Source organism: Lepus europaeus, chromosome 3 (assembly GCF_033115175.1).
Source record: "Lepus europaeus isolate LE1 chromosome 3, mLepTim1.pri, whole genome shotgun sequence".
Taxonomy (NCBI): domain Eukaryota; kingdom Metazoa; phylum Chordata; class Mammalia; order Lagomorpha; family Leporidae; genus Lepus; species Lepus europaeus.
This window is the reverse complement of record NC_084829.1, coordinates 47535540-47658976: the sequence shown is the minus strand read 5'-3', so window position 1 is coordinate 47658976 and position 123437 is coordinate 47535540. Positions and strand designations below refer to the sequence as shown.

Here is a 123437-nt window from a genome sequence, read left to right as displayed (position 1 = left end):
ACTTAGTATTAAGTCTAAAAAGATAGAAACAAGAAAGCAGTGTTTATTAAAAATTTGGAAGTCCTATGACTTGTTTATATAACTCTGTCCAGTGGGCAGGGTCTGTTTTTACTAAAGTCTTAAAGAACTACCTGTTGTAAGTCCATGGGAGAAAGGATTTGTAATCAGGTTCACTTTTACATCAGAAATATGTGCCACCCCTAAGCAAAACTCAGGACTTTACTTCTTTCTTCCCAGTCCTTATGAGTCAGCCAGCATGGGCATGACTGGGTGCAGGAACCACCTAATCAAGGAAGTTCTCTCCCTTTCAATCTTAAGTTTTGCCTTCTCCATTTGAGCACTACAGTGCTTTCATGCATCCTCCCTTTATTTTCCTATCAAATTATTTCCCTAAGGAAAAAAATAGACTTGGCATAGTAGAGTGTTCATGATACATTTGGTGTGGGGAAAAAACTATTTATCAAAGAGTTATGAAACACTTTTATGTAATAGAAAAGTGCAGAAAAAGAAATCTAGAAATACATACACCAAGGAGTTAACATTTATTGTGATTATGTGTGCTGATAGCATACTATTCTGTACAAGGGTTTTGTTCTTTTTTAAAAAAGTGTGTAAAATGGAATTAAAAGATTACTTTATTTTGGTGCAAAAAATTCTGAAACCCATGCTTGTTTATTATAATACTCATTTCTCATGATTTTTTGAAGACCCATCATACATGATGTTAGGAGTACTTCTTTCTTTACTAAACACAGGTAGGAGGATACTTGGTGATACAGAGACTTCCCAATGGTTTAACAATGGCATATTATTTTTTTTCAATATTGATTGTCTACATTATAATAAGGCATGTGACAGATTGTAATATTGGAAGAAAGTGTCACACTCATCATTCATAATTCATATATTTATTTATCACAGATGATATGCAAGTCTCTAATGAGTCTGTGGGTTTCTTTCCTTGGGGGATTTGCTACTAATGGGGTGCCTTAAGGGTACTGAAATTAAAAGTTTTCTGCAAGGAACCTCCTCACAGCCCCAAAGTCTCCTCACACAGGGTGTGGCTCAAATCTGTGCTCTGAACCACTCGCTAACACTCACTGGCATGCATGTCAGCCACGGGTTGAGGCACCAGGTTTCACCTTGGGGATTTTTTTCCCAGTAATTGTGTCTCTTCTTACTTAGTGAATGTTCTCTCAACTCAATAGGTGAAAGCGTGCTCTTCATAAAAATTTTTTCCTCTGTCAGCAACTATAGGTTCTTAATGAGCCTTGATAATACCAATACTAATAAGCTACAGGTCAAATCTGTGTTCTAGTGAAAGGCATATATAAGAATATAATATTTTCCTTTTATATATTAACAAAAACCTGAACACATTTGACATGCAAAGTAGCAATCAAGAAATAAAATAAATCTGGGGCTCAAATACTCCAGCCTGCAGATGGGTCACTTTTATCTATTAGCTGGTGCTAATGAGATCTTTGCCTTCTCTACAGGAGAAATGTTCACAGCCACAAAGAAAACTAGTAATCAGCTAAGATCGGCTGTCAAACAGAAATGCGCATACACTCTTCTGGTTTTCTCTAGTTCAATATGATGCTACAGAAGAAAATAAAATTGGTATTTTTTTCCAACCCTCTTAACTAAAAATATGGTTGGAAACATGGGAAGTAAAGAAAGGGAGGAAGAGAGGGAAGAATGAGGAGGGATGGAAGGGAGGAAAAAAGATCATTTTCCTTCTTAGAACCAAGCCAGCAAGAGAGCAATCAATTCAATTCAATATTTTCTAAGCCATGTTAAAAAAAAAAAAAAGGGCAGATTTGTCTGTTGAGAATAATAACCTCTATGTCAATTTATTCCTAACCTTTCCAGCTTGAAGCAAATTGGCAAGTGTGAGGTAATGGGAGGACTATAAGCAATAAAGAGATCTGCTTTAATAATTTTGACTTAATATTATATTTTAAAATATCAGGTGTCATATTACTAATACCTATTTCATCCATCTCCTCTTCTGAACTTTGAGTAACAAGTTTCAAATTATTTTAATCTCGTATTTTCTCCAACCCACTTCTCCCAAGTTAATGAAATGAGATATAAATTTCATATAGCCATTACTATTTTAATAAATTATACACCCACAGCACTTTTCATTCATAGAAGAGGCACTTCCCACTCTGATACCCGACAATGTTGCCCAAGTCTGACATGACATCCATTCTTCTGTTTCTCTCCGGGGGAACTTCCCATACATCCAAAAGTCCTTCCTAGAGAAGCTTTCAAGGAACCCAAATATCTGCAGTTAGAAAAGATAGCATCTGGCTAAGATTGTCTCAAGAGCACACAGGAAACTTATACCCCAGAGCTGGAACAGGAACTTCAGAATTCCCATCAACCTCATCAAAGGACACCAGACTTATAAATCCTTCTTAGCTGGCTGTATCTTGTGAAAATGTTCTAATTGTAGATATTTTATCTCCTCTGCCATCAAATGGTGTAAAAAGAAACTTGAGCAAAAAACTAGCTTTGAAAAATAGACCAGAAATCCCCTAACTTATTTCTCACATTCAATACTTCAATTCTGAGCTGGATTATGTTAGCTATGAGTTATAAAGTACCTATAAATAATAATTGGTGATAATCATGGTCAACATGAAACAGATGCATATAATAATAATAGTCAACAGTCAATGAAACATGAATTTTCAGCAATAGAATCTATTCATTCCTTCTCAAACAGAAGTTAACCATATTATCAAGGCTTAGAAAATGGGAGAAGTAAATAAGCTCAACATATATTTATTTGGCAGAGAAACTCAGAGCACTTTATCAAAGACCAGGCACTGCAATTTTAGTCTCTCATTATTTTACTGCTGCCTGCCTGCCTTGTTTAATTCCTAATCTGAAATTCTGCTTCTGAGATGGCTTTTATATGCATTTGTTGATAGATGTGGGCCTACACTCAATAGGAAAAAAAAATCCAATTAACTTTATCAATTACACAGTGGTATTCAGTATAAAGGCTCAGATAGAATGGCTCTAAGTTACTCCAAGTTTCTCTTACAACAAAGATCATGAAGGGGGAAAAAATATCCCCTAAAATTGAATTTAAAACCATCGTCTTTTTGTACAAGAATCATGCTGATACTATCCTTTTAATTCTGGTCAATTCAAACACTATTTTCCAAACAGGAAATCTTAGAATTTGTAGTTTCTTAGTTATTTAATTCCCTTGTTAAAACTCACCGATTTAAGAGCCTGCCAAAAAAGAAGTTTCTTTCCGTGGGCTTCTGGCTGGGTTTGCTCAGTCTTGCCACGTCTTTTGAATGGTTCTTTCCAAAACAGTACCCTAGCTACTTTGCACTTCAGCTGAATTTAAACATTATCAAGTGAAAGGTACTCATTTTCTAGATTTTCCAGGTCTCTCCACCCCTTCGCTGAAAGAACCAATCATGTCTTCAGAAATAAAAATCTCATCTTATTGAATTATGAGGAGAGATGCAATTTTTGGAAGCTTAATTTACCAGTGATTAAAAAACCAGCAGCAGCAACTTGGCCCTTATATTGATCAGAAACTAAAATAATGCTGTCTGCTGACTGCACTTTAAGACACCATATACTTGCTTTTTTACTTTTCGTATTTAGACATCCAATATTCATCCTTAATCACAAATTAAATCCTAAAGCCTTTATTAATGATTTGTCTTATGGCCAAGTTTTAAAATTAAGACATACTGTCTTCAATTACCTAGTACATTACCTGAAAACGATCAATACATTAGAAAAAGGAAAGCTCACACATAATTTTTAGAACATAAAAGTTAACACTTGTTCTGGCCTGGTGCACAACCCTCAAGGTTTGTCAGGATTGAAAATGAAGTTTTGTGTTTAGCATAAACATCCACAAGCTGTAATGCCTAGCATTGAATGGGTTCACTCCCTGTAACTGGCACCGTGCTTAATGTTTTATGAATATATACACATTATTCCATTCTAGTTCCACAGCAATAATGCCATGGCATAGGTTATTGTCATTATCACTGTTTTGTTGATAAGAATGTTCACAGCCATGAAAAACAAAAACTAGTTCAACAGCTGAGATTGTCAGAAAGCAATGCACATACTCTTTTTATTAGATTTAGGGATGTTAAGTATCTTGCACAAAGTCATGTGCTCATTCTACATCTGTTGACTTCGTCAATGAACAGTCATTAATCAACATATAACATTACTTCAAGTAATGTTTTTCATTGATAAAAGGGAAGAAATTATGTTATGTTAGAGAAAAATGTAATGTTTATGTTAGACAAAATGTAATATTTCAATAAACAACAATTTTAGGCAAGCTTCCTAAAAATCAAAAGTATTTCATACCAGCTTTCCAAATATCTGCAGGTAATTTCCAATTAAATACCCTGTTCCACCTACAACAGAATTGTGATTTTCAGGTCATATGATCCTATTGTTAAAAAAAAATTCTCACCATAAGTCATGCCTCAATGCATCTTCTAGCCACACACTTATGCTGTACTGGAGATAGGCTACTTTGGTTTCAAAAACCCCCATTTGGAGAGCAGATATAGCTTTCTTTGGCATTGTATAATTTGGCTTTTTTTAAAAAATTAAAAACCATTGACAGTCCTTAAAAAAAAGATGCATGAACAAGAAAGGTAATGAAAAGATGCTTAAGTAAGTGGGGTGAAGTAACCATGAAAAAATAATACAAAGAACACTGGCATCCTTAATGCGCAAGTGAACTCTCCATTAACATCAAACGACGTCTTTTGTACACATCTGTGCTTGCCTCAAAGTGAAATCTCTGAGCACTGAGCAGACCCAGGTGTCAGGATTAATTATACTACTTCCTAAGTTGATAATTTTACCCCAGGTTATTGGCCTTTTCAACTCCAATGAACTGTATTTCAACAACTTACTATCATGACCATGCCCTAGGATTGTATACAACCTTGAACTGCCATGTCTGTGAAAGAGCAAATTCTAATAATTATCACACCCACGATCCATAATGTCCTTTTCTTCCCTAACACACAAGTACTCTCAAGACTGCATCTCCTTGTTTTATCTCAGTCAGACAGCTCCTGCTGTCTTCATTTAGTTTTCCTTCTTTATGTATTTTGAAATTTCAAGATCTATCACATCGGCCGGCCACTTACCAAGATTCACAAATTTCTGACCTCTTTGATTTCCTGCTAAAGCCGCCCTACAAAATTCCAGCTTGTAGGAACTCAGTCATCAAACTTCTCTCCTCTTATGTGTTATACAGCAGAATCTCTAAAATTAGATTTCTGTCATATATTTGAATGACAACACTTCCTGGCTGTTCCAAATATTTTCTCCAAAACCTCGGGTTCTGAAACACAACATCTGGGAGGTGCACAGTGCTATGGGATGGAAAGAGAATCTATGAATTTAACCAATTAAATTCAAGGTTATATGGCCCTCTCTCAGCAGAACTTTTTGAGCCTTCAGCTTGAAAAAGACATTATCTTATTTACTTTGATTTCTTACATTGAAAATATTCACAATCTATATGAAATAACCAACAGCCATGATAAGTCAGAGTTTAGTGTCCAAAGAGAAGCCCAAACACTGTAATTCTGAGCAGAGTGTAATGGTTTAGAAGATGCTGACATCTTCTATGCAATTTGGTGTCCCTATGACTATAAGGTAGTGTCATATAGTTAAAGGAATAGAAAATCAGTGTATCCACCAGAAGCAAGGATATCTACTGGGTGCTGAGGACACAACAGTCAAAAGACACAAGTTTTTCCTGCTCTCATAAGGTTTACCTTCTGATGCAAGTGTAAGGCCAATCCACAAAATTCATGTAATTATAGTTGAGGTAAGTACCTCCCAAAAACCTCCCAGAAAATAAAAGTTTCTAAAAATGTAGTGTCTGCAACTCCCTATTTTAAATGCATTCAGTCTCATTCTTCATCCTCTTGATTCCTTTTGCTCATCAGCTTCTTTTACAGAGCCTGAGGCTCTCGGTGCTCTCACTCCTCAACTTTAATAAAGGGGAAACAAACACCACTCAGTTGAGCCGAACTGTCTGTGTTGAGTCACAACAGTCCAGGGACTCTAATCCTGGCTGCTTACATTGACTGCCAAATACAAAGAATGAGGAAACCTCTTTGCTAAGAATATAAGCCTATGTATAAAGCCTCCAAAGCCAATTACTGCTTCCTTAACTTTAGTTTCCCTCTTACCCACCCACTTCAGTCTCTCTTCATATTTAATTCATCTACCTAGAAGTAATATTAATTGTCATCTCTTCTACAACTGCTCACTACTTAAGGTTAAACTAAACACCATGCATATCATGTGTATATCAAATCAACTAGTCATGATTATATTCATGCATTCAGCACAACATTGTCCCAGAGACTACACAAATGTATAAGGAAGTATATTAAAGGTCAAGTGGTGATCACACGATGGAGAAAAATAGAGAAGGAGAACAGGCAATGCAAGGGAGCTGGGGTGATGGTACAGAGTGGCTATTCTATATAGGGTGGCCAGGGAAGACCTCACAATGAAAGTGACCATAGAAGGGCTAGAGTTGTGGCACAGTGGGTTAAGCCGCCACCTGAGACATTGGCATCCCATATGGGCTCAAGTTTAAGTTCCGGATGCTCCTCTTCCCTGCTAATGCACCTGGGAGAGCATAAAATGACCCTAGTCCTTGGACCCCTGCACCCACATGGGAGACCCAGATAGAGTTCTAGCCTGCTGGCTTCACCCTGGCCCAGCCTTGGCTGTTTCAGCCATTTGGGAAGTGAATCAAAGGATGGAAGATCTCTCTTTCCCTCCCCCTAACCCCCACTTCTCCCTCACCCTCTCTGTAACTCTGGCTTTCAAATAAATAAATAAATATCTTCTTTTTTTAAGTGACATATAAGCAGAGTATGAAGGAAGTGAAAAGGCAAGCCTTAAAACAATTTGAAATATGAAATTTTCAGGGAGAGAATGGAGCAAGAATAGGGAAAAATTTTAAATAGTGAGCTATGATGGAATTTAAATATTGCACCAATTTATTTATCAAATGATTTATTTGGAGATAGGAATATTCAAAATAATTACTGTGCATCCCTTAGAACAATTTAGATAAATTCTAGTTTGTTTCCACCATAATGGAACCAGTCCTTTAAATGTGTGGAGACACAGTGCTAAATACTGACTAATATTCTTGAAAAAATGGATGTATTATTAATTTCAATTCAAATGACAAGCTCAATTATTTCACTTTAGTTGATCCACAGTGTTTTAGCTTCCTGTGTGGAAGAAAATTCACTGAGATGGATTTTTACAATAATTGTTTCCCTTATCTAACAGAAGGAAAAATTCTGAATTTTTTGCTGTTACTCAAAATTATATGCAAAAGCCTAAGGAAGCAGTATTAACACACAGCCATCTGCTTGAGTGTCATTAGAGGTAAATCAAATGATGGACAAAGAAGATTAAGGAAAAGTGAAAGGACAAGAACATCTTGCTACATCAAAATATGGTACCCAGTTGTATTAAAAGATCAGAAAAATAGCACTATAACTAACAATCTGAAGAATTTAGAAGCAAGAAAGAAGAGACAATAGAAACAGACTCCTAATTTTTTTTTTTTTTTCATGAGGGAATTCTTCAATCCTGTCAAGTGTGACTGTACAGGACTCTGGCAATGTCAACCTTGAAAAAACCTTGCCTATTGGTTCTAATACTAACTACTAACGAGGAGCTCTCTTTCCCTTTGTCATTGGTTCACTGATTGAACAAATATTTACTGAATGCCTGCTGAGTATACTTCTGAAATTCTGTTCGCGCCTGAGAATACCACTGTTGAGCAAAAGACATGATCCCTGTCCTCAAGATTTTTTTGGCAGGGGAGGGGGCACGTTAAGGCAGAAGAGACACACATTTAAAAGCATTTCCAATTTTTACAAAGTTCAAAATTATGTGGGAATGTATAAAAAGTTATACATATCAACAGATGAATGGATAAAAAATGTGATCTATATATCTATATACACATCACCCCTCTCTCTCTCTCTAACACACACACACACAAACACACACACACTATTCAGCCTTATAAAAGAAGGAAATCCTGTCTTTTGTGACAACGTGGATGGATGAACCTACAAAACCTGATGATAAGTGAAATAGGCCAGGCACAGAAAAACAAATATTGCATGATCTCACTTAAGTGTGGAATCTTAAAACATTCACTCCATAGAAGCAGAGAGTACAATGCTAGTTACCAGGGTCTGTGGGCACGGGTAGGAAGACCTGGGAGATATTGGTCAAAGGATATACAATTTCAGAAAGATAATAGCAACATGTTCCACATATCTGTTGTACAACATGACTGTATTTAATAACATTATTTTATATTCTTGAAAATTACAGGCAGATTGTAATGTCCTCGCAACACATACAAAAGTATGTGAGGTATTGCATATGTAAATTAGCTTAGTTTAGCCATGCACAATGTATGTGCATAGTTCAAAACAAGTTGTACACAGTAAATGTTCACAATTTTATGTGTGAATTTTTAAGTGTAAATTAATTAGTTTAAAAATTAAAGGGGACCACAATTCAGTGGACCATGCTGAGAACTACTATTGCCATGGTAGTGGCACTTTGGTCCTTTTGACTGAGACTCTGAAATGCATGGATTATATTCTTTACAGGCTCTAGGGCTGGGTTGAAAACCAGGGGACCCAGAAGAGTGGAGGCGCTGAGTCTGATAAAATAATGGTTGTCCTTGATTTGATGCTTTTATCTACCTCAGTACTCTTTTTTTTAATTTTTTTTATTTTTTTTATTTTTTGACAGGCAGAGTGGACAGTGAGAGAGAGAGAGACAGAGAGAAAGGTCTTCCTTTGCGGTTGGTTCACCCTCCAAAGGCCGCTGTGGCTGGCACATTGCGCTGATCCGAAGCCAGGAGCCAGGTGCTTCTCCTGGTCTCCCATGCAGGTGCAGGGCCCAAGCACTTGGGCCATCCTCCACTGCACTCCCTGGCCACAGAAGAGAGCTGTCCTGGAAGAGGGGCAACCGGGACAGAATCCGGCTCCCCGACCGGGACTAGAACCCAGTGTGCCGGCACCGCAGATGGAGGATTAGCCTATTGAGCTGCAGCGCCGGCCCCCTCAGTACTCTTGTCAAGTACATCCTTCCTGTTCCCTTGATATTTAAGACATTATTTCCTTTTAGTTACTGTTGTGTGGATATTTATCACAACTATAATTAAATGAATTTGTGTATTAACCTTACACCTGCATCTGCGGGTAAACTCTGTGAGGGCAGAACAAATTATGTCTGTCTTTTTACTGTTGGATCCTCACCACCAAGAAGCTGTCCTTACTCACACTACATACACTTAATTTCTTTCCTTTTAAGTAGATAACAGTACCTTTATAATCATGTGACACTACTGAATTTCATAAAGGATGTCAACATCTTCCAAACCATTGGAATCTCCCTCCTCAGAATTCTGGTGTTTTAGCCTCTCCTTGGACATTTAATTTCAATTTTCTATGGCTCTTAGTTCTCTTTTTGTTCACATAGCTTTCAACTGCCTTCAAAATAAGAGTTTTTAGGACTGAAATACTTTCCTGTTCAAACTGAAGACTTAGATGTCTTTCTTTGGAGAGAATCCTATGATTTTTTTAAAATGACAGTTGATAATATCTATTCATTTGACAAGCACTTGACCATTTGCTAAATGTCATCATCTTCTTATAGCCATGAATATGAAGGTGAGAAAACAAATAAACCCTGCTCCCATAGAGATAACACTCAATTACATAGAGAGGGAGACAATAAATAGGTACAAAAAAACAAGTAAAAGAGTGGGACAATGGAAAATGATATGATATCCAAATAACAAGATTTATCTCAACTAAGTTTTTAAATTAAAAGGTAGTAATAAACAAATCATCATTAGGAAGAGTGGGAGATTCAGAAGAATGAACACCTTCTCATTCACTTAGATATTCAAGAAATAGTTATTAAATGTCTTGTATTCACATCACATATGCAGTAAAACATAAAGTAGATGTAACTAGCTTTCTGAAAAATCTCAATCATGGTTATTACCATAAAACACTTTAATTATTCCAAACAATGTTTATAATCATGCTCTATCAAGTCCTCCTTTCTGACCCTTAACAATATCTTTGTATACAAAAATCCTAAATGCAATAAATAAATTAACAAAGTTATAGCTAATAAGCCAACAAAAGAAATAAGATGATGTCATAATAGTAAAGGAAGAAGACTAAAAAGTAAATGGTGTATTAGGTTTCTCTAGGAAAAAAAAAAGATTAAGATGGATGATAAGTAGGGATAATTGTGTATGTGTGTGTGTGTGTGTGTAAAGAAAGACACTTATTATAAGTAATTGACTCACAGATTTATGGAGATAAAGTAGTCTCAAAATTTGCAGATGCTAAGCTGGATACCTGGGAGATCCAATGGGAGAAGCTGCAGTCTAAGAACAAGTCCTAACACAAGAGAAAACTGATGTATAGTTCAAGATAGAGAAAACTTTTCTCTATTCATGGTAAGAAATTTGGTTCTATTCATATTTTCATTTGATTGTATAGTTTCTAATTCCTATTAAAAAAGAAAACTTGCTTTACTCAGGCTACTGGTTCGAGTGTTAATTTCATCCAGAAACACACTCGTAGTCACACCCGAAACAAAATCAAGTTTCTGGGCACTCTATGGCCCAATCAAGTTTGACATAAAATTTACCCTCACTGATGGGATGAGTAGAAAACAAATAGCAATATGAGAGATTTACCCATATAAATAATTTTCTCACATAAACAAATAAGTGTAAGTACTATAAACATCAAAACTAAAAAGGCATATAGTGTCAGATTGGATAAAGCAATATGCATATTTATAATTCTATAAGTTTGAAATCAGTAATTTAAAACTTTCCCTGGGCATTAAAATCACTTATAGATCTTGTTCCATGAAAATGTTTAGCCTATTGGTTAAGTCACTGGTTAATACACTCAAATTTCATATAAGAACATGTGGTTTTGGTACTTGGCTCTGACTCCTGTCTCTAACTTCCTGCTAATCCATACCCTGGGAGACAGTAGTAATGGCTCAAGTAACTGGGTTCCTGCCAACCACTTGGGAGACTTGGATTTCATCCCTGGCTTCTGACTCCAGCTCAAGTCCAGCCTCAGTCATTGTGGGCATTTAGGAAAGAAATCAGCAAATGGAAGTTTCTCTCTGTCTCTCTCTCTCTCTCTCTCTCTCTCTCTCTCTCTGTGTGTGTGTGAGCCTCTCAAATAAATTAAATGTTTTAAACATGCACCTAGACACAACTAAGGATTTTAATTCAACTTTGGTCTTGTATATTTCAAATTTCTCTGGTAACGCTGATGAACACTTACCCACAATGACAAATGTGATACAAGAATATATTTGCCCTTCATTTATTTTTCATATAAATATCAAAAGGTAGTGAGATTGGGTTCTATTAGATACATAATTCCTAGGCCGGCGCCGTGGCTCAACAGGCTAATCCTCCACCTTGCGGTGCCGGCACACCGGGTTCTAGTCCCGGTCGGGGCACCGATCCTGTCCCGGTTGCCCCTCTTCCAGGCCAGCTCTCTGCTGTGGCCAGGGAGTGCAGTGGAGGATGGCCCAAGTGCTTGGGTCCTGCACCCCATGGGAGACCAGGATAAGCACCTGGCTCCTGCCATCGGAACAGCACAGTGCGCCGGCCGCAGCACGCTACCGCGGCGGCCATTAGAGGGTGAACCAACGGCAAAGGAAGACCTTTCTCTCTGTCTCTCTCTCTCTCTCACTGTCCACTCTGCCTGTCAAAAATAAAAAAAAATTAAAAAAATTAAAAAAAAAGATACATAATTCCTCAGAAATAAATGTAGGTTTGTGTGTGTGAGAGTGTTTATGTGGAGAGAACATATAGGAGGAGAGTGAGAAATACTAAGAGCATGCATCACTTTAATATTCCTATATTCTCCAACTACTTTGTGAGATGCCATCTGTAATAACGCAATGGGATTGCCCAATGTCCTCCAGCAAACACCAAGTCAGTTACATACATTAAACATATCAATAAGGATCTACAGATTCTAAAATAGTGAGAACAGGACAAATTTCTCATCAAGAGAAACAGATTGAACAGCACCTCATGCAGAGATTTGTCACTACTGCCTCAAGTGTAAGTTTTTTCACCCAATTAACAGGATGATAGTTTAAAAATAATAGTGATAATAGTAATAACTCCTACCATTTATTGAGTGGCTATTGTAGGCTAAATCTACACTCATACTTAAGTGTGCATATATACAACATCATCCATGAACTTTTTGAGGATCCTTCATAAAACAGAAATAGATTCATTAAAAGAATTATACCACAACCCCTACCAATTTTTCTTTATTTCTATCTATCATTATAAACTGAAAAGATATTTTTAAATCTCTGTTTGCTGGCTCACTACTATTCTCCCTTTAAAAAGGGGGAGTAAACTATAAATCTAGATTAACAGGAAGTAACTGATTAATTAAACTTAGGGGAACTAATTTTATGGAATACTGGACACTATTAATTGGTATTGATGAAAACTATAAAATTACATGGGGAAATGCTTATGATGTTATTTATACAAATTAAATTTTTAAGGCTATATTAGAATAATGTCATAAATATGTAGATAAGTATGTGTGGAAGGAAATACAGCAGGGTTAGAGGTAAAATTATGGGTGATTATTTTTCTAATCTTGTTCTCCTTTCCAAAAATGCTTTATATTCCTCTATCGACCTTCAAATCAAAGAAAATGTTTGAAGAAAAGAATAAAGATGGAGATTTTAGGTCCGTATTCAAAGAAATCAGAATAAACAGTAACTGTCCCAAAGTTACTTGGCTAACTCCCCAGTTCCCGCTACACTGCAGTCTTCCCAGACTTTACCATCTTCTGCCTCACATTTGCTTTCCAGCTGATTCTCATTTCTTTTGGAAAATCTGTGACCCAATCAACTGCATATCTCATTGTTTCCTAATCGCTGGCATGATTTTGTGCTTCTAAGCTTTAGCACATTTGTTCTCAAACTCTCTCTACCATTCTTCTTGCTGTAACACCACATGGCATTCAAGGTTCATTTCAAGAGCCATCTCCTTCATGAAGCCTTTCACTTTTCCCAACCCAAGGTGTTTTCACTAACCTTCCTAACTCTCCTCTGATCGTGGTCTGCTTTTACTTTTTTGTATAAACGTTTTCTTCCTATCTACACACATGAGAACACACACACACATATTTTTAATACAGTAAGTATGGTAATGATTTTGTCCTGGGAAAACTGCTATGCTTTCTGATCATTGTGTAATGTGGTCTTACTTTGTTGAGGCTTAATGCATTTATTTTAGACAGAAGAAAGTAAATTGAAGTTACTTGAAATAAAGAATAGCAAAACTCAAATGATTGGCTGGCTATAAACCAAGGGGTTGATGGCTTGAGCCATATTTCTCATCCCACACCCTAAATTCATGAGCATTTGTTACTGACCTGATCTTCTAAATTCTTCCTGTCAATAGTGCTCTGTGCTTCTGTTTTCTTGACGATTTTTTTCAGTGTCTACTCCGTCATTGACCGGCACTTATTCTACTGACAATTTTCTATTTTTTTAGAAGAAAGAAATTCACTGAGGCAATAGAGATCAGAATCATTGGAAAAGCAAAATAAATTAATTAATTAAACAAACACCTCATTTCCTATTCTTCTGTGTCCCCTCTTTAAGTCTCTGAACCTGATTGCCTCATTTATTACATCTGACAGTCTCAACGTCTTCCATCCTTAATACAAAAAAAAAAAAAAAAAAAAAAAGTTTCCCTACGGGATAAAGCTCTTTCAGCCAGCTTTTTAAAAAGATTTGTATATTTATTTGAAACTCAAAATTACAGATTGAGAGAGAAAGAATCTTCCGTCCTCTGGTTTATTCCCAAATGGCCACACCAACCAAGGCTGAAGTCATTAGTTAGGAGTTTCATCCTGATCTCCCACGTGGGTATTTGAGCTATCCTCCACTGTGTTTCCAAGCACATTAGCAGGGGTTGGATCATGAGTGGAGCAGCCAGGAGTCAAACCAGCCCATATGAGATGTTGGCTCTGCAGATCGCAGCTTAATCTGCTAAGCCCCAGCACCAGCCCCCAGACAGTTTTAATTAATTAAGAGAGAAAGGGAGAGAAGGGAGGGAGAGATTCCATCCACAGATCCCATCCACAGGTTAACTCCACATTTGCCCACTATATCGAGGGCTGAGCCTGGCCAAAGCTGGAGTGAAGAACTCCACCCAGGTCTCCCTTGTGGGTGGTCAGAACACCAATACTTGAACCATCAACTGCTGCTTCCCAGGGTACCCATTAGCAGGAGGCTGGAGTCAGGAGCCAGAGCCAGGACTGGAACCTAGGCACTCCGATGTGGAATATGGCATTCTAATTGGTTTCTTAACTGCTATTTCAAATGCCTACCCCTCAGTCAGTTTCTCATCACCTAAGCCGTGAGTGATTTTTGCCCTTGAAAAGGTAGCTTTTCACTTAGAATTTACCTCTCTTTTATTTGACGGATAGTTCCCAAGTTCTAAAGAACCTGAGTCTGGCCTAAAGCCCACCAGATTATCATCAAGCCCCTTCTGTCAGGTTCTATTTGCCTCTCAATCAGAAAACTTAATTGTAGCTTAGACAGCACCTTTCTTAGCTCCTCTAATAAAGACTCTGTCCTTTGTTCTAGACCCTGTCTAGCGCACTTGGACCTCATTCCTTTGTAATCATAACCTCTACTCTACCACCAATGGCTATACTCCCAACCTGTGTGTACTGATGGTCCTCTTCCCCACTTAATGCTGTATAATTGTTCAAACCTGCTAAATGCCACTCTTAGGATCATTGGTTACTATCCTCACTCTGTCTTTTATGACCTTGTCTAAATATGATCAGAGTCAGCAAACTTGGTAGGCTTCCATAGCCTTGGCAACTCATGACGACAGCCTAGGGTGGTTACTGGCGCCATAAACTAGAGTGTCAATTTGTTGGGTCAACAACAGGAGCTACTATGCACTTGCTCCTCATGTGGGATCTCTGTCCTTAATGTGCTGTACATTGTGATTTAATGCTATAACTAGTACTCAAACAGTATGTTTCACTTTGTGTTGCTATGTGGGTGCAAACTGTTGAAATCTTTATACTAAATTGATCTTATGTATATAAAGAGAATTGAAAATGATTCTTGATGCAAATGGAAGGGGAGAGGGAGCGGGAGAGGGGAGGGTTGCGGGTGGGAGGGAAGTTATGGGAGGGGGAAGCCATCGTAATCCATAAGCTGTACACTGGAAATTTATATTCATTAAATAAAAGTTTAAAAAAAAAGAACCTGAGTCTGGGAGGATTTGTTTTTCCCAGTTTTAAATACAGTTTTATTAGTGACATTGTGTTTTCATTTAAAATACACTGCTTATAAAGTCTAATGTTATTTCCTTTCCCAATATATGAGTTCCTTATTCAAGTATTGAGAATGTCCAGTAATTTCCTATAACAGCTGAACTTTAAAATTGCCATAGAATTTGCTACAAATTTAGGGCCTTTGATATTTTACTGAATGGAATAATGCTATATCTACACTCAGACATACTTAATCAAACTCTTCAGTGGTTGGCCATGAGGAACATCTCCACCAGAGAAGCCCACGAGCACTCCCCAAGGCATGCCTCTTCTATCTAGTATAGTTTGATAATGATGGGGTTGAAGAATTTCTCCAGCTGTTTCTGCTGATGCTCAGATTCACCCTTTTCTGCAGTCTGGTTCCTATCCAGACAGTTGATGATGTCATTGCACTTGTCAAGAGTCTTGTTTATTTTTATCATTGATTTTTTCTTTTTTCTTATATTATTATTACTTTTACTTACATTAAAGGAAAAAATTTTATGTATTTCATATATATAGTTTTAAGAGTATAATTATACTTCCCACCTGACCTCCCCTTACTTCCACACTCCCTCCTCCTTCCTTTCTTATTTTTTGTTTAATTTCTATGATACCCTTTCAATTCTTTATAATCACAAGCTTAACCCTTCACTAAATAAAGAATTCAACAACTTATAAGTAAAATTCCACTGTTCCTCAAGAGTATAGACAGACTCTAACCAATAATCAAATCTCAAAATGTCAATTTCACTCATATACATTATTTTTATACTCATATCAGTTACTAACAAATCAGAAAAAAACATATAATATTTATTTATCTTTTGTGGAGTGGCTTATTTCACCAAGCATAATGGTCTCCAATTGCATCCATTTTGTTGTGAAAGACTGGATTTCATTCTTTTTTATGACTGAGTAGTATTCCATTATGTACATATATCACAATTTCTTTATGCAGTCATCAGTTGGTAGATATGGGTTGATTCCATATCTTATCTATTGTGAGTAAAGCTGCAATAAATGAGGGGATACAGATAATTATTTCATATGCTGATTCCATTTCCTTTGAGTAAATTTTCAGAAGTGGAATGCTGAGTCATATGATAGATTTATTTTCAGATTTCTGAGCGATCTCCATGTTGTCTTCCATAATGATTGTACTTGTTTACATTCTCACCAACAGTGCAATGTAGTATCTTTTCCCCCACATCCTCACCAGCATTTGTTATTTTTTGATTTTTGAATGATAGCCATTCAGACTGGGGTGAGTTGAAACCCCATTGTGGTTTTTATTTGCATTTCCCTGATGGCTAGTGATCCAACTATCTCTTCAACAAATCATAGGGAAATATTGGATTTCCATTTGTAGAAGTATGAAACAAGACCCCTAGCTTACACGCTACACAAAAATCAACTCACAATACACGAAGGTTTTAAATCTAGGACCTGAAACCATCAAATTACTAGAGGAAAACAGGAGAAACAATACAAGACAAAGAACTGCAAAGACAAAAAATTTGCATAGGGAAAAGCTTCTTGGATAAGACCCCAGAAGCACAGGCAATAAAGGCAAACATAGGCAAATGGAATTCCATCAAGCTACAAAGCTTCTGTACAACAAAGAAAACTCTCAACAAAGAGGCAACCAACAGAATGGAAGAAAATATTTGTAAACTACATGTCTGATAAAGGATTAACAGCCAGGATATATATAAAGAGCTCAAAAAACACAACAACAAAATAAGCAATCAAGTTAAAATGGACTAAGGATATGAACAGGCATTTTTCAGAGGATGAAAGACAAATGGCCAACAGACAAATTGATCTTACCTTAAAGTCTTTCATCTTCAACAGTCACTTTCCTGTTGAATGCATAGAATTCAAGTGAATTCTTAGAAGACATCTTACCCCTCTGCTTCTCTTCTTCAGCTTTGTATTTGTCAGCTTCCTGTATACTCAATGCCTTCCTTCCTCAAATGCCCCTTGTCATTAGTACTAATAATTTTCTTCTCTTTTCCTATACCGTTATCCATAGAAGAGACATTAACGATGCCACTGGCATAAATATCAAAAGTGACTTCAACCTGAGGAACACTACGGGGTACAGGAGGTATTCCTGTAATTTCAAACTTCCCAAGCAGGTTATCATCTTTTGTTGTGGCGAGTTTTGCCTTAATAAAGCTGAACCAATACCCCAGGCTCTCTGTCAAAGTAGGTGGTAGGAATGCTAGTTCTTCATTTGATGAGGTCATGCCTCAACAAGCCGTTTCAATACCAAGAGAAAGAGAAGTGACATCCAAAAGCAACAGTCTTGAACATTCTTAGATTTGTCTCCAGATAGATTGTCTGCCAGGACACCTCCACAATAGGTAATAGCCCCATGAAGGCTGATGCTCTTGTTCAGCTCTTTTGTATCTAAGAAGTCTTGAGGAACTTTCTGAACTTGGGAATACAGGTAGAACTACCCACCATCACAATATCATGGGCCTGCCACTTGTCTAGCTTGGCCTCTTGAAGAATTTTTTCTGTGGGCTCCAGGATACCATGGAAAATGTCAGCATTTATATCTTCAAATAGAGCATGCCATTGGAGGTGTAAAAGTCAACTTTTTCATTGAAAGAATCTTTCATAGTGCTAGCCTAGATGCTGGAATAGAGAGTTCACTAAGCTTGTTCACAGTTAGGACAGAGATATCTGACAGCTCTCTCGTTCTCACTGATGTCCTACCTATGCTTACACTTGAACTCAGCAATAAAATGGTTGACTATTTGGTTGTCTAAGTCTCCTCTACATAAGTGAGCATATCCAGCTACAGATTTGATCTAAAAATTCCATCTTCGATTGTGAGGATAAACACACCAAAACTGCCACATCCTAAGTAAAGTCAGCACATTTCTGTAAGCCTCAGCACTTTTTCTAGATCATAAGTAATAACAGCAGTGGTTGGCTCAGTGACAATTCATATACCTATTTATGAGATTCTGTTTAGTCAAAAAACAAGGTTTGAGTATAGTACATATAATGACTACATATAGTCACATATTTATATGTGTATTTATAAAATAAAGGCATTTGTTACTATTCATAAATATCTCAATATTAAACTATGCATAATTATAATTCCATATGATATAAAATATACACACATTATATAACTTACTTAGTTTATTTTATATGTGGGAAGAAACTTTAAAAAGTTCACAAAAAATAGAGTTAAAAGATATATTTATTTTGATGGAAAAATGTTTGAAATCCATACATAATGTTTTCATAATATGTGTTTTCCATGAATTTTTAAAAGACCTCCAAACATGCAATTTGAGTGCCTCTGAACTCTCTTAACAAGAGATCACAGATTGGGTGGATTAAACAACAAAACTTAATTTTCTCTGAGTTCTGGAAACTGAATACCTGAGATTAGGGCACCGGCATGACTAGATTTGGGTTAAGGCCTCTTCCTGGCTTATAGATAATCACCTTCTTGCTGTGTATTCACATGATGAAGCGAGAGAGATAGCAAACTGGAGTCGTTTCTTACAAGGGCACTAATCCAATCATGAGGGGTTCCACCCTCTGGACTTCATTACCTACCAAGTCTCACCTCCAAATACCATCAGATTGGAGGTTAGGGCCTCAACATATGAATGAGGATGGGGAGACAAAAGAGTTCAGCTCATAACTTGTGTCCATGTTAAATGTCGTTATTTCTGGAATGTGAATGACTTCTCACATTCTGGATCTCTGATATTTGCTGTGACAAGCATGCATTCTTTCCTTAACCAAGGCGGGGAAATTCCACCAACATTGCTGGTTTCTACAGCTTAGTAAAACTTTTTTTCTAGCTGTTGTAAATTAACTGAATAGAACCAGTTTGCCCACTAAAACAGGTGAGTTTGTAAAATATGGGGGGAAATTCTGAATGAAAGTAACAGTATGTTACCAAGACAGCCAGAACTTGAGAGGACATGGTCACAGAATAGGTAGTCATTGTGGTTAGTCTGAAATTCCTCAATAATTTTCCTCTTTAGCAATATAGGCAGACATGCTTATGAATTAAGTAAAAACTTGATCAAAAGGGAAGTTTTATAGGAAATTTAAGCAATTTCAAGCAGCTGAACAGACATATTGGGAGTTTAGAGATACTGACAAAATTGGGATTTTATGGGTCAAGATCCTATAGAGAAGGAACACTGAGAAAAATGAACTTGATACCTAGATTTGACAAAAAGTGTCTTCTAAGATGAAAATCCAAGCAAAACCATTCACAATCTTATTGTGCTGCACCATAAAAATTAATATGAAGTCTAAAAAGTGGATATTATATGTATATATATTTTTTTTTGACAGGCAGAGTGGATAGTGAGAGAGAGAGAGAGACAGAGAGAAAGGTCTTCCTTTTTGCCGTTGGTTCACCCTCCAATGGCCGCTGCAGCTGGCGCATCGTACTGATCCGAAGCCAGGAGCCAGGTGCTTCTCCTGGTCTCCCATGTGGGTGCAGGGGATATTTTAAAAAATGAAAATCAAGCTTAGAATCAATCAATGCCTGGTGAATTAAGATGATAAATCTACTCTTCTCCCAAGGAAGAAAATTATACAGAGTCTCTTCAGTATTTTATACAAAAGACCCATATTTCATCAATAATTACTGGGCATAGATTTCAAGATAAAAGAACAAGACTGAAAAGGTGATAAAAATAGACTCATGGATACAGATATTGAAACTAGTAAACAGGGTTGTTTAAAAAAACAGGATTTACGTGTTTAGAATTTAATATCAAGATAAGTTCACCAGACAACTAGAGACAGTATGAATTATAAATTGAAAATTATATAACTGAAAAATAAATACAATTACATGCAGCAAGTTAGAAATAACCAAAAAGATAACTAGTTAGTTATAACCTGGATAATTAAAAAAAAAAATTCTGGTCAAAGGTTATCAAGTAAATTTAAAATCCCAGAAAAAGACAAGAGGGAAAAAGCAAAAAACAATATTTGAAGAGATAATGACTAGTTATTTTCAATAATAATGAAAGGCATCAAATTACATATTCAAGAATAATTTTTTTTTTTGACAGCAGAGTGGATAGTGAGAGTGAGAGAGAGAGAGAGAGAGAGAGAGAGAGAAAGGTCTTCCTTTGCCGTTGCTTCACCCTCCAAAGGCCTCCGCGGCCGGTGCGCTGCGGTCAGCGCGCTGCAGCCAGTGCACCGCGCTGATCTGATGGCAGGAGCCAGGTGCTTCTCCTGGTCTCCCATGGGGTGCAGGGCCCAAGCACTTGGGCCATCCTCCACTGCACTCCCGGGCCACAGCAGAGAGCTGGCCTGGAAGAGGGGCAACCGGGACAGAATCCGGTGCCCTGACCAGGACTAGAACCTGGTGTGCCGGCGCCACAAGGTGGAGGATTAGCCTATTGAGCCGCGGTGCAGGCCCAAGAATAATTATTAATCAATGATTTTAAAGAAAAAAATTACTAGGCATACCATGGTGTATCCGATGACAAAGAGAAAATCTTATAAGCAAGATTTGGAGAAGAATAAGCAAGAAGTGGAGAGGAAAAAAAAAAGTGCACTACCTTCAAAGGAGTGATAATGACAGGTGCTTTTTCAACAGAAACGAAGGGTGCTAGAAAACAAAAGAAAATTTTGTCTTCAAAGTGGTGAAATAAAATATCTACTAATCTAAAATTCTAGTTCCAAGCAAAAAATAAAATACTGAATATTTTACTACTAACCTAAAATTCTAGTTCCTTGTAAAAAATATACTTACAAATAAATACAGAAGATTTCATTCAAAATAATAATACAGTCAAACGTTTCTTGAGTAGAACTGCAAAAAACTGTTGAGGGACAGCATTTTTTCTACTTACTAGTTATTGAATTCCTTATAAGAGGAGGGTTAAGCTTGTGATTATAAATAAAATTGAAGGTATGTCATTGTAAAAATTTTTAAAAAGTAAGAAAAGGAGTGAAGATGGGAAGGGGGGAGGAGAGGATGGGAAGTATCCTTATACTCTTAAAACTATATATATGAAATACATGAAATTTGTTCTCTATTTATAATCAAAAACTAAAAAACACTAAATATTGAAAGCAGCTCTTTAGGCAGGAGGAACATGCAAAGAGCACAGACATGCAAGAAAGATGAAGATTTATGAAAAGGTAAACATGTGGTTAAAGCTAAATGAATATTGCCTTATAAAATAGTAAAACATGTATAATTTAAAATTATAATATAGAGTATAAAATATAACAAAAATAACAACCAAAAAGACAACAAAAAGATAAATGGAGTTAAAATATCACAAAGTACTAGCATTATACAGGCAGTAGCAACAAAACTGACCTCTGCTGAGCTAAAAAGTAAGGCCGAAGATAAATATTTCAATAGTTAAGAAAATAAGGTAGAATATTACTCAGCCATGAGAAAGAATGAAATGTTGACATTTGAAACTGGAGTTCATTAAACTAAATTAAATAAACCACACCTAAACAAAAAAAAATCACATTTTATCTTATCTGTGCTAGTTAATATATAGAGTATAAAAATTGTGTGGATGTCAGATCATTTGCTATGTAATTATAAATGCTGCTTCATTGAATCATATCATGTTAATGACAATATACTCCTCTTTCCCATGTGAAAAAAGAAATTGAGTGGGGGTTACTGAGTACTCTTGGGGTACTAGTAATGATATGTTTTTAATTTGGGTGTTGGTTATGAATGTGATCAGATGACCAAAACATTTATCTGTAGACTTACGTGTATTTCTTAGTATATATACTGTTTTTAAATATTTTAACATGTTCCATAGCAGAGAATGTTTTTTTAAAATGTTCAATAGCAAATAACAAATCCTCCATAAGAAAAAAAAAAAAAAAAGGAAATAAGAGCTAGCATTTGTAGTGCAAGGGATTAAGCCACAGCTTATGATAATAGCATCCCATGTCAGAACACCAGTTCAGGACCCATCTGTTCTACTGCCAAGCCAGCTTATTGGTAACGTGCCTGAGAAAACAGCAGATGATGATGACCAAAGTACTTGGGTCCCTGCTCCCACGTGGGAGATCTGGATGGAGTTCCTTAGACCTGGCTTCTACCTCATCCAGTCCTCGACATTTGGGAAATGAACCAGTAGATGAAAGATATCTCTCTTTCTCTTTCTCTTTCTCTCTCTCTCTCTTTCTCCCTCTCTTTTTCTCCCTCTCTTTCACTGTCATTCTGTCTTTTGAATAAATAACTAAATCTTTAAAAGTAAATACTGAGGCCGGCGCCGCGGCTCAATCCTCCGCCTTGCAGCGCCGGCACACCGGGTTCTAGTCCCGGTTGGGGCACCGGATTCTGTCCCAGTTGCCCCTCTTCCAGGCCAGCTCTCTGCTGTGGCCCGGGAGTGCAGTGGAGGATGGCCCAAGTACTTGGGCCCTGCACCCCATGGGAGACCAGGAGAAGCACCTGGCTCCTGGCTTCGGATCTGCGTGGTGCGCCAGCCGCAGCACGCAGCCCACGGCGGCCATTGGAGGGTGAAGCAACGGCAAAGGAAGACCTTTCTCTCTGTCTCTCTCTCACTGTCCACTCTGCCTGTCAAAAAAATAAAAATAAAAATAAATTAAAAAATACTGAAGAAATAAAAGAATATAAAGCTACTAGGATAATTGAATGGGTAAATTACACATTAAAGTTTATTTGATTAATTTTTAAAGGTAAAAAGTGAAGGGGAAAAGGAATAAAGTAGATGAAACATATAAAACAAATAAACAAATATTGTTATAAGATAAATTTAAACCAAATTTTTCAATAATGACATCAAATATAAAAGTTAGCACGTCATAATTAAAAGATAAACATTATAGAAAACATTCTTCTTAATACCTCAGAAATCTGAGTATAGACCTACCCTATGATACAGCCATCCTACTCCCAGGAATTTACCCTAACCAATAGAAATCAGTACATGAAAAAGTTATCTGTATACCCATGTTCATTGCAGCACAATTCACAACAGCTGAGATGAATCAACCCAGATACCCACCACGTTTTCACTGGGTAAAGAAATTATGGTATATATACACCATGGAGTACTAATCAACTGTAAAAAAAAAAAATGAAATCCTTTCTTATGCAACAAGATGGACACAATTGGAAACCATTATTGGAAACCATTATACTTAGTGAAATAAGCCAGTACCAAAAAGGCAGATATGTTTTCCCTGATCCAAGGTAACTTATAGAGTACCTGAAATGTAACATATTAGAGTGAATTAGACATCTTGAGAGTTGATTGTCTACAGCCTTTGTCTCCTTTATTGAGGAACAGTGGTTTTTTTTTTTTTCCTGTTCATACTATTTGTTTTTGTTTTTAATTTTATTTAATGACCATAAATTTCCAAAGTACAGCTTATGGATTACAATAGCTTCCCCCCCGCCCATAACTTCCCTTCCACCCACAACACTCCCCTCTCCCACCCCCTCTCCTCTTCCATTCACATCAAGATTAATTTTCAATTATCTTTATATACAGATCAATTTAGCATATATTAAGTAAAGATTTCAACAGTTCGCACCCACACAGAAACACAAAGTGTAAAATACTATTTGAGTACTAGTTATAGCATTAATTAAACACCTAAGAATAATTGTGTATTAATTACAGAGTTCAACCAATAGTTTTAAGTAGAACATAAAAAATACTAAAAGGGTAAAGTATTAAGTTCTTTTTTTTCTTTTTTTTGTTTGTTATATAGTTATTTTTTTATTTAATAAATGTGAATTTACAAAGTGCAACTTTTGTATTATTGTGGCTTCCCCCCCACAACCTCCCTCCCTCCCGTGGCCCTCCCCTCTCCCACTCCCTCTCCCATCCCGCCCTTCATCGAGTTGCATTTTCAATTACCTTCATATACTGAAGATCAACTTAGTATATACTAAGCTGTTCATACTATTTGTTGAACTCTTTAACTTAGTGTAGGGTTAACTATACGATCATTAAGTAAACTGGAAATAGATCTTTATGAAAATTAAGAATGGGAAGAGGGAGAAGGAGGAAGGGTCAATATGTTCCTAAATCTGTGTATATGAAATACAATAAACTTGTATAACGTAAATAAAATTTTAAAAATATAAAGTTTTAATAATTTTAAAATAAGGAAAAAACTTATCCGAGTAAGAAACCACTCCAGATTGTAAAGAAACATATCGGCTGATGGAATCCTACCAACAGTAGGATGCTGAAGCAAATACATAGAACCTCATGAGAGATGATTATTAAAGTTTTGGAAATTTTCTAAGACAATTAATGTCATGTTGGAAGTTTGATGTCAACCCTAGCTCCTAATTCTAGTGTCTTATCATTGAAGACCCTAGGAAGCTGCAGCCTCAAAAGACTTCCCAGTTTACAAAAGAAATATTGTAAGTAAATATCTAAAAATTTGAACTTATGGAATGCAGATTCTTTAATGCTTTACATCTGTCAAAGAAGAGTAAAAATTGGTTTCTATCACAACAGATGGTGCTTTGGCTACTTTAGGTCAAATGTTCAGATTTATTAAAAATAAACAAGAGACATATTTTCCTGATTACTTTATTTCTATGTATAATATATGTTGAAAATACTTGAGCTCACATTTCTGAAACAGATCCTATAAAGACTTGTCATTCATTTAGCTAAATTATTCAGTTTATTAAAATTATATGAATCATTACCAATCTATGAAACTATTGAAGGAAATAGAAGACAATGAATTTAACTATTTTGTGTTCTTTAGCAATGTTCACTAGTTGAGTTGTAGAAAAATTTTACAAACATTTACTTACTGTTAAATTGAATTATTTCTTGAAACAAAATGAATACCTATCAAATATCAATTACCAAAAGAAGTGTTTTGAGCCATTTCCTCACTGGTATCACACTGCATATTAAAAAGCTAAATTTTCAATCCCGAGTAAAGAAAAAGTTTATTGTACCCTACCTACACAGATGTGTGAATTTATGTCAATATCAAAATTTTTTACATTATATTCCATCCACTGGTTAATTCTCCAAATGGCTGCAACTGCCAGGACTGGTGGGCCAAACCAAAGCCAGAAGCCCAGAACTCCATCAGGGCCTTCCATATGGGTGCAGAGAGGCCCAAGGATTTGGGCCATATTCCACTGTTTTCCTAGGTACTTTAGCACGAGCTAGATTAAAAGTGGAGCAGCCAGTACTTGAACCAGTGCCTATATGGGATGCTGGCATTGCAGGCAACAGATTAACTCACTCTGCCACATCACTGGATTTGTGAAACCAGTGTTAATAATGAGTGGATTTACTTAATTTGAATAAATATAGCTTTTACAATTAGATGCTTATCCTTCAAAAGGCAAATGAAATATTCTAAAACAGATAGGCTGACTTTAACCAGACTGGTTTAAAACAGACTAAAATAACTAAACATACCACTATAAGAAGGGAGATCAAATTCAGTGACAAAAAATTTAAAACTTCTCATCAAAGAAAAATACAGGACCAGATGGCTTCATTGCTGAATTTTACTAAATTTTTAAAGAAGAATTAATACCAATTATTCTTAAATTATTTCAAAAAAAAATGAGGAAAGAATTCTTTCAGATTGATTCTTTAAAGCCAGCGTTATCTTGACATCAAAAGCAGACCCAACCCAAAAAGAAGCTAAAGCTATGTTCATTTGATGAACATAGATGCAAAGTTCCTCAACAAAATACTATCAAATAAAATGCAACAGCATATTAAAATTATAATTCACCATGATCAAGTGGGACTCATTCAAGAGAGCAATGCAAGGATGGTTCAACATATGCAAACTGATAAATGTGATGCACTACATCAACAGAAGGACAAAAATCATATTATGATGTCAATAGATGCAGACAAAGCATTTGGTAAAATTCAACATCCCTTCAAATTAAAAACTCTGATCAAATTAGGTTTAGGAGAATACCTCAACATAGTAAAAGCTATAAATAACAAGCCAACAGCTAACATTATATTGAATGGAGAAAAGCTGAAGGCTTTCTCTCTAAGATCTGGAACACGACAAGGATGCCCACCTTCACCACTTTATTCAACATCATAATTGAGGTTCTTGCTAGAACAATTAAGCAAGAGAAGGAAATAAAGTGTATCTAAATTGGAAAGTAGAAAGTCAAAATGTAGATGTTTACAAATGACATAATCCTACATACAGAAAACCCTGAAGACTCCACCAAAAAGCTGTAACAACTAACAAATTCATGAAGTTGCAGAATACAAAATCAGTAGCATTGTTAGTATCAACAGAATCATATGAAATTAAAATCAAGAAAAATTCCATTTCCAATAACTGTAAAAAAATAAAATACATGGGAATATATTAAAGCAAAGAGATGAAAGATCTCCACAATGAAAACTATAAATCACTGATGAGGGGCCAGTGAATCACCTATGGGCACTGGTTCTAATCCTGGCTGCTCCTCTTCTGATTCAGCTCTCTGCTATGGTCTGGAAAAGCAGTATAAGATGGCCCAAGTCTTTGGGCCCGTGCACCCACCTGGGAGAGCCAGAAGAAGCTCCTGGCTCCTGGCTTTGGATCAGCTCAGCTCTGGCTGTTGTGGCCATTTGGGAAGTGAACCAGCAGATGGAAGACCTTTCTCTCTGTCTCTCCCTCTCACTGTCTATAACTCAACCTCTCAAATAAATAAATCTTTTAAAAAAAAATAAATAAATCACTGATGAAAGAAATTAAAGAAGACACAAAGAAATGCAAAGACATCTTGTGTTCATGGATCAGAAGAATCAATATTGTTAAAATATGCAAACTACCTGAAGAAATTCACAGTTTCAATATAATCACTATCAAAACCTTGGCCGGCGCCGCGGCTCACTAGGCTAATCCTCCGCCTTGTGACGCCGGCACACAGGGTTCTAGTCCTGGTCGGGGCACCGGATTCTGTCCCGGTTGCCCCTCTTCCAGGCCAGCTCTCTGCTGTGGCCAGGGAGTGCAGTGGAGGATGGCCCAAGTGCTTGGGCCCTGCACCTGCATGGGAGACCAGGAGAAGCACCTGGCAACTGCCTTCGGATCAGCGCGGTGCGCCGGCTGCAGCGCGCCAGCCGCGGCAGCCATTGGAGGGTGAACCAACGGCAAAAAGGAAGACTTTGCTCTCTGTCTCTCTCTCTCTCACTGTCCACTCTGCCTGTCAAAAAATAAAAAAATAAAAAATAAAAAAAAACCTCAATAACTTTTTTTCAGAACTAGAAAAAAATACTGCTAAAATTTGTTTAGAACCACAAAGGGACCTTGAAAAGACAAAGCAATCTTGAGCAAAAAGAACGAATCAGGGGTCGCTATTATTGTGGCACAGTAGGTTAAGTTGGCATGCCATATGAGCACTGGTTGGAATCCCTGCTATTCCACTTCCAATTAAGCTCCCTACTACTAACATGCCTGGGCAAGAGTGGAAAATGGCCCAAGCACTTAGGGCCCTGCCATTCATGTGGGAGGTCCAGACTCCTGGTTTTACCTGGCCAGCTATTGCTGCCATTTGGGGAAGAATCTCCCTCTCTCTCCCTGTTTCTCTGCCTTTCAATTAAACAATTTAAATTTTCAAAGAAAATTAATTTTGAAAAAATAACAAAGACAGCATTACACTTTCTCACTTAAAATATATTATAAGGCTATGGTAATAAAATAGCATGGTATTTGGGGCCAGCACTGTGGCATAGCGGATAAAGCCGCCGCCTGCAGTGCCAGCATCCCATATGGGTGCCAGTTCGAGACCCAGCTGCTCCACTTCCGATCCAGCTCTCTGCTATGGCCAGGGAAAGCAGTAGAGGATGGCACAAGTGCTTGGGCCCCTGCACCCGCATGGGAGACCTGGAAGAAGCTCCTGACTCCTGGCTTCAGATCAGCACAGCTCCAACCATTGCTACCATCTGGGGAGTGAACCAGCAGATGGAAGACCTCTCTTTCTCTCTCTCTCTCTCTCTCTCTCTCTCTATCTCTCTGCCTCTCCTCTCTCTGCCTCTCCTCTTTCTGTAAAAAAAAAAAAATTAAAAATCAAAAGAATAAAATAACATGGTATTGGTATAAAAGAAGATCCATTGACCAATGAAACAGAATTCAGACCCTACAGCCAGTTGATTTTTGACAAAGGTGCTAAGAACATGCATTGGTAAAATAATGGTCTTTTTAATAAATAATGCTGATAATATCAGATATAAACATGCAGAAGAATGAAACTAGAACCCTATCTCTCACCACTTAAAAAATCATCTCAGAATGAATAAAGTTCTGAAATTTTGAGACTATTATAAGAAAACATAGAGTGCTTCAAGACATTTGGATAAGCAAGGGTTTCTTGAATTAGACTCAAAAAGCACAAGAAATAAAGGCAAACATAGACAAATGGAATTTCATCAAGCTAAAGAGCTTTTCCACAGGAAAGGAAACAATCAACAGATCAAAAAGATAATCTATAATATGGGGAAATACATTTGCAAGCTATTCACCTGATAAGGGGTTAATATCAAGAATGTATATTGAACTTAATAGCAAAAAATATATAATTCAGTTAAAATAGGCAATAAATCTGACAGTCATTTCATAAAGAAACACACACACAAATGGCCAAAAGATACATGAAAAAAATGCTCAACATCATTAATCATCAGGGAAATGTGAATCAAAAACATAATAAGATATCACCTCACTCCATTAAGATTAGTTATTATCAAAAAGACAAAAGATAGCAAGTACTGGTGAAGATGTGGAGAAAGGGGAATGCTGGCACACTGTTAGTGGGAATGTAAATTAGCAGAGCCATTGTTAAAAACACTGTGGAAGTTTCTCAAAACGCTAAAAATAGAACTACCATATGATTCAGCAACTCCACTTCTAGATATATACCCAAGGAATATCAAATCTATGTGCAGCACTATTCACAATAGCCAAGATATTGAAACAGTGTAAGTATGCATCCACTGGTGACTAGATAAAGAGAATGTATATGTAAACACAATGCAATATTAACCATTGAAAAAGAAAAAAAAATGTCATTTTCAGAAGCATGAGTGGAAGCTGGAGGTCATTATATAAAGTGAAATAAGCCAACCACAGAAATATAAATGTCACATGATCTCATGCACATATGGAGTCTTAAAAAAAATAGGAGCACTAGTAGAAGTTAAAAATACAACTGTGGTTACCAGAGGCTAGGAACAGAAGTGGAGAAGGAGGGGTTGGAAAAGGTTAATTGACAGGCAGCAGTTTATAGCTAGATGGGAGCACGAAGTTCTCCAGATCTATTGCCCAATAGGGTGAAGACAAATAATATTAATTTACTGTATATTTCTCCATAAAAACAACTAGAAGTTGGGATTTTTCTGTGTTTTAACTACAGAGACATTTTAAATGCTTGAAAGGATATTTACCATGGTTTTACATTAAGCAGAGTACACAAAATAATAGCATACTACTCCATAAATATGTAAAATTTATATATATATATTTTCAAGAATTACAATTTTTAAGAATTATTCTTATTTATTTATTTGAAAGGCAGAATGACAGAGAAAGAGAAGGAAAGAGAGAGAAATCTTCTTTCTGGTAATTCACTCTCCAAATGGACATAATCACCAGGACTGGGCCAGGTTTAAGCTGAGAGATAGGAACACCATCCTAGTCTCCCACAAGAGTGGCAGGGGCCCAAGTACTGGGGTTATCTTGCACTGCCTTAGTAGGTGAATCAGCAGGAAGTTGAATGGGAATGGGTGTATTCAGACTAAAATCAGCACTCAGATGTGGGATGCAGGTGTTGCAAGCAGTGGCTTAATCTATTGCACCAGAACACAAGCCCCTAAACATTTTATAAGTAAAAATATTTAAATATTTTTAAATCAAATACCTGAATCAAGATACATTTTAAGATACATTGGGACAATATGGATATGTGAGTCCATGGGTCCACTTTTTCAACAGCAAATCTTGTAAAACCTAAAGGCAGATCAAAATTTAGTACCTGCATTGAGATGTACTATAAATGTAAACATGTACATCAGATATCAAAGGATAAATATAAAAATTTTTCATTAATATTTTATATTAAGTATACATTGAAATGATACAATATTTCAGATATATTGAAAGAAACTAAATATGTAAAAAATAATTTCTTCTCTTTTTTCACTTTGTATTGTGAGCTACCAGAAAATTTTGAACTAAGAGTCACATATGTGTGTAACATTATGTTTCTATTAGACTATACTGACCTAATGTAGAAGATGGGATTTTGGATGTTTTCACTATAAAGATGTTTTTCCTACACTCTGTTGAATGTACACATTTTCATGTGCACATGGAACATCTACCAGAATTTATCATGTACTGGCCACTTAATCTATCAATGATAATATTCAAAGAATTGAAATTACCCATAGTACACTCTAAAACTTATGAGGATATTTTTGTACATTCATAATAATGGGCAAAAAAATAAGACAATAAAATGCTCAATGTTAATGTTATATTCAAGCAAACAAAAATAATCTTACGCAATCTATTTAAATGGAAATTGTGAAAAGTACAAAGCTACATTTGAGAAATACTGTGTAAAAACATAGCAATCAATATATAGACCTACACATATGTAAATAGTATTTACTTTTAAAATAAACAAGATCTTAGAGATTATTTTCATTATTATTTTCTATAAAACTGGTAGGAACTATTTCTAATGTGTTTTTCATTAGCTTGGGAAAATGGGATCTCACTCTAATAATATTCTTGATAACAGAAAAATAGAAAGGCTTTATGGCTTGATGAGTAGCAATGCAATCTAAACTTTCCAATTTTTAAAGCTCAATTAAGTTAGTTTCTTTTATTAATACAAATACATATTTTTTTATTTTTTTACTTACCTGAAAGGCAGCGAAAGACACAGAGAGACAGAAGGTTAGGCAGAAATTCCCCATTCTCCGATTCATTGCCAAAAGTCTACAACAGCCTTGACTGAAAACAGCCCAAAGCCAGGAGCCAGGAACTCAATGCAGGTCTCCCAAGTAAGTGCCAGGAACCCAAGTACTTGAGCCATCACCAATTGCCTCCTAGGGTGCTCATTAACAGGAAGCTAGAATCAGAAGCAGAGTAAGATGTAAACTCTGATTTGGTGTATGAGCATCTCAATCACTGTACCAAACTTAGCTTCTTATTCACAGTGATGAGACTTCTGAAAAAATCATTCAGTCTTTATCTACAAAAAAATAGAACTTTCTACTATGGAAGTTAATATTGGTACTTGCTTTGTAAGAAATTTATTAACAAAGTAACAATTATGATATATAAGTAGATAAAATATATTTAATTTCTGTGCCAGTTGGTAGAAAGTTGAAAGAGATTCTTTTCTGCTTCTTTTCTTTCAAAAATAAAATAGAAGCTAATTTTAGAAAAAAAACAATTCAGGTTATTTGGGTTCGATACATGCAGAAATAGGATGGCAAACAAGCCATTATAGATAAACTGACACTTGGCTTTATATTTTCACGTTCAGTACTTGTTTTGCAAAGACCAAGAATGTGTGAATATTGTCCACCAGTTGGTTGATTTAGAAGTACTGTGCTCTAAAAAAGTCCCTAGTAGCCCAAACTTTTAATTGGACACTAAAGAAAAAAATACATCAGTTGCAGTAATCAGAAAGTTCAATACTGTAAATAAAATGGATAATAAGCAAGGAGTCTTCAAGAAGCTATATTTATTTAAAGAGAAAAGATTAAATTGGCTTACTAGGGAAAGCAAAGTAAATCAGCAGTAAACTTCCACAGAGAACCATACTCCCATTAAATGCATTGAAAGCACATGTGGGTTCACTCTCTATGCCTCAGGATGGTGAAAATTTCTCCATTTGCTAGATTACACTCCATTTGGACTTTACATTTACCATAATGTTTTCTCACCTTTTATTAATTGATATTTTTATTGTATTGTCTTGTTCCTTTAAGCTGTCTCAACTCCTTTGTGAAAAAGCATGGTCATTTGGGAAGAAAAACTCAAAAAAATCTTCACCACCCTACACCAAGGGATCTGGTAGGTCCATTATGAGGTCCTGGGAGGAATTTCAGGAATTCCCCCACCTGGTGAGATATCCCAGACAGGGAAGAAGGAGGGGAAAGGGAGAGCCTAAACCCAAGTCTATAAAAATTGCCGTCTGAAGCCAGACTAGGCTCTTAGTCCTCTCCTGAGATGCCCACCTGCTCTGTCAGGTCTCTTCATTGAACTTGGTTAGCATGCTTCCTGCTAAAAAAATAAACAAATAAATTCGTCACTTCATACTTTATCCACTATCAGGATCCTGTATTATCACCTGTCAGCTCTGTTTCTCAACTGACCATTCTTCATTTTCTTTCTTCTTACCTAACTGCTATGATGGCTTGTATCTTCATATGCAATGACCAGTCTGTATTGTATATGAGTCACACTCAGCATAATGGCTAATGCATTGTCCTAGAACCAGTCGTTTTATTCATAAAAGTAGTAGGTCTAGTTGAAAGACATGGAGAGCTGCTGGCGGTGGTCTCCTATGGTGGAAAAATGTAAGCACTGGCCCTGCATATCTGTTCTTAGTTTTCATTTCTTCTTTGAGTTTGGGGGTTAGACGAAGAGGTGATCCTTAAGCCAGAGTTCAGTGAAAACGAATTCTTTACAAGTAGAGTGATGACAGTGGAAAGAATGGGGCCATCAAAGAAGGAGGTACCTTTCTCTGCAGGGAGGAGAGAACTTCCACTTTGACTATGACCCTGTCGGAATAAGATCGAAGTCGGCAAACCCTAAAGGCTTCCATAGTCTCGACAACTCATGACAAGAGCCTAGGGAGATTACTGACGCCACAAACAAGAGTGTCAAATTGTTAAATTAACAACAGGAGTCACTGTGTACTTACATCCCATGTGGGATCTGTCCTTAAAGTGTTGTCCAATGTGCAGTGATGCTATAACAAGTACTGAAACAGTATTTTTACACCTTGTGTTTTTGTGTGGGTGCAAACTGATGAAATCTTTACTTAGTATATACTGAATCGATCTCCTGTATATAAAGATAATTGAAAATGAAAAAAAAAACTTGGTTTTAAATTGGAAATTGCATAGAAAATTAATCAATTCTTAAAAAAAAACATGTAGGATCTCTGTCCTTAATGTGCTGTACATTGAGATTTAATGCTCTAACTAGTACTCCAACAGTATGTTTCACTTGGTGTTGCTATGTGAGGGCAAACTGTCGAAATCTTTACTTAATATATATTAAACTGATCTTCTGTATATAAAGAGAATTGAAAATGAATCTTGATGTGAATGGAAGGGGAGAGGGAGCGGGAAAGGGGAGGGTTGCGGGTGGGAGGGAAGTTATGGGGCAGGAAGCCATTGTAATCCATAAGCTGTACTTTGGAAATTTATTTTCATTAAATAAAAGTTTAAAAAAAAAAAGTAGAGTGATGGAACTGAAAAGCATATGCAGAAGAGTGAGAAAAATGTGGGAAGATGGTAAGTCTATCAGCATATCACAGGACAAACTAAACTACATTTCCAGAGTAAAAATTAAGAACATCAAAGTGGAGGCAAAGAACTTTGCCACTGACTCTGAATTAGAATTATTGGAAATTGCTGTTCCAGGAAGGAATGTGGGCATGCCATACAAGTATATTCAGTGCTTGCTAAATATTCCTGACTTGCACAGTACCATCAAGAAAGTGAAAACAGTAAAATGATATGATCAGTGCTTCCTGGAATGGTAGAAATCTCTAAAGTGGCAATTCTGAATCTCTCTCCTGCTAGTTTCATGTACCAAATTGCACTAATAATTATGTACTCTGGGGCCAGTGCGGTGGTGCAGCAGGTTAAAGCCCTGGCCTGAAGCACTGGCATCACATTTGGGCACCGGTTCTAGTCCCGGCTGCTCCACTTCTGATCCAGCTCTCTGCTGTGGCCTGGGAAAGCAGTAGAGGAAGGCCCAAGTCCTTGGGCCCCTGCACCCACGTGGGAGACCCAGAAGAAGCTCCTGACTCCTGGCTTCTGATCAGCACAGCTCCGGCCATTGCGGCCATCTGAGGAGTGAACCAGCAGATGGAAGACCTTCCTCTGTCTCTACCTCTTTCTGTAACTCTGTCTTTCAAATAAATAAAATAAAGTCTTTAAAAAATAATTATGTACTCTGCAACCAAGACTTTTATAGACTTCTTTTCTGAGTTCCTTCATGCAGAGCATAGGAGCAAGGACGTATTTTTACAGTGTGTCATACCATTCTCTATGTATCATACCATTCTCTATGCCCTCATAATCTGCTAAGATTCAAAAGCTTCTTTTGGATAACTCTTCTTTCTTTGTGGCTGCTAGCTTCCATTCCAAAGAAATAATCATAGTTGGACAGTGCTCAGCTTGGTACTACTCATAAGGCATCTGTGAGTATACAGCTAGAACACTGAGTCTACAATCGTGATTTGGTGGAGACCTGCTCCGTTCTTATCATACAGTCAATATCCTCATTTCTGTCTTCTTTGATTTCCATAAAATTTTCCATAAATGTAAACAAGTCAGCATGGGCTTGCTACCTGAAAACCAGGCAGATAGAACCATTGATAACTACATCAAGTTAGTTGGCAAAATGCTTCACCGTGTGCTCATTCATTGAAAGCCATCAACTCTTCTCCTAAATCTTCAGTTGTCATCTTCCTAGGTATTAATCTGGATATAAGCTGTAACACTTGGGAGAATTGAAGCAGGAGCTGCTTCTTGGGGATCTTGGCATATATACTGAATAGTAGCTGGATTTTTTCCAAGATGTAATATAAATCTTATAATCATTTGTAATAGCAAAATCAATATAAATAGTATGAGTTGAGAAAGAATGGCTTAATTTAAAAAGACATAATTATGCCAAATCAGAGTCAGATATATAACAATTATTTTATCTAGCCCAAAGCATTAACAATCTTTACAAATTCATTTCCTTTGGAACACACTGAAGTTATGCACAACACTTATTAGTGTCTTTAATACTCTGAGGGACTAGGACTGGGTTGATTTCCTCACTGAGACCTCTTTAAGGTTTTACTAAGAGAATGCTCTGTAGTTTGCACACTTACATAAAGATACCTTCCCAGAGAGAGCTCTTTGCTTGTAAAGTTCTCGGAAGACATTGGGTTGTCCCTGACACCTGAAGCCTACTAAAATCTGCTTTCCTGTAACTAACAGACATTTATTCAAGAAGCTTAAACTTATACAAATTGGGAAAACTATATAATTTAAAAAGACAATGTGCCAAAATAAGCACTGAGTCTAGTCGCCACTGATGTTGTCACCAAAACGCCAATGCAATGAAACAGAACACCAGCACTCTTCCCACAATGTCACCCACAGAAACACAGGCTACTGTACAACAGCAATTATATTGTACACTTACACAATTAACTCTTTTTTAAAAAAGCTTTTATTTAATAAATATAACTTTCAAAAGTACAACTTCTGGATTATAGCGATTCTTCCCCCCATACCCACCTTCCCACCCTCAAACCACCCCACCTCCTACTCCCTCTCCCATCCCATTCTTCATTAAGATTCATTTTTAATTATCTTTACATACAGAAGATCAACTCTATACTAAGTAAAGATTTCAACAGTTTGCACCCACACACACACGCAAAGTAGAAAGTACTGTTTGGAGACTGGTTTTACCGTTCATTCACATAGTACAACTCATTAAGGACAGAGATCCTACATGGGGAGTAAGTGCACAATGACTCCCATTGTTGACTTAACAACTGACACTCTTATTTATGATGTCAGTGATCACCCGAGGCTTTTGTCATGAGCTGCCAAGGCTATGGAAGCCTCTTGAGTTCACCAGCTCTGACATTATTTAGACAAGGCCATAATCAACGTTGAAGTTCTCTCCTCCCTTCAGAGAAAGGTACCTCCTTCTTTGATGGCCCCTTCTTTCCACTGGGATCTCATTCACAGAGATCTTTCATTTAGGTCATTTTTGCCACAGTGTCTTGGCTTTCCATACCTGAAATGCTCTCATGGGCTTTTTAGCCAGATCCTAATGCTTTAAGAGCTGATTCTGAGGCCAGAGTGCTGTTTAGGGCATTTGTCATTCTATGAGTCTATTGTGTGTCCCGCTTCCCATGTTGGATCGTTCTCTCCTTTTTAATTATATCAGTTACTATTAACAGACACTTGGTTTTATTTATGTGATCCCTTTGACACTTAATCCTATTTTATGAACAGTTATGAACTTAAACTGATCGCTTTAACTAGTCAGATGGCATTGGTGCCTGCCAACTTAATGGGATTTGAGTCCCATGGCAAGTTTTAAACTTTCCCCTTAGGGGTAAGTCTGAGGGAGCGTGTGCCGAACTGTACTTCTCCTCCCTCTCTTACTCCCACTCTTATTTTTAACAGGGATCAATTTTCAAATGATTTAAGCACCTAAGAATAATTCTGTGTTAAGTAAAGAGTTCAACCAGTGGTATTAAGTAGAAAAACAAAATACTATAAAGAATAAAATAGTAAGCTGTTCCTCGACAGTCAGGACAAGGGCTGATCAAGTCATTGTTTCTCATAGTGTCAGTTTCACTTCTACAGGTTTCCTTTTAGGTGCTCAGTTAGTTGTCACAGATCAGGGAGAACATATGGTATTTGTCCCTTTGGGACTGGCTTATTTCACTCAGCATGATGTTTTCCAGATTCCTCCATTTTGTTGCAAATGACCAGATTTCAATTTTTCCCGTTGTGTAGTATTCCAGAGAGTATATATCCCATGATTTCTTTATCCAGTCTTCTGTTAATGGGCATTTAAGTTGATTCCAGGTCTTAGCTGTTGTGAATTGAACTACAATAAACATTGAGGTGCAGATAGCTCTTTTGTTTGACAATTTAATGACCCTTGGGTAAATTCCAAGGAATGGGATGGCTGGGTTGTATGGTAGGGCTATATTCAGATTTCTGAGGTGTCTCCAAACTGTCTTCCACAGTGGCTTTACCAGTTTGCATTCCCACCAACAGTGGGTTAGTGTCCCTTTTTCCTCACATCCACGCCAGCACCTAATGTTTGTTGATCTCTGTATGAAAGCCATTCTAACCAGGGTGAGGTGAAACCTCATTGTGGTTTTGATTTGCATTTCCCTGATGGCTAGTGATCCTGAACATTTTTTCATGTGCCTCTTGGCCATTTGGATTTCCTCTTTTGAAAAATGTCTGTTTAGGTCCTTGGCCCATCTCTTAAGTGGGTTGTTTGTTTTGTTATGGTAGAGTTCCTTGATCTTTTTGTAGATTCTGGTTATTAATCCTTTATCAGTTGCATAATTTGCGAATATTTTCTCCCATTCTGTCAGTTGCCTCTTCACTTTCCTGACTGTTTCTTTAAGCAATTATCTCCTTAAGATTTCTTTTGAAAGGCAAAGAAACAGACACAGACACAGCTCCTGTCTGCTAATTCACTCCCCTAATGTCCACAGTGGCCAAAATGTGGTTGGACCAAAGCCAAGAGCCAGAAACTCAATTCAGTCCTCCATATGGTGGCAGGAACTAACTACCTGAGCCATGGCCTGCTGTCTCCTAAGATGTGCATTGATAGGAAGCCGGAATTGTACTAAAACAGGGAATTGAATGCACTCTGTTACGGGATGCAGACATTTTAACAGGTTTTAACTTCCAAATCAAATGCCCACCCCAGAAACTAACCACTTTTAAAGTTGGAAACTTGCTATACCTTATAGATATTGGTAGCATTCATTTTTGAATAGAAGATAATATGTACAAAAAAATAAGTAATAATGAATTTGGAAGTCAGACAGATCATTCATCTTCCAGTCCATCTGACCTTGGATTTGTTTCATGACTTCACTGGTTGTGAGGTCTCAGTAAATGCCTGGCAAATACATCCCCATCTGTGTTATTGTTCCAGAAATACAAAAATCCTGATGAAAAATATCTGAACCAGCAGACTATGAAGATAAGAATATGAATTAGCAATTCTTCAAACTGAATGTTAGAATACAATATCAAGTTTGCTTTATCTTTTGGGGCAGTTTGTAAAAAACTCCTTAAAGGTTTTCATATCCTAATCCACATAACCTGTGAATATGTTACTGTATGTGGCAAAAGAGACTTCGTAGATGTCTTTAAGTTTAGGATCTTGAGACGGGAAGAATATCCCAGATTATCCAGATAATATCATTGTAATCACAAGGCTCTTTAGAAGAAGTTCAGAGAGAAAGAAGACACAGAAGCAGAAAGAGATTTGAAGATGCTACCCTGCTGGCTTTGAAGATGAAAAGAAGGCCTACCAGCCAAAAATTGCAGGCAGTATGCAAACGCTGGAAAAGGCAAGGAAACCAATGCTCCTTAGAACACGCACAAGAAACGCAGCCCTGCTCGCATCTTGACTTTGGACTTTTGATACCCCAGATAGAGAACAGTACATTTGTGTTGGTTTAAGCATTATTTTGTAGTAATTTGCTAAAGTGGTAATCTACCTTTCAATACTAATTCTACTCAAGTAATTCCACACTAAATGATGCAGCATTCTACAGAGCTCATGGTAAGGACTTTGGGGAAAAAAAATGGTACTATATGTAATTGACCAGAAATGTTGACATCATTTGACCTAGTCATGCCGCTTCTAAGTCTCAATTCTAAAGAAATAATCATAAGCTTGGACAATCCTCATTCTGATAATGTTTAAATACAAAAAATGGAAACAGCATAGAAATCCCATGAAAGGAATGTGGCTACATAAATTATGTAGTGTGTTAAAATATATCAAAAGGAATGTTAATCACAGGAAAATAATTACAGGAAAAGTAAAATAATAACAATAAACAGTTTATATGTGCTATCCACCCTCAATTGCATTTAAAAAAATACCTGGGTAGGAGGAAAATGATAATCAGTAGGAAATATAACAAAATGTGCAGGGTAGTTATCCCCTAAATAATGAGTCATTTTTATTTTCCTAATTGACATCTTTGTATATTTCCAAACCCTTTTACAATGAGCATGTATAAGCTTTACAATTAGTAAAAGGAAATGTTACATTATATTGGGAACCCATGCTACCATAAATTATGGAACTAGTTTACCAATGAGAAAGGACCCAGGACATTCAACAGGAAACAGCTCCTCTTCAAGGAACCAGTGAAAAAGAATCTGCATTGAAGAATTTCAATATAATAAGACTTAACTTGTCAAAGAAAATGATATGCTTCAGATGGGTGACTTTTCTGGTTAATTGAAGCCATTCCCTTTACATTCTCACCATTTCAGAGATCTTAATACTATTATGGAAGATATATTTGTGTCATATGCTATACATTTCTACCCATCATTAGATTAAGAGTCTGTATATATGACTTGTAGGATCATCTGATATTTAAGTACAACACTTAAGCTTTCTGTATTTTTGATTCCTTATCTATAAACAAGAAATAAAAATTCATACTGTTGCTACCATGCAGGGTGCTTATAAAGATTAAATGAAATATTTGTTAATACATCTGCAAAACTGGGAAGAGTTATACAAAAATAAGAAATGTGTTATTAAATTCTAGATAGCCATGATATTGTGAACATCAATTATTTGTTGGATGCTGGAATAAATGATACTTTATGAATTATCTAACTAATCAGTGCTAATTATTTCTAAATCTATTGGTCAATATGCTATGTTTTATGAGTTCTTAAGCATTTTTAGACACTCAGTTGTGATTGTTTAGCATTTAAAAAATACAGATGGGCAAGAGACAGGAACTTAACCTACAGGAATAAAATATGTCTGTATTTATGTATATATATGGTACGAATATGTATGCCTACACACACATAGGTACATTCTCTATTTTTGTTTATTGTCAGTGTTAATTACATTGAAACTGCAGAAATTACATCTCAGTACTCTATTTCTTGAATAATTAAAACTTTGATCATAAATCTTAAAATAGCCTGCCTTGTATCTTCATGTCAGGGAAATTGCTCTAACATGCAATGCAATGAAACTTTTCTTCATCCCCTTTCCACCCAGATTGAATCCTCTAGCACTTATGCTTCTTCTACACACATGGAAGAGACAAGATTCGGTTCTGAGAAGAGAAGCAATGAGAAAAATGAAACAATCACTGACTCCTTGGGGTTATTTTATTTACACCCTCTGAGTCATTTTCATTCACACAGGTAAGAGTCTGGGTTTAAATTAGACAATTTCTGGCTGGGCAAGTTATACTGTTCCCAAAATGGAACACGGAGAAAGGAGGTGTGACAATAGTGTAAAATGACTCATCAGCAGCCACAATTAGACTTTCTCCATTGCCTGCCAAGTGTTTGACAGTCCTAGGCTCAGAGCAGCACAGACTCTGTTAAAAGGCTTTCTTGACTTCTGGTAATCTTCCTCAGTTACTGAAAATTATTGATCCTGTTTCCACACAACTCAACATAATCGGCTTCTCTTTAAGCATCCCCATGGACACCAGAGACCAACTTGACCTGTTAAATAGGCAAAGTTAAAGCCTATTAATATTTGCTCTCTTCCAAGTTTAAGAGTTAGACACCACCAACTGAGACAACTTTTAATTTGTTCTTAAAATAGGACAAACGTTTCCAGATGGCCCACTTATATAAGTCCCTATCATTGACAGTGATTCAGCAGTATAATTGGCATCAAGATGTGGTGGGACAGAGCAAGACCCAAATGGGAAAAAAATCACACAAAAGGAAAAATAGGTAGTATTGTTTTGGAATCAAAGACTTTAGCTCCCTGATCTATCACTTTTTAGCTATTTGCAATTGTCAATAAAAATGAAAATATTATCAATTATCAATTTACTCCTCTGAAGAATGCAGAAAAATACTTCCATTGTGGTCATTGGTATATCGATTGAAGCATCTATGTAATCTGCATTTAAAAAAATAATAGGAAAAAAAACAAAAATAAATAAAAAATAAAAAAATAATAGGGGCAGGCGTTTTTCACAGCAGTAAGCATGTCCCTTGGGATGCCTGCATTCCATATCAGGGGCATATACTCAATTGATAATAAAGAACTTGGGATTCTATTGTTTGCAGTGCCTCTGAAGACTTCCTGTAACATGAATGTAAACTTTCCTCCTTTTTATAGGTGCCATCCATTAGCTTCTGCTTCCCTTTAAATGAACTTAACTCTACTTCCTGAGCTATTGCTATTGGAACCTTGAGCTTTCCTATTGTGGAAACAACCCTCATCATTGTGCATAAAGAAAGATGCAATATAAGCAGGTTGAATGGGACACACATTCCCAGTGGAATAATGAAGAACTGGGATACTTAGTCTAAGAACTTGTCTTGATCTTCTACTTACCTACAGGAATAAAGAGAAACCACCAGAGATCCACCTTCTCCAACCTCCTCTAAATAGAGCTTCACCCACTATCTCTCTTGGGGCCACACTCCCAACTTTATCCTTATTTGAATTACCTAGAAGCCCCAGACCCAAAGGTCATGCTTTGTCTCTTATATTGTAGTTTCATAAAGGTCTTCTCATCCTCAATTCTGTCCATCTCTTCCACCTCTCACACCTCTACCCTGATCCCATGATCTTTCCACTGTGCTATCTGGATCTATGGCAAGCACAAAAGGACAAATCTCTCCTACAGCCATCTTCTGCTCTGAATGTTCCCTCACCTTCTTCTCAAAGACCTGGTCCTACGTAGGACCTTGTGCTCCTTGCAGCCAACTTTAGACATCGTTTCTCTCTACCTCGGCTTTGTAGAGAAGTGTTCTCCTGCCCCATACCCCAGCCTCCCTGGCTGCTTTCAAGCCTCTCTTTCCTTCAATTCTGAATTTTATTGTGACTTATCTACTGACCCCAAGTCATTCCTCCTCATTTTCCTAGGGAACACTTATTTCACTGTCATTGCAGTACTACATTGGTCCTAATCTTTAGTCGCTTCAATATATGTGTCATTGTGATTTCCAACACCTGTGTCACCCACATGGTCAGAGCTTCATCATTACCGTCATTTGAAGAGCTGTTCTATACCTTCATAACCTCCGTAATCTCCAGGGTGTACATCCCTCTCTCTGGCTGCTCACTTCCTCCAATACTAATGCCTCATGCCAAATATCTTTCCACCTCAGACACCTACATTTCATTGATTCTTTCCTTTCTTTTCAAAGATTATTCTTATTTCCTAAATAAAAAAGTTAGACAATTTATTGTAACTAATGAATCAATGCAAAAATTATATAGATAATAATGCATACTCTCCTTATCTCCTAAAGATAATCAAAGTTAGTCTGATATTTTAGGTCAACTTCTCCAAGCAGGAAACCATGAGACAATGTTTCAGATAGAAGTCATTTATTAAATATGAGGTCCCTCTCCATCCTCCTTCCTTTCTCTTTTTTTTAATTTTTGCAAAACCATACTTTCAATTATTTTATAATCACAAGCTTAATGCTCAACTAAATGTAGTGTTCAACACCTTCTAGATGGTTTCACTCCCCTCCTTTCTAACTGAAATTCCACAGTCAATCCTTTGAATGTCCTCTTTATGCCCTTATCCCTCTCTCATTCATCTCCTGTTGGTTTTCAAACCTAGATTTTGTCAGATCCAACTCACCATCTCCTCTGTTCAGAACCTCTATAAATTTTTGACTACAAAATCAAATGGCTCCTATACTACACAACAATCATAAAACACCTTACTCTCCAAAATAACTATCCCATGCGTTCTCTTCTCTCACATCCACATTACCTCCTATCCTCTCTCTCAGGCAATGAACTTTTTTCCTATTTTTCTGAAAAACCAGAAGCAACAAGAAAGAAACAACTTCCATAGACTCTACTCCCCTTACTGCCCACACATCAGTATCTGCAGCCAATGACTCTGGCTTTTTACCTGTTAATGCAGTCAATGCTTTCTGAAACCAGCCTGGATCCTTTGGCACCAGACCACAGCTATGGAAAGTTTTATGTTTGAAACTCATTTTAATATTTGCCAATTGCAAAGAGCTTCTGAAAGAATGTCAAAAGGACCTTTCATAACCATTAAGCAGTACAAGAGATTTTATTCTTATTGTTTTTATGGACAACAGATCAAAGAGAAGGAAACACTCATGTAGCCATTATACTGAACATGAGCAGCTATGAAATAATGGAAGAACACAAATTTGGTATTTCAATGCTAGTGCAGTGTGGCCTTGGAAACTATTCCAGAGTTTTAATACTCTGAATTTGAATCATAATTCTGCTACTAACTGGCTTTATTATTTGGGCAAGTTCTAAAGTAACAAAAGCCATCGATTTCCTGTACATGACAGCACTGCCTTATATATATTGTTGAGAATTAAATGCATAAAGTCAGCTCTTTGTTGTGGCCTGGGAAAGCAGTAGAAAATGGCCCAAGTGCCTGGGCCCCTGAACCTGCATAGAAGACCAGGAGGAAGCACCTGACTCCTGGCTTCAGATCAGCACAGCTCCAGCCATTGCAGCCATTTGAGGAGTGAACCAACTGAAGGAAGACCTTTCTCTCTGTCTGTCTGTCTGTCTGTCTCTCTCTCTTTCTCGCTGTCTGTAACTCTCTCAAATAAATAAATAAAATCTTTTTTTAAAAAAAAGAAAGTATTCATCTACCGCATGTATATATACAGTAGACAGATAAATAGAACTTCAAATGACATACTTAAATATTTTGCTGAAAAGTATGTATTCACATTGGCATATTAGGTGAAAAATGAAAACATTGGAGAATTATTGGTATTTGTTAGAAAACATGAGTTTTGGTCCTCAGTAATAATAGTCCACATTTTCGGCCGGCGCCGCAGCTCACTAGGCTAATCCTCCACCTTGCAGCGCCAGCACACCGGGTTCTAGTCCCGGTCGGGGCACCGATCCTGTCCCGGTTGCCCCTCTTCCAGGCCAGCTCTCTCCTGTGGCCAGGGAGTGCAGTGGAGGATGGCCCAAGTGCTTGGGCCCTGCACCCCATGGGAGACCAGGAGAAGCACCTAGCTCCTGGCTTCGGATCAGTACGATGCGCCGGCCGCAGCGCGCTACCACGGCGGCCATTGGAGGGTGAACCAACGGCAAAAGGAAGACCTTTCTCTCTGTCTCTCTCTCTCACTATCCACTCTGCCTGTCAAAAATAAAAAATAAATAAATAAATAAATAATAAAAAATAAATAGTCCACATTTTCTATCTATAACTTTGACCCACTTCCTCATGGATATTCATGAACATTTTTTCCATATTCCTACTTAGAAATCAATATCAATGATGAAATCAAGAAATCGCTTTAAGGAGTCCATATCTAATATCATAAAACTAAAAATCTAAAGCTGTATAAGGAACTTAATTGTGTATATCTCCACAATTTCACCATTAATATAAAGTATAAAAAGAAAAACATAAAAGGTAGCTATCAGGATTACCCCTGAGAATAGGGTATCAGCCTTATGATCAGCCAAAGACAAATTAAAACAGCATGTTTAAAAAGATTAATGATGATGTAGCTCTGTGAATTGGGGGCTGGGTACTACTTGGTGAACCTCAGAACACACAAATAGCACTGACCTTTGCAACATCAGAATAAAACAAGCATTTGATTTACCCAAAGCTAGCCATAACTGAATATCTAGTCCCTACGGGGACTTTCAAAGTCTCAAAGTAATGTGCGAGGACACTGGAGAGATTCTCAAGGCATTATGGCAGTATTGGCTGCAAAGCAGGACAATAACACTTGGGCAAGCTTTATGAAAAACTATATCTCTCTCTCTCTCTTCCTCTCTCTCTCTCTTCCTCTCTCTCTCTCTCTTCCTCTCTCCCTCTCTCCCTCTCTCTCTCTCTTTCTCTCTCTTTCTGTGTGTATGTGTGTGTGTATGTCTCTCTTTCTCATGAGGTGCTATCCTCACATTAAGAAATAAATATGAGGCAATAGGAAAAGTCCTCTGTGATATGTGGGGAAGAGATTGAAACCTTTACTAATAAATGAGTCACAGAGAGAAATTCTTGTACAGTCACACAGAGCCAACTCTTGGCACCTCAGGCTGCCACCCACTCACTACCAACTCTTACATCCAAGTGTAAACTAGACAAGGGCCTCTGTTGGCCAAGTCTAAGATTTAGTATAGCAAAGACAACAGAAACTTCTGAAATCAGCCAAAGACAAGACACCCTTCTTATCCATCATTTGTTCAGATAATTAAATGTTGTCAGAACAGTAACACAAGAAGAAGAAATAAAAGATATAAGTATTAGAGAAGAGAGAGGTTATCTGTTTGCATAACATTAGATTATAAAAATAAGAAAAATCTACACAACAGATGTTTAGTGCAGCAGTTAACAGATTCCAAATCAGATTCTAAACCTAACTCTACCTCTCCTGGTCTATATGACTGAGATCAACCTACTTAATCTTTTTGAGCCTGACTTTACAATTCTATTAAAGTTCAGATAACACTGTTTCACAGGAAAGAAAATAAAATGGGCTAGTATAGATAATATATTTTGCCATTATCTCCTACTATTATTTCCTGTTTAATTGTCTCCCTCTGTCAGTAGACTACAAGATTCACAGAGACTGAGCTTTGTTCACAATTACAAGCCTAAGGTAGATGACCAATAAATGATAGATCAGTAAATGTACTTTAAAATACTATAATAGGAAATAGATGGTAGTTCAAGTAAGCATGCAAATGGGAGTTTGTGTGTGAGACAAGCGGGGTTTCCTGGTAAATGAGCAGTGTGTGGTAAAGGCATTTGGGAGCAGACAGTGGCTAAGGTCAGGGAGAGATTTGGAAAACAGTCCCTGAGTAACAGAGACAGATTGCAACAAGGCGGAGACCCAGGTTTGTGTGGAACTGAAAGCAAAATGTGTATCAATACATGGCACAGGATTGTTGTTAGTGCTGGTGCAATGTGGAAAGTGGGTTCCAGGAGAAAGGTGGAAGCCCAGTTACTTCAAAAGGGCACAAAATTAAAAAAAAGCAATGAGTTTGGGGTGGACTTAGTGCAGCAGTTAAGAGGCTACTTAGAACACTAATCCAGCTCTCTGCTATGGACTGGGAAAGAAGTGGAGGATGGCCCAAGTGCTTGGGCCCCTGCACCCTAATGGGGACCCAGAAGAAGCTCCTGTCTCCTACTTCTGATTGGCACAGATCCAGCCGTTGTGACCAACTGGGAAGTGAACCAGAGGATGGAAGATCTCTCTCTCTCTTTCTCTGCCTCTGCCTCTCCTTCTTTCTCTATGTGTAACTCTTTCAACTAAATAAATAAATCTTAAAAAAAAAAAAAACTCTGAGTATACCTTCCATAATGAGCTAGTTCAGAAGTGGGTGGGGCTGAGCTGACAAGTAAAAGGCATCCCTATAATAGTAAGAAGGGGGAAGGCAAGGGATGATGTGCAGATCCTCTAAAGAGAGCTTGATTCAGTGGTGACTCTGCTAGGATTCAGCAGGAACATCAGCAGGAAACCTGGTGCCTGCAGCTTAGGCCACTGTGTCAAGATCTAAAGAGAAATACCCACCTGTTTTTGAAGCACTTTTGAGTTTTCTGTAAACACTGAGGACCTAGAAAAAAAGAAACCAAGGACATGTGGCCTTAGGCTGGGAATACAAAGGATGCCCTTATATCACCCAGGTGCATAGTGCAGTCAAGTTTACCAAGACTGATGTCCCCATAGAAATATTACTGTGCATAGAAGTTCTTATGAGAAAGAGAAGTGGCTGAAGCATCCTCTCTGTAGTTCTTCTTTGTGAACAGATGACAAGATTTGACAAAGGAATTGGAGGTTCAGTATTGATTGCAAGCAACCTTCTCTGTGTTTCGTCCACAGTGAGAGGTGCGGAATGGGATGAACAGAACAGGTATTACTTTCCCCATGTCACAGGACTGGTAGCACCAGAGACTCTCAAAGTTCACAACAGTTTCTAGAGCCTGAGATTTTCCTTATTTTACGATAGAAACACACAGAAAATCAAGAATGGTAGGTCAGGGGCTGCTTTTGCATTAATTTGTCTGTTCCTTGCTTGGACAATCACAATCTAGACCAGGGGCTGCACTTTCTCTCTACACAGGCCTTATGCAAAGTCATTAATTGGCAATTTTCAAATAATAACTGAGTATCTTGAAATATTTGCATCACAAATTCCTTTTGCTTCTATGTGAGTTATTTAAAAAGAAGGAGAGTGAAATGGACATTTGGCCAAGAGGTTAAGTTGCCGTCAAGATGCCCACAGTCCATGTTGGGGTGCCTGGATTCCATTCCCAGCTCCAACTCCTTATTCTAGCTCCTTACCAATGCAGACCCCAGGGGGCAGCACATGATAACTCACATACTTGGGTTCCTGCCACTCATGTGAGGGGAACAGATTGTGTTTCAGGCACCCAGCTTCAATTTTGGCCCAGCCTGATGCCAATTGTAGCCATTGTGAACCAGTGGATAGGAAGACTCTTGTGCTCTGACTTGCTCTCTCACTCATTCTCTCTCTCTCTCTCTCTCTCTCACTCACTCAAATAAATTTTAAGGAATTTTTAAAGCAAGGCCTATTTCCATAGAGCAAAATACATCCTCAAATCTCAGAAAAAGTTCCCCAACATTCCTCCTCAGTCTACCATGTAGAACATTCAGACTATCAATTATTTCACTTACTCTAAGCAAGGAATATAATTAGTATATCAATAAAAATAGTATCTTATAAATGGTGCCATTAATCACATGCCCTGAAAAACAGACTCTGATAGGGAGGTTTGCTTGCCTGAAGTATATTGAGAAATATTCCTGGGACACATGTGGGGGCACCAACTAGGGCAGAGCGAGCTGATTAATTGGGAAGCAGTTGAAGTAGTGGTCTTGGCTGAGCCCACATGTGTTCCTGGAGTGGAGTGGGTCCTCAGAAATGTTCCAGACTGAGCAAGGCCTTTATATTCAGTATCATTCAGCCATTGGATGCAAGCTGACCCCAGCATGTTTTAATGAAAAGGATTCTCCTTGAGTCCTTGGAGGCAGCAACACTCCTGGCAGCTGGGAGAATGGGCATCATGAGCCAGGAAGGAGGATCCCAGCAGTGCACTACTGCATCCACTGGAAATGGTATCTTCAAGCTGGTTGCTTTAAGAATATAAATAGCCAAAGGGTTTTCACAGTAAACTCTTTGCAGTGTGGATTTGCATCTTGTTTGTCTTTATGTCTGTCACATGAGCTGCTCTGATGCTCTGGGCAAACAGCAATCTTCAATAAATATTTGGATTAGATTTAACTAAAATAGAATCTACCCCATTGTTAGCATATAATGTTTTTTAAATAGGAAAAGAGAACCTTTAGTGATTCTGAAAACAAAAAGGCTGTTTGTACAGGGAAGAGACAAGATTTTAATGATACTAATGCCTTGTCTTTATAAATGCTTTCTGTCTTAAAAAATACACATACTCTTGAAGCATCCACTCATATAGAAACATCTCTAAGCATGTGCATTAATTTGCCTGGCTTGCTGTGGTAACAAGAGACCATAGTCTGGGTGGCCTAAACAACAGAAACTTATTTTATCATAAATCTAGATTCAAGAAGTCCAAGACCAAGTGGCAGTGTTGGTTTATTCTGAAACCGCTTTCCTTGCTCAAAGATGGCTACCTGCTCCCTGTGTCTTTATATGATCTTCTCTTCATGCTTGTCTTTCTCCCAATCTCCAGTGTGACTCCCATCACACTGGTTAAGGCCACACTTACCCTAACAGCCTCATTTTGACTAATTGCCTCCTTTAGAGGCCCCGTCTCCAATCACAGTCACATTCTGAAGGACTGAGGGTAAGGACAGCAACATATGGTTATCTAAGAAACAAAGCTCCGCCCTTAACAGCAGATGAAAATGGCCTATGCTTTTAACACCATTTTACAGATAGAGAAACTAAGAGCTGTTGAGTGACTTGAGGCACAGCTCATGGGACCTATCCCAAAGGTTTATGTTCTTTACTTGAATGGGTCTGTAGAGATGTCTCTCCCCCTAGAATCCTCTGTGTACTGTTATTAATTTTAGTATAAAGAGTCCAAAGCACTAATATTTCCTGGAACTTACCTTAGAATATGGAATAAAGTGATTGAGATCACTCAATAACAGAATTTATCTTCTCCACAATTTGATATGATTCATGGTTGTTGCCGTTGAATTCTCCACAATGTTGCAGTGGGTTCGTTTCTGAGAAGAGCAGCGTGGTGGAGGCAAGAGGCGCGGAGTCAACACACAGACCCCGAGAGTCGGGTGAGAGCAGGCTTGAGGCGAGCAGCCCGCAGACTCGTTTATTACAGTTGATACAACAGCTTATATAGCCAAGACCAGCCAATCTGGTCAAGGGGCGGTCTATACCCCAACCAATCACAGCCTGTTGCCAGGCAGTTTCCAGAGCCATCCAATCACAGCCTGTCGCCAGGCAGTTTCAAATCCATCCAATCACAGCCTGTCGCCAGGCAGTTTCCAGAGCCATCCAATCACAGCCTGTCGCCAGGCAGTTTCAAAGCCATTCCTGACTAACTGACGCTCGCTTGCCAGTGGCCACCTTGGCATGGCCTTCTCATTCCACTACACATGGTCATGCACAAGATTCCAAAACCAATTTTAATTTTTATTCCTGAAGCAGATCCTCTTGCTCTGAAACTCTGCTTCTTCCTATCCCATGATCAGGCTAGACCATTGGAATATGTGGAGGCTTCTTCTAACTCTTGCTCTCGAGCTTAATGAAAGTCCTATGGTGCAGTTCCTCAATTTCATGTCATCAGGCCCCATCACCCAATTTGGTGAAGAAGGCCAACGGTACCTCCAAGGGAAAAGTAATGTTATCACTCTCCATCCCCAGAAGATAGAAGGCCAGGGAAGGAGGAATAACATCTCTCAAGCATCATCCATGTATGGGACAAGGGAGCAAGTATTTCATAGATAATGTTCTTTTCTCTCCATTATACCATAAGATGAGTTTTATATTGCCATTTTATGAATGAGCAATGCAGTACACTCTGGGAGACTAAATAATTTGCCCAAATCACTCGTTAAGAATGGACAAGGTACAAAACTGAAACACACACCTGTTGGTCTCTGAAATCTGGCTTTTATTAACCCACACTGTTTATATACTAAGGGCAACACAAAACCAAGCACCCATCCATGCCTACTCTCTCCAAAACTTCCCAGACCCAAAGACTTAGATCTCAGTCTTCACTCCCCAGACTTTTATACCCCATTTGTGTGTCAGATAAAAAGTCCAATCCACTGTCTTAAAATCCCTTTACATCATGGAGAAGATGCTGCCCCTACATGCTGGGTCACTTCCTATTTAATGAGGTGAACAGTCTTTATTTGTTTTACCAATGGAATATTTTCTTTTCCAGCTTATCATATCCTATGCCAAGGGTTCTTACATCTTAGCAGCCAGAAGAAGCTGTGGGACATTGGCAGGATATGAGTCCCATTGTCTGATTGTTCTGTTAATGGTGCCACTCATCTCATGAACTGCTTGTTCCCCAGTGCTCCTGCAACTCTTTGATAACCAGTTCCCAATACGCTGGGAAGATCATTATATTCTGCAGAGCTAGATTGAGAAAGCAAACAGCAAGTAAATGCTGCCTTTTCTGTTTGTAATACAGACTTTCAGCCACACTTCTCAATGGGCTGAATGGGATAAGAGGAGGCAGGATGAGATATAAAATATCACCTAGCCAAAAATATCCAGGTGCAAATGGATTTCTTCTTGAAGGGTCGCAATGGATCCACAATCGCTGAGTTATTGACTTCTGTCCAAAGATGGCAATTACCAGAAGGGAGAAATTCATGTGTGCAGTTGGTCTACAAGCTGTGTTGCTCAGGGCTGAGATACCTCTGCCCAGATTCTGGAGTCAGAGCAGCTCTGTCCTAGAAGGCCTGTGCAGCACCTCCCAGCAAATACCACTTCACTACAGCCACTTCTCCTCCACATTTCTCTGACTCTCTATTTTTTTGCAAGGTCAACCATTTTCCTCCAAAATAGGAAGCAGCACAACACTGATTATTATCTTTACTGAGACCTAGTCAATCAAGCCCAATCACCTTACCAGGCAATCGAGGCTCTCTGTAGCCTGACAAATTCCCCTTTGTGACCTCGGGTTAGTCTGTTCTCTTCAAGCCCTCCTTTGAGTGGCTTTTTCATTCTCACTTGCCTTTATGAAGCACTCATATGCCTAAAATTAGCACCTATGTATATCTGTTCAAATCCTTGCCAGCCATTAGGTCCAGCCCACATTCTATCACTATGCACCCCTGATTCTACTAATTTCTCAATTTTCTGGTACATTCAACATCCAAGACCTTGTAGAACAATTTAGTGTAAGATCAAATTATTTTGTTGCATCATTTTTAATGAGTAAACATTTGGTCCCAAGCAAAAGACTATTATGAGAAAAGTTATTTTCTCTTTATAACCCTCAAAGTAGAATCATACAGTAAGAAATCAGTAAGTATCTATCTGAAGTAAATTTCTTGGGCCAGATTTTTTTTGACTTTTCTTTGTTCTACCATCTAGGAGAGTTCCCCCACCACCACCACCAAAAATATTGAACCAGAATCTCTGTGGTTGGTAGGGCCCAGGCTTTCATACTTTTTAATAGCTTTCCAGGTTATGTTCAATGAGTTACAGGGCTAAGAATCACTGTTAATTTTTGGTGAATCATGATGACATAGGATCAGTTCTGCTGTGGCATTTGTTTTGAAAACCAGAATTTTTTTTTAGCTGAAGGACATATTAGGGAGTAACTAAACACAACACAAATTGCATGTTGGCTTATATGTGACATTATTTGCAAGAAACATTAAGTCAATGTAAAAGACTGCATATATAGTTACCAAACCATATAGGAAAGTACAAAACATGCACATACACACACAAACAAGCTTCAAACCTCTATCAGCGCCTCAATTCCCAAAGCAGGCTATAAACCAAATCCATGCACTTCTGGAGTCACAACTTCCTGTCAGTTTTGGATAGCCTTCCTTCACAATAGCCAACCAGCTGCAACCTTTTAAACAGCCAATTCATAAAAAGTCTTTTTCAAGAGAAAGTTTCATATTTATTTTACTACTTGTATATTTCTTAACCATGAACATGAGCAAAACTCATGTTAATGGTTGCTATTTTTATTGGTTATCATTTTTTAAAAACATGGCATGTTATGTTCGTAATCCAGTTTCACACACTCTAGAGGTCTTTTCCATGTGATTTTAGAAAATTTCTGTGGCATTATTGCAGAGCTGACTGCTTTCAGCACATTTCTCTTAATATGTGCTAAGAAGATAGAAAGCTTAGAAAAATATTGTAAGAAAAGGAGATTAAATGGTGTTGGTATAAGAAAGTTATAAATTTGAACTTGTTACAGTACCAAATAAATCTACCAACCTAAAGGCAATCCTTTCACTTGTAATTACATAATATTCTGAAAATTCTGGCTTGAGAGGAAGGAAAGCTGTTTTATAGTAGCAAGAGTGAAAATGTTGACCAACAAATTAACGCTCAAGAATTATTTATAAATCTGGAAATAAATTCATGCCCTTCATAGGAACATTTTATTTTAATTCTGTAACAGGAAGATAATTTGCAAGAGACTGAAAATTTTCATACTTTTAATAATTATCATTTGGTTTGAAAACAATTCTTATACTATCTCTTTTTTAAGCCTTCTTTCTCTCTCTCTCTCTCTCTCTCTCTCTCTCTTTTTTTTTTTTTTTTTTTTTTTTTTTTTACAGGCAGAGTGGACAGTGAGAGAGAGAGACAGAGAGAAAGGTCTTCCTTTGCCGTTGGTTCACCCTCCAATGGCTGCCGCGGCCTGCGCGCTGTGGCCAGCGCACCGCACTGAACCGAAGGCAGGAGCCAGGTGCTTCTCCTGGTCTCCCATGGGGTGCAAAGCCCAAGCACTTGGGCCATCCTCCACTGCACTCCCAGGCCACAGCAGAGAGCTGGCCTGGAAGAGTGGCAACTGGGACAGAATCCGGAGCCCCGACCATGACTAGAACCCGGTATGCCAGTGCCACAAGGTGGAGGATTAGCCTTTTGAGCCGCAGCACCAGCTAGCTTTCTTTTTTTTTAAACTTTTCTTTAATAAATATAAATTTCCAAAGTACAGCTTTTGGATTACAGTGGCAATTTCCCCCCCATAACCTCCCTCCCACCCGCAACCCTCCCACCTCCCTCTTCCTCTCCCATCCCATTCACATCAAGATTCATTTTCAATTACCTTTATATACAGAAGGTCAATTTAGTATATACAAAGTAAAGATTTCAACAGTTTGCACTTACACAGAAATACAAAGTAGAAAGTATTGTTGGAGTACTAGTTTTACCTTTAATTCACATAGTACAACACATTAAGGGCAGAGATCCTACATGGGGAGTAAGTGCACAGTAACTCATGTTGTTGATTTAACAGTTGACACTCTTGTTTATGGCATCAGTAATCACCCAAGGCTCTTGTCATGAGTTGCCAAGGCTATGGAAGTCTTTTGAGTTCGCAGACTCCAATCTTATTGAGACAAGGTCATAGTCAAAGTGGAAGTTCTCTCCTCCCTTCAGAGAAAGGTACCTCCTTCTTTGACGGCCCATTCTTTCCGCTGGGATCACACTCAGAGATCCTTCATTTAGGTTTTGTTTTTTTGTTGTTGTTGTTTTTCTTTTTTTTTTTTTTTTTTTTTTTTTTTTTTGCCAGAGTGTCTTGGCCTTTCCATGCTTGAAATACTCTCATGGGCTTTTTAGCTGGATCCGAATGCCTTAAGGGCTGATTCTGAGGCCAGAGTGCTATTTAGGACATCTGCCACTCTACGAGACTGCTGTGTATCCGTCTTCCCATGTTGGATCGTTCTCTCCCTTTTTAATTCTGTCAGTTAGTATTAGGAGACACTAGTCTTGTTTATGTGATCCCTTTGACTCTCAATCCTATCATTATGATCAATTGTAAACTGAAACTGTTGACTTTGACTAGTGAGATGGCACTGGTACATGAAACCTTGATGGGATTGAATTGGAATCCCCTGGCACATTTCTAACTCCACTGTTTTGGGCAAATCTGATTGAGCATGTGCCGAACTGTACATTTCCTCCCTCTCTTATTCTCACTCTTATATTTAACAGGGATTACTATTCAGTTAAATTTAAATACCTAAGAATAATTATGTGTTAAGTAAAGAGTTCAACCAATAATATCAAGTAGAACAAAAAAAATACTAAATGGGATAAAGTATTAAGTTGTTCCTCAACAGTCAGGACAAGGGCTGATCAAGTCATTGTTTCTCATAGTGTCCGTTTTACTTCAACAGGTTTCCTTTTTGGTGCTCAGTTAGTTGTCACTGATCAGGGAGAACATATGATATTTGTCCCTTTGGGACGGGCTAATTTCACTCAGCATAACGTTTTCCAGATTCCTCCATTTTGTTGCAAATGACTGAATTTCACGTTTTTTTACTGCTGTATAGTATTCTATAGAGTACATGTCCCATAATTTCTTTATCCAGTCTTCTGTTTTTGGGCATTTAGGTTGATTCCAGGTCTTAGCTATTGTGAATTGAGCTGCAATAAACACTAAGGTGCAGACAGCTTTTTTGTTTGCCAACTTAATTTCCTTTGGGTAAATTCCAAGAAATGGGATGGCTGGGTTGCATGGTATGGTTATATTAGGTTTCAGAGGAATCTTCAAACTGACTTCCACAGTCGCTTTACCAGTTGGCATTCCCACCAACAGTGGGTTAGTGTCCCTTTTTCCCCACATCCTCGCCAGCATCTGTTGTTGGTAGATTTCTGTATGTGAGCCATTCTAACCGGGGTGAGGTGAAACCTCATTGCAGTTTTGATTTGCATTTCCCTGATGGCTAGTGATCTTGAACCTTTTTTCATGTGTCTGTTGGCCATTTGGATTTCCTCTTTTGAAAAATGTCAATTGAGGTCCTTGGCCCATCTCTTAAGTGGGTTGTTTGTTTTGTTGTTGTGGAGTTTCTTGATCTTTTTGTAGATTCTGGTTATTAATTCTTTATCAGTTGCATAGTTTGCAAATATTTTTTCCCATTCTGTTGGTTGCCTCTTCACTTCCCTGACTGTTTCTTTTGGCGTACATAAACTTCTCAATTTGATGTAATCCCAATTGTTAGTTTTGGCTTTGACTGCCTTTGCCTCCAGGGTCTTTTCCAAGAAGTCTTTGCCTTTGCCTCTGCCTATATCTTGCAGGGTTTCTCCAATGTTCTCTAATAATTTGATGGTGTCAGGTCGTAGATTTAGATCTTTAATGCATGTTGAGTGGATTTCTGTGTAAGGTGTGAGGTAGGGGTCTTGTTTCATGCTTCTGCATGTGGAAATCCAGTTTTCCCAGCACCATTTGTTGAATAGACTGTCCTTGCTCCAGGAGTTAGTTTTAGATCCTTGATCAAATATAAGTTGACTGAATAGGAGTCACTGTGCATTTACTCCTCATGTAGGATCTTTGTCCTTAATGTGTTTTTCAATGTGAATTAATGCTATAACTAGTACTCAAACAGTATTTTTCACTTTATGTTCTGTGTGGGTGCACACTGTTGAAATCTTTACTTAATATATACTAAATTGATCTTCTGTATATAAAGAGAATTGAAAATGAATCTTGATGTGAATGGAATGGGAGAGGGAGCGGGAGTTGGGAGGGTTGTGGGTGGGAGGGAAATTATGGAGGGGGAAGCCATTGTAATCCAAAAGCTGTACTTTGGAAATTTATATTTACTAAATAAATGTTTAAAAAATATAAGTTGGCTGTAGATGTTTAGATTGATTTCTGGTGTTTCTATTCTGTATCCATCTGTTTCTGTACCAGTAACATGCTGTTTTGATTATAATTGCCCTGCCGTGTGTCCTGAAATCTGGTATTGTGATGCCTCCAGCTTTGTTTTGTATAAGAATGCTTTAGCTATTCGAGGTCTCCTGTGTCTCCATATGAATTTCAGAATCATTTTTTCCAGAGCTGAGAAGAATGTCATTGGTATTTTGATTGGTATTGCATTGAATCTATAAATTGCTTTTGGGAGAATGGACATTTTGATGATATTGATTCTTCCCATCCATGAGCATGGAAGATTTTTCCATTTTTTGGTATCCTCTTCTATTTCTTTCTTTAAGATTTTGTAATTCTCATCATAGAGATCTTTGATGTCCTTGATTAAGTTTATTCCAAGGTATTTGATTGTTTTTGTAGCTGTTGCGAATGGGATTGATCATAGAAGTTCTTTCTCAGCAGAGGCATTGCCTATGTAAAAAAAGGCTGTTGATTTTTCTGCATTGATTTTATATCCTGCTACTTTGCCAAACTCTTCTATGAGTTCCAATAGTCTCTTAGTAGAGATCTTTGGATCCCCTACATAAAGAACCATATCATCAGTAAAGAGGGATAGTTTGACTTCTTCTTACAATTTGTATCCCTTTATTTTTCTTGCCTAATAGCTCTGGCTAAAACTTCCAGAACCATATTGAATAGCAGTGGTGAGAATGGGCATCCCTGTCTGGTACCAGATCTCAGTGGAAATGCTTCCAACTTTTCCCCATTCAATAGGATGCTGGCAATGGGTTTTTCATAAATTGCCTTGATTATATTGAGGAATGTTCCTTCTATACCCAATTTGCTTAGAGTTTTCATCATGAAAGGGTGTTGTATTTTATCAAATGCTTTCTCTGCGTCTATTGAGAGAATCATATGGTTTTTCTTCTGCAGTCTGTTAATGTGGTGTATCACGTTGATTGTTTTGTGAACATTGAACCATCCCTGCATACCAGGGTTAAATCCCACTTGGTCTGGGTGGATGATCTTTCTGATGTGTTGTTGCAATCTATTCGCCAGAATTTTATTGAGGATTTTTGTATCTATGTTCATCAGGGATATGGGTCTGTAGTTTTCTTTCAATGCTGCATCTTTTTCAGGCTTAGGGAATTAGGTGATGGTGGCTTCATAGAAAGAATTTGGGAGGATTCCCTCTTTTTCATTTGTTCTGAATGGTTTGAGAAGAATTGGAGTTAGTTCTTCTTTAAATGTCTGGTAGAATTCAGCAGTGAATCCATCCAGTCCTGGGCTTTTCTTTGTTGGGAGGGACTTTATTACTGATTCAATTTATGTCTCAGTTATGGGTCTGTTTAGGTTTTCTATGTATTCATAGTTCAATTTAGGTAGGTTGCATGTGTCTAGGAATCTATCCATTTCTGATAGATTTCCCTGTTTACTGGCATACAACTCTTTGTAGTAATTTCTGATGACTCTTTTTATTTCTGTGGTGTCTGTTGTTACATTCCCTTTTTCATCTATGATTTTATTGTTTTGGGTCTTTTCTTTTTTTTTACTTAGTTGGGCGAATGGTGTGTCAATGTTGATTATTTTTTCAAAAAACCTGCTCTTCACTTTGCTGATCTTTTGTAATGTTTTTTTGGATTCAATCCTATTGATTTCTTCTATGATTTTAATAATTTCTCTTCTCCTACTAGTTTTGGGTCTGGTTTGCTGCAGTTTTTCTAGATCCTTGAGATGCATTGATAGCTCATTTTTGGTGCCTTTCCAATTTCTTGATGTAGGCACCTATTGATATAAACTTTCCTCTTAACACTGCTTTTGCTGTATCCCATAAGTTTTGATATGTTGTGTAGTTATCCTCATTTACTTTCAGAAAGTTTTTGATTTCTCTTTTGATTTCTTCTATGACCCAGTGTTCATTCAAGAGCATGTTGTTCAGTCTCCATGTGTTTGCATATGCTCTAGGGATTCCTGAGTTGCTAATTTCCAATTTCCTTCCTTTATGGTCTGAGAAGATGCATGATATGATTCCAATTCTTTTGAATTTGCCGAGACTTGCTTTATGGCCTAGTATGTGGTCAATCCTAGAGTAGATTCCATGTACTGCTGAGAAGAATGTAAATTCTTAAAGTGTAGGATGAAAAGTTCTATAAATATCTGCTAGATCCATTTGGGCTATAGTGTCAATTAAATCTGCTGTTTCCTTGTTGATCTTCTGTCTGGTTGATCTGTCTGTTGCTGAAAGTGGAGTATTGAAGTCCAATACTATTGTATTGGAGTCTAAGTCTCCCTTTAAGTCCCTTAATATATCTTTTAAATAAACCAGTGCCCTGTTATTTGGTGCATATACATTTATAATATTTACATCTTCCTGGGCCAGCGCCATGGCTCACTTGGCTAATCCTCTGCCTGCAGCGCCAGCACCCTAGGTTCTAGTCCCAGTTGGGGTGCTGGATTCTGTCCCAGCTGCTCCTCTTCCAGTCCAGCTCTCTGCTGTGGCCCAGGAAGGCAGTGGAGGATGGCCCAAATCCTTGGGCCGTGCACCCACATGGGAGACCAGGGGGAAGCAGCTGGCTCCTGGCTTTGGATCAGTACAATGCACTAGCCATAGTGGCCATTTGGGGGTGGAGGTGAACCAATGGAAAAAGGAAGATCTTTCTCTCTGTCTCTCTCTCTCACTGCCTAACTCTGCCTGTCCAAAAAAAAAAAAATAGTTACATCTTCCTGTTGAATTGATTCCTTATTCATTATATAGTGCCCCTCTTTGTCTCTCTTAACAGTTTTTGTGTTAAAGTTTATTTTGTCTGATATTAAGATGGCTACACCAGCTACACCAGCTCTTTTTTCATTTCTGTTGGCATGGGATATTTTTTTCCAACCTTTCACTTTCAGTCTGCTTGCATCTTTGTTGGAAAGATGTGCTTCTTATAAGCAACAAATAGATGGGTTTTGTTTTTTAATCCATTCAGCCAGTCTGTCTTTTAACTGGAGAGTTGAGGCCATTAACATTCAATGTAACCATTGATAAGTAGTGACTTTGCCCTGCCATTTTCCCAAAGATATTTCTTTTTTTTCTTTTTTTTTATTTTTAACTTTTATTTAAATTTCCAAAGTAGAGCTTTTGGATTTCAATGGCTTCCCCCTCCATAACTTCCCTTCCACCCACAACCCTCCCAACTCCTACTCCCTCTCCCATTCCATTCACATCAAGATTCATTTTCAATTCTCTTTATATACAGAAGATCAATTTAGTATATATTAAGTAAAGATTTCAATAGTTTGCACCCACACAGAAACACAAAGTGAAAAATACTGTTTGATTACTAGTTATAGCATTAAATCACAATGTACAGCACATTCAGGACAGAGATCCTAAATGAAGGAGTAAGTGCACAGTGAATTCTGTTGTTGACTTAAGAAATTGACCCTCTTGTTTATGTCATCAATAATCTCCCCAGGCTCTTGGCATGAGTTGCCAAGGCTATGGAAGCCTTTTGAGTTCGCCAACACTGATCATATATAGACAAGGTCATAGTCAAAGTGGAAGTTCTCTCCTCCCTTCAGAGAAAGGTACTTCCTTCCCAAAGCTATTTCTAATATATGATTGAACTTCCTGTGATCTTTTACTGGGAGGTTTTCTTCTTTTACCTTCTTTCGTATTCATGGCTGTGTTTCTGTGTGTAACACATCTTTAAGCATCTTTTGCAGGGCTGGACGAGTGGTGACAAATTCTATCAATGTCTGTTTGCTATGTTCTTGTTTCCTCAGTTTCTGCGTTTGTTGTTTGGCATTGTGGAGATATTCTTTGGTTTCTTCTTCTTTTTTTTTCCTCGCTGTGGTAGCCTTTCTCGTTATACTATGACTCTAGATTAAGTGGACTGTCTGCTTTTGGTGAATCTCTAGAGGCTTGTGGTGGGTGTGGCCAAAGAGCTCTGTTCAGTTCTTCAGGGTTAAGGGTGTGCCAAAGGTGACACACCCAGGTTTGGCATGGTAAATCTTCTCTCTGTCTCCCTCTCTCTTTTTTTTTTTTTTTATTCAGAAGAGAGGTAATTCCACTCAACTGAGCTCTTCTCCTTGATGGCAATCAGTGCCTGAGTGCTAGCTCCAGTGGGTATAATATTCGTCTGCTCCATCCCAAGGACCATACAAAGGATCTGTGCAGTCCTCAGTGTAAACTCAGATTCCCCTACAGTATCTCCCACCAGGTTGCCAAGGTTTCCAAGTTTGTGGCGTCTCCCACTGAGACTACTCACGTCTCAACCACACACCTTCAGGGATTTTTTTTGTTTTTGTTTTCACAGTCTCAGTTCATAAACTCCACACTCACTAGGTCTTAACCTCCTATTATTTCTCCCCACCAGAGTCAGGTTTTTCTGCTTGGCTGAGGGCAGGCACAGCCCTGAGCTGGCGCAGCTCTTATGTATGTCTAAAATGGTGCCTGCTGTATTATTTTCCCTGCCTTTGTAAGGTGAGTGGAGAGAGAGAATCATGTCCGTACCAGTCCCTTTTATTTTTTTTCACTCCTCTAGTTAGGCTAGTGAGCTTTCCCCCATGGGGCTTTAAGCCTCGTTCCCTCTAGGCTCTTCCTGTCGCTTTTCCACCAGTGTCTCCAGCAACTGTGGTTTCGCTTCACCTCCCTTTCCAGAGCTGGTGTGTAGACTTGGCAGTTGGGGTCCCAAGCCATGAGTGCCCGTGCCTGCCACATAGGTCCACCATGTCCCACTAGTTCTGGAAGAGTTTTCTCTGCAGTTTCTTCTTTAACTCTTCCCTGAGACTACAGTATCTCCACTTTCATTAAACTATATTTTCCTAGACTATTAATGTGCCCCTCCCTATTCTGCCATCTTGGAACTCCTCTCATAATTCAAAATGACTCTTATACTGTTTCTAAACCAATACTACAGCAGGTTTTGTTCTTGTAATTATGTTTACTTTTTAAATTTTTAACTGACACAAAATGGTCATATGCATGGTTACCATATAATGCTTTGATATATGTATACATTGTATAATGTTCAATCAGGGTAAACATACCTATCTACCCAAACATTTATTATTTATTATGGTAAAACATTCAAAATTCTTTCTCCTAGTTGTTTTTAGAGCAATATACTATAAATTATTATTATTTATAGTCACCCTACTATGCAATATAACACCAAAATGTCTCACTACTACCTAACTCTAACTTAGTATCTCTCCTAGCCTCTGGTAACCACAGTGACACTCACCTTCCATGAGATCAACTGTTGACAGCAGCCCTACAAAGAGGCATTCATCCAATTTTTCTTGTTTTGTGTCAAGGGGGTGATTAAATTGCTTTTATGACTTTTACTTTACATTGCTTCACTCCCATTCATATGTCCGTCTGGGGCACTACTAAATGCCTTGCTATTTAAAACCAAACTGGTGATAGAGATTTTGTTGAGACGCCCTGAAAAACAGTCCAAAGTAGTGCTTTTCGCCAAATATTTCTAAGTTGCTTCATTGTGGGCATATGATAGGATTTCATTCTCTAGCCTCTTGCAGGTCTGTACAGTGAGTTCAGGTGGACTGATAATAGAATTGGTACACAAGAATGTTGTGGTACCAGTGAGGAAATTCATCATGGCACACATGAGCATGTTGTGAAAGTTAAATATATTCATTGTTATTTCTAAAATAACAACCTGAATTTTCTTTATTTATACTAGTTTAAAAAGACATACATGCACACACTCTGTGTGCAGGTACACACAAAACACACAAACAGTAAAACCTACAAGAATATTTTTTCTGTTCCACAGATGAGGAAACTAAGATTCTAGAAACTAAATCATTTCATCAATGTCTAACATAGATTAAAATAACAAACACATTAAATAATTCTCAGACTTCTCCTCTGTTCCTTACCTTTAGGGAGCTCACAGGTCTTAACTGTCTCCAAAGTAGACTGTTTCTCCTGCCTAGCCCTCCCATTGCTATTTTATCCCTACCCCTGAAGTTGGATGGAGCCCCCATTCCCCAAAGTGCCCAGGATCTGTGCAAAGAGATGATGATGGAATCATAGAGGTATAGCACTGGTATCAGAAAGAAAAGCAGAACAAGTCCAGTAGGAACCCAGTAACCCCAGTCTTGCCAAGGAGACCATAACATTTTGGCAGGTTCATTGTTAATCTTCCCAAGCTTGGCCAGGAAAGCAACCTCTTGTACATCAAGTGTAGGTCAACAGGTCAGTCTATCAGCATTGCTAAAGCCCAGTCACCAAATGCCATCCTCAAACTTTTCTCATCAAATATTTTCACATCAAGAGCTTGGGTGTCACTGCTGGAAGAAGGAAAATGTCCCTCAAGGAAGCATGGCAGTCTCTCCTCAGGCAAGCCTGGCTTCCTTGTCTTCCTCCAGGAGCTCACTCTCAGTCTCATATGCAGGACATCCTCAAGGAAGGAGGCAACCTGGGCAAAGTGATTGGGATACTTGTTACTGGAAAGAATAATAGCTGGAATTTACTGAAACCTTAATTTGACCCCAACGTGATTCTAGGAGTTTTTTAATGTATTAGCTCATTTACTCCTGAAACCGTCCTAAGAGCTTTGTACTATGATGAACTCCCTTTTACAGATGAGGAAATGGGGCAGAGAGACATAAATGATGTTCCCAGGGTCATACAGAGGGAAGGCCATTTTCCCAGCCATTTTCTCCTACGTCTTTTGTCTTCTCTATGCTGCTCTCTAAACCCTATCATAGCACCTCCTTGGCTGCATGAATTTGGTCTCTGGCATGATTCTGTCTCTCTGAGTTTACCATTTTACATTGTAAACCCTGTTGCTTGCTTTGTTGTCTTTGCTTATTTTTTACTGTGGAATGAAGAACTTTGTATCCTTGTAAGTGAATTTCGGGCCTAAAATCAGACATCTAGGAAGAACTGAGAGGCTTGCTGGCACCACTGGAATCATACTGCCTGTAAGTCTGTTATGTAAAAGACTGCCCTTCATATAAACAGAAGAGGGCGCTGTACAGCTGTGATGCCCCCTCTTCCCTGCCTGGATTTCCTTGCTAGAATCTGTAACTGAACCAAATTTCCCACTTTCATACCTCTGATGCCCTTTTATGACCCCCAGACTACTTGACAGAGTGTTGTCAATCCAGTTTCTGGGAACAATCCTGATGATGTCATTGGAATGTGAGGGGTTTCCTCCTACACTAGGAGCCTCAATTCCCTTACAAGCACAGTGCTGATTACCTGCCCCTTTCTCACCACTGGAATTCTGCCTGCCTCCTGGGACCTGCTCAGTCTTTGATTTTGTGTTCAGGTTGAAGCTCTGAAATAGATTTTCTCTAAGGATTAACCATGTCCCAGACTATGGCCCTGCCTTATGCCTACCAATCTCCCCAGATGTGCCTGAGTTGAATTCTGCCATAATCCCTGTGCCTGTAGTCCCTCTCCCTGCTAACAGACCCCACTTGGTGCTGCCTGCTCCCCAATGATCCTTTGAAAATCATTATTGTGAATATTGTGAATTTGCTGTCCCTGTATTCTGTTGCTTATTGGGTTTCCAATGTGGTCTGCCATGATGCCAGCTGCTGTTCCAATACACTCTTTTTTAAAGATTTATTTTATTTATTTGAAAGAGGTACAGAGAGAGGCAGAAACAGAAAGAGAGGTCATCCATCTGCTGGTTTACTCCCCAGATGCTGTGCTGATCCAAAGCCAAGAGCTTCTTCCAGGTCTCCCACGTGGGTGCAGGGGCCCAAGGACTTGGGCCTTCTTCTACTGCTTTCCCAGGCCACAGCAGAGAGCTGTATCTGAAAAGGAGCAGCCAGGACTAGAACCATCACCCATATGGGATGCCAGCACTTAAGGCCAGGGCTTTAACCCACCACGCCACAGCACCAGCCCCTCCAGTACACTTCTGATACCATAAGTCTTGATGTAAAAAAGCATATACTCCAGTTATTGGGAAATGGCAATAGTCACATGGCCACCTGTGGAGGATATGCTGAGAAAAGTAATGTTTGGTACATCACCTACCCACTGGGTTCAAAAATAGAAGCTAAAAGTTGCAAAATAATTTAGCAAGGAGTTCCTGGGGTAATGCATTCCCACTTCCTTCCTAGACTTCCTCTTAAGGTGGGTCTAAGGTCTTGCATACCTCCCCAAGTCTATAAATAGTATAGTCTCTGATCTCAGTTTCTACAGGTTTTATCCAACTTTTATTATGGCCAACCATGTATATTCAACTAGCAGAGATAAGACCTCAACCAGACTTCTCCTTTCTTGAGCGGCTGGATGGAATATCCTAAGGAGGTAGAATAGAGCCTCCTCCACCTGAGACAGTCTGATAAACCCAAAACAGGTTGTCATCAAATTGGGACCAGCTGACTTAGTGACTCTCAATTAGTGACAAACCAAGAAATGTTATAATGATACACCACTGTGGAGGAAACTTGCCAACTAGAAATTAGAAAAAGCTAGAAGAGTCAACCTTTTTAAAGTTCTAATATAAAAATCTAAATGTGGAGATAATCAATTAATGATAAGGTGCTAGAATTGTACTTTCTTTGTTTTCTTAACACCCCATTCATGTCAGCTAATGTTTACAGAGCCCTAATACCACCTCTCCCTATCCCTGGCACCATGTGCCCATGTTCCACACCAGAACATCAGGTTTGAAGGACCTGTAACATAGGAGATCCCATAAGGGTTCTTCCAACTCACAATGTCTTTGGTTCCATGAGGTTGCTTCAATCCCTTGCTTTGCCCCATTGGTCATATATGGTCATGACTCAGAAAGGGAAGTAATGTGAAAGAGGATGTGACTGAAGCCAGATGGTGTTTAATGAAAAGAAATGTCTAAGACTCATCCATGTCCATGCATAAAGGCCATAAAACCTCTTCCAGACAACACCATTACAAAGGCTGAACAACCCTGCCTATGCCCTCATGTTACTTCTCAGGCTTCTGGTTACCTTCTTGTGACTTATTCTGCCCTTCATGACTGCCTACTAGTCTTTTACCCTGGTTTTACTCATGTAGAAATAAGTCTCATGGGTTGACTGTGAGTAGTCAGCTAATTGGCCACAACCCCACTGACACACCCATAGGAATGATTCTGGGCCCCATTTCAGTAGAAAGGGGTGGGTCTGTTGCTTTGCTATTTCAATCAATCAAATCTTTCCTCTCATTCATGGGGCTATTGTAAGGGTTAGTATTCACTGATCAGATGATGTTAAGGCATGTGAGCACTGTATCTGTGCAATAATAACAGCATCTGCTCAGAGAACAGAAATTAAGAACATGCTTAAGGTTTAGTCATTTATACTGAAATAACATCAATTTCAAAGAAAGTGTTCATTTGCGTACTTAGCAATTGAAAAATTAGGCCTTCCCACCTCATTCTAGCATAAGATAGCAAAGGATGGTACATTCCCAAAGGGCACTGAGTGTCTTGATACAACTCACAAGTAAAGTTTATCTTTGAGTTTTTAATACTCACATTTCATTCTTAACGATTCATTAATTTAGATCCATTGGTTGGGCTTAGTGATGCATTCTAAATGGGGGAGAAATAATAGTGGTGACAATGCATACTGCTTTGGATAAAGGACAGATATTTACATTTATGTGTATGCCTGCCTGGAGATAAACATATGAAAATGAAGGCATGAAGAAAAGTACACAAATTGACACTGCTACACAGAAGTAAATTATCATATTCCACTTAACATAGTAAGCTACCTCATTAGTTTTATGTTCTATCAAAAATTAGAAACAAAACTTACCAATTAAGTCATGACATACCATTGACTATAAGATATATTTCAATTTAGGAATGGTAAAAATTAAAGAAAATGCCTATTTTAAAATTGATCACTATCATATTAAAGGTCATATTCAGGCTGGCGCCGTGGCTTAACAGGCTAATCCTCCGCCTTGCGGCGCTGGCACACCGGGTTCTAGTCCCAGTTGGGGCGCTGGATTCTATCCCGGTTGCCCTCTTCCAGGCCAGCTCTCTGCTATGGCCCGGGAAGGCAGTGGAGGATGGCCCAAGTCCTTGGGCCCTGCACCCACATGGGAGACCAGGAGAAGCACCTGGCTCCTGGCTTCGGATCAGCACGATGAGCCGGCCGCAGTGGCCATTGGAGGGTGAACCAACGGCAAAAAGGAAGACCTTTCTCTCTGTCTCTCTCTATCCTCTCTATCACTATCCACTCTGCCTGTCAAAATAAATAAATAAAGGTCATATTCAATCCTAGTTAATTATAGATAAGTGATGATTCCCAGTGTATCCAGAAAGTCTATTTTTAAGAAAGTAGCTCATAATCAGTCTGTTGAACAAATAGCTTTTAATTAATCTGGTAATGTTGGCAATTTTAGTGCCTTAAAATACAGAGTGCCAAATCAAAAGACTTCAAGATCTATAAGTACCTGGATATACCAAACCAAAAAAAGTACGGTTTACTGGAAACAGTCATGAACAAGGAGCATGGAAAGATTTTCATGACATTGGTCCTAGTTGTGATTCTGCTCCTGATCAGCTGGGTGAACTTCAGCACATCTCCTAAGTTCCCTGGACTTCAGTTTTCTTACTTGTTAAATGAGTGGGTTGGGCTAAATCTCATTTATTTATTTATTTTTTTATTTGACAGAGTTAGACAGTGAGAGAGAGAGACAGAGAGAAAGGTCTTCCTTCCATTGGTTCACTCCCCAAATGGCCGCTACGGCCAGAGCTACGTCGATCCTAAGCCAGGAGCCAGGTGCTTCCTCCTGGTCTCCCATGCGGGTGCAGAGTCCAAGCACTTGGGCCATCCTCCACTGCCTTCCCGGGCCACAGTAGAGAGCTAGACTGGAAGAGGAGCAACTGGGACTAGAACTCGGCGCCCATATGGAATGCCGGGGCCGCAGGCAGAGGATTAACCAAGTGAGTCACGGCGCCGGCCCTAAATTTCATTTTTAATTCATCTCTCGTTTCCCAGCTCTCACATTCTATGATTCAGTAATCCTGGATTCATGTGGTCCCATCACCATGAGTCAAGCTGAAACACACCCTGTAGAAAGTTCTCTGGAAGGGAATATGCTGTTGACTGTAAGTATGGGGGGAGGAGCACTCCAGATGTACACAAGGAGGAAACATGTGACTCTTTGCCTGTAACAAACCCTGAGATCTAATCTACAATATTTACATCAGCAAAATGTAGAGGACCACCCAAGGTTGAGACTAAAAGGCAAGGGCTTACCTCTGCTACCCTCGATTTCCCCTTCAGTGATGACATCCTCATTTTCAAGGCGTCTCTTATCTAAAAAGTAGTAACAAATATACAGATGTCAGAGGAAACAACAGAATCCCCAGGCTCACATGCATGTCCTGAAACCTTGAGACCTGTGACCTCAGCAAGAGCAACTGCCTAGCAAATAGTGAGATTTGGATAACACTGGAAGTGTAGTTATAGCTAGATTTAGAATTCTGATTAAAATTATGGCCGGTGCCGCGGCTCACTAGGCGAATCCTCCGCCTTGCGGCGCCGGCACACCGGGTTCTAGTCCCGGTCGGGGCACCGATCCTGTCCCAGTTGCCCCTCTTCCAGGCCAGCTCTCTGCTGTGGCCAGGGAGTGCAGTGGAGGATGGCCCAAGTGCTTGGGCCCTGCACCCCATGGGAGACCAGGATAAGTACCTGGCTCCTGCCATCGGATCAGCGCGCTGCGCTGGCCACAGCACGCAGGCCGTGGCGGCCACTGGAGGGTGAACCAACGGCAAAAGGAAGACCTTTCTCTCTGTCTCTCTCTCACTGTCCACTCTGCCTGTCAAGAAATAAAATAAAATAAAATAAAATTATGGCCATGCTTTTGATTCTTTTCACCAGCAATACTCACACACAGCCTCTGTTGACTTGATAAGAGAGGATAGTTCTCCCCTCTCCTTGCAGCTGATGCCTGCACCATCCTCACAAGCAAAGCTCCCCGGACTTCACTCCCCAGCAAAGCAGCTTCACCCTCCTGCTTCCCTCAACCACATGAAAATCATTTACAATGAGTTCAGCCAATTCAAAATACCTTGTGATCCATAATGGTTCCAAAAAGTAAGATGAAGAAACCCTGTGGCAAAATTCAACAGAATCATTCAGAGATGGCTTGTAAACAATATCCATGCTATTATTTTACTATCAAATTTCCTAGGTACCTTCTAGGGTAGTTTTTGGACATTAGAAGCCAGTTTCCACTGAAGTGGGTACACATGCATGAAGAGTATTTCCTTGGAGTCAACCTCCACCCTTGGAAGAGCACCCTTATGGGACAGTGCGTGAGGATGATTGAAATAGCTCGTTACAGGATAGAGTTTTTAATATTATTAAGGTTTTTTTTGTACTTTATTCACAAATATTATGGTCATTGTTCTTACTCATGATAGTAATACAGGACATAGAATCTTATAATTCAAAATCAGTCATGGAAAGTGTCTTAAGAAAATCAAGCTTGTATTCTAGTCTACTTTCATTTTACGTTAATAGTCAGTAAATAGGCAGACAGGGTCTTTGAGCTGGCGGCAGAAAGTTCTGCATAAAAGAGAAAGCTACAGAATTAATGCCAGGAGGATCTCTTTTTTAATCTAAGGTGTGTGTGTGTGTGTGAGTGTGTGTGAAGAAACACTGACCCAGATGACCGAAAATTTTAAATGTGAGTCATAAGGAAAGTTTCCTGAGAAAAGAGTATTATATGTAAATAAAAATGAATGCTTTTTTTTTCTGTCAGGAAAAGAGAAACACAAATGAACTAAAAAAGAATTATACAGAGTAGAGCTCCCCAGGTTTAATTAAGTTACAACGTAAGAAAAGCGATGAGATCATCAGTCACCAGAGTAACTTCAATAGTGGGAAATTCATGAGTCCAAGAGCTTTCGGTTTCAAGAGAAAAAAAAAATAAAACACTTAAATGTTTCTCTCTAAAGCCACGGCACAGGATAAGTTAAGTAAATGTGTTCCATTGTTATTAGAGAATTATGTGTGAGATATATAATGGATCTGAGTTGGCATTTCTTTAAAGAATGCTTTATATTTTGTGCCTTGCTTTTAAATAGAGCAGAGTGGCATGTAAATATGAATACTCTGCTGCTTTTCCAAGTAGTTTTATTCATAATAGTTGAAGCAATAATAATTTTTTTTCTGCAAAGAACATCACTGTAAGTACTTTGGGCTTTGTGGGCCACAGAGCCTGCTGCAATAGCTCAAATTTGCCAGTGAAGCTCAAAAGAAGTCACAGGAAAAAAGGTAAACAAATGAATATGGCTGTGTTCCTATGAAGTCCTACTTACAAAAACAGGCAGCAGATAATCATTTGCCAACCCTTGATTAAAAGCATCATTAAGTATACAGAGCTGCTAAATTCGCTATTACTCAGAGGTATGAACTCCATTCTGGCTTATGACAGCTTCTCAGAATTGCAAGGTTAGTAGATGAGAGGGAGTGAAACAGCTTTTAGAGGAACCTGCCAGACCAAGCATGTTAAGTGGGTGACAACAATAGAGATCACTGGAGAGCTATAACTTACTTCACAGACTGGAAGGTTCAAGTCTAGACAAAAGTGACATTCCCAAGATCAGGTAATGTGTCAAAAGATCTACTTCTATAATGACTTGCACTGATCCCACAGGGAATTAGAGGAGAGAGGTATGAAACTCCTGATTAATACCCAAAGTAAGTACCAAGGGCCATCCCTTCACACTATGAAAAACAGCCATTCCACTGAGTTCACAAATACTAGAGAAAGGATAAAACTCGTGCTGGCTTTGAGGCATAGTATTTGAGTAGTCTCACATACCCATGAGCTAAGGTTAGCCCTCTATAAATGAAGGTTAAGTTCTCCAGACAGTGAAACTTTAGGAGGGATGCAAAGGAAATCAGAAGAGAAGAAAGGGGATTCCTATCAATGAGCCAGATCATCTAACTGAACAATCAATAGGGTTTGAGATGCAACAGTCAAATACCCTTAATATATGGAAGAAAATTAAGGGAATATTTTGTGTTCTACTAGTTTAAATAATAGGTATTTTTGTTGGTCTAGCCAGAAAAACGCACAAAAAATTTCATTCTTGGAACTTACCTGGAAAGCATTTAGTAGGGCAAAGATTATATGGACTATCAAAGAAGTGCCTTCTATGAGAGTGGCTATTCCAAAACCCCAAGTCAGTCCCAGCAATGGAGTGAGAATGGCAACATTTTTGCTGATCCTTATAATTATGGCTACATCCTGAGACTTGGAACTGCCAATAGAGGGTCTCTGAGTATTCAAAGCCACAATCAAAACCACAATGAGATTCACAGCCACAATGACCAAGGCTGGGATGACAAATGCAAAAAGGGCTTTGGTATTGTCCCAATTAAGCCAGCAGGCCTCCTGTCTCACATAGCCCTTCTCTGGCTCTGTGACTGCAATCGTGGTGACAGCAATGACCAAAGGGCACCCATATCCAATGGCAAAACCAATGGCCATCATGCGGGACTTCATCATCCTCCGGAAAATGACCAGTATTCCGTAGACGATGAGCAGTGCTTTGAAGAGCATCCAGAAAAACAGAGAGAGGTAGAAAAAATGGCTGAAAAATGTCACTGCAACACACCAGTTGTAGTCCTGGTCCTTTCTGTTAAATATAGAGCCTACAATGAACCACACATTAGCAGTCAGCAGGGACACTGCTATGTTCACAATGCACACGTGACGCATGTATGATATCTCGGTCACAACCACCCGGGACCAAACCGTAACTTCAATGATCAGGCAGAGAATCAAGCTAAGGATTGAGATGCTGAGCCCAATGCAGGTGATGTAGTCCAGAACTTTGTCAGTCACCAATCTGGGGGACATCAGAATAGAAAAAGACATCAGCGCATTGGTGTAGTTGCAGCGACATTTGACTTTGCTCATGCTATCCAACGTCGTGTCACACACCTTCTCGTCCCACCGCCTTTGTGTGGAGTGCCAGCCGACACACTGGGCCCTGGCAGTCCGGGATTTGTTGACCTTTTCAAAGGTGAGTAGGATTTCTTTCAGGCTTTCCGGTAAAACCACTGAAAGGACCAGACCATTTACAGGTCTGGAAAGACTCCCGTTCTGTAAGTGGGCTTCTTTCAGAATGGCCCCCAACGTGGGAAAAGCTATGCTAATGGCTTGAGATGCATCTGGCGGCAGCTTCCTTAGTTCCTGCTGAGGAATTTCTACCATTCCTAAGATAGCTTCTGTGGCGTTGTTCAAGTTCATGGAGAAGTTCAGACTTTTCTCTGAGGTGTTGCGGCTGATGTGAAAGCCTTTTGTCTGAATGAAGAGTTCATCCACTATATTCTCAGATTCATTGTGGATTCGGAGTTGTCCAGCAAACATGTTCACCGACTGCAGCAGATCTGAGCTGGCGTTCACGTCAGGAATGAAGGCCCAGTTTGAAATGGCTGCGGTGTCGAGGATGTGGTTAGCCACTTCACCGTAGCTCTGCAATGGTGAAAGGAGGATGTTACACCAAGGATTTATACACTCATGTAAAATGTTGATTTTTAAAATCTGAAAGTTCTGCATATTCAGTTGCTTCATTTTATTTGACATATTTCTCTTCAAATTCCCTTTTTTTGTATTAGAATGACATATTAGTGAGGTTGCACAGAGGGAAGAAAAGTAAAAAGAAAATAAAAATTAAACAACTAAAGTTGACCTGCTCTTCTATTGCACATAGGGCAGAATTTCCAAACTGCAGTGAGAACCCAAGATTCTCATTAGGGATAATGATGCTTAATGGAGGGGAGTGGGGGTAGATTCTACAGTCATCTAAGTTTGAGAAATATGACATACCATATTCCTGTATCATCCTTCTTATAAAGAGTTCCAAAGTTCATTAGCTCATTAAAAGCTCTGAAAATCCTGCCATAAGGAAATCTGCTCAGCTTTGCTAACCCAGAACTTCCTACAACTGCTGTGCCATTCATCTCCCTGTTTGAAATGGAATTCCCATATAAGTGTATTTCCATTGCTGTAAAACAACCTCTGTCTATCCAATACCTCCCTATACTTCTTAGCCTTTAGTGACCATTAATTCACTCCATTCTTCTTTTTGCTTTAACTTTTACATATTGTTTTATTTATTTGAAAGGCAGAGAGACTGAGACAGACAGACAACGAAAGAGAGATCTTCCATACACTCCCCAAATTCCCACAACATCCAAGGCTGGGCCAGGCCAAAGCCAGGAGGCTGGATTTTAATGAGTCTCCTATATAGATGTCAGGGACCCATGTATTTGACCCATTACCTGCTGCCTCCCAGTGTGCACATTAATAGAAAGTTGGAATCTAGAGTAGAACTTGCACTCGAACCCAAGCACTCTGATACGGAATGTGGGCATCCCAAGTGGTGTTCTAACCTTTGTACCAAGTATTCACCCCTATCTTTCTTCTTTGAAATCAACTTTTAAAAATTCTATATGTAAGATACAAAGAGTCAGAAATACTAATGTAATCATTGCACATTGCATAGATGCAATATGGACTATCAAACAGTACCCCACAAATATGTGTAATTATTATGTCAAATAAGAAAAAAAGAATTAAAAAGGAATCTCCATAACATTTTTAGAACACTTAAGTTCTATAGAGTATAATTGGGAAACACTGAAATAGAGTCAGTCTTAGTCATGATCATTGCTGTGTGATGTTTTCTTGAAAATAATGTGTATAAAAATGAATTTTTAAAAATATTCTTTTTGAAAATATCTATAAATTAGAATGACTATTGCAAAATTGAAATGCCTGCTGTTGTTTTAACAGTTGTAGTTTTTACCCTGAGAAGTACAATTATAAGTGTCAAAATATAAGATCTTCGGAAAAACATCATCAGTTTTTAATTAATTTAACAAAGAATACCTTCATTTTCTCTCGAGTAACATTGTCAGACAAGTCTGTAGAAATATTTTTTAACAACTCCACTATAAATGCAATGTTTCCAGATGTGGTTTCTGATGATTTCACAACATCAAGTATGCAGGCATAATCAAGGGGGCAGTTCTTACGGATTCCTTGAGCCACGCTCTCAATAGGCTCTGGAGCTCGAAAGTCAAGAATGTGCAGAGGTATGGAGGGTGCTACCACAGAAAGGCGTGATACATCATCTGAGTCCTGTTGAAAAAATATATTGCTTCATTCAAAAATGCTTAAGTAATTAATGTGTCAGATTAAAAGAGCAAAAGACACAATCCATACAGAGAAAATAGATGGAGAAGCAAGTGTACATCCTGAGTTGTACAGAGAATAAGAAATGTGGAGTCACAAATAGGCAGGGATTCCACCGAAATTCCCACTAGATTGTGATGTTAACTTTTCTTCAGGCCACAGCATTAACCCATTGCACCACAGGGCCAGCCCTTGTGATGTTAACCTTTCTTTCTGACATTTTCTTTCAGAACAGTGATTTTGCTCTGAGTACTATCACAACCAATTCTCTACAGAGATATGGGGAAACAGAGCAAGGATTTCAAGGGTCATGGGTCTTGCACATTGGCACATTCAACACTGAATGCTAAAGTTATTGTGATTTCAGAAATTCAGATCTCATTAACGAGAAGCTATTCACTCATTTCCCAGTACTTTTACCTACAATTACTTGGAATGTGACTTAAGATAAGGGAATGAAAGAATTTAATTCCATTTATTCCCTTCTGAATGCTATCATAGTTGCAATGACTTCTTCATGATTACCTATGTTAAGTGATAGAGACTTCACCTGCAATTCTTTTATAAAACCACCAATAAAATTTTAGGAAATACAGAGATCCATGTGCCTCAATGGGATATGAGAGAAAGAAGAAAGAAATGGTTGCTAAGTGAAAGATATTAGATAGGAGATGTTGATTTAACTGAGATTAATTATTACACATTGAATTTCTTCTGTTCCCTCTGGATCACATATTCCTCCTTTTATTAGTCAAGTGATTGAAGGTACAAGAAAAAGATTTCAAAATTAATTCCATTCTATACACATTCAATTGATTAATTGGCACAAGTGCATACAAACCCACCTTTAGAGTTAAAACTTAACCCACTAAGAAGTCTTTTACATTATAGTATAAATGAGTTTCATGGTTGGTTGGTTTGTTTTGAGAAATGATTCTAAGAGGGAGAAACACAGAGTTAAGAGATGGGAGAGTCTGCATAAGGAAGGTAGGACAAGAAACCAATTTAACCCAGTCTGTAGCTTTTCCTAAGACCAGGTCTGATATTTATGCCATGCTGAACAGATCACATTGAAAATGCCTCTATCACCTCCTGAGGTACTGGCTTCTATCCCTAGTCATATGTAAATGCATCACCTGAAAGAGAGTATCCAAGGAAAGGCTTGTACATGTTTCAGTTGATTTTTGCCACTTTTTGTGATCACATGTAAATCCTACTTCTCCATGAAAGTGTTTACCGCAGGGCTGGCTGCAGTTGGAAGGAGAACTGCAAGATCCATGGCATTTCTCTAAAACAGAAAAGAGAAAAAGTAAGAACCCAACTTAGAATTTCTCTTCCCTGACAATAACATCTAATCCATTCTGGGGGAGTTTGGATTGCTTTGTGGAGGAGACATTGAACTGGGTCCACAGCAATGAGAAACAGCTGCCAGGCAGACTGTGAGGTTGGCATTGAGGAAGAGTGATTAGCATGTAGACAGGCAAATTGTGGACAATTCAGATAGGCTAATTCAGAGCACCTGAAGGGAAAGTGGCAAAAAATGCAAGTGGGGAAAAAATCAGAAATTATGTCATGAAGGACCTATGATGCTGTGCTAGTTAAGAGTTACCAGAGGCCAGCTCCGTGGCTCACTAGGCTAATCCTCCACCTTCAGCTTCAGCACTCTGGGTTCTAGTCCCAGTTGGGACACCGGTTCTGTCCCGGTTGCTCCTCTTCCAGTCCAGCTCTCTGCTGTGGCCCAGGAAGGCAGTGGAGGATGGCCCAAGTACTTGGGCCCTGAACCCGCATGAGAGACCAAAAGGAAGCACCTGGCTCCTGGCTTTAGATCGGCGCAGCGCGCCGGCCGTAGCAGCCATTTAGGGAGTGAACCAACGGAAGGAAGACCTTTCTCTCTGTCTCCCTCTCCCTCTCCCTCTCCCTCTCTCTCTCTCTCTCTCTCTCTCTCTCTCTCTCTCTCTCTCTCTCACTGTCTAACTGCCTGTCAGAAAAAATAAAAGAGTTACCAGAAAATGTGATTGAATTACTTTCTGAATGTTAACTGACAACACAGAGCAGGAGTTACTAAACTTTTTAAAGGAACAGATAAATGGAGCTGTTAAATTAAAAAAAAAAAAAAAAAAAAAAAAAAAAAAAAACAGGAAACCCAATGTAATGTTAAATTTACTCTCAGGTACAGAAGATTCTCACTATTCACAGAAGTTTTTCCTATAAAATCATCATAAACACTGAATTTAGCAAACACTGAACCATTGCTTCTAGGGAAATATAAGAAATTCCTTCAAGCATTTGTTAACAGTTTTCATCAGCTGTAAATACAGCATTATTTTATGTGTCTTTTCACTTAAAAACACTTTACCTAATATGTGTTATGGGTTAACTGAACTCACAGCCAATAGCATTTACTTTGTGTCTGAACAAAACTTACCTAACACAAGGATTTTCTCCACAAAACACATCATAGCCATCTTTGGCTTAGGAACACTAGAAAGTATGTTAGCACTATGGCTAGCAGCCATTTTAAATAGCAAAACCACCAACAGGAAGCACACACACATACACACACACACTATGGCAATATGTAGACAGGGAAAGGATATTTATCTACAGATTGGGAGCTAGAACAAAAAGGCGGAACATCACCTTGGTCAACCACAGTAGGGATCATATGTATCCTGAAATGCAATTTATTTTTTGTTGCTGTGTGCATGTCTGTTAAGAACCACAAAAGCACCGTGAATATTGATGTAGGGTCACAAATAAATTTCAGTGAGTAAGCAAATTGGCAAATAACAGAAACCTGAAAATAATGGGGGGCAACTGTGAATGTTCAGTTAAGCAATGAACAACTTTTTAGTGTATAAATGCAATATTACTCATCATTGATCTGAGATCATCCTATATTTTTGCCTCCTATATTAAACCTAGTGAGAGAATAAATATTTTCCACTTCATAGGTCACACGGGTCTCTGTATCAACTTTTCAACTCTGCCTTTCTGGCATAAAAGCAAAGAAAATATGTTAATGAACAGGGTTGGCTATGTTCCAATAAAACTTTATTTATAAAAACTGGTGGCAGGTAGAATTTGGCCTGTAGGTTGAATGGACTGATGTATGCCAGTGAGTCTGATATTGAGGCCATTGAAATAATGCCAGGAGAAATTGCCTTGGACAATGGCAGTGGAAATGGGAAGAAGTCATTCCACGTACTACTAAGGTGTTGAAATCAGTGACCAACTCGCTGAGAGTCCAGAAGTGCCCCCATCTGTATGACCTGGACAACTCTACAGATGACTCCATTTTCTGGGAGAGGAACAGTAGATTTGCATCTTTCTTTGACATCCACCAAGAGTATCAATTTTTTACAACATAGTTAATCAAAATAGTTTTCAATTTCTTATCCACTGGATGAAGATAATGCCATAAGGTGGTCCCAAATATTGAATGAGACATCATCTTAAATAGCACTTAGATCAATATTGTCATAAATGCCCAATAAATGTTAGCTGTGTCTCTCTTCTTTTTCCCTTATCAATTCTACATTTATAAAAATATGTGTTTGCTACCAAAAATACACAAGGCCATGACTAGGCTGAATCCAGTTAGCCCTAATTTGAGTGAGAACCACATGATTCATATGTTATTATATTGATTCCCTAATTGGTTTACTTCTCATTTCTCGAGTATGGCCAGTATGACCATCATGATATCCATCTTGCATCATTTTAATAGACCTTGCAGCAACAGAGTGGTATACATTTAAGCATCCTGAAATATCTTTGATGGAATTATGCTTTAATTTTGTCCTCTTTACTTTTCTGCCTTCTATTAGATCATTTTTGAGAAGATTTTGAGCAGATTTCCCCTTTAGGTTTGAAAATTGATAGTTGTTTAACTATTGTGGAAAACATGAGAATACTTGCCAGCTTGCTTCATTAGCTAGGCCGTTGATAATGATATAATTATAAGAAAACCTACCAATATAGGTAGATATAGAGAACTTATTAGATTGTTGTTCAGTTGGAAAGTCATGGAATGGGAACACTATTGCAGCACTAAAGCTTGTCCTTTAGTCTACCTTGTCTCCCAAAGGATAAAAACTGTATAGTACGCACATACCTTGTATCCTTCCAGTCTTAGGATTCCTTTCAGGGCTTTGAGGTTTATCTCCATTCTGAAATACATAAATTCCCAAAGGTCCTCTTTACTATAGTATTCTTTAGAGGCTCCATATCAATATGAAGAGAAAATGTGTTCAGCACTAGGAAGACAAGGGCAGCAGATTCACATGCTGGTATAGCAAGAACTTATTGAAGAACTTATTGCTGAGAGCACAGAGAATACACTGTCCTCCCATAAGGGCTAGAACCTTGACAGTAGTCACTTGGACTCTGAAGGTCAACTTATTGGACTGAGTATATCTTTTGGAAAGTTTAAATATCCAGGGAAAACACGATGATGAAAATTAAACCCATAAATTATTCTCTGCCTGTATTATTAAGCATAAGATGGAGCTAATATGGGCCACCAGATCCTGTATATCCTAATTCACAGATATTAGGAGTAATCATTAAGCTGTAATAATAAAATCTTAAATCTTTATACCTATAAGTGACTGTAAATAATATATTTTTTTAAATTTCCATGTTATAAATAGGGAGCTTAAGACTCAGAAAAATGAAACAACTCTTGTAACTAGTGAAAATCAAAAGTTAAGACCAGAGGCTAAATTGCTTTACTGCCCAACTTTCTCCTCTCAATATCTGGCTATCTAAATTCTCTATGGCTTATGATGTGATTATCCTAATGTACTGTTGTTCCCCAGGTGAGTCTCTGCCACCTCTCTTCTTTGCTTCCTTTTTTATAAAATTATCACCAAAAGTAAAGCTGCAGTCATTTAAAATGAAATGCTGTTTATTTGAAATCTGGCCACCAAAGAGAACTGAAGGATTTCTCTTGGTTGACCACATAATAATGGTCAAACTTACTTTTATGTGAATCTTGGGTCTATGGTGGGAACATTCTGTGGCCAGAAATAATACTAAACAGCAAATGAAAGTTGCCTGAGCCTTCATTTTCATGCATTAGTATCTTCACCTGCAACACAGAAAGAAGGTTTATCCAACTAACGGTGATAACCTCACACAACTTAGCAGACTAAATAACCACACAGTAAATTCAATGGGCACACTGATACTCACAACAAAATAACCTGCCCCAGGAAAAGACACAAGTATCTGTTTTCAAGCCAGCTAAAGTGTAAAATGAAAAAGGCTTTCTCTCAACTGTTGACCGTTCTACAGCAGAAGAAAGGAATGTCAAAAGTACCTGGAAAGATGTATGTTCACTGAAGCATCATTCCTTAGTAGTTAGCCACAAATTTCTTTTTTTAAAGATTTATTTTATTTATTTGAAAGAGTTACAGAGAGAAGTAGAGACAGAAAGAGAGGTCTTTCATCTTTGGTTCACTCCCTAGATGACCACAATGGCTGGAGTTGGGCCGATTCGAAGCCAGGAGCCAGGAGCTTCCTCCAGTCTCCCACACGGGTGCAGGGGCCCAAGGACTTGGGCCATCTTCTACTGCTATCCCAGGCCACAGCAGAGAGCTGGATCAGAAGAGGAGCACCCGGGACTTGAACCAGTACCCATATGGGATGCCAGTGCTTCAGGCCAGGGCTTTAACCAGCTGTAACACAATGCCAGCCCCCACAAATTTCTGTAATAGGAACATTTACCAAGAACTGCTATTTGCCAATCACTGTTGTAAGCATTTTCTTTGCATCAACACATTTAATCATATCACATAAAATTTTATGAATAAGGGCTGGCGCCGTGGCTCAACAGGCTAATCCTCCGCCTAGTGGCGCTGGCACACCGGGTTCTAGTCCCGGTCGGGGTGCTGGATTCTGTCCCAGTTGCCCCTCTTCCAGGCCAGCTCTCTGCTATGGCCCGGGAATGCAGAGGAGGATGGCCCAAGTGCTTGGGCCCTGCACCCACATGGGAGACCAGGAGAAGCACCTGGCTCCTGCCTTTGGATCAGCGCAGTGCGCCGGCCGCGGTGGCCATTGGAGGGTGAACCAACGGCAAAGGAAGACCTTTCTCTCTGTCTCTCTCTCTCTCACTGTCCACTCTGCCTGTCAAAAAAAATTTATGAATAAGGAAACTATGACATGAAGAGTTGAGCAACTATGAACCCAAGGTCACTCAGATACATTGTGGTGGAGCCTAGAGTTCATCCCAGATAATTCATTTGGAGAGTCATTCTTAAACTCTACATCAGTGTTGCTACTGACATTCTGTGCTGGCTGATAATTTGTTGCTGTGGCTGTCCTGTGCCTGTAGTATGTTTAGCAGCATCCCCAGCCTCTTACCAACAGACGCTAGTAGTACATGGACATCCAGAGTTCCGACAGCCAAAATGTCTTCAGACTTTTCCAGATGTTACCAGGAGGAAAATATTTTCCCTAGTTGAGAATCACTGTTCTACTGTGACTCACTGCCTTCTAATTGGGAATATCTCCTACACAGTGAAGGATTTCTGGATTCCTAGGCATATGGAGACGAGCAAATGAAACTAAAATTAAATATACAATTGTCTGCTACTGAAGCAAGCACTAAGACTCCCTCTTGTGTATGGAGAAAATACTGTATAGAAAAAGCAGAAGTTTCAGCAGATAACTCTATTCCTTTGCCATAGTCTTGTGTTTTGCCTCTTTCTGCTAGCTCCACATTTCAAAGCTAAATATCAAAGATATTATCATTACAATAGCTGAAAGTTATCAACATCATGATCATCACCACTAACTTTATATAGGTATTCCAAATCAGAATCCTACTGCTAACAGAGTTACTTAAAATAATTTTCTTGAAAGTGCAGATGGAGGCCGGCACGGCTGCTCACTAGGCTAATCCTCTGCCTGCAGCGCCAGTACCCCGGGTTTCAGTCCTGGTTGGGGTGCCGGACTCTGTCCCGGTTGCTCCTCTTCCAGTCCACCTGTGGCCCGGGAAGGCAGTGGAGGATGGCCCAAGTGCTTGGGCCCTGCACCGGCATGGGAGACCAGGAGGAAGCACCTGGCTCCTGGCTTCGGATCGGCGCAGTGCACCAGCTGCATCACACCAGCCATAACGGCCATTTTGGGGGTGAACCAACTGCAAAGGAAGACCTTTCTCTCTGTCTCTCTCTTTCTCTCTCTCTCTCACTGTCTAACTCTGTCAAAAAAAAGAAGGTGCAGATGGAGCAAAGTCAAACTTTGTTTCATATCTTTGTCAGACAAATGGTTACAAATGATATACTACTATAGTTTTAATGATCTGTGATTATTTTAAAAATGTACTGTATATGAACAAAAGTCACATCTTTTCACTTGATTACTGTTTAAAACCCTTACCTATATTCCTGCTGAACTATGGTCATTTTATTCCTCACATATTGTGATGGTGTCACAAAAATAAAATATGCTGTCTGTTCCATAAAAATGGCCATTGGGGAGCATAAATAAGTCAAAGAAATAGTGAAAAGAAAGATCAGTTATATATTGCAGCTAGAGAATAAGGCCAGGCAGAGACTAAGCCCTCAGCAAACATAAGTCCCTTAGGCTCTAACAGAGATGAATTAACTAATCTATATAGACACATGAGGCAAGCTGTGGCTAGAGAGCAGATGAAGCTCACTAACCTGGCTTCAGACCCTTCCTGGGTGGAGTCAAGTCTAGGATGGAATTTCATGAATCCAGCAAGCCTTCAGCTAAGATGTTGAGCCACAGCACTTTCAGGAAGTCTTCCTAATTGCCCTTGAATCTAAAGTTCCTAAAAAATGAACAGGGGGAACATATTCTTATTTGCTTCCTGATCTTGTAAAGCAAGTCCAAGCAGGCAGAAAAGGAACAAGGAAGAACAACAGGTGAAGTGTGGTAATGGATTTGCATAGACGTTGGGATTATGTGTACAGAATTCATGATCCTGCAGTGTGGGTGGAAAGAAGTTCTCATGTACGTAGTAAATTGGTGAGTGGGCACACTTAGCAACTTGTAATATGAATATTATTTAGTATAGATTTTTTAAAAAAATTTACTAAAATAAAGAGAACAGATTTTATGCATTGCATAGGTATAGTTCCAAGAAGACAATCACACTTCCCTCATTCTCCTCCCCCCAATCTTCCTCCCTCCCTCCCTTACCTTCATCAGCTTTTGCAAAGATAGAATAATTTTGATCCACTCCATATTCACAGGATTAATTCATCATTAATCATAATATTCAACACGTACAAAGTAAGAAGACCACAGCTCCACAGGAATTTAAACATGAGCTAAAAATGACAATCATATCCCAAAGTGATATCCCCTTCTTATAGATTTTTTGTATTTATATTAGTTGCCACATATCAGAGAAAACATTCAATATTTGTCTTCTTGAGCCTGGCTTATTTACTAAGTTTCCAGTTGCATCCACTTTGTTGCTGAAGATAGGATTTCATTCATTTTTATGGCTGAGTATTATTTCATGGTGTATAAATACCACATTTTCTTTATCCAGTCATCAGTTGATGGACATCTTGGTTGATTTCATATTGTAGCTATTGTAAGTTGAGTCACAATAAACATGAGGGTACAAATAACTATTTTGTATGATGATTCCATTTTTGGAGTAAATTCCCAGCAGTGGGATGGCTGGATTATATAGCTGCTTTATATTCAGATATATGTGGAATCTCAATAATGTTTTATATAATGGTTGCACTAGTTTACATTTCCACCAACAGTGGATTAGGGTACTTTTTTCCCACATCCTCACCAGCATTTACTGTTTTTTGATTTTTGGATGATAGGCATTCAAACTGGGGGGAAGTAAAACCTCATTGTGATTTTGATTTGCATTTCCCTGATGGCTCATTATCCTGAGCATGTATACAAATATCTATTGGGGATTTGAATTTCATCCTTTGAAAAATGTGCTTATCCTTTGCCCACTTCTTGACTGCATTGTTTGTTTTGTAGTTGCTGGTTTCCTGAGTTCTTCATATATCCTGGATGTTATTCTTTTATCAGCTGCATAGTTTGCAAATTTTATCACCCATTCTGTCAGTTGCCTTTTCACTTTGTTGAGTGCTTCCTTTGAAGTGCAGAAGAGTCTTAGCTTGATGTAATCTAATTTGTCTAGTTTTGCTTTAATTTCCTGTGTTTTTGGAGTCTTTTTCAAGAAGTCTTTGCCTACATCGATGTCTTACAGAGTTTCTCCGATGTTTTCCTCTAGTAATTTGATGGCATTAGTACATAGATTTAGATCCTTGATCCATTTTGAGTTATTTCTTGTAAAAGGTATAATGTAAGAGCCCTGTTTCATACTTCCCAGCACTATTTGTTGAAGAGACTATTCTCTCTCCAGGGATTAATTTCAGCTCATTTGTCAAAGACTAGTTGGTTGTAAATTTGCGCATTAATTTCTGGAGTTTCTGTTGGCCTACATGTCTATTTTTGTGCCAGTACCAGGCTGTTTTTATTATAACTGCCTTATAATATGTCTTTTTTAAATTTTTTTTTATTTTTAACAGGCAGAGTGGACAGTGAAAGAGAGAGAGAGAGAAAGGTCTTCCTTTGCCGTTGGTTCACCCTCCAATGGCCGCCACTGCCGGCGCGCTGCAGCAGGTGCACTGCACTGATCTGAAGGCAGGAGCCAGGTGCTTCTCCTGGTCTCCCATGGGGTGCAGGGCCCAAGCACTTGGGCCATCCTCCACTGCACTCCCAGGCCATAGCAGAGAGCTTGCCTGGAAGAGGGGCAACCGGGACAGAATCCGGTGCCCTGACTGGGACTAGAACCCGCCGCTAGGCGGAGGATTAGCCTGTTGAGCCACAGTGCCAGCCTATAATATGTCTTAAAGTCTGGTATTGTGATGCCTCCAGCTTTGTTTTTGTTAATTAAGATTGTTTAACTATTTGGGGTCTCTGTGTTTCCATATGGATTTTAGCAGAGATTTTTCTAGATCTGAGAAGAATGTCATTGGTATTTTGATTGGGATATCATTGAATCTGTAAATTTTATTTGATAGTATGGACATTTGAATGATATTAATTCTTCCAGTCCACACAGAGGAACCAGTATAAATTGTCTTTAAAATATCCATTTGCTTCACACTCACACCTATGTAGGTATGGCTTTCATAAAATTTTACTAAGAGTAAAAAGCAGATCATACATTCAAAGGTACCTACATATATATGTATACATAAGACTGAAAAATAAACAATGTTTTTTATTTTTAAATATTAAGTAAAATATTTATTCTTCCTTGCCTATTGGCAAGGTACTCTGATATATTCAGTATTTTCATCTTGTATTACACTCTATGCTGTTTGAAATTCTCTCAAATAGTGGCTGCCACCCATTAAACTAAATTCACAACTCTAATAAATTTCAACTTACAAGTTGAAAATCATAGATATAAACTATAAGATTCACTTTCATTAGGAGATCAAAAATTGTTCATTTCTCTCACTAAAGTGATCACTTTGATATTTTTTGCTTTCCATTATCTCACCATCATGGTAAATGTATCAGGAAATAAGATATCTAAATTCAGGACCAAATAACAGAACTGATACTATGGGTAAACCGACTTGTTCTCCACCTAGAGAATACTGTTTTAAATGCACCATCAAATTGGAGAAGGTAAACCAAACAGACATCTATGAATAATAACACCAATATCCAAGCTTTCAGAAAGGTTATTTTTACTGTCCATTGTTTTTAACATAAGAATTTTGCTTAAAGCTAACCTTGCTGGAAGAAAGTCAGCCATTTGGCACACTGATATGATTTGATATGATTTGTGGAGTCAAAAAATGTCTCTCCAATGAGTGCTATGGCCTCAAAGTCCACATAGTTCCTGAAAGTGTTCAAAGAGCAAAGGTTCCGACAGTTATAAGATTTTCCATAGATCATTATGCTCTTTTTGGAACATGAAATTATGATATACTTTATATATTGATATAAAATAAGAAAAATTTTATTAATAGCAAACATGAAGTCATAAGCATGATCACTAGAAAGGCAAATTTTCATCTGAATACAATTGGCTAGAAGGTTTTGATTAATATGAGACTTGAGATGATTCATGTTATTAAAGTCTGGTATATATGACCTACATACCATTTGTTACAATAATTATAGGGTTAAGTTGCCTTCAGTTACTACAGATGTTGAGGGAGAATTTTTAATGACATTGCCCAAGAGGAGAGGAATCAGCATTCTCATTTCCAGTTCAGTTGCCAGGGATAGGCTGAATAAATGTTTCCATGTGGGCCCCACTTGGATTGTTTCCCTCCTCACAAAAATACGGCGAATGGCATACAACACTTGCTCACTACCATCAGAATTCAGATGTGATGGAGGCCAAAAGCCAGGGTAATCTTTGGAGCAGAAAATGGGGAGAAGTTAAGGACTCTGAGAATGAGGAATTCAAAAAGAAGCATTGTCATTATAACTCATAACCAATTGATATTTTATAGAACAGAGTGGAGGGAGCATGTGTTCTTAAATTTGCCATTGATAAAGATTTAATAATTAAAATGAACTTTCTGGGTCCGGCGCTGAGGTGGAGATGGTAAAGCCGTCGCCAGAAGTGGCGGCATCCTATATGGGCACTGGTTTGAGTCCTGGCTGCTCCACTTCTGATCCAGCTCTCTGCTATAGCCTGGGAAAGCAGTGGAAGATGATCCAAGTCCTTGGGCCCCTGCACCCAAGTGGGAGACCTGGAAGAAGCTCCTGACTCCTGGCTTCAGATTGGCCCAGCTCCTGCCGTTGCAGGCAGCTGGGGAGTGAACCAACGGAAAGAAGACCTCTTTCTCTCTCCCTGTGCCTCTCCTTCTCTCTCTGTGTAAATCTTTCAAATAAATAAATCTTTTAAAATAAAATAAACTTTCAGTTTTGCCTGATTCCAAACAGAACCATTTCTGCAAATACAAAGTACCTAGTACAATGCCTACATGCCATGGATTTTTCTCTTGAAAGAATGAGGAAAAAACGAGAATGAAAAATCTAAATATTAAATGTAACAAGAAGAGCACAAATTTGCCAGAAGAACCCTAGACAGTATCACAAGAAGCAGCTTTCAGAGTGAGGCTAACTGAGGGAAGCTCACCTGGCTGAATGGTTTACTAGTCTCTAGTGAGGAGTGGGTGGAATCAGTGCCAAGTCTTATCCTACATGGAGAATCCAGAGTTGTTCCAAGTATAGGATGCATAAGCTACCTTTGTACTGTGATATGGTGTTGTGACATGTGTTTGAAGTTTGGTCCCCAATGTGGTCCCTTAAGAGGTGGGGACATGTGGGAGCACTTTGGGTCACTGGGAACACTCCTTTCAGATGGAATTGGTGTAGTTTTTGAGGAAATCTAGTTAGTTCTCCTGAGAAGGTTTTATATAACGAGCAACATCGTCTCCTCCACTCCTTCACTCTGGCTTCCTGTGTCACCACGTTATCTCTCCCTTTCACATGCACTCTTCACCATGACTCCACCTGCCATGAAGCCTTCGTCAGAGCCAAAGAAATGCTGGCACCATTCCCTTGAACTTCCAGAACTGTGAGTTAAATAAACCTCTTCTTTACAAAGTGCCCAGCCTCAGGTATTTCTTATAAGAACAGAAAATAAACTAATACATAATTTATTGACTTGTGGTTCCATGATATATTCAGTTTATCAACAAAACTATGTTTACAAAAATGTCTAGTTCTATAAACCCCTATGATATAGTGTCAGGAAGATATCTTGCTGAGAAGATGTGTCACTTACTATTCAAATACTAATCCAAAGGGGTTCCTTGGTCAAATCAGTATGAGAAACAGTGTGTAAATCAACCACCACCAGACTCTGTCCTCCCTTCAAAACACATAAACACACACACACACACACACATACACTCATATCAAAGGTTTAAGAATTCTTGTAGGGGCTGGCTCTGTGGTGTAGTAGGTTAAGCCTCCATCTGCGGTGCCAGCATCCCATATGGGAATCTGCTCATGTCCCAGATGCTCTACTTCTGATCCAACTCTCTGCTTATGTCCTGGGAAAGCAGTGAAAGGTGATCCATGGGATTGGGCCCCTATACCCAAGTAGGAAACCCAGAAAAAGCTCCTGGCTCCTGGTCATCTGGGGAGTGAACCAGAGGTCAGAAGACCTCTCCCTCTGTCTCTCCGTCTGTCTGTAACTCTGCCTCTCAAATAAATAAATCTTCATTTTTGTATTTTTTAAATATTTATTTTATTTATTTGAAAGAGTTACAGAAAGAGGTAGAGACAAAGAGAGAGGTTGTCCATCCACTGGTTCACTCCCCAGATGGCCGCAACGATGGAGCTGCACCTATTCAACGCCAGGAGCCAGGAGCTTCTTCTGGCACCCATGCAGGTGCAGGGGCCCAAGGATTTGGGCCATCTTCCGCTGCTTTCCCAGGCCATAGCAGAGAGCTGGATTGGAAGAGGAGCAGCCAGGACTCGAACCGGTGCCCATATAGGATGCTGGTGCTTCAGGCCAGGGCTTTAACCCGCTGAGCCACAGCGCCAGCCCCAAATCTTTATTTTTTTTAAAAAAAGAATTCTTGTACTACACTGTCTCACCCAAGTTTTACCAAATTTACTTAATCAATGAAAAATTTGTGGGGAATTTAAGGCTGCTGTTCCATGACAATATGTTGTCTTGGAGGTAAATACATTAATCTACCCAGACTCAGGTCCCATGTGTATTTGTAAAGGCACCACCTAATGAAAGTATCTGTGGTACTATGTTCATAGAAGCCTTTTAAGTCACTTATACTGAAGACTGGAATGAACACAAAGCAGGGAAGAATGGATTCAGAAATAAAGAATAAAAACATGGTAGAGAAAATAAGATGCAAAAGGCCTCTTGTCTGAGGCTGTCTGTAGCAATGACATAAATTGTTATTTTCCATTTACAAACAAACTCCCTCCAGTTTCTGTACTAGTCACCCAATAACAGCACTTCCACATATTGTTTCCAAAGTTTTTGAAAGATGATGTATTTCAGACATAAAGCAACTAGGCCACCTCCAATGGCAGCTTCTCAGGACCTATCAAGTAATTGAAACATGAACCAAATTCCTGCCCCCAACTACCACTGTCTCTGTGGGTTCTTGTAAATGTGTGAATTGCCATCTCTCTTGATTTTTCACATGATAATAAATAGCAATTCCAGGCTGCTGAATGGAAGCCAGGCTCCCTGCTCTAATCTAATGATGGGGGTGAGGGTGGCGGGGAGAGAATGAATGAACAACCTTTGCTGGCCACAGAGGCTTAAAGAAAATCAACCTGACACAGAGGGAATGTATCTAAGAATCTACCACCCCAGAAGATTGATTCTAATTAGCCTAAGCCCGAATCACAATGCATTTTTGCACTAGAATTTTTGCTTTTAGTCCCAGAGCCTCAGAAAAATTAAGCCACAACTAGTAGAATAGGCCAAAATATCAAGTTGTCATTAAGGAAGTGAACACTTAAAGTTTCTCTATCCTCAGTTCCTAGCAGGAACAAGGTACATAGTAACTACTCAGTAGACATTCAATGGATAAATGAATGATTCCTGCAGAGAATGATTCCAGCACCTGAAGCTTTTGCTCAAAAATCATGAGGCAATTTTTCTTTGATGGGAAAGTAACCATATTTGCAATTCTCAATGATTTTGAAACAGCAATTTGAGTAGCAATGCTGTCTAATGGTTGTACTACCTGAAAGAGGTATATGTGAAAAAGGATTGTGAGGCCCCATCTAGATTGAACAAGAAATAAAGCCATACTAGATCAGTGATGTCTGCCATGGGCATAAGAGAGTAGTATGGAAATGAGTGTATCTATTTCAACACAGTTTTCCCTGGACAGATCCAGAAGACCCGTGCTATTCTTGAACACCTTCTATTTGTTCCACCTTCCTTGTACCTAGACCTGAATTTCTGAGTGAGTTGATATCCAACATTACAATTAGTTTGCCTGTATACTGGAACTTACTTCTGACATGCTAGATGGTGTTGTAAGAGTTGACTCATACAGACGAAGGGACTCCCCACTTGTCTAAACATGTCAAGCCAGGGCTGGCATCAGGGCTCCCACAGAAAACAGAAACAGGTCAGCCTGGGAACTCTAAGTGTAGTCAGTCAGGAATGTACCAGGAAGTATAATCACTCAAACTCTTCATGAAAAATTTTAATATTAGTAAGCCAAACGAATGTTTTCCCCAAGTGTTCTCCACCAAACTGCACCACAGGGTGAGAGGGAGGACCTATTCTCACTATGTTGTTGGCATTAAGGAAGTGAACACTTATGTTGGCAGCTCATCTATATTCCTTGGCCAGTCGCATTATCCATTGGAAATGATCACTTCAGAAAGGTCAGCTGGAAGGAGAGGAACTTCAGAGTTAAGTGACCCACGTTTGTGTGTGTGTGTGTGTGTGTGTGCTGTTCCCCAAAGCCTAATTCCATAACTACATTCCATCTATCCTAAAAGGGTCAATAGATTATAACAACAGATGCCTAAATAAGTTGCTTATGTATTTATGACCCAGACTTTTTTGGCCTTAGTAATATAATCCATTCAGTCACTCACTCTTTGCCATGAATGAGGTGCTTCAACAGAGCCTTGGGGGAAGGTAAGATACGAAAGATCTATTAGAAACAGATATACCTCATCTTTGACTATTTTAGCTGGCTTCCAGCCAATCTCTTTGTTGCTCAGTATCTTTTCCAAAAATTGAGGTCTGGATCCAAATTCTGACAGATTTCCTGAATCACAGTTTCAAAGTTGGCCAGCAGCTCAACACTATCTTGACACATAATTTTAAAGAATATGATAAACCTGGAAGTTTCTCTATTCATAAAGAATGCTCACTGGAATGGTGCCACTGGTGGGGAAAATGATGCAACATTTTAGAGCTCTCACAATTGCCCTCTGAGTCTACAGAACGTAGATCTTCAGAGAGCCTACTATTTGCCACCAAAAATGAGATGCTTTACAAAAAGGTTTTAGCAAGAACTTGAGGAACTATTTCCCTTTAAATTGCTGTACAGACAGCTTTGCCAGCCTTACTTAAAGAAGAAAGAACTAAAGAATGCTGTTTTAAAAATATACAGCTTTGCATTTGGTCTAAAGGGGAGGAATTGAAAATTATCATGCAAGACTGCCCAGCGGGTCCAATAAGTCTAGTTGCCCTAAGGCTGCTTTGCCTTTTCACTCCTAGGAGTGAGCAATTAGAGCCTGACAAGTGACTCTTTAAAGAAAAACAAATGAAGAAGAGACTTGGGAAATACTACAACTTTGAACTAGCTAATTTCTAAACAAAATAAGAAAAGGTTCCTGAAGAATCAAGCATTCTAGAAAGTACTGTCATAAATCACACATTCCCTCCAATCCTGGGATATGTGCACAAATAATCCTTCCTTCAGTAGGAAAAGGGTGTTGACATGGAACATGTACTCACGGCATCCAGAAGATCTAGCAACCCTGAGGTGAAGAATCACCCAGCAGGAAGATCAGCGCTGAGTTCCCCACCATGGTGCCCCACCATCACGAGTGCCCACACAGGCACCTCCTACAGCACCCTGGTTAGTGGCTGTGACCCATCTTCTCCAATTTTTGAAAGGCAGTCCAGGAGGCTCCAGTGAGAACCAAGTGGCTGTTGTGAGAAGCCAGTCTGAGAACTGCAAAGCTGCCCACGGTTTCATGGCTTGTGCAAGTCTGTGATTCATTTCACAGTGGGTCCGGCATGCATGCCTAAGAGAAATTACAGGTTTCTCTTGTCTGAAGCAAATCCATTAAATGAGTCACTTGTTTGTCCTTCAAATCTTTATCTCAGATGTTCATAGGAGACTCTGTAGTGTATCTACTGGACTGGTGGAGTTAGAACAAGGGTGATTAAGTGGCAAAGTTGTGCCACTGTATTGATGACGACAAAAGGCTAATAATTTTTTTTTTTGCCTGTCTGATATTGAACTTGGTTCCAGAGAGATTTCTGGTTTATTATTTTTTAAAAGATTTATTTTATTTATTTTTAAATGCAGAGTTACAGGGTTGGGGGATAGTAAGGTCCTGCATCAGTTGGTTCACTCCCTAAATGTCTGAATTGGCCAGGCCTGGGCTGATCCGAACCCAGGAGCCAGGATCTTCTTCCAGTTCTCCCACGTGGGTGCAGGGGCCCAAGGACTTAGGCCATCCTCCACTGCTTTCCCAGGCACGTTAGCTGGGAGCTGGATTGAAAGTAGAACAGATGGGACTTGAACCAGTGCCTGTATGGAATGCCAGCACCGCAGGCAGTGGCTTAACCTACTATGCCATTGTGCTGGTTCCATGGTCTATTTTTGTAATGAGTTGGTCAAGGGATTCTTATTGAGCCTCTACATGTCTGTGGGTAATTCATACACAGAAGGCACAGTCTGTATTTGTGAGAAATGTTACATAATTTGATTTTGAATTGGTAGCCACTTTGGATTAGTAATCCCAAACATCCTAATTCTGGTATCTTCTATTTACATCCCTTTGTCCCATAAAGATCTAATGTAAAACTGCATATTGATGTTACCTGGATAAATGTTTATAATATGGAGAAAAAAGTGAGAAATTTTACAGCAACAAAGATCAAAGAGGTTATGTTGTAGAAATGGGACAGTTCCATTTAGGTTACTAGTTAAAAAATGGGTCATTTGAGTATTAGAAAAGCCAGCATCAAGTGGTTATATAATCAAAAGACTTTATTGAAATAATTACTGAACACATTCTATGTTCAAGGCACTTTGCTTTGCCCTCCAGGAATACAAAAGTGAGTAACAAAAATGAATAACAAAGTTAAGTAACAACCACAACATTAACCCTGTTCCTGAAAGTTTACAATCTTATTTGTGAACTAAAATAGCTGTACACAAAAAGACTAAAAGTAAAAAAAAAAAAAAAACAATTTATCACAGTAAATCCTAATTTAAAATAAATGGTACAGATTATAAACATTGCAGAAAGTAGATGGGTAGAATCATCATGTTCATTGGATCAATCCAAGAAGCCATCTCAGTGAAGACAGAAGATGAAGCAGAGCTTGGGCAATAAGGGAAGGTCCATGGTGTAGACTCTTCCTTCCTATGGCTACCATGGAAACACTGGAGAAGAGGATGGCTCAATGGTAAACTCAGCAGATTTTCTAGCTGACACCCTTAATACTGAACATATCAAATGCTGAAACTGTTTACAATAGCCAAAGTATGGGATCAACCAAGGTGTCCATCATCAAATGAATGGATAAAAAATGTGATATGTATATATAGAGATAGATAGATAGATATATCATATATATATATATATAAATGGAATAATATTCAGCCATAAGGAAGAGTGAGGTCCTGTCATTTGCAGCAAAGTAGATGGAACTGGAGAACATGATGTTAAACAAACAAGCCAGAAGCGGAAAGACAAATACCACATGTTCTTCTTATATGTGGGAGTTACATTTAAAAAAAAAAAAACCCTTAATCTAAACTCAGAATGTTTATTACTAGAGGTTGGGAGAGATGGGAGGCATAAAATGAGTATGAATAAAAATAGGGGAAGCTGGCTACAGTTCATTAATTTTGACAAATATACTAATATGAGGTGTTAATAACAGGGGAAGTGGGACTAGGAGTATATGAGAACTCTTTGTATTACTAACAATCTTTGTTTCATAAATTTAAAACTTTTTTGAAACAAAATGCTAAAAAATAAAATGTTTAACTCTTTGATTTGTAAGTCAATGAGCTAGTTCCCATGAGGGGTCTACATCCAAACTTGTACAAAGGGCCATAGCTGTTATGTGCTTGTATTTGTGTGGATCTGTGTATGAGTGTGTATTCACAGGTACTCTAATAAAAAAAAACTAACATTTTCATGACCAATTAATATTTACCAAGATCTATTCTAATACCTTACTTATATTTATCTATTTAATCTTTCCAACAATCCTTTGAGATAGGATCTATTATCCTCAATTTACAGATGAGAAAAACAAAGTCTAAGGAATTAAAATGACTTTCCCAAGGATCACCATGTATTAAATGTTCTTCCCATAAATCTGCTATAGACAGCAGCAGTTTCTCCCAGTGCCACCTGACCAAGCTACTTCCTAGGGGAAGTGTGAGCAGCACACCAAATGTGACTTTACCCAGGGTCATCCATAGTCAAGCTAATTCATACATTTCTTCTATATCTTTCAAGATGGTCTAGAGTGGATTTTGATCTGCAGGAAAGAAGACAAAGCTTCTTCATAGGACTTTCAAATAACTCCATAGTCTCCATTAATATCCACAGATCTTTCTTGATTAATGAGCCCAAGGTAGAGAATCGTTCCCCATCCTATTTCAGGGAATGAGTTCACCAGAATAGAGTGCTTTCATACCAGAAGGGACTGCTCAGTGTACAACATAAACAAAAAAGGCCAATCCTTCCCACTCTCCGTTGTGCTCAGAGTTCTCATCAGTAAAATGAGACAACTGGACTTAATGTTTTCTAAAGTTTTCTAGGTTCACAATCCTATAACTATTTAATTTCATAAAATTCTATTCTCACTTCAGTACATTGACTCTGGATAGGTGACCACTTTTGTACCTGAATCGCTGAGAAAAGCCTGTGCCTATCCAAGTCACCACTCTTGGAGAAATTCTATGGATATATTTGTAAATAGCAAATCAAAATCACTTGCTGACTTCATTTGAGAAGCATGTTATTGTTGTTCCACGATGAGCACTGCCACTTGAAAGATGACTGTCTCCAGGGTGGTCGTTTTTTCTACCTTCTTCTGAATGATCTCTTTAGTATATTTTTGCCAACTCAAAACTGCCCTATGTAGAGCAAGTAGGTAATCTAATATTAAAGAATAAAATAAAAATTTCTAACATTTTCATGTGTTATTATTATATAGCAAGAATTATTCTAATACATTACTTACATTTAGTCATTTAATCTTTACAACACTTCAAGGTAAAATCTATTATTCCCAATTTATAGCTGAGAAAACCAACATCTAAAGAGTTTAAATTACTCTCCCAAGGATCACCATGTATTAAATGTTCTACACATAAATCTGTTTTAGACAGTGTTAGCATCAATTTCTCCCAGGGCTGCATGACCAAGTCACTTCTTTGGAGAAGCAGAAGCAGGACAATAAATGTGTTCTGAAGGAGTTGGGGGAAGGGAGAGAGAGAGAGAGAGAGAGAAAGAGAGAGAAAGAGAGAAAGGAGCCCACTCATCCAGAGCCTGTCTCACTTTCCCATTTGCAATAGAATGTCATCATTACTGGCTTCTTGGTAGGATAATTAGGGAAATGTATATTGCCTCTTTGCCTTTATCCCTCAGTTTTCTTTTGCTGCAGCTGCCTGCCCATGTCCTTGCATTATAAAGGGGCTTTTTTTCCTTCTTTCTTTTTTTTCTCTAGAAGGCCTTCTACCTATTGTACTGAGCCCTATCAGGTGACACCTGGTTTGAATGTTGAATTTGTTTACATACAAGGTTAGTAAAATGAGTGGCTCTGTACTTGAAATATGATATATTCCCTTTCCCATCCTGGGCCTCAAAAACCATAATGTAGGTGAGGGCTAATCCTACATTGTCAGTGTAAACAGAATGCCTCTCGGTGGCTACATGCTGTCAAGAAAAAGTCTAGGGCTGGGAGCCAGCAGACTTGTGTTGCTACCTCTTGTTGAACCCTTGATTAGCTGTGACTCACAGCTCCAGGCTTCCATCTGCTTGGCTTAAAATGGGCACCTTTTCAGTTCAAAAGCTCTATGCTTTTCACTAGGCTTGTGACTGAAGTAGTTGCATCTAAGCCAGACTAACCATGTAATCAATTTAAATTTGGAGGAGTGGAATATATTGGAAGTTGGATTCCTCTTGTCAAAAGAACCTCTATGACCTACTGAAGAGTCAGCCCTACTGTTGCTGCCTGTTCCTGAGGACACCTCCCAAAGTCACTTGCAGAATCCAGCCAGGTGGCATGCCAGGCTACCTTTGCCAAGATGAGCCACAGCTTTCTTAATGTAATCTAACTGAAAACAGACAAAGGCCTCAATAAGAACGTTGCCCTTCTGTGGCCACTTTGTTTCTTGTGTTCCTTCGATGCCCAGGGAGGTGTGTATATTTAGAGTTGATGGGCAAGAATTGGTCAGCAGCACAAAGCAGTGTAGACAGAAGGGTCCCTTGTCTTTTCCACACTGCACACTCCCCTACATCAGCACCATGGTCTGTGAAGTTTCCTTTATACTCTCCAGAGGCAAGAAGACAGCAATACGCACATTTCTCCTTTGGACTCTGCCATTCCTGGAATGTACAACCTTGTCAAGAACAGAAAATCACAGATTTAACAAACAAATATCAAGACCCATAGGGTTTACAAAACTGTGTAAGAAGCTTACTATTAAATAAATAAGAATAGGAATAGGAGAGGGAGGAGGGAGAAGGGTGGGAGTGTGGATGGGAGGGGGGTAGGATGGAAAGTATCACTATATTCCTAAATTTATATGTATGAAATGCATGAAGTTTGTATACCTTAAATAAAAGGTTTCTAGGTAAAAAAAGAAAGAAAGAAAGAAAGAAAGAAAGAAAGAAAGAAAGAAAGAAAGAAAGAAAGAAAGAAAGAAAGAAAGAAAGAAAGAAAGAAAGAAAGAAAGAAAGAAAACATATCAAAAAAGAAAATAATCTCTTTGGGTAGATCCTCTTGGCAGAGGGAGAGTCTCTTTCCTTTAAGCCATTCTGGAAACCAGGAGACAGGCTTGTTCTATTGCCTACAAATGCTGAGTCACAAATCTTGTCTTTCTCTAAGTCAGCCACATCCTTTTAAGTATAACTCTACTCAGAAAACATCTGTTTCCATATGCAAGGTGCTTGACTGTTGCAGAAGGTAGGACGATCTCTCTACATATCCAAATGCTTCCCTCTGCAGCTCTGTTTTTGTCTCTGTCACTCTGTGTCTCTGAGACTCAGTCATTCTGTTTCTTTCTGCATTTCTCTGGGTTCCTCTGTGCATCTCTAAGCCCATACCTAAATGTCCCTATCTTAGAGTATCTCCCTGTGATTGTGCATATTTCAGTGTGGGTGCCTCTGTCTATCTCTCTGGTCTTCTGTCTCTAGGTAGAGAGGAACATTGAGATACAGTATTGGAGATACAAGTCTGCACATGCCCATGTATCTGTGTGGTTCTCTTTTAACCATGGGTCTCCATGTCTCTCCTTCTGTGTCTCCAAATTTCTGCTTTGTCTAATTCTCTTTCAATGTCTCTGCTCATCTCCCAAATGCTAACTCAAATGCACACACACACACAAAAATCCAAATTATCTCTGAGGCCTTTTATATATAATTCTTTAATTATAATTAGCTTAATTATAAGTCCTTGATCTTGTAAGACCAGGGAAGAGAAGGATCGCAATGGGAAATGTGAGGATATTGCTGACACCGTATAGGATGACCTGGGATGGAGAACTCCAGAGGAAGTACCTGAGAGGGACAGGCACCTCTGCTCGCTCCTCTTGTAAATATACCCAGGCTAATTATAAGCATTTTCAGGCATGCCAGTTTTGCAGAGAATAAAAATATTCAGTAGCCCAAGAATTTAAACCACAAATATATTGCTAACCACAGCTAAGTGAAACTAGATTATATGGGAGAATCCTCATAATCAAAAAAAAAAAAAAAACCATTTTCAGTAATAATTAATCAATTTGCAATTTTTACAAGGAATGTCACCTATATGATACACATATGTTTTACTCACCTCCCAAGTTAGGGATGCATCCTAATTTGTTAGCTTGGCCCTTTGGTGGGATGACAAGAGAATTCAGAAGAAATATTCTGTTGATGACAAATAATAATTGCTTTTATCGTTATTAGCTTGTTTTTGATTATCACAGTGATTCCAAATGCATAAAGAATTGTGAAACACAGTTATTGATTATATCCCTTCTCTTCATTCCTCCCCACTTCTTCAGATAAGAACTACTACTGGCTGGTATGAGGAATCCCCTCCTCCCTGGCTTGTCCTGGATGCCTCTCCTGAAGGAGCCCCTAATTTTGGGTGAGTAGGAGTAGGCAGTGAAGAAGGAAGTTGAATGGTTTGGAGAGAGAGAGAGAGAACCACTGAAATGGCTCCTAAACCTAAATATCTGCTTCTCAGCTGGACTACTGAAATCCTTGTGATGCACATGTGTCAAAAGAAATCCTTTTGTTTTATGTATGTGCAGGTCCTTCAAAAAGGTCAGAGAGGCCGGCGCAGCACTGCAGCTCAATAGGCTAATCCTCCGCCTGCGGCGCCAACACACGGGGTTCTAGTCCTGGTCAGGGTGCTGGATTCTGTCCCAGTTGCTCTTCTTCCAGTCCAGCTCTCTGCTATGGCCTGGGAGTGCAATGGAGGATGGCTTGGGTCCTGCACCTGCATGGGAGACCAGGAGAAAGCACCTGGCTCCTGGCTTTGGATCAGCACGGTGCACTGGCCGCAGCGGCCACTTGGGGGTGAACCAACGGAAAAAGGAAGACCTTTCTCTCTGTCTCTCTCTCTCACTGTCCACTCTGCCTGTCAAAAAAAAAAGAAAAAAAGAAAAAAAAAGAAAAGTTCATAGAGAATGGAATAAAAAATATTTTGGTGAAAATTTTTTTATAATCCATGCATAGTGTTTCTATAATATGGACTTATGAACTTTTCAAATATGTATGGATTTCAAAAAAATTTACACTAAAATAAACATATTTTACTTTCATTTTTCTTGAACATGTTTGAAATCCCTCCAATGCTGTCTAAGATAGGTGACACACTAATTCAGAGACAGAATTATCAGCATACAAGCATGAGCTAATTCATCATATCAGATCTAAAATGAATACAGACAAGCACATTGATTATCCTAGGTTTGCAGAGTTGAGTCTGCTCGTTTTTTGAAATCCATACATATTTAAAGACCCCTATACAGTCTGATACTATAAAGGGGTAACTTAAACCTGGACTTGCAAATCACTACTCAAGGCACAGAAACCTATAAGCAGAAAAGGAGAAAACAGATGATACATCTACTTCTATGCCCTGAGTAGGGTTAATAAAACTAATGACAGATAATAGCCTTAAACTAGTGAACAGAATTAAGGAGAGATTGCAAAAAGTTAAGATAAATGAAGAAATGTATCTAGTACCTAGACCAGTGTTTCTTAAACTCCACAGCACGTTAGAATCACTTGAGAGCTTTTAAAAAAGGCTTAGGCCATACTCCTAAGAGCTTCTGATTTAATTTTTCTTGAATAGGGTCTGTAGAACAAAATGAAAGCTTAGGTAAGAGTAAGGCAAAGGGGAAAAGGAAAAGATAAAGATGAAAAAGGAGAGAAGAAGAGGGCTTCAAGTCTATGAAAGGGGAATTAAAAAGGCAAGGAATATGGGCAGGGACAATGTTTTTCAGGGCCACAAGGAAGTCTTACCCCAACTCTCTCGATTGATCCATCATCTCCCCTCTCCTGCAACATCCCTCCCTGGCAGGCAATGTTGGCCTAGGAAACTCTAAATACCTCTTCCCTTGATGCTGAGTGCATTCCTTTGATGAACCCTGAATCCCCTTTTTGCTGCCATTAAAAAAATTTTCCACTTTTGCCCTTACTGAGGAGAGCTGATGGGATTTATCTTTTGCACAATAAATGGTTCTGAGTTACAGGAACAGAATATAAGCTAAAGAAGGGAAATTTGTAGTCCACTCCAACAACCGAATAACTGAAGCTTCTCCACAACAAACCAGAGTAGGCACCAATAACCATGGCAAACAGGCCTTCTAGAAAATCAAGCTGTTAGGAAGTTCTTTGTATAACGTGATTATTAGTTTCTCTGAAATATTCATAGTTTGGATGTGGTCCAGTTGGCTGGAGTCAGAAAGAACAAGTAGCCTCTCACAGGAACCTGGGACCTCATCTTCCCTCATTTCTGTTTCATCACCAACTCTTTTTTTTTTTTTTACACTTTCAAATCCACTTTTATTTCCTTTTCAGGGCTCACAGACAGAACTTCTTCCACACACATTTCTTGCAGCTATAAAGTCACTTGGTGTTGGCAAGGTACCATTTGATTCCTAAAACTTTGTTGGCATCAAAATCCGAGTTAACCAGTGTTAAATCCATAAAATGCCAACTCCTGCTATGTGGTTTGAGGTGTATCCCTCCAGTACCCACCACCTTGTCACTGTCCTTGAAATGCACTAAAGTATACTTTCATCTATTTGGATGTGCTTTCCATTCTCCATAATTGAATAGTCAAAGAGGCACTCGCTTGGCACTTGTGAAAAATCCACTCCCTGAAATACTAAGATGGCCATTTTAGCAATACTCTATATACCAGAAACTCCAATTTGTTGTTATCTGTCACACTTTTCAATGTAAAAGTGAACTTTACCTCTGATATTCTAGAGATCCACTTTGCAGAGGTTACTCGACTCTTTAAGGCTTCTCTTATCTGGACATTTAAGAAAAGAAGTTCAGAAATAATAAGTATTTCAGAAGAAAAGAAGTAACATTTGTGCATGGACTTGGTAAATATTGTGCTAAAGACAGTGTTACCAGCTAGGTTCTGTTGAAGAGATTGGAGGGATCAGTAACCTGGCAAAGTGGTCTGGGAAAAGGTAGGAAGAAGGGGAGAGATTAGGGAGATGGAATTGGCAAAGGGGATTTGCATTTAGAACCTCAAGGAGGACCCACTGGCTAAGAAATATAGTTTGTTACCATTTGAGGATTCTGTGACATAATTTTGGCAGTACTTTTTGGAGCACTTAAATAGTTAACCACTTTCCACAGTTTGTCCATTATTCTAACCTCCTTTTCTGGAACAAAGAAAAATTACGCAACATAGCAACAGATTGTTGATCCAAGTAAATAAGAATGATAAATAACACGATGACTTTGCCTTTCCCTGAGCATGCAGTGGCCCTTGTGCCCCACAGGTTCCAAAGAGGAAGGAGCAGTCCCCAGGGTTGGGGGCAGGTATACTAGAGTCAAGTGGGTTTTGAGAAGACATTTTGGAGTTTCCACTCAACATTTGTTTGTCTCATTCTTGTTTACCCCTATGATTCATAATATGCATTATACCTACTTTATAAATTAATGATATACACATCTGGGGCTAAATGGTCATTGATTTTTACTGAACCTAAAAGTCTGAAGAATACTAGTGTGTACAATATTCTGTTAATGAGCCATGATAGGTCAGTGACACTTTTGAGTACTTACCTTTTGTACCATAATTTTAAGTGTAAGAGATTTTGATCTTAATAGATTTCATGGCTTTGAGTTGACATTTTTGCACAACTCACAGCACCTAACACTGGGGTACTAAATAATAATGCTGCTGTTAATTTTTTGGCTACAATTATCAGTTATAGTACTATGATTAATAAAAATATAAACTTACAGTATATTACTGTGTAACAATTTAAATGTTGTGTTTTCTCTTACAAAATTGCATTTGTTCTTTTACCCTAGTCTAATGGAGGAGGCAGGGAAAGCATTATTAGTAATTCATTCCATTTGAGGAACGTGGGGTTTATGAGGTTTAATCAAGACCCCAAAATGACAGCTAGCACACAGAAATAGAAAGACTCATACTCTTTTACCTCTGAATCATATGTACTAGGTTGATGCAGTATCATCATAAGACAATAAAGGGATCATTGTGAAATTCCTCTTTCACAAAACTTCATGATAAGTTAATATTAGGAAGCATTGATACTTAAACAAACCAATAATAAAACTCCATGGTGTTGTGTTGTTATTGGTGGTGATTGGTTGGTGGTATTTACTTTTCCATTTTTAAAAATGGACTTATTTATTTGACAGCAGTTGTTTGCTTCTACCTTTTATATGGTTGTTTACACTGCTTATTCTAGGAGACAAAGTGGTTGACTGGACAGAGGATGATCTTAGGAGTCTGAGTAAACATTTGGTGTTTTGCCCCTCTGTTTAGTTTTCATTTATTTTCACCATCTACTAACATTCATCTGTTTTTGGTGAACTTCCTTCCTTGTGTCCACTGCTCTTTAAGGTAGAAGACAAGAACTCATTATTACACCAACCTTGCAACATAGGTGCATCCACGTGTACTGGATTTAGCCAATCAGACCTGACAATGCAAAAGAGTAAGTGCCAGGAAGGTTCAACAGAAAAGACTGAAAATAATCCCCAAACAGCAATAGCAGCAGCTCTATCTCAAGCCTCCTCTAACTGACATTGACCTGGTGAGCCGTGTTCTCTGTGCCCAGCAAAGAGGAGAAGCAGTAGCATCTTTCAAGGAGCAGGTCTGTGCCATGCATGGGAAAATATTCCTGGAGGATAGCCACTAAGTTGTCAAGCCAAAGATGAGATTGTGAGATTTAATAATGTCTTTTCTGCTTCAACTAATCAGGGTGGGTTTCTGTAGAGATCTTTAATCACTTTGAATTACTTAATCACTTTGAATCTGTTTCCTTAACTGTAAAACTGAAAATAGTAATACTGAAGATTTCTGTAAGGATTAGAGCTAATGAACATAAAACAATCCCATAAGAGCTTGAAGGATAGTAGATACCATTTGCATTGTAAAAAGCAGCAACACTCTGTCCATGTGTCAGCACAAATGACTGAGGTAAAAGCCTCTTGCTAAGTGGTCTTCACAAGTGAGCATTTCAGGGCCAAGCACTGATAATGTAGAAAAAATTTTTAAAAATCCATAGAGTACCTTTGGATCCAGGATTGTTCCAAACACCAGGATGAAGAAGCCCTATGAAAGATGGAAGGTGGAAGAATAGCCATTAACAAAATAGTGATGGCAATAACAACAAATATCAGTATTAATGATCAGTTCCTATTTTGGTAAAAAGAAAACAATTTTATTAAATCATTTAGCTTCACCTTAAGGTCACAACACTTAGATTTGTTCATTCAAAAAATATTCAAGGAGCATCTCCCATATGCTATCCAATGCTGTAGACACATGGGATAATGTCGCACACCAGCAGCCCAGGTCCCTGCTTTCTGTAGGTGCGTCTTGCAAATTACTTTTTACATTGAGCACAAGAAAGATGTTTGGTATTTAGCAGTAGCTGTGCTTCCCTTTTTATATCTTATATCTATATTCCCTTATCTTATATATCTTATATGATGATCCAAGGAAGAGTCAGAGATGCTAGGCAACACACAGTCACCTTGCTATCCCTGAACAATAAGTAACACAAGAAACTTCCTCAAAAAGGGGCAGAAACAGCCATTCTCTGCTTTCATAATATTCTCAAGTTTCTTCTCCCATCCACAACAAAAATATGAAACATTCAAAGAAAAATCATGTATATGATCCTCAGAAAAATGAGTAAGACCAAAACAAATATACTTCAAAAAGTTGGTGGATAACTGGAATTAAAAGAAAATTCAAATTTTCTGCCAGCTTTTTGAAGTCCTTCCGTAGATTGAGTTTCTAAGCACATAATGGTGTTCCAAACAAGATAATATAGAGGGAGTTAATTAACTTTATCACATACAAAGAAATACCTCATAAAGTCAAAAGCATCCCATTCTTCCACAGACACATCCATTTGAATTTTCTACCTCTTTTCCCCACACCCACTGGCACGAAACCACCCTGGAAGAAGGAAGGGAAAGCAGTGGCCCCATTTTTCAGGTAAGGAAAGGGAAACTCAGAGATCTATCTTTCAAAATGTAATAGTCAGCAGCACCCACTAGAAAGAATTTCCTCTTGAACATGCAAATACTCAAGTCTCAGCTCATCTAAAAATGGAGGTGAGATGAGACCTTTTACTTAGCCAATTCCCCGTTAAACTTTTCTGTATTTAAAGGTGAACGTGAACTCATCCCTTGCCAGAAGTTAGTTAAGGTATGTGGGCTTAATACAAAGGATTTTCAAATTGTTCATGGAAAATATATATTATGTATAAACTATGTGTGGATTTCAAAAAAATTTGTCCACCAAACTAAGCATATCTTAATTTCATTTTTCTATGAATTTTCTGAAGCATCTTCATACAACTGGCACCATAAAGACATTACAACCAGGAGTTCTTCAGTGAGAATAGCAAATTTTCTGTTACCAAAATTTGACAAAAGATCAGCCGAGAAGTGGAAGACTTTACAGGACCTGTGCCCAGTCAGGTAACTAATTTAAAACAAATTAAATGCACCTTTCCATTCAGCCAATGCAACAGACAATCAAAGGCTTGGTCCCCATGTTGTTTTTATCAGATTATTCTTTTGTGGGACGCTCTGAACTTACAAAATAATTATTGAATTCTGTCACCATATCCATTGTAAAAATGCCATTGTTGGCATGGTCCTTTAGTTTACAAAGTATACTTATAAAGATGATTAGGTGGGACAAATACATCTCAGCTTGGTTTTGGAACTAGAAATTCATTTAATGTACAAATCAGAATATGCATGAAATTGGTACAAGCATGAAATTCTTTGAAAGATCTGGAAACCACAGTTCTAGCAAGTTTCCTCCACAAATATGCATCTTTTGGCTAAAGGACTAAGAGGAATTCCAGTCCTCTTCAGATTTTAACTTTCATGGCATTGGACTATTTATACTTGTATCTGAAATATTTAGCATAATGATTGGCACAAAATAAATGCACAACAAATGAGATGCCTTCATATCTGAGTGTATGTGTGTGAGATTACTCTATTATGCAATATTGCTCTATTATTACTCTACATCTGTATAGCCTTAAATATGTAAAAGGAAATAGGCCACCAATATTACTTTTCATTGATCCATGCCAACTCGGGGAAAACTATGCAAAGAGGGCTGCCTGGCTCATTTGGTTAATCCTCCGCCTTGCAGCACCGGCATCCCATATGGGCACCGGGTTCTAGTCCCGGTTGCTCCTCTTCCAGTCCAGCTCTCTACCGTGGCCCAGGAGGGCAGTGGAGAATGGCCCAAGTGCTTGGGCCCCTGCACCTGCATGGGAGAGCAGGAGGAAGCACCTGGCTCCTGGCTTCAAATCAGTGCAGCGCTGGCTGTGGCGGCCATTTGGGGAGTGAACCAATGGAAGGAAGACCTTTCTCTCTGCCTCTCTCACTGTCTGTAACTCTATCTTTCAAATAAATAAATAAATAAATAAGAAAATTATACAAAGTATCACCCAAATTTAGGTTAAAAAAAGTTATAAATTTTAGTATCTGATAGAGAAGGGGTGAGAGAACATACCTACAGAGACTATATTGGTAGCAGTTCTTTTGAATTTCTTTTAGTAGATGAAGCACAATTGGAGCACGTAAACCTCCAGGTGTTCCCCCCAGGGTTTAATATGTCTGTTTATTTTTCTCCCACCAAAACAGCTGTGAGGGATCTCAAAACCTCACCCAGACCACGGTTAGTTTCAGAAAGTACAAGGTAGGATCCCAACCAGGAGGTGTGGCTTGACAAGAGAGGCAGTCAGGACAGCAACTGACTACATAATAATAGAGAATGGTTGAGCTTTAAGATGAGTGGATAGATTCCAACAGGATTAGAGCACAGAGATCTTTAACAGGTCCTTCTCCTAGATCTTCTGTGCCTCCTATCATGTGCCAGAATCTCTATTCTCCACCCACTCCATCAATCCTCGATGCCTCTCAGCTCTTCCCACTCTAAGACTCTATGTCTCCTGTTTCCTCCCAACCATTTTATTGTATCTCCCTTTCCAGGACCCATGGCTACTCTTTCTCTTTTCCCCCACTTGGCACACCAAGGATGCCCTGACCCAGTGATATGCTCGTACATGTTAATGACCAACTGTCTTCATTGGTAGTGCTTGCCAATTTCTACAAATACTCCCACCACAGCTGATTTAAATTCAGTTGTAGACCATCATCAAACAAGGAATAAGGAAGAGATGGGCAGCAGCAAGCTATTACTCATCACTTATATTTCCACCCTGCAGGTGTAATAGATGCAAACAACCGCCAGGGCATAATAAAATGTAGACAAACAATTAGAAAGTGATAAGTTCTGAGGATGCATGATCTTTGTTTTTAATCTAATTTAGTTCATGGCAAGTCTACATAATTTAACTTTTACTGATGACTGTGTTTACTACCATCTTGTAAAAAACCTGAAAATAATCACAGTCATTTCTCCTGAGCCAGCACAAGCCAGCTCCAGCACAGCACTACCTACTGCCCTCCACAGTGCCTGGCCCTCAACCACACCTTGCTCTCAGCTCCTAACTGCTCATGGATACTGGCACTTAAATGGGTCACGCCCCACTCCTTGTCAGGAATCAAGGTAGAAACTGAGTTGAAACAACAAGTTGATCCTATTATGACAAGTAAAGGTGCTCATAATATCAAAATACAAGTGCTCATAGGCTTGTTCAAAACAAAAATCACAGATGAGATGGCCTCAAGGGAGACAAGAAAAGGAAAATATATGGAGTGAGACATGAGCTCATTAAGATTTCATGAAGAATAGGCATGGGACATATTGAACTGAAATTTGGGAAAAGTGGGTTTTTAATCTCAGTCTAACCAATGACCACTTTTGTAAGTATATGTGAGACAACTGAAATCGCTAAAAGCTATACAAATGTTTTTTAAAAAAGCAGATTTGAAAAATGAAACACCACTATTAGTATTAACATTTTTCTCCAAGACATCAAGGTTTTTATTATAAAAATAAGTTATTTTGGGACCAGAGTTGTTGAATAGTGGGTTAGACCGTCGCCTGCAGTGCTGGCATCCCATATGGATACTGGTTTGAGTCCTGTTTGCTCCACTTCCAATCTATCTCCTTGATAATTATCCTGGGAAAGCAGCAGAAGAGGGCCCAAGTGCTTGGGTCCCTGCCATCGTGTGAGAGATCTAGATGAAATTCCAGGCTCCTGGCCCAGTTCCAGCCATTGTGGCCACTTAGGGAGTGAACCAGCAGATGGAAGATGTCTCTCTCTCTGTCACTCCTTCTCTCTATATATAGCTCTGCCTCTCGAATGAATAAATACATAAATACATAAATAAATAAATTTTTAAAAAATAAGATTTATAAATAGAAAAATAGAAAGATGCTTAACTTAAAATGTCTATTATCAATTTGTTGATACATTTATTTTAAAATAGTTTTACTGACTACTGTACATTACTGACCTCATTCCATAATGAAGTAGTATTTTAGATAACTTTAAAAAATAAATGCTTTATTTTAATCTAATTACTATACACACATTTAGCATTCAATATAAAAAATATTGGATTATTAGTATACTACAACAGAAAAAATTAATCGAGCAGGAAATTATAGAATATGGAAATCTAAACAGCCCTGAAAGAGAGAGAGACAGAGAGAGAGAGAGAGAGAGAACTTGGGTAAAACTCTAGGGTATATCTAGGGTATATTTTTAAATAAGAAAGCAAGTTGCATAATATTATACATTGGTTTTTAACCCCTATATTATATGAGGGTATATTTGTGTAAGCACAGAAAATTTGGAAAGATTCCACACAAAACTGTGAACATTTCTTAATTCTTGGAAATGAGATGAGGGAACAGAAGAGAGATATTTATCATACCACGTTATATGGCCTGCCTTTTAAAAATAATATGGTTTTTAATGGTAACAATAAATTCTACGTGAGTAGAAATATATTAACCTCCAGTTATATACCTAAATTTTAGAAAATGTGTTATTCCTTGCTTTCTAAGCAGTAACAACTCAGCTCATTATTAGACTGTTTATGATCTTTAGATCATTTTATTACTTGATATTTACTCATTCACCATTTATTTAATTCTTCATACAATCCTGTAAATTGGGCAGTATTATACTATTTTACATGCAAGGACAATATGGTTTGAAAAAGTTAAGTAAATATCCTAAGATCATGTTATACATTTTTAGTAAATGAGAAGAGTGAGAATACAAATCCAGGACTTTCTGGAACAAAAATTTATTTCCTTACTCAATGTTCTATTCTGAATCTGTCATCTTCTACATAGAAATCTATGCCACAAGATTCTGATCATAAAGCCTCTTCATAAATTCTCTCACTTTGGCTTGGTTAGAAGCAAATGGACTTACCTGGAATGCATTAAGCAAGGAGAAGATAATGTGGAAGGCCAGGGAGCTATCATTGATGACGGTGGCTATTCCAAATCCCCAGGTCAGTCCCAGAAGTGGGGTGAGGATGGCAATGTTCTTACTGATTCTCACAATGGCCCTCACTTCCTGGAACATGGAACTTCCAATGACAGCTCGCTGTGTCTTGACAATTACCAAAGTGACTGTGATCAGATTTACTACCACAATGGCCAGAGCTGGAACCACAAAGGCCAGCAGGGCCTTGGTCATGTCCCAGTTGAGCCAACAGGCATCAGGTCGTAGGTAGCCTTTGCTTGGCTCAGTGACTGCAACCGTGATAACAGCAATGAGCAAGGGGCACCCATAGCCCACTGAAAAGAGAGATGCCACCAGGGCTGACTTGGACAGGGTATGGAAAACAATTAGGATCCCATAGAGGATAAGCAGGGCCTTAGCAAGCATCCAGAAAAACACAGAAAGGTAAAAGAAATGAACAAAAAACGTTGCTGCCACACATCCATTGTGGTGTGTCAGTGGGCCACTAAGAAAGGAAGCCACGATGAACCACATATCAGCCATTAGCAAGGTGGCTGCAATGTTGGCAATGCACACATGACGTAAATATGAGATTTCTGTCTTTGTCACTTGGCTCCAGACCAAGGCTTCAATGGACAAGCAAAGAATCAAGCTGCAAATAGAAATGCCCAGGCCTATATATGTGATGTAAGTCAAGATAGGGTTCTCCAAGATGTGGGGTGACATAAGAATAGAGAAAGAGGTAAACAACTTGCTTGGCCTACATCTGCAAACAGCTTGATGGGCATTATCTTGAATTATTTCACAGGCCTGCTGGTCCCATCTGCTTTCCAGGGAGTGCCAACCAACACATTGTGTCCTCTTTTCCTCTGACTTGCTAATCTTTTCAAAAATCAGTGATATTCTTTTAAGTTCCTTGGGCAAAATGACAGATAGAACAAGTCCATTCACAGTAACATTTTCCAATAGACTGGCTTCCAAGATGGCCCCAAGGGTTGGAAATGCAATGCTGACAACCTGAGAAGGGAAAGGCATCTTCCGAAGTTCATCTCTACTGATCAGTACCCTCCCAGTGATCTCATTGTTGGTGTCATTAACTCTCATTGAAAAAGTGAAATTCTTCCCAGTGTTGTTTCCAGATATGATGGTGCCCATGGTGTGAATGAAGACATCAGATATGTCAATGGCATCTTTATTTATGAACAGCTTTCTTGCAAAGGAATTGACTGACTGGAGCAGGACACAGCTGCTGTTCCTCTCAGGAATGAAGGTCCAGTTTGAGATGCTTTTGCTATTGAGAATATGGTTGGCCATGGTGCTGTAACTCTGCCAATAAATAACTGAGATTAGTACTGAGCCACTCTCTGAAACCGCCAGTATATTCAAGATACACTTTTATATAGTATGATCCTCCAACCAACAGTATGGTCATCTCCTGGGTGCATCTAGACACTCAGAATCTCAGGACCCACTCCAGACTTCATGAATCAGAATCAACATCTTCATGAGGTCTCCAGGTCTCCTTATATGCAAAGGCAAGTTTGAGCTGAAGGATTGAGCTACAAGAGAATTGTCTTACCATGCCCTCCTCTGTTTGTGAGACAGGCAGCTGGGCAGCCTTCACATACTTTCCATCATCACTCCACTTCATGTCTTGGTGAAACTAGTAATTTTCCTATCCTTGTCAGAGTAGCTATCATGTAATAAACATTTCTTAAAAACCAACTGTGTTGCAAAATCCTGTTCAGAAACATACTAATTTGGAAATTGACCCCGAAGGCTGAATATATGTTTTCTATCCTCTGTTTCAAAGACCAAAAACAAAAGAAACAGTGCCAATTCCATTTCATATTTCTTCACCAGATATATATGGCTGTTTTCTTTGCATAACATTATTTTCCATTATAGCAACCTGTTTTCTCTTACAAATGAAAGTAAAAGGATTCTTTCTCTCTGTAGTACATAGAACATTTCTTACAGGTTTTCAATAACCAAAATCTAAATTGGAAAAGCAGACTCCAATATCCACCATATGTACTAAGTAATTGCTTTCTATAAATGCTGGTTGATTAAATGTGTTTATTTTTCCCATTTGTTTATTCATCCTTTCTTCAGTGAAGATTTGTTGAACACTTGCTATGTTAGACATTGGAAATACTAAAGTCTCCAGCCCCCAAGAACCTCACAGAATACTCCAACTAACCTACATTCCTTTCTCAATGAACAAATGCTGTAGCACATATTCAAGGCTGCTCACCTGCATTTTTGCCTCATCAATATCTGTTGACAACACTGTTGATATGTTGTGTAAGAGCTGCACAATGAAAGCGATGTTCCCTGGTAACCGTGGAGACTTCTGAATATTTCTAATTACACAAGACAAATCTGCTGGACACCTTTGCATCAACATGTCTGCTATGGTCTCAGACTTTCCAGCATATGTATTTACTTTTATATTTTCTCCAAATGGTTGAACTGAATATGAATCCCCCTAAGATATGGTAAAATAAAAGAAAATTTGATTATGTTATTTTTGTGTTAAAAGTAAAAGTACATTTACTAAAACTTAGGACAGCCTTATTATATAATTGCATATTGCATAATGTTTTTCTGTTTTCAAAGTTCATGTTTGTTGTGGAATGCCTTGACCAGCACCAAAGTGTGTGAATCAGAAAGTGAAAGTCTCAGTTTCCTAACTGCCTACTCCTTAGTCCCTCCCCTCAAATAGCAATTGTTACTTCTAGCATCATTTAAAATGCCCTTTGGTATATATCCTGCATGTATATTCTAGTTCCATCTAGCTTATTTCTGCTATTCCTGAAGAATAAAGCATGATACATGAGTATATCTTAAAATCAGGAATTCTGAATTGGATGTAGATGAATCAATTAGAGCATCAAGACAAAAGAATGACTAAAAATACTGATAGATAGTATCTCCCATAGATTCAGGCTCAGGGTCCCACATTTTAGACCAAGTATGACAAACTATGGCCCCAGGATAGCTGCCTGTTTTTTTTTTTTTAATATAAAATTTGGCTGAAACTCAATCAGTTAATTCATGCAACAACAGCCAAGTTGAGTAGTTGCTGCAGAAACCATGTGACCCACAAAGCCTAAAACATGGCCCTTTACAGAAAAAGTTTGCTGGTCCTTACATAAGAGGACCCTTTTATGGCCTCTCACCAGCCTGCCCCTTTGCATAGTCAAGAGTCCTTGGGCCTAGAAGATGTGCCTACCCAGAGCCCACCTGCCTGCTTCCAGACACCTGAATTGCTCCACACAGTGAAGCCCACTTTCAAGGCTTTCATGGGTTATTCCAAAGATTGCCCTGACAAGGATGAACCAGGACACCAGTGCTCCTATTCCTAGAGGTAGCTCAGGGGCACCTGTTTTCAGAGTTATAGATGTGTAGCCGTGGCTGTTCACTACCCTTGAGGTGCAGGGTGGAATCTGGGATGGGAGGCAGACAGAACATATTTTATCAGCAGTTTGTATGTTTCATTTAAAGCACTGAAATATTAAGACATGCAATATGTGAATTTAAGTATGAATCTTTTCTCAAGCCACCCAAATGTTAGGAATGCTAGGCTTTCTGAGGCCTGGTAAGGGACTCAAAATGTCCACTGGCCCTGACCACAGATAGGCCCCAAAAGAGAGAATGGGGATGTTCCTAAGACAGAAGAAATGCCAAAGCCCAGACTCCTCTGAAGGAAGCAGGAGCTGAACTTCAGAAAGATAAAGCCCCTTCTAGACAAGGGGGAAAAAAAAACAAAAAGAAGAAATGACATTTGACCTGATTTTATTTACTAGAATTTTTAAGTTTTTATTTATTTATTTTTATTTTTATTTTATTTGGAAGGCCCAGAAACAGAGATCTCCCATTCACTGGTTCGCTCTCTAAATGCCATAACATTTGGAGTGGAGCCAGGCAGAAGCCAGAAGTCCAGAACCCACTCCAGATTTACCATGGGGATGGCAGGGACCCAATTATTTGACCATCTAGAATCAGAAGCAGAGCTGGGACTCAAATACAACCACTTCTATAAAGGATGCAATCAGTGTTTTAGCCACTGTACCAAACACCCAGCCCAAATAGAATTTGATTAGAACAAACATGTAATTACTTTAGTATGTGTGGAAATACTCTGCTTGATGATATTAAGTCCTTCCCTTTAGGTAGGCTTGCTTCTCACACTTTAATGAGAATATAACGACCTGGAGATCTTTATAAAACACTTGTATGATTTAACAGGTCTGAGGTGAGGCCTAAATTCTGGGTCTAGCAAGTGCTCAGGATGACACTAGTCAGTGAAGGATGCTTTGTGTGTTGAGGCATGAGGTATTAAAGGGCTGATGGTAAAAATGGAGAAGACCGTGATAATCTAAGCACCTTCTCTAGCTCTGACCTAAATAACCAATTTCCTTCCTGTCATGAAAAGGTATACAAAGTTTACAACACCAATGTTGTGTAAACAGTCTTCACATAGGTGTTTACACATTCACAAATACACACCTATTTACTGCTCTGCCTGAAGTTCTTCCTCCCTCTTCCTGAGGGCAGTATACATTGCTAACTTGCGGCTCTGCTTTGCTCATTAAATCACATGATCACACTATGCGTAAAAGGATATTACCTCAAAGATGTTGAAGGCATTTAGAGTTCGGCAGGTATCAGTGATCTTGTGCCATTTCTTTTTCCGGCATGCAAACCCCATAGTTCCCTCTGTGTCTGGAGGGCAAGGTTGACTGCAATGGGAATTGTCCATACAGACACCATCACATATACCTGAGAAAATAAAAGGTGTCCATATGAGATGGAAAGGTATGAGTTCTGAGTGGCACTAGGACAATCATCATGGTTTCCCTGTTGTGAAAGCGCACAAATCCTTTGGACATAGGTGTCTTTTTCTTTGTAAAGAGGAGGGAGATAGAAACAGAACAGTGGTCATAATATATTTGAGCAACCACATCCTATTGTTTGTAACAACATCTTATGATGAACTCCAGCGTTTAAGTAACAGTGGAGTGAAACTGCCCAAAGTGAGAAGGATGAGCCCAAAATTCAGTCCACTATGTCACCCCCACAGGGACCACCGAGCACCTCCTTAGAACTTTAGAGCTCCCTGAATCAGCTCTACTTTGGAATCCGTTACCCCAGATGTTTTCTAAAAAGCCTCCGAGCTCCAGAACTTTATAATGAGTTACATCATCTTCAGGTTCTCACAGACCCGTTCTAGTTACTTCCTCCATTTAAAGTGGCTCAATCCAAAGGATTTATGGCAAAGATTTCTCAGACTAAGATAAAGTAGAGGGTGCTTGGAGCACATAGGGAAGGTGGAGGTCAAAGGCACAATTAAATACCAGGGGTGCAAAGACAGGCTATAAAGGAGTCCTATGTGCCATGTCTCAATACTGAGGGCTGACTATGGTCCTCTGTGACAATAAATGAACAGCCAAACTTGCACTAAAGAGGGCAATCAACATACCATGTGGCTTGGCAGACACCTTCTGCTTGCTTTTGCTGGCAGCCTAGATAGGAAAAAAAAAATCATATCAAAATCAATTTTTGATAGGCCAGCACAAAGGTTTACCAAAGTTACAGATGAACAACCACACATGAATTAGCTTTGACCCCAAAAAGGCCACCAAAAGCTGAATCCGTGAAATGTGGCACCATCCTCCCATTTTCCCTTCAGTTTGGACAACTTTCTCTCTCCCTGCTATTGATTCAGTAGGAGCCCTCCTTACTCTCCAGTAAGAATGGCCTACATTCTGTCCAGGGACTAAATGCATTTGTGGGCAGAGGTAGATTTCCTAGTCACTTTGTAAAGATGAAGTTTCAGAGTGCCTTGCTTATATGGGCTCTTTTGAAGCCCTAGGAGTGGATCTAGCAATGTGCTCACAGTCTTATATGTGGTAGCAAATTTTCAAAAGCAAACTGTTGAAATCTTTACTTAGTATATACTAAATTGATCTTCTGCATATAAAGGTAATTAAAAATGAATCTTAATGAAAAATGGAATGGGAGAGGGAGTAGGAGATGGGATGGTTTGTGGGTGGGAGGGTGGTTATGGGGGGGAAAACCGCTATAAGCCAAAAGTTGTATTTTGGAAATTTGTATTTATTAAATAAAAGTTTAAAAAAGCAAAAAAAGCAAAATATTTTTATTGCCTGTTATCTGTTAAGACCATCATTTTTTGCCAGGCCAAATCCCCCTCCTTCCTATTCTTCTTCATTTTGGGTATCACTAGAGAACTTATCTATTTTTGGAATGTGGAAAAAGAGTTGAGTCGGAGATATTTTTAATTAGGATTGAATAGTATATACTTCTATAGTCTGCATTTATTTCTGCATTACAATGAGGATATCAACAGGTAAGTGGCATTAATTCTATGAGTCCTTACAATTAGTCACAGAATAAGAAAATTCCAAGTGCCCTGATACCTTGCAATGCACATATGAAAGAAACATGATAGAGATTTTCTCAAATGTGACAATAGTACTACATATTTACATGGCATTGCTAAGAAAGAATTGAGAAACTGAATATTACTTTTCTAATCTAGCAATAATAAAAAAAACCAAATTTGAGCAGTAACCTAGAAGAAAGACTAAATAACCCTTCTTTCTACAGAAAAAAGTTATAAAATTATTGGCATGCAGGTATAAAGCCAAAAATGCTGGAACAGAAAGGCCATCAGTTCATATTACCAAATAATGTTAGATAACTACTGAATGTAATATTTTTTCATCATTTTGAAATTTGTTATAACTTCCTTTATTAGGCAACTATCCACTTTTCAATTAAATTTCTATTTGTAATTTTGTGTTCTTTTTCCTTAAAAGGGTGACTCCAAAACCTAGCTCCCCTCTATCATGTGCCTTCCCAGCCCTCTCAATTACATCTTCTCTATCCCACCCACTCATAACAAACCTGACCCTCACCGAGAAAGTGGTTTATGATGGTTCAGGTGATATACTCTGGGAGAAGACATCCAAAACCATCACTTGAGGCTGTGGGAAAGGTCACCTCTCTGAAATGTCAGATTCCTCATCTCTAAACTAGAGTAAGAACTACAGCACCATAATTTTATGATACTTATAGATAGCATGTTTTAAGGGGAATAAATGAGATCATCTATGGAAAACACTTAGAACACTTACTGTAAATGCTAGTTAAGATTTAACTACTGTTATTTTTCTGGACACAAACTTACTGAATGCCAATTACATATAAAGCTTAAGTTTTAGTCTTCCAAGAAGTCTTTCCTGACCCACTTAATACTTCCTGATCCATCTTTTTATCCAGCTTGCATAGTATTTATTATCCATACCCTTCATTCAATGCTTCGCATATACTCACCTGCTGTCTTGCTATCTACTCTTCTTATATAAGCATATTATCTTTGCAGTTAAATTCTAAGTTTCTTAAGAGCAAGGATTGTGTGTTGAGCTTCTTTGCACACCCTAAGGAGATATTTCAGTCTTACACAAATATATCTGCATATATACATTATTAGTGTGTAGGTATACATTCTGCCATATATGTGAATGTGTGTATGTGTATGGGAGGTGATACTGAAAGGCTTTGTTTCTGCACCAGAATAGTGCTTCCTAGTGTCTAGGAAGAGCTTTGGTCCAGTAACTCCAACTTGTGTTGAGCCACTGGAGAAGAAACTGGAAATTCAGTGATCAAATACTTGGGACTAATGTCCCTTCTTCATTCACAATAGTATTCTTTTTTGTGTTATCAAGAAACAATGCTGAATATTCTCTTTTCCCTATCAAATAAGAACTTATGGAGAATATTAAATGAACATTTGGAAGTCTCTCCAAAGTCAAGAAGGTATCACTGAAGATTCATGGAAGACAATATCCTTAAGTCATTGATTTAAGATGCCTTTTCATTTTATAATCAAGAGAATTAAGTGGAAGAGTTAAAGTTCTAAACGGGAATGTTAAAATATTTTTAAAGTTTTGGGAGACATTATAAATCATCAATTCAACCTTCTTATTTTACAAATAATAAAACTGAGGCTTTGGTAGATGAGGTGAATTTCACAAGGCCAAATAAAAAGTTCTATAACTAGGACTAGAACTTAGCTCTCCTAGCTCCTGCAGTCCTGCTCTTTCCAAAAAAGCCAGCCCATGTTCAAGCACAAAAAGCAGAGAGGATTATAGAAAAAAGTACAGGCATCTCAAGGTGTCAAAAATCCATCTAGATAGGGCCATGAACATCAATATACTATGACAAATGCTGTTAGAATTCAACAACTCTGGATAATACTTGGCCTATTCACCCAGCTCCAGTGAAGTCACATCATATTAATCAGGTACATGGGCAGAATGCCATAGAATGCTGTTTACCGGGAGATACAGAAACTCTGCCTTCTCCTGTGATTCACTTCTTCCCAATAATTTGCCAAACACATCATATGACTCCTTTGGTCATTTCATATCTAAGGTGGCATCCAGTAAGGGCCACTTTTGCCTCAGATGCCAACAGCTCCAAACCTAATTTAGTGAAAAAGACATCTGCAAACTGGCAACCAGTTTGACCAGCTGGACTGGCTGCCTGGGTGTGTGGGCAGGTCAGGACAGGGGTAGCACCCAGAGCTCAGCATTCAGTAGCTTTATATAATGGGAAGAAAATGACAAAATGCTCCTGAAGAAGTTATCTCCAGTAGTCAAGAAAAACAAAGCCAACTCTCATACTGTGCCTATTTTCCCTACTCTGTCTTGTAGAAAAATGTGTATGAGGAAGTGGAATAAAGACGGAAACAGGGCCAAACTGTCAGGTTGAGATGCTTCGACAATAAGATCTGTTCAAAGGGGTCTCTAACTTCTCCCACAACCAGATATCAGCTCAGAGTTTGGGGAGAAGGAAAGTCATGGAGAAGGTTCCCATCCAAGGGCAAACTAACTAGATGGGTAAGTAAATATCATTTGGAAAATTCTTGAAAGGAACTTCCAAGGTCATATTTTTTCATGTTAAAAGAAGGCACATGTTAAAAAGGAAAGAGCAGAAGCCCAGTGAAGATAAATATTCAGTCTTTGGCTCTTTAGGGACATGCCTCAAGCATTGCACACCATGGGCCTCAGTCTCCCCCGTCATAAAGTAGGGGAGTTAGATGTTCACCAGCTCATCTCAGATCTCTTTGCAAGATCTTGTGGTCAAGCAATAACAAACTCTTCCAAAGACCCTTGGAATATTTTACTGTAATCTCTCTCAATGCTCTCCATACCTTTTTTAAAGAAGCAACTAATAGGGAAATTGAAATGGCCCGTGCTTTGAGGAAAATAATTCAGAGAGATAGGGATCAATGCTCCACAAAATTTAAAACAGTACTTTGTTACAACCTGCACCCCAGTTAGACTTTGTTTAACCATTGATTATCTGATTTGCTCATTGTTCCTGTTAGTTCACAAAGGGGATATCATTGCAATTTTGGGTGGGACAATGCTCCCTTGTGCCAGACCATTCTTAGTCCTGCCCACCAAATGTCACTAAATCCTCCTTATCATTGAGGCAATTTTGTTTACCCCCACACTATCAAGTATCCCTCAAGAAACAGCACCGCCCTGCTTATAAGCAACTGAAAGTCTCCCTATCCCAGGAAATAAGAAGAAGACTTCATTACCTTTAATTCATTTGAGATCACTGCATCTCAGGAATTTGTGAAAATAAAGTTCATGGGAAAATAACGTCCAGGTATTGGCTGAAATGGGTTTTGTTGCCCTATAGTTGCCATTTCCCTGGCTGCACCAATCATTCTATGAGTGTCTTCTCCCTACTTTTCAGATTCCAGGGAACTGAGAGCTTGTTGACTAATGAATGGATTTTGCTACCCATTTGCTTTCCAACCAGTTCATCTTTTCCCTTTTTCTTACCTGGCATAATGTCCTACAGGGCTCTATGGGCAAAAGAAACATCAAGCAGCTCAGCAAAAGCATACGAGTCATGGCCTTCCACACAGCTGACTTTCCTGCTTCTAGAAAATTAAATAAAAAAGCAAAATATATCCAATCAGAAAATTTCAGAGTTCCATGCCCCCCCAGACCCTGACTGTGAGACTGGGCACTGTCTTGGGTGATGTCTATGTAGACCTCTCTGTACCAGAGGAGATGTTCCTGTGATCTCCCTTTGACTTGACATGGGGGCTGCATATATGAAGCACCAGCCAATCCTGGGAGACACAGGCAGCTACTGAGCTATCTCACTGCTGCTGTCAGTTGAATGTCACACCTGACATGGGAATCCCTCAAAGGGAAAATGCTGCTTGCTGGATTTCACCTCACCTGCTGTGGTATAGTAAATAACAACCTGTGCTTACAAAGCTGGAATTATGGTTCACTCTTTGGGGTAGGCAGGGCTGAGAATTGTGTAGGTGGTTACAGTAGAAGATGAGCTAGGGCTCCTATGGGCAAACTCTTTTGAAGAGGAGTAAACAATAGGTTTGGCCTATTATCCCTCCCTCCCATCAACTCTGGAGCTCATAGGTACACAGCAGTCTCTTCAAAATTGGTCATGGCACTGTGGCAAAAAAATGTTCTGCATGAAGGATCTCTGTGCGTGAGACCCCAGTAGAAAGAAGTGGCCATCAAAGAAGGATGTCCTTTTGGGGCTGGCGCCCTGCCTCACTTGGTTAATCCTCCGCCTGCGGCCCGGCATCCCATATGGGTGCCAGGTCTAGTCCTTGTTGCTCCTCTTCCAGTCCAGCTCTCTGCTGTGGCCCAGCAAGGCAGTGGAGGATGGCCCAAGTGCTTGGGCCCCTGCACCCGTGTGGGAGACCAGGAGGAAGTACCTGGATCCTGGTTTCGGATCAGTGCAGCACCGACCGTAGTGGCCATTTGGGGGGTGAACCAATGGAAGGAAGACCTTTCTCTCTGTCTCTCTATCTCTCTCTCACTGTCTAACTCAATCTGTCAAATAAAAAAAAAAAAGGATGTACTTTTCTCTGCAGGGAGGAGAGAACTTCCACTTTGCTTATGGCCTTGTCCAAATACTGATAGTTTGTGGATTCAAAAGGCTTCCATAGCTTAGGCAACTCATGTCAAGAGCCTCAGGTGGTCACTGAAGTCAAACATAAGAGTGTTAATTGTTAAATTAACAACAGGGGTCACTATGCACTAACTCGCCAAGCAGGACCTCTGTCCTCAATGAGTTCTGAGAGTTAACTGTAAAACTAGTTCTCAAACAGTTTGTGTATGTGCAAATTATTGAAATCTACATAGTATAGAGTTGATCTTCTGTGTACAAAGTTATCTGAAAACGAATCTTAATGGAGGATGGGACTGGCAATGGAAGTGGGAGGAGGAAGGGGTGGGAGTGTGGGTGGGAGGGTGGGTATGGTGGGAAGAATAACAATATTCCTAAAGTTGTACTTATAAAATTTGTATTCCTTAAAAAATAAATCAAAAAGTAATAAACAAACACACAAAAAACAAAATTGATCTTGGGCATGGACTGTTGTTATTTCTACCAAAACTGAGGTCTAAACTAAACTGATTCCTTCACCCTTAGAATAGCACTTGGGATAAAGCTGGCACACAATTTTAGAGGGCTTCAAAATATTCATAGAAAAAGGAACTAAAAGATAAGTTTAATTTTGTACAAATTTTCTTAAATTCATGCATAGTTTTTTTCATGATATTCATTTTCCATGAAATTTTTGAAGATCTCTCACATATTCAATAATGAAAGAGAAAAGGAGAGGGAGGGAGGGAGGGAGGGAGAGGGTGAGGGAGAGGGTGAGGGAGGGAGGGAGGGAAGATGGGAGAAGGAGCTGATGTTTGCACTACAGTCTATGCTCTGTTGTGGACACAAAACTTTTCATACCAGGGCCAGTGTTGTGGCTTAACCAGTAAAGCCTCTGCCTACAGTGCCAAAATCCCAAATGGGTGCCAGTTTGGGTCCTGGCTATTCCATTTCCAACCCAGCTCTCTGCTGTGGCCTGGAAAAGCAGTAGGTGGCCCAAGTCCTTGGGCCCCTGCACTCACGTGGGAGACCTGGAAGAAACTCTAGGCTTCTGGCTTCAGATTGGTCCAGCTCTGGTCATGGTGGCCATTTGAGAAGTGAACCAGTAGATGGAAGAGATGGAAGCTCTCTCTCTCTCTCTCTTTCTGCCTCTGTAATTCTGCCTTTCAAATAAATAAATAAGTCTTTAAAAATAATTTTAATATCAAATTTTAATTATTATATTTTATCCTGCATGAACTCATCTCTGAAAAGTGTTCTGTTTTTCTTTATTTTTCAGAAGACTTGGATGTCATCAACAAAGACCAGGAACTATGACAATGGTTGATTTTTGCTATTTGATCATTTTTAGTGAAAAAGAAATCTTTAGTTCAAATATGCACAATTCTGCAGCAAACATGTCCTTATCTTAAACAGTAGGCCAAATTTCATTTTCCAATTATGTTTCTCCATTGCAATATTTGCCTCAGGGCCAGTATTGTGGTATAGTGGGCAAAGCCACTGACTGCAACCTCAGCATCCTATATGAGCACCAATTTGAGTCCTGGCTACTCCACTTCTGATTCAGCTCCCTGTAAAAGCACTTGGGAGGCCAGCACCACGGCTCAATAGGCTAATCATCCACATGTAGCGCCGGCATCCTGGGTTCTAGTCCCGGTCGGGGAGCCGGATTCTGTCCCAGTTGCTCCTCTTCCAGTCCAGCTCTCTGCTGTGGCCTGGGAAGGCAGTGGAGGATGGCCCAAGTGCTTGGGCCCTGCATCAGCATGGGAGACCAGGAGAAGCACCTGGCTCCTGGCTTCAGATCAGCATGGTGCGCTGGCCACAGCATGCTGACTGCAGTGGCCATTGGAGGGTGAACCAACGGTAAAGGAAGACCTTTCTCTCTGTCTCTCTCTCTCTCTCTCTCTCACTGTCCACTCTGCCTGTCAAAAAAAAAAAAATACTTGGGAAAGCAGCAGAAAATGGTCCAAGAACTTGGCACCTGCCACCCCTGTAGGAGAACTGGATGGAACATTGGGCTCCTGGCTTTGGCTTGACCCAGCCCCTGTCATTGCAGCCATTTAGGGAGTGAACCTGTGGATGTAAGAATTTTATTCCCTGACCCCCAAACTCTGCCTTTCAAATAAATATTTTTAAAAAGAAACCTGAAAATCCCCTGAAATCCAATGATTATTTAAAAGATTTTGTTTTGCCCATAGTAACCCAGCTTTTATATATATATATATATATATATATATATATATATATATATATATTTGAAAAGGCAGAGCCACAGAGAGAAGGGGATGGAGAGATGGGGGTGGGATCGCTGGGGGAGAGAAAGCATACCAGAATTGTGGTCCTCAGTTGTTCTGTGACTAAGGCAACCTGAGTAGTAGAGATGAAGAAATTCTGGAAGAAAGTGTGTGTGTACGTGTGTGTGTGTGTGTGTGTGTGTGTGAGAGAGAGAGAGAGAGAAAGAGAGAGAGATGAGGGGTAATGCAGAGGGAGGAAGGAAACTCTATATTCTTAGAATTGTATCTATTAACTATATTGACTGTTAAAAACTAAAAAACTAAAAATAAATGTTTAAAAAAAAGAAATTCTGGGCTCTGGGTAGCAACATGACACATTGCAAAGCCTAGTGGAAGTCATCTCCATAGAAAACACAGAGGCTACCATATGTGGAAATGTAATGTTAATGGTCATCAAAAAGCATTTTTCATAAAAATTAAAACCAAACTATATTTAAAATTTAGAGCGAAATAGCAATCTAATAAAGTATTTTTCAGTGCAGCACATTAAAATCATGAGCAAAGAAAATGATTTTCATCTTGATTTGTAGAATTCAACCAGTCAAGAAAAGTGATCCCGGTTAAATATAAGAATGAGAAAAAGAGAGGGAGGAGATGTACAATTGGGGACACGCTCAATCGGATTTGCCCCAAATGATGGAGTTAGAAACGTGCCAGGGGATTCCAATACAATCCCATCAAGGTGGCATGTACCAATGCCATCTCACTAGTCCAAGTGATCAATTTCAGTTCACAATTGATCACACTGATAGGTCTAAGAGTCAAAGGGATCGCACAAACAAGACTAGTGTCTGCTAATACTAACTGATAAAATCAAAAAGGGAGAGAATGATCCAACATGGGAAGTGGGAGACACAGCAGACTCATAGAATGGCAGATTTCCTAAATACCACTCTGGCCTCAGAATCAGCCCTTAAGGCATTCGGATCTGGCTGAAGAGCCTATGAGAGTATTTTAGGCATGGAAAGCCAAGACACTCTGGCAAAAAAAAAAAGAAGAAGAAGAAGAAGACCTAAATGAAAGATCTCAGCGAGTGAGATCCCAGTGGAAAGAACGGGGCCATCAAAGAAGGAGGTACCTTTCTCTGCAGGGAGGAGAGAACTTCCACTTTGACTATGACCCTGTCGGAATAAGATCGAAGTCGGCAAACCCTAAAGGCTTCCATAGCCTTGGCAACTCATGACTAGAGCCTAGGGAGATTACTGACGCCATAAACAAGAGTGTTAAATTGTTAAATCAACATCAAGAGTCACTGTGTACTTATGTCCCATGTGGGATCTGTCCTTAATGGGTTGTCCAATGTGAAGTAATGCTATAACTAGTACTGAAACAGTATTTTTACACTTTGTGTTTCTGTGTGGGTGCAAACTGATGAAATCTTTACTTAGTATATACTGAATCGATCTCCTGTATATAAAGATAACTGAAAATGAAAAAAAAAACAACAACAACAACAACAAAAAAAAAAACCCTTGGTGTTAAATTGGAAATTACATAGAAAATTAATCAATTTTTAAAAAAATATATCATGTAGGATCTCTGTCATTAATGTGCTGTATACTGTGATTTAATGCTATAACTAGTACTCCAACAGTATTTTTCACTTTGTGTTGCTATGTGAGGGAAAACTGTTGAAATCTTTACTTTATATATACTCAACTGATTTTCTGTATATAAAGAGAATTGAAATCGAATCTTGATGTGAATGGAAGGGGAGAGAGAGCGGGAAAGGGGAGGGTTGCGGGTGGGAGGGAAGTTATGGGGGGGAAGCCATTGTAATCCATAAGCTGTACTTTGGAAATTTATATTCATTAAATAATAAAAAAAAAAAAAAGAATTCAACCAGTCAACTAGTCATCCAAGCAGTCAATTTCTGTGAATCACATCCCTCAAAAAATAAAGCAATTACATTGATATGAAATTCCAAGGGGTAAAATGTGCCAAATAGAAAGTGAAAGAATTTTTTTTTTTAATTAAAATTAAGTGGCCAGCGCCGTTGCTTAACAGGCTAATCCTCTGCCTTGCGGCGCCGGCACACCGGGTTCTAGTCCCGGTTGCCCCTCTTCCAGGCCAGCTCTCTGCTATGGCCCGGGAAGGCAGTGGAGGATGGCCCAAGTCCTTGGGCCCTGCACCCGCATGAGAGACCAGGAGAAGCACCTGGCTCCTGGCTTCAGATCAGCGCGATAAGCTGGCCGCAGCGGCCATTGGAGGGTGAACCAACGGCAAAAAGGAAGACCCTTCTCTGTCTCTCTCTCTTACTATCCACTCTGCCTGTCAAAAAAAAAAAAATTAAAATTAAGAAACTGCTTCTACCTCCCCCTTCTTAAAAAACAAACAAAAATAACAGAACAGCAAAGTTACTGCAACACTGACTAGATCTATAGAGTGATAACATTTCCAAATCACCGAACCTAGATTTTACTCTCTTATTCTATGTTGTCTGATTTCCAATCCTGAATAAGATGCCTTAGAGGTTCAGGTATGTACTCATGTGACAAACTGTAAGTGCCTCATTTCCAAGCAGTGTACTAATAGCTAGAAATTAAACAAGGAAGATTCTTCCGCTCAGCATCCTCAGGGAAGTCACAGTGCAATGGGGCATCTGATACACAGCCTGAGGGGCTGGAAACTTGGATGTGCCAAACGCCTGCCTCTAACTTTAAAAATGCCTTTCATTCTCTATGTCACATTGTTCTACCGCAAAGCCATACAGCTGACCAGCAAGAGGCAGCACTTGAATAAGGTGAGATAAAACAGGCAGAAACAAAACATGTAAGCTACAGGCCAGGATGCATTCAGCTCATGTCCTCTTCAGAAACAAACATCGACTTAATTTGCACACACAGATGAGTGATCTTATAGGATAATTTTTGAGAAAATCCTCTACAACTTGAACTCTTAAATCTTAAGGAAAAAAGAGACCAGTGATGACAAATCACAGCACTCAAACGTAAAACTCCAGACAGAATTTTATCCAGCCAACCAGGAGTATGTCAGTCGCCAGCTTTATCAGCTGACAGTCTGTAGTTACTACTTACATAATTAGGTTTTGTAATGAATTGCTAAAGTTTCAAGTGAGGTTTTTAAAAAGGGCTATAGCAAGTCCCCAGACAGACTGTGGGTACATGCTTGAGATGATCTCAGGGTGTCTGTCATCAACCACCCCACTTATTACCTGTAGTCAATGACCAATCCGTCCCTCCTGCCTAAAGGCAGTCATTATAGAAGTGAAGAAAAGAAGTAAACAGTTATTGTCTATTTGTTCTGTGTCATGAACTACGGCTATGTTGCATTCATAGGCAGCATATTTTGGATTTAAACTCAGTTCTGCGATTTTTTTTTTCAGAAGGTCATTTTGCTTTTCTAAAATAAGAAAGAGCTGATCGTTGTATGGAGTTTAATTCATTCAGAGTATGAAAATATGAATAACTTTAATCTTGTCATAATAATTTTAAAAGACACAGAAGGTGTCATTGTCCCTTTATCAAAGAGAAAATTGTGATTTAAATAAGTGGCTTTCCCCAGGTCACACAAAAAGTTATTGAAATAACCAAACTCTCATTTGATTTCTAATCCAGAACTTTTTTTTTATTTGAAAGATAAAGACAAAAA

General features: G+C 38.8%; 2 protein-coding genes and 1 pseudogene across 2 annotated transcripts; all 3 read right to left on the bottom strand.

Annotated features, from left to right (window-relative positions):
* Positions 1–17313: 17313 nt before the first annotated feature.
* LOC133756900 (heat shock cognate 71 kDa protein-like) lies at positions 17314–18360 on the bottom strand (annotated as a pseudogene).
* A 43351-nt stretch (positions 18361–61711) lies between these two features.
* ADGRF4 (adhesion G protein-coupled receptor F4) lies at positions 61712–90119 on the bottom strand. Its single transcript, XM_062187515.1, has 10 exons — positions 89928–90119; positions 78443–78551; positions 77574–77628; positions 74593–74744; positions 73151–73402; positions 70352–71731; positions 68309–68350; positions 67495–67554; positions 65754–65810; positions 61712–62711 (listed from the first exon to the last, which is right to left on the bottom strand). The coding sequence occupies exons 2-9, from the start codon at positions 78533–78535 to the stop codon at positions 65763–65765; spliced, it is 2082 nt and encodes a 693-aa protein (XP_062043499.1). The 5' UTR covers positions 78536–78551; positions 89928–90119; the 3' UTR covers positions 61712–62711; positions 65754–65762.
* A 4640-nt stretch (positions 90120–94759) lies between these two features.
* On the bottom strand, positions 94760–116516 carry LOC133756898 (putative adhesion G protein-coupled receptor F2P). Its single transcript, XM_062187514.1, has 9 exons — positions 116445–116516; positions 112040–112082; positions 111188–111339; positions 108809–109042; positions 106516–107877; positions 101187–101228; positions 98874–98933; positions 96231–96307; positions 94760–94794 (listed from the first exon to the last, which is right to left on the bottom strand). The coding sequence occupies exons 1-8, from the start codon at positions 116514–116516 to the stop codon at positions 96260–96262; spliced, it is 2013 nt and encodes a 670-aa protein (XP_062043498.1). The 3' UTR covers positions 94760–94794; positions 96231–96259.
* Positions 116517–123437: the final 6921 nt, after the last annotated feature.

Bases quoted from the DNA above. Each gene is read 5' to 3' on its own strand.
- ADGRF4 (XM_062187515.1), bottom strand. From the start codon at position 78,535: ATGAAAATGAAGGCTCAGGCAACTTTCATTTGCTGTTTAGTATTATTT. The intron at 77,629-78,442 runs GTAAGTTTGACC...TATGTATTTCAG, and splicing joins GACCCAAGATTCACATAAAA to AATGGAGATAAACCTCAAAG. The intron at 67,555-68,308 runs GTATTTTGAATT...ACTACTTTTTAG, and splicing joins GAACCATTATGGATCACAAG to ATAAGAGACGCCTTGAAAAT.
- LOC133756898 (XM_062187514.1), bottom strand. From the start codon at position 116,516: ATGACTCGTATGCTTTTGCTGAGCTGCTTGATGTTTCTTTTGCCCATA. The intron at 112,083-116,444 runs GTAAGAAAAAGG...TTTCCTATCTAG, and splicing joins CCTGTAGGACATTATGCCAG to GCTGCCAGCAAAAGCAAGCA. The intron at 109,043-111,187 runs GTAATATCCTTT...ACCATATCTTAG, and splicing joins ATGCCTTCAACATCTTTGAG to GGGGATTCATATTCAGTTCA.